Source organism: Urocitellus parryii, chromosome 13 (assembly GCF_045843805.1).
Source record: "Urocitellus parryii isolate mUroPar1 chromosome 13, mUroPar1.hap1, whole genome shotgun sequence".
Taxonomy (NCBI): Eukaryota; Metazoa; Chordata; class Mammalia; order Rodentia; family Sciuridae; genus Urocitellus; species Urocitellus parryii.
Genome location: NC_135543.1, coordinates 14335543 through 14479721, shown reverse-complemented (window position 1 = coordinate 14479721; position 144179 = coordinate 14335543). Strand labels below are relative to the sequence as shown.

General features: G+C 37.7%; 1 protein-coding gene and 1 non-coding gene across 2 annotated transcripts; both read left to right on the top strand.

The window, feature by feature from the left end:
• The first annotated feature begins 19765 nt into the window (after positions 1–19765).
• Positions 19766–19838, top strand: Trnae-cuc (transfer RNA glutamic acid (anticodon CUC)). Its single transcript has one exon. It is a non-coding gene; the product is annotated as a tRNA-Glu (tRNA).
• Positions 19839–48846: 29008 nt separating this feature from the next.
• Positions 48847–106369, top strand: Cdh20 (cadherin 20). Its single transcript, XM_026404645.2, has 11 exons — positions 48847–49092; positions 57210–57504; positions 58042–58161; positions 60491–60658; positions 67248–67435; positions 82873–83126; positions 92608–92744; positions 94841–94962; positions 96230–96347; positions 101316–101567; positions 105864–106369. Exons 1-11 carry the CDS (start codon positions 48847–48849, stop codon positions 106367–106369), a joined length of 2406 nt encoding a protein of 801 aa, XP_026260430.1.
• The last annotated feature ends 37810 nt before the right edge of the window (positions 106370–144179 follow it).

Below are 144179 nucleotides of genomic sequence, written 5' to 3'. Positions count from 1 at the left end.
AGAGGAAAGATATTTTCCTACCCCAAAATGCTATAAACCCAAAGAAACCTAACTAAAAGAAGAGTAGATAGAAATTATAATATCAAGAGAAGGAGAAGCATTGCATAATCCCTAGTAACATAAAGAAGAATGGGAAGATAGGTGACCAAGAAAAATGATAACTTTTTTCATATTTTCAAAAGAACTTACATTTCAGGAAAAAATCTGCATTTATATTATTATACATATTAACTATGACAACTTTTCAATAGGCTGCATTAGCATTTTCTAGGATAAATTCTCACTATATTAAGTTTAATCAAATATTTCAGAAAACAGTTTCTCCATTCTGCCTTCTGAATAGTTTTTCCTGTGGTCAATCATTGTTCCTAATTCTTCTTTTCTTTCTTACAATAGGACTTCATATCATTTTTATAGCCATGTGATTTTGTCAGGCAGGCAATAACATAGGTAAAGTATGCACACTCACTGATTTTTGGTTTGACTTTGTGACTTCCTCTACCCTGTAGAATGTTAATGGACATGATGCAAGAAATGACTTTAATTTTGCTTCTATAAGCAAACTTAACTTGACTATTGTGATTTCTGCTATTTGTCAAGATATTCCACTCTTGATGGGGTGGAGCTGCAGTCACATTGAGGAGTGTGTTGATATAGAGAAGGGTGGAGAATTGCAGCTACTATGTTTGCAAACCTCAAAGCACGTGGATGGAACAGCAAACTAAGAATCCCAAACTGAATATAGAGAAAATTTATGCCAAATGACTATTAATAATTTGTTAAGATCTTCCTACTTTCAAACTGGTTTGGTCATGAGCCAGATATTGTAAGTTCCCTGTCATATAATAGCTCTGTAAGGTACATCCTCTCACCTTTGCATAACTCACTTAAATTCACCTTGATTTCCCATATGGGGAAATCAATAACTTGGTATATACTTGTGTTTAGCTTTGCAACTCCAATACGCTCAGTGGTAGCATTCTAATTATTATTTTTGGAATCATTTTTCATAATTTGACTTTTTAACTTCCCTCGCTATATTTATCTTATAAAGTATTGACTAAATGAGACATATTTATGCCTATATGTTAAAAATTCTGATGAATCAATTTTACTGAACTTAAAGAAAAACAAAATTTAGACTGGAGCTCATCTAGGTACTTTCTGTTCTTTTTATTAGGTGAATCAAATAAGCAATAAATATAGACTTTACACACAGAAGGGGTTCAATAAATTATACTGAAGGTGGTGAAACAAAGGTAAGACACATTGAATAGCTTTTGTGCCCATAAAACACAGTCATGCTGATACCAATGGGACCTAGTACCTCTTCTTTTTTTAATTAATTTATTTGTTTGTTCTAACTTGTTATACATGACAGCAGAATGTATTCAATTCATAGTACACATATGGAGCACAATTTTTCATTTCTCTGGTTGTACACAAAGTAGAGTCACACCATTCAGATCTTCATATATGAACCTAGGGTAATGATATCCATCTCATTCCACAATCTTTCCTACCCCTATGCTTCCTCCCCTTTCCTCCCTCCCCTTGGCCCTATCCAAAGTTCCTCAGTTCTTCCAATGCTCCCCCCACTCCACCCCTATTATGGATCAGCAACCACTTATCAGAGAAAACATTCAGCTTTTGGTTTACCTAGTACCTTTTCAATGTCAACTTCCCTCAAGCATTTAATAACAGCCAGATTCACTCCTTTATTTTGTATATTATTTGCATTTTTCACTGAATGAAAATACTTTTCATTTATATACTTTATTTTCAAAAGTGTTTGATCTAGGTTAATTAATTCTAACTTGGTTTTTAAGACTTTCATGTACACAATTCTACAATCTTCCGCCAAGGATCTTTCAATTAAGGTTCCTGTGTGCATGAAGCTCACAAACTGTTGTTTTTGTATTCTGCCACCTCCGATGCCTTGCTTAAAATTCTAAATCCAGTTGGCTCTAGATTGAGGAAAAGAGGATCCCAAAGCCAATTTCCTCCCATTCCTCTCAGAAACTCGGGAGGCACCCAATAAAGTGCTGGTCACAGAGATGTGCCAGTCTGGGTATCTGTATTAAAACAGCAAAGTGCTTTTCTAGAACTTAACTCAAGTGTGGCTCAATGAGGGCTACCAAAAAATCAAGTCTCCTGCATCACAGCAAGTACATCATAGAAAATATTCACTAGAATTTTCTGTTTTAATTAGTATACCTCATTCAGTAAAGGAAAAATATATGCAAGCCTTTAAACTGATAGGAAAATGCATCAAGAAATCTGCCTGAAACTGGAGATCATTGTTGTGCTTTCAGAGAAGTCAAATCAAACAACATCCTGTAAAATTCGTAGGGATTAGAAAGCAGTGAAATGAGAATCTTTGTACCAAGGAGAGCATTGAACCAGGAGAAAGCAAAAGGCACTTTCTAAAGCAGCACTTTGATACAGCAGCTCTCTTGGGAAAGAGTAGCAAGGCATCTCTGAGCAGTTAGCAATGGTACTAGGGCTGGCCCTCTGTAAGACCTCCGAGGCCCTCACTAATTTGCCCTCTGTTCTATACATCTAATTCCCCAGGTGCCTAGAAAAATGGTGCTCACTAAATTGGAAATACTTACAAGGATTTTGCCGTGAATAGAAGAGCAGATGCACATTCACCTTTCCTCCACCTCCTCTCCCCATTTCATCAAGAAGCAAGTTCAATATGAAAGTTTTGAGCGGTTTTATGAAGGTGAGGGTAAAAAGAATTCTCCATGAATGAATAAAGCACAAAAGGAAGAAACAGGAGGGCACTCCTAATCACACCTTACCAGAGTTCTTCTCCCTGCTGGAGCTGAGCTATGCTGTTCTTGTTCAGTGAGGCCCATGATCCTTAGGGGTTATGAAATCGAATGCCTCTAGGGGTCAGCAGGCAACACAAATGAACAAAATGGGTCAAGAGTATTCCTGGAGTTTCTTGAAGATTAATGCCCTGTATAAAAAGGATAATTGCCTATCAATTCCATTGACTATTACAACGTAGAAATGTGGAAACCTCAGACGTCAAATGTCAAAAGGACACAAAATAAAGGTGTAAAGAAGAGGGGTTGGGAATGTGGACTTTTATGTGAAGTTTTTCCATTTTAAATGCTGACAACAGTGCACAGCCCAAAGAAAACACGACTGCAGGAAGGGTGCAGCAACATGGATCCCAAGTTTACAATCTTTGCTCCAGAGCAGTGCTATTCAAAGTGTGGCCCACAGATCACCACCTGTTCATAAACTGTCCCCAGTCTGTCAAAATTGGGAGCCAAAACGAGAATGTAAACCAGTTACATCACTAAGCATATTGTTAAGTCCAGCCAACACTTTTTTCCAAAAAGAGATTTTCATTTATAGAGGAAGCAGGGCACTTATTTACATTCTGGAACAAGCTTCTTATCTCCTTGTGGGTAGCATTTGGGGTAGCACTGCTCTCTAGAGAAACTTCCAGGGACCCTCTCCTCATGGTATTCTAGCATAAACCCCAATGACTCAGCAGTGCCTTGAGAAGAACAGAAAGAGAAAAGGAGATAGTAGAACACTAGTAGGGTACAGGAAATCACAGGTGGCCCAAAGTAATCAGGGGAATGACAGTCTTTTTGTGTACCTGTGGATCAAGTGCACAGTATGGCCAGGCAGGCAATCAGTCAACCAGGCAAATTCTTTCTCATCTGTTAAGATACCCAATATCTGGGCTCTTTAGAGGGGTACATATCTGGTCGAGGTGTACTGCGCATCATGGACATTCTTTCTTATAGGACTTGCTCTTTGTTGATTGTCTGCTTCCCAGTCCCTGACTGCCACCCTTCCCTGATCTCTACCACAGAAATCTATAGAAGGAAATCTATATTAGGAAATGATATCTAGGCCAGTGTCTAATATGTAAGAGATATTCAGTAAATAGTAGTGAATACATCAATGGACTTAAAGACAAGAATCACATGATTATCTCAAAAGATACAGAAAAATACAGCATGTCAAAATACAGCAGCCATTCATATTGAAAACACTAAAAAAAAAAAAAAAAAAAAAACTCGAGATAGTAGGAATATACCCTAAACACTGTTAAAGCTATATACATTAAACCCAAGGCTAACTTCATTCTAAATGGAGAAAAATTGAAAGCATTCCCTCTAAAAACTGGAACAAGACAAGGATGCCCTCTTTCATCACTTCTATTCAACATAGTCCTTGAAACTCTAGCCAGAACATTTAGGCAAAAGAAAGAAATTAAAGGGATATGCATAGGAAAAGAAGAGCTCAATCCCAAAAAGGCAAAATGTTCTCTCTGGTATGTGGATGCTAACACACAGTGAGGATAGAAGTTCACTGGATTAGACAAAGGGGAATGAAACAGGGATGAATAAATCAGACATAACTTTCCTATGTTCAAATATGAATATATTACTAGTGAATCTCCACATCACGTACAACCACAGAAAGGAATCCTAAGTTATAGTCGTGTATATATAGTATGTCAAAATACATTCTACTGCCATGTATGTCTAAACAGAACACACACACACACACACACACACACATTTCAGATCCAGATCTATATAAAGAGATGGTAGATAGATAGATAGACAGACAGATCGATCGATCTGGATAGACAGATTTATCTACCATTCCCAGGAGCTATTGGTTTTTAGGTCCAGGCCCAAAGGGCTGTTCAGTGGCCACTGAACATGGAATGGGAAATGTTTGAAGGCAGGCCCCTACTGTAAAAAGGACTGGAGTTGGCACATATGAGAAGAGGTGGAAATGACACCTCTCAGGTATTAAGCAGGTAAATGACTAATTCACAGTTTCAGCAGTCTTTTAAGGTTAAGAATAAACTAACTAACTGGAGAAGTTCAGGAAAGGTTCAACCCAAAGGTGATGGAACCCTGGGAAGCCTCAAGTCCTGTGCAGGGATATGTGTGTGGCTGATTTAGGATGGGTGACAGAGCCACAGCCAGGAGTTGAATGAAACAGAGCTTTAAATCTTTCTCTCTCTCTTGGGCTGGGGTTGTGGATTCAGTGATAGACCACTTGCCTAGCATGTGTGAGGCACTGGGTTCAATCCTCAGCACCACATAAAAATAAAATAAAGGTATTGTGTCCACCTACAACTAAAGAATATATGTTAAAAATCACCTTCTCTTTACTAAAATTCCTCCAAATAATCCTGCTTACCGACCATTGAGGTCCCTGAGTCCCTTTGTTCTCTCATACTTTCAGATCCATTATGATGGAGCTTTGCAGCATTTTCTAATATTGAGAAACTCATTATTTTTCTAATCTCCTTAGCCTGTTTCCTCCTGTGCTCAGTACTTGTAGAAGAAAAAGGTTGTTCTAAATGCTTTCCTAACTCTTCATTTTACTCTCACCATTCAAAAGTTTCTTCTTTTAAATTTTATATCATTTATTAATATCATCCTTTTGGGAATTTCATTACCATCTTCTACCAATGCCTAGAACCTTTGTCTGACTCCCTCAAAAAGTTCAATGCTTAGCTCAGAATTTTCTTATCTGCCTTACTCCTGCCAGCAACCATAAGAAGTTCAGGGCATTAATACTAATTGTTCTATTTACAATTATTACATCCAACATTTATTTAGTGCCTACCAAGTACTAGTCACTGTATTATGTATACTAGACACTGTTTCTAATCTTCATCCTCCATTTACACAAAAAGAATGCATGCTTCAGAGAAGTTATATAACTTACCCTAATCCACATAGATAGTTAGCAATGGAACCAGAGGGAAAACACAAATCAAACTGATGCTAAATCCCAAGCTCTTTCCAAGCTTTCTTAAGAAGAAAAGGTCTGATTAAGTGGATGCTGATCCAAAACAAGGAGCCGGGAGGCATGGTAAAAGTGGAGGAACTTTGATTGGGCAAAGGGGAGGGAGAATGGGGAGGGTGCAGGTGGGCAGGAAAGATGGTGGAATGAGATGGATATCATTACCCTAGATACATGTAAGTCTGCACACAGGGTATGGCACTACATCGTGTACAGCCAGAGAAATGAAAAGTTGTGCTGCAATTGTGTACAATGAATCAAAATGCATTTTGCAGTTATATATACCTAATTAAAATAAATAAATTTAAAATTAAAAAAAGAAGAAAAGGGCAGCTGACTGAATGACTACCATATTACAGCCAGTGGCTTTACACTAATTATTTCCAAATCTTAGAAAAATCCTGCAAGGCCTATATAATTCTCACTTTAAAGATAGAAAAGAGTGAAGCTCAGAAATGTTAAGTAATTTATTCCAATAATATAGGTGATCAAAGATTGGACTCAGATCACTTTAAGTCCAATACTCTGACTCTTTGAACAGAGCACACTGACAGAGACAGAGACCTCTCATAATTACTTTGATAAAATGCAATCATACTTTTCAATTGCTGTATGTAAGCCATCCAGATTTAGCACATTAAAACAATGATTATGTTTTCTTCTCACAAACCTGCAATGGGGGTGTGGCTCAGAAAGGAAGGCTCCTCTCTGCTTCACGTAGCATCAGCTGGTTCAACCAAAGATTTGAGGATCTGCTTCCTAGATGCTTCCCTCATAGGACTGCCACCTTACTGCTAGATTTGTCTTGGAGCTCAGCATAGACAGAGGGTCATGGATCTCTTCATGTGGCCTGGGTTCCTCAAAGCATGGTAGCTAAGTTCCAATGACAAGCATCCCAAAGAAGAGTCAGACAAAGGCTCTAACACCTTTTATATCACTCCCACTGCATTGTATTTGTTATAAACAAATTACTAAGGACAGTCATAATTAGGCGAGGAAAGCTATGAGAACTACAGTTCGCTTCATAAGGTAAAAACATAAGAGAATGTGAAGACATGCTGTAAATGACACACACTGCCCACAATTTCTCATCCACTTCACATCTGATCTCCTCAGCTGCCTATAAAAATAACACACCTCATCCACCTCAGCTTCACTGAAGGAAGCATCAAACACAAGCTCACCTTCTGTGTTCCCTGATCCTACCTCTCTTACTAACTTACTTCTTCTGAACTTGACCTCCTCCATCAAGAACTTTAAAGTCCTTCTCTCCACATCCTTCAAGTCCTTCATCTCTCAGTTTGGGTTCCACTTTCAGGAAGTTCACTGCTGCTCCTTCTAGTCTCTTATAATTCTATGTATCTTCTATTCCTTTTTCCTATACACTATATATTCTTTTCTGTACATTATCTATTCCTTTCTTAAAAATCACATGGTAGTCTGTCATCCTTTCTCACAATTCCTCGCAAATTATTTACTCAACTTTTACCAATTACTTCTTAATTCTCCTGATAACCTTTTCTCACTTTTCATTCTCCTTTTTTTCTGTAGCATTGGATATAGTTGCCTACTCTCCTTTAAATTTTTCCCTTTTTATGTCTAAGGATATGATTGTCTTTATCTCAATTCATTTCAATTTAATAGAGTAGTCCAAACTAAAATGACAGGAAGACCATTTCTATAAGTGAAACTGAGTGTAAGCATATGAGCAATTATAGCACAGCAAAGCAAGCTGCCATATGTGTAAACCAGTTAATTGCTTTATCCCCACAAGGGGCATAAGATTTGGATGAGAAATCTTGCAATGGCCAACATTTTAAAGTCTGCACATAAGTATCTACCCAACCAGTGACATCATGATTAATGGGATACAGTTTGATATAGGAAGAATTCCCAATAGTTCTACATTTTTCTTGGGCCATGGAACTTGTAAAACATCTGGTGAAAGTACTAAACCTTCTCTTTGGAGAGAAAATAAATACAAACAGAGAGACATTAAAGTTGGAATATGGGGCCTAGTGTGTTCAGTTGGATCACACTAGATTTACTAAAATGGAGAATTTACTGAAGTAATTAGACATAGAGTTATGATGCTCAGGAGAAAAGCCAAACTAGCAATTTTGGAGGCATTATCTAGAGCCATTGCTTGGATTCGACAACTGCTAAAATATAAATAAAGTAGACTGCCCTATATGTAAAGGGTGGACTCGTGAGAAAAAGTGAGTCATCAAATAAAATCCAGAATACCAGATTGGTGAGGAGGAACTAGTAAGAGGACAGACTGTAGAGTGTAACTGCATAGATGTTAGAGAAGTTCAAGAGAAAAGGGAATTGAAGTAATCAATAGTCATGATGCAGCAACAAAAAATGTGATCAAAGTCCATGACCCAGGGGGTAAACAGACATCTAACTGGTTATCTTAAGTTTGATAGGTTACCCTAACAATTTTCTTTAAGAAGAGAATTTTAAACCTAAGTTTACATCATGACTTTAGTCACTATCCTCTGTTGCCTGACACAGTTCAGTTCAAGCCATATTGCCATCCCTTGCACATACCTAAATCTACTCCTTCATTTCCACCTGATATTCCCAATAACTTTCTACCACTCTAACTTATACTTCCCTTCTGCCATGGTAAAATGTGTCCTAAGCAACTGACTTCTGCCCACCTGAGTGCCTCCTGCAGCAGTTCCCTTCTACTCCACACCTGAACTCAACACCAATTTTAAATCCTGGTTCCACACTTACTAGCTACATAACCCTGGGCAAGTGGTTGACCACTGTGAACTTCAGTTTTCTTACCTGTAAAGTGAAGATGATACTCCCTCCCTCATAGTGATACTGTGGGGCATTGAAACAGGTAACACATCTAAAGCACAGAAAACAATGCTTGACTTAATGCTTACTAAATACTAAAGAAAAAGAAAAGGAAAAGAGAAATAAAGATGTGTTTAGGACAGTTTGATATTCCTCAACTTTCACAGGAAGCAATAGAAAGTCCAGTTCTCACCTAATCACAAAACTTAGAGAATAATAGGATCACATGTATTTTAGAATACCTATAAAAACCTTTCCCCTCTTTCAGATACACCAGCAGGGTCCAATAATATAAACCTGCAAAGTGTCCATGGACTGGGCAAGAATGACCAGGATGATTTCCAAGCCATTTCAATTGATTAGAGAAAGAAGAGTCACATGGCTAGGTGATACGAGAAAGTAGTGAATGAGAAATGATAAAGTGAAAATGATATAAAGTTACCTTTCAGGAAGTATGGCTATGGAGGAAGGAGAAGTAGGTATTATTTAATTCATCATTAGCTCAAGGTCCTCTAAAATCACCTGGACTTTCTGACTTGTGTAAAACCCCTTATTTTAAAGAAGATATGGAGTATATATTAAGGTTTTTTAAAATATTCATCCCTCTATGATCACAGCCTTTCTCTCGGTCCTGCCAACTTGATGACATTTACATATTGGAAGTGACTAAAATATTTCTGGAAGTGCTTAAGAAATGTGTAGACATTTTTGTTGAAAGGCTTAAACTTGGGTTTAAACCAGGTGACCTCTGAAGTTCCTTTCTCAATGGCAGAAGTCAATGTTCTTTGCTCTTTGGCTCCCTGTCTGAAATCAACTCTAAGTAACCACATTGATCTCTTAGCTAAGGAAGGACTGATATATTCTTACATTACCTTTTCCCTCTGATGACAGCAGATGTACACCCTGACTCCAGGTACTTACAGAAGCTTCTGATGGCTTTCAACTTCATTGCCCCATTTATATTTTGCTTTCAGTGCCAAAAAAGTTAACAGAAGCATATTCATAGAGCACTCTTCTCATTAAAGCCAACATGAGCCCAAACCCTACACCTTTACCACTCAAACCAATAACGACCTCATTTAATACCAGGACCGAACAATGTCTTTCACTTAAAATTAATGTCTTGTCCACATAAAATTGATATACAGAATGCAGCCTTCCCGGTGATAAGTAGAAAGCATAAAGGTGACTTTTAAGGAGATAAATTTATTCTGTCAGGGAAGGAATAAAAACCGTCTGCTATTCACCTGTGACTTGAACACTCCTAAGCAATGACTTCTTCCCTTATTTGTAACTAAACATGATCTGTCACTCAGCCTTTTCTTGCTGTCATATGTTAAATTAAAATATACCATTGTGTGTGTGTGTGTGTGTGTGTGTGTGTGTGTGTGTGTATCTATGTATAGTTTCTGATCCTCACATGGTTAAAGGCTTGGCATTAAAAGATCAGGCAGCATGTTGGCATCCAATAGCCATGTAGACAGAATAATATACTGTCCAGATGGATAGGTGGTAGTGAACATGGCACTTTAAATTATTTAAAATAGCATAATTGTATTGCTTCCATTTACAGAGAATATCAAGTAAGGCAGTACAAATTGTTTTGAGTTAATGGAATCATAAAGAATTAAGATGATCCCATAGAGATTTCTGGAAATAAAATTATACAGAAATATTTGTATTATTTAATAAGACAGCCTAGATCTTGAAATAGAAAAATATACTGGATAACTGAATAATAATTTAGATTCTTCATAGAATAAAAATCAAGAGTCTTGCATTCACTCTTCTGTTATCGATATTCTGAATGGATATGGTATAAATTATATTGGCTATTCTCCAGAAATGAAAAAAATCTTAGCCATGCTTTTGATATATTATTTACAGTGTAGATGCAACTAGTATTTATGACTACTTAGTAGATGTGACTATTTAAGTTAATCCCTACAACAAACCATGGAGCCATATTTAAAATCATCAACAGCATCATTCTATTTTGTAAGTAATAAGAATAATCAAAACCTATTAAATACCAGGCATGTGTTTTAATTCATTTAACACAATAACTCCATGAGGTATGTAAGTACTATAATTACTGTTATCCTCATTCTTTTCAGACAGAGAAACTAAACCGCAGAATATTTAAATAACCAGCTCAAAATCACCAGTGAGTAAGTGAAGGGCATGAATCAGAACCCAGTCTATCCTGCCTCTCAAAGAAGGAAAATAAGACTCGAAATGGATACTGTCCCTATCAAGGTCTCATAGCTAGAGAAAAAAGAAGATGAAATGCAAATTCTTGCCATTCATTCAGAATTAAAAGGTTTGCCTCTGTTATGTATTAAGTCTTAAATGTCCCCCAAAGACCCATTTGCTAAAGACGTGATCACCAGTCTCAGGCGTTTTGGGGAGATGGTGGGACCTTGGGGAAGTGGGACCTAGCAGAAAGAAGTTAGGTCACTGGGACATGCCTGTGAAGGGGAAGCTGGGACACGGGCCCCTTATTCCTTCTCCCTTTGATTCCCAGTCACCATGAGGTGAGCACTTTGCTTCACTATATGCTTCTACCATGGACTGAAACCATGAACCAAAAGAAATAATGTCCTTCTGCGGGGGGAGGTGGGTACTGAGGAAGGAACACAGGAGTGCTTTACACTGAACTACATCTTCAGTCCTTTTTCTTGGAGGGGGTAAACAGGGATTGAGCTCAAGAGCACTGGATCACCCAGCCACATCCCCAGCCCTATTTTGTATTTTATTTAGAAATAGGGTCTCACTGAGTTGCTTAGGGCCTCGCTTTTGCTAAAGCTGGCTTTAAACTTGCCATTCTCCTGTCTCGGTAGCCGCTGGGAGTACAGGCATGCACTGGCCCTCCTCAATCCTTTTCTATTTTTTGAGACAGGTCTTCTAAGTGCCCCAGGCTGGCCTGGAACTTATGATCCTCCTGCCTCAGCCTCCTGAGTAATTCAGATTACAGGTGCACCCTCGTCGCTCCTGGAGCTTTCCTCTTTTTCAGCGGTTTATAACAGTTATTTTGTTACAGTGCTGGAAATCTAACACAGCTCTATACTCTACATGCTCTTTTTTAAAAAATATTTCTAGTTGAAGGCAAACACAATAGCTTTCTTTATTTATTTTTTGGTGGTGCTGGTGATTGAACCAAGTGCCTCATATATGCCAGATGCTTGCTCTACCATTGAGCTGCAACCCCAGCCCTTTATATGCTCTTAAAATCTGATGTGTTTATTCTTTAAATGTATTATGGACATATTTCCATTATAATAAACATTGACCTCCAGAGTCAATGTTTTTTTCTATTGGTACCAGGGATTAAACCCAGGGACCCTCAACCACGGAGACATATTCCCTGCCCTTTTTATTTTGAGACAGGGTCTCACTATGTTGCTTGTGGTCTCAAAAAGTTGCTAACAATGGCTTTGAATTTCCATCCTCCTGCCTCAGCCTCCCAAGCTACTGGGATCATAAGCATGCACAACTGCACCGGGCTTATAGTTTGTTCTTAAGTTTTACTTTGTATTCCATTGTATCAATGAATCATCACTTACTTAGCCTACTAATTGTTGGTAAACGTTTATATATATATATATATATATATATATATATATATATATATATACATACATACACACACACATACACACACACACACACACATTTATTTATTTATTTATCTTAAATCCAGTGTGGCAAACCTCTTTCCTTACACATTTTTATACACTTGTAAAATTAAGAATTCCTGATACATAATACATACTCAATAAATTGTTGAATTAATGAATGAAAGAAAAGTGAAATGGCTTGGTAAATAATAGTTAAATTTAGTATTTTTATAAGTATTGCTAAATGGCCTTTCAGAAAGGCAAATAATTCATTTTCTGTTATTTATATCTTTTAATAATTTTGTTTCTGGTATAAATCTTTCAGGAAGTTTCAAATCTTTTACTTTGTGGTTCTGTCTTAGGAACAGTAATATGCTAAAACAAGAACACAACAGCTTATGAAAGCTAATTGCCAAACTGTGAGGAATTTTGAGAACCAAATTTTGTAGCCATTATTTAAAAATTATATAATCTTGCAATTAAATGAATTAGATTAAAAACAAAGGTAATAAATACTCAAAACACTCTACTTCCTAATTATTTTACAATCATCTATGCTTTTGAACTCAGTTATGACTGTGACATCTGCAAAGTGGAAATACTGTATCATGCTGCTCTACGCCTACACCTCATCCATATCCCACACCTCAATTCCACGGCCAGAGATGAAGCTGGTAGCTTGAATGGGGTCAAGGTGGGAGTATCTACACCATAGAAATCAGCAAGTACTATAAGTCAGAGCTTCATTTAGTGCTGAAGCCAAGAGAACTTTTGGTTTAATAATGATTTATACAAGGGTGAGAAATAGTTTAATAATAATAAGCCACATATGAGATTTAATGACAATAAATTTATTAGGAAGAGTTAGCAGACTGGAATTCAAGTCCACTTGTCAAATCATGGCCAAATGCTGACTACAGATTCTGTTAGAAAAAAAAAATCAAGAAAAGCATACTTTGAAAATCAACTGACTATATGTAATTACTTTTATTTACAATAAATAGTACCGTATTTTTATTATTATAAATTGTGTGCCATATATCCATTATATCAATAATATGTATAATAAATTTATGTATGTGGGGGGATATGGGTGTGTGTATACACACACACACACACACACACACACACATATGTACACATACTTTTTTCAGAGTGCTAGTTTTTAAACATTTAATGGTATTCTACTGCAGGGATCATATTCTGAGAAGCCTTCCCTTTACAAAAAGAGAGAAGAGAAGAAATACCATATTCTAAGATCCTATATGTAGTTAGCTAGTTCTGAAATTGGTGTTGTGAGAAATTTTGAGATTTCTACTGTTCTGGTCTTAGTACTGTAATGATTAAATCATCATAACTTTAGAATGCATTTAGTAACTAAAAGAACAAATACTACTCAGTACTCTCCACTAACCTGGTTATTCCAGATGAACTAAAAATAAAGAAACTCTTGCAATCTTCCTTGCCAATAGCCCTGCCCCACCCGGTGATACCTCTATTCAGTTCTTATTTTATAGTCCTTGTCAGAATCTTATTATTTTCTTCATATATGCCCTTTACATTTCTAGTCTTCATAGGTATTTTATATTTTTGCATTTATATACTTTATATGTAGAATTCTAACATATTTTGTAGATTATTATTTATCACAGATGCTTTACCACTTAGAATTATTACAAAATGCTTGCACAAAAAAATTACCTTAAAAAGAGTAGTTGCAAACCAATTCCAACAGAATAATGAATGAATTATTGTTTGTTACCCTCCTTCTAATGATTCTCTCAGTTTTTTTCTACCTAGAAATTTGTTATGGTTATTTTCTTTAAATCACATTTTCTATGGAAAGAAAAGATATAGCTCATTAAATCAGAAGGTAAAATGCCAAACAAAGTCATGTAATATCAATAAAAGCATTAATGTATTTAATTATACCAGGAATCATCATGTACAAGCAGGTATAAATATGACATCTTCAATACTTTAAGCTTTTTACATTGTAGAATACAAAAATAATATTGGCTTTAAATACTCACCAGTCCTTGAATTACTTGTATTTTTGCTTCTATTTGACAGCTGTATAACTCTTTCATGTTTCCTTCTTGGCTGTGACTGAAAAGAAGCAAAAGACAAAGTTTTATGTCTTAACAGTTTCTTAATTAAAATTCACATGTTATTTTACATTCCTCTTCCCCTTCTCTTTTGGTAAATTTTTATTGTATTAATAATTCATTATGTTTCCTCATTAAAAAAATATTTAAAGTATTTTCAGTACAAAGTAGGCCCCTTTCCTTCTTCTATGCCTAACTTTTTAGTTAAACCCTTTATTTTGAGATAATTTCATACAAATTAACTAATTTAGTAAGCCCCTATGTACTCTACCCAGTTCCCTTCACTAATAACTTATTGGTAATTATAGTATGATATCACAACCAGGACATTGACATTGATATAGCCAGGGTACAGAATATTCCATTACCACATGGATCCCTCCTGTTGCTTTTTTGTAGCCATACCCACTTCTCTCCCACTTCTAACCCCTCCTTTATCCATGGAAACCACTAATTTTACCTGTTTCTAAAATTTTGCCACGTCAAGAACATTATATTAAAGGAATTATAAATCGCATTCCCTTTTGAGTTTGGCTGTTTTTCACTGAGCATAATTACCTGGAGATTCATCCAGGTTACTGCACATATCAACAATTTCCTTTACTGCTGAGTAGTATTCAAAGGTGTGGATGTACCACAGTGTACTTAACCATCCACTCATTGAAAATATCTGGGCGGTTACAGTTTGGGGCTATTGTCAATAAAATTGCTATTCATGTATAGGATTTTGAGTGAATTTAAATCTTCATTTCTCTGGGATAAATACAGAGAAGTGTTGGTTGGTAACATAGTTGCATGTTTGATTTTTTAAAGAACTGCCAAAGTATTCTCCAGAGTATTTAGATCTATTGTGGTTTGGATCTTAAAAGTCCCCCAAAGGCTCATGTGGTAAAGGCTTCATCCCCAGCTGATGGCAATGTCAGGAAGTGGGAACATTTTGGAGGTGGGACCTTGGAGAAAGAAATTAGGTAATTAAGGGCATGTTTTTGAAAGGAATATTGGGACCCTGACCTCCTCTTGTTCTCTTTGCTTCCTGGCCTCCATAAGGTGAGCAGTCTTCTCCACAACACATTCCTTCCACCATAATGCTCTGCCTCACCTCAGATCCAAAATGACTGAACCAACCATGGACTGAAACCTCTGAAACTGGGAGCCAAAATAAACTTTACCCTTTTTTAAACTGATTAATCTCAGGTATTTTGTCACAATGACAGAAAGCTAACCAAAAAAAACTATTTTGTGTTCTTACCAACTGCTAGTATTTTTCTTAATGTTAGCTATTGTGGCTGATATATAGTAAAGTGGGTTGAATTTCCATTTCTCCAATGACTAATAATGTTGTACAACTTGTGCTTATTTGCCATATGTATATCTTCTTTAGCAAAATATTTCTCCATGTCTTTTTCTCATATTCTTATTAGATTGCTTGCTTTTTTGCCATTCAGTTTTGAGAGTTCTTTATGTGTTCTAGATACTTGTCCTTGATAAATATGTGGTTTACAAATCTTTTTTCACATTCTGGTGACTTATGCCTTTTATTTTGGTAACTACACAAAAACTCACCTTAAAATAAAATAGGGAACCAAAATTTTATTATAAAACATGGAGTTATGAATTGCAAGATTAATTAAAAAGCAGTGTCTTGAATTTTTGTTTTGTTTTGGTTTGGTTAGCCTTTCAGTACCTTCTATGAAATGGAAGGGAAGAAAGAAAACATGTTTTCATTTATTAGATAGAAAAGAGAATGATTACTGCAAAGAAAATATGCACTGCACACTAAAATAAGAATGTTTTAAGTGAAAAAAAGGATTTGCTTCCCATGTCACCCACCCTTAAAAGATAAAAACTTCTGTCTTTCAGTCACTCTCTTCTAAACACAAGGTCTCAGTAGAAGACCAAGACCATTTTCAATTACATTTGATCTGAATGAACTGTAGGATCTTACTATGTTTTTATTTTACTGTTTCTTATGTTATAAGCCACCTCCAATCACCTTATAAATAGTTCAAGTAGACACATAAGTACCATCTGAGTTGCACAATCTCAGAGATCACTGTTCACTTGTCATTCTATGTGAACAATGCCCCTGGAGCATAAGACAGCAGCCTGGGGGCTGCTGGTCTCTACTGTGGTAAGGTGATCACTGGACAGAGATATTTGCATGGTACTTGAAAAAGCCTCAAGTGTGAGGCAAGATAACTCAGTACTAGTTCTGTCCCTGACTCACTGTCATTTGACTTCACCTGGGGGAGCCATCTAAACCCTATGAGACTTACTTTCCATGCCAATTAAATCAGAAGCTTGGACTAGTCACAAATATTAGTTCTAAGGTCACTTCCAGCTGGTAAATTCTATTATTTCCACTATAAAAGTATGGAAATTTCACTAAAAGTCATGATGGGCATCCTACCAAATACCTAACCAATACTCTTCAAAGTGTCAATATCATAAAAGATGAGAAACAATTAAGAAACTCCTCTAATGTCATAGATTAGAGGAGACTAAAGAGACATGACTAAATATAATGTGGGATCCTGAATTGAATCCTGGAATAGAAAACAGACACTCGAGAAATTTAAAGAAAAGTTACAAATTAATTACTTAAAAAGTCTGATTGATGGGTAAAAATTTTAATAGGAAAGTGTGCAAGACAAAGATTCTGGAGCCATTAATGAAATTATTTTTCTGAAAACAGGTAATCTCTTTTTTTAAATGTGAATTCATAAATATGTAAAGAACCATAAAATGACACATTTTTTGAGTCATTTAATCAATGTTTTGAGTTTCTTTGATATGGCTATTTATAAACCACTGGAAAGTCGTATTATTCTCCTAACAATACCCTTTTGGCCCCATAATCATCTTCTCAGATAGTTTATAATCATCAAATTATAAAATTATGCCAGGTATGGAGATATGAAGATATCATGAGAACTCAAGTTAGTCAAGCAAAAAAAAAAAAAATACCATAAAGATTCAGAACCATATAATTCCAAGCTCAATGACATCAGGAAAGAAGATCTTTTAATTTATATACAATTAATATTTGTAACATAAATTGTACAGATAACATAATCTCCATGTTAAGCATAAGTTTTAGAAAGAACTTTTTGAAAAATGAAACATGTTTAAAATTTAGACCTCTCTACACTGTAGAATTTACCCTAGACAATTCTAAGAAATGAACTCCTCTGACCTTATCATTTAATAAACTTCATAATGGAGTGGCTTATTCCATAGTATGTTGCTAACCTCAGTCCTTTATACTGGGTGGCCCCATTCCCTGTATTTGTCCCTCAGTGGGTACAAAACCAACTGTCTGCTAGATGATAGATTTTAATGCATTTGATGACAGTAGGTTTCAAAATTTCTTTCTTTCACATTATAAATACAAAGCATGACCTGATCTAGAGATCCTGTGTTTGCCACAAGATCTGGGAAATACCTCTCACATTTCCCAGATGTACAACTGTCAATGTTTGTTGTTCACTGGAGATACCACTAGATGATGCACTTTTTATACCTGATAGTTAAAACCTGCAAACCAACTCTTTTCCAATGTTTAAATTTCTTCTAATCTTAATAGAGCTGCTCTTAGGCTTAAAAAATAAAAACTGGTCATGGTTCAACAGACTATATAATTGCATAACTATTTAAAAAACCAAAAAACAAAGTTTGGGAGGAAATGTCTTGAGAGCAAGACAATTTTAGCCATAAGAACCCAGATTTGAATGAGAAACATTTTGCAATGAAAGCACTTTATCTAAAAGATTTCTTGGCTAATGAATCTGTCTCAAGCAGTTTGTGCTGCCATCGTAGAGTACCAGAGACAAAATGATAGAAATAAAAAACATTAGTTTCTCACAGTTCTGAAGGCTGGGAAGATCAAAATCAGGGTGCTAGCAGACTTGGTGAGGAGCTCTTCCTGTTTGCCTATGGGCTATGGCCATCTTCTCATTATATTCTCACACAGCTGAGAAAGAGAGCATCTTTCTCTTGCTTATTCTTATAGAACCATTAATCTCATTCATGAAGACTTCACCCTCAAACTAATTAGCTCCCAAAGGCCCTGTCTCCTAATACCATTAGATGTGGGGTTAGAATTTCAACATATGATTTTTGAGGGAACAAAAATAAGCAGTCCACAACATGAATCCATTTCTGGTAGAACTTTATACAGTCAGAATCCCAACTAAATAGATCTTTGTTCTGCTTCAAACCTGTTTTGAGTTCTACTGGGGAGCATACATCTTTTGTTTAAAGCATTCTAAAAAAAGAGGTGGTAGGCTCTGATTATTCACTGCTGCCTCAGTAGTTGCCTAACTACAGTTGACTGAAATGAGCTCTGGATGTATGAATGGGATATGAATGTAGAACACTTGATCTGAATATCTTGGTCTTTCCTAATAATTACAATAGTAACAGCCAGCAGACTAAGCACCTTACAGTTTTGCCAGACACTTTCACATGCTTGCTGTAGCACTTCATTTAATGAGGACAACAACCTTTAAAGCCAGGCACTCAATGTAATCCTCATTTTATAGATGAGGAAACAAAGGTACAGAAAAGTTAAATTACTTGCCCAAATTATCATAGTGGCAGAGCCATGCCCTTTTCAACCACAATGAATAATAATTACTTCCTCCTAGCTAGGCCAATTTCCTCCAGCAATGCAATGCCAGGTCTCAGTTTCATCTGCCATTTGACTGGATGGTGTAGTATTAATGCCTGTCCTATCTAGTTCACTGACTTATTGGAAGGGTCCAATATAATGACGGAGGAACATGCTTTGGGTTTCCCACTCTTTAGGGCTGTTCTTAGAAAACATATAGAACATATTAAATACGTAGCAAGACCTTAGCTCTTTGGGAGGAACTGAATGCTCTCAAGAGTCAATCCAAAACTCAGCACCAAAGAAGCTGACAATTCTCCAGCCTGCCCCATCCTCTTTTCCATCCAGTCAGGCCTGGAGCCTTCATTGCCATGGCAACCCACTGCAGATTCCTGGTTGACCTCAGCTGCTGCTGCCCCTTTTCTCTGTTGTAGCTAATTTTAAAATGCAAATTCTCCAGTGAGCAATCTGGGTTCTCAGTTGACTCCCCTGTGAGCAAAGGAACTGATCTTCCTTCAAACACTTTTAAGGTACATACATATAGTACATAACACAAGTGTTTAAACAACCATGATGTGAGTCTTCTGCTCTTCTACTTCCTCTGCCTTCCTGTGTCTTCTCTGCAAGTCTGTCTCTCATTCTCTATAACCTCCTTCTTTTTTTATTTTTATTTCACTGTGATAATAATATTGAACCAACATAAACCTACTATTTGCTCCCTATTTCAAAATATGGTTTCCCTTAGTTGAGGGAAAAAGGAACATTTCAATTATCCCTTTCCAAAAAGAACTCCAAGGGCTGGGGATATAGCTCAGTTGGTAGAGTGTTTGCCTCTCATGTACAAAGCCCTGGGTTCGATCCCCAGCACCACCAGTAAGAAGGCTATCCACCTCTTCCACATAAGGATTTCTCTCAAAAAGAACTCCAAACCACTGAAAGTTCTTAATGATTTATTGGGCCCTCCATCATGGTTTATTAGGCCCATTCTTTGCAATACTTGGAGAGAAGGGGATCAAGAAATTTGCCCATCAAATAGACATCTTGGAAGAGTATCTCTTCCCACATTAAGGCTACCACGGCCCATTCCCTTTCAGAGTTGGGCAGCTGGGTCTGTGTTCTGCAAGAAGATGAGCAAAAAATTGTTCTCAGAAACCCCTTTGATTGTGCACACGTCATCTAAGTCTTCCTCAGGGTGATGGAATCAGGCTGAAAGGTTCAAAATAGGTATAACTCCTTCAGGAGCTGAACAGAAGCCAAGGGCCCATGTGCAGTAACTTAACTTGAAGGTAGACTGTGCACAAGCATCGAGAGCCTGGCAACTGCATGCAAATTAATGAAAGCAAATTAGCCTGGGATTTGTGTTTGTTGTGTGGGAAGGTGATGGCAGAGTAAATCTTCCAAATTTAAGTATATTTTATGTTAATTGCAGAAAGTAGTATGGATGTGTTGCTTTAAATCTCATCCACAGGGAGCTACAGTTGGGCTTGTTGATTTCCTTTATTATCCACTCAAATGACTCTCGTCCTTGTTTGTATTTACTTGAGAAGCAGAGATCTATTTCTGAATAGCTTTACAACTTTAAGTGTTTTAAGAAACTTCTTTTTAATACCATCTAGTTAATTGTACCATAATAGCTCCTAAGTGGAACATTATATCTATCAGTCTTAAGTGCTGCTGTGGATATAATAGCTTCAGTCATATTATTATAATCTTTTTTTATTTAGAGCACTTGGAAAGTTGGAAATTAAATGTCTCAATCCGCTACCATTCTAGCCATTACTTACCTCAGTACTAAGTAAATACTAATGAAACTCTATCATCTCTGATAAAATTATATTCTGAATTCTTTGATGATGAAGTACAAATTCAACATAGATATGCAGCTTTCCCTGTTTTCCCCTCTCTCTACTCAGTTAAAAATATCTTCTCTGAAATGGCAAGTTTCTGTGTACACAGATTTTTAAACTATCAGTGGACTTCAGAGAGATTTGGAAACAATGTGAAAGGGGAAATGGAGGAAATTCATCCTTATGTGATTAAATAATATTCAAGTTCTAGATGTTATATGCATAAAACATCCCAAACCCAGAGAGGATCAAGTATTGGGAGAGACACTGAACAAAGAAAGCTCTTCTGAACTAGGAGTTCTCAAAGAGCAACCCTTAGTACTCAAGATGTAATCAGTCCACCACTAGCAGCTATTTGCAACATCTAGGGGCTTTATAGAAATGCAAATGCTCATGCCCCAACCCAGACTGACCTAATAGTAATCTGCATGTTAACAAGACCCCAGAGGATTCCCATGCACTTTAAAGTCCAAACCCATCTACAAGACTCCAGAAAGTCTTTCTTTCACTGGAAAGAAGAGCAAGTCCCTCTTTTAACCTCTGTCCTTGACAAGGAATGTGCTAGGCATTCCACATAGCAGAGAATGGTGCTACAGGATACTGAAAGTGAACAGCTGTAACTCTAAAAACTCAAATCAGTCCTTGAAATCTGGGGCCTGGGGAAGTAGAGAGGGAAGAGTGAAAGTAGTGCATACTACATCCCAACCAATTGCTGGAAAGAAAAGCTATTGTTGGAACCATTTTACCCTCTTCTCTGTGTGATGTTATTGGATTTGATTTCCTTTCTTCTAGAGAAGGACACATTGGTTTAAAAAAATATGACCTAGATTCAGTATTCCATCCAGATGCTTTCAATTTGGCAGGCCAAAAGCAAGTTTTGCATAGAGACGGAACTCACTGAAAGGGATGAGAATTTTAAGTTTGAAATTCCAAAGGCATTTTAAAGTCAAGAAACTGAAAAAAAAAAGTGACCTTGATATACCTCTGCAATGATAATCATCTCAGAGCAATCTTGGAATAAGCTCCTCTAGGTACCTTTGTAATAAGTCTTCCTAGAACTGAGTTCAAAACAACAGATTTTATGCTAAATCTCCCTTACGCAAATGACAAAAAGTAGGAAGTATACTAAGACCCAAAACACATCTAATTTAACTGGAATAGCAGGTCAGAGCAAATTTGTAGTACTGGGAGAATGGATAAAAAGGGAAACAACTGCAGTTCAAACCCAGTTTCTCCTACTACACCCCTACAACACCTATTACTTCTGTGACCTCAAAAGGTGTGAGGAATTCTCCCATCAGCAAGTAAACCATAAATTCTGGCTAACATATACCAACTGGGTGTCCTCTAATTCAATTCAGTTCTGAAACTGTCTACGTGGAGACAGGATCAGATTTCACTGATTAAGGAGCTCAGATCCCAAGACTGCTTTTTCTTGGTCATCTGGGTGAACCTCTGAATCAAGCAGTCTTAACTTGAAGGGTACATATTGTTACATTTTCTGGGGCTTGAAATCAAGATCAGACTTTCAAAGAATGTCCTAATTCCAGAAGATTAAAAAAAAAAAAAAAAAAAAAAGCCATACTCTCAGTAGGAAAATGCCAGGCACCCTCAGTAAACATGGTAGGAAGGGCCCAAGATGGATGGGGATGGAGGGACTTCTCTAAAGCATACTACTTGACTTTCTCCCATTCCCCTAGTAAGGCTGTCTAGCAGGAGGGCAGAGGAAGAGTCAAACTGGGGACTGCAGAAGGTTTCCCTCACACATCCCCTCAAAAACTTGGAAGAATTTGCTTCCAATGTGAGCACTAGAGTATGGTCTACTTGGTCAACTCCCATCCTTTACTGACATATGAAAGCAAGATAGGGTATGGCTTATTCTGTTCATGTATGACTAAGATTCCAAGCTCAAAAAGTACAAACTCCCAAACCAAAGAGATGGCAAAAATCCCTGGACCACTAGGAAAATGTGCACCCCTGTCAAAGAAAAGAGGATTTCTGGGTCATCATAGGACTCAGACATGTACCTTCTCCCTCCTCCACCAACAACAGGCTTAGAAATGCCTGATAACAAGTATATTAAATAAGATAACATATGTAAAGCACCCAGCATGGAACTCAACAGATATTGGAGATTCAATAAATATTAGTTCCCTTCCCTATTAAAAGGAACACCAGCTATAATGTTTATGCTATTCACTGACCATTATTACCATGTAGCTCAGTAAGAAGTGTGTGCATAATTAAATATGTACCACCATGGTAATTTTGTTTTTAAATTTTATTGATAACATCATTATATACATTATGTAAGCTCAGAGTTTTTCTGCTTATGCAACATAGTTATATTTCTAACCTTAAAAAAAAAAAAAACTCAAGGGAACATCTGAGAAAAGAACTGTTTAGTGGTTTAACAAGGTAAAAAGAAAAGTTTAACAACTTCCTGAAGTGTGAAATATCACTTTGCTCATTGTTCTTCCTGTCCAAACCCATTCCCAGCCCACCCTTCTACTCTGGTCCTCCCCTCCACCCTCCCTCGTCCACCCACTACACAATACTGACAGTGATAGTTCTCCCTACCTTTACCCTCATTTTAAAAATTAAAACTAAAACAGCTTCCCTTGTCACTACTAGCAAGAACCAGGAATATCCCCTTCCATCTGTTCTCTTAATACTTCTGCAGTTCAGCTTTACAGTTTAGGGACCCCAGCCAGGGCAGCGATTGCAACAGGAGTTGATGGTTCTCTGCCAAAACAACCCTCACTCCAGAATCATTGATCAAAACACTAACTGGAAATGATTATGGGCTGTCACTCAAAGCCTCAGGGAGCTGAAAGCAACCACACCCATTTATCAATATCTGGAACTAGGAGGGAGCTAGCATCAGAATGAAAAATAGCCAGACCTCTCAAACTTAAAAGCAGACATTAAAATAACCCAGAACTGGAGTTGAAGTTGAGATTGCAGGGAAGCCAGTTGGAACCCTCCATGATAGTCTAGATAGGAAGTATTTTTACTTTAAAACCTTAGGAAGCCATTGAACATATTTATGAAAGCCTCAAAAGTGCCTGTCACTGCAAAACAATCATCTTATAACCAATGTCAGGAAATGACACTATCCACAAAAAGAATCAATTGCTTCAAAATTAGTGTTGTAGTATCAAACAACTTCAGCTCCCAGTTCATGCTGGGGAATATTTTAAATGTGTTCATCACAGAATTCACTAGACATAAGCTGGTTGACCTAGTTGCCCAAGAATATCCTTTGATCAAAACTTGGTTAAATCAAAACTGAAATTGTAAATAGGGTCATGGTCAATAGGTAATGCCACATACACCTACTCCTACAGCTATTAAAAAACAAATCAAAAAAGTGAACAACAGGATTAAATCTCTTAATTCTAGCCATTCTCCAGACCTTGGACTCTCCCACCCATAATTTTACATATGCTAGTTACTACTGTCATTCATTCATTCATTTATTCTTTTTTTTCAGCACTGGGGATTGATTGAACCCAAGGGTGCCCTATCTCAGAGTATTATATTCCCATCCCTTTTTATTTTGAGACAGTATCTCACTAAATTGCCCAGGTTGGCCTTTAACTTGCAATCCACCCAGCTGAGCCTCCCAAGTTGACTACTGTCATTTCTTAAAAAGAATGACACACTGCTTATCTTGTAACTGTTTGGGCTTTTTGCTGGTAGCACACATATTTCTTATCACACTAAAGACAGAAGAGAAAATAGAAATGGCAATAAGAATCCTGGAACTGGCTAGAGTTGCCAGGTTTGCAAAAATGAACCAATATTTTGATCTCCCAAACACTTTTAAACTTTAATATCTTGCTGGAAATTTGTTATCAAACCAAGTGAACTTTAATAGCTGGCTTTAAAAATTAACACTGAAATGAAACAAGAATGTTGGGCAGGAAATCGGAGCATCCAAAAAACATGAATGAGGACATCTGTGAGATCTAAGTCAATTTAAAAAAAATCTTCATTCTAACTCGACAGAGAACCTTAGCGACACACCCAGATATGGAATCTGTCAGGGGAAGCACGTTCACCAGTCACATAAACAATACTAAACACAAAAGAAGGCACATGCCTTAATAGAAGCAAACAGCTTCTTTTCACCATGTGAATAGTTATCATTTTAAAAATAAATTCCAATATAATATTTATAAGATATAAGTGTTTGAGTGATTCTCCACCCACATTTTTACCCCAGAAAAATCTAGCTTGGTTACTTCATAAATGTTCAAACTTATTTTCTAACATTTACCATAGAAACTTACTACTTCATTTAAATATAGTACATAGTGTATTCCCTTTAAAATTAGAACTCATAAATACCTCTATGACATGATGTTCTAGTCTCAAAAAGTTACAGAATAAATGTAGGTCATCATGTCACTGCCATTTCTTAAAAGGTCATCTTACAACTCTACCTTCTGTAGTTCACCTCATTAATAAAGTTGTTCAAAACAATCTAGGGGTTAGGGAAGAGGATTAATTCTATGGTGAACTCAAAACAGTTTTTCCCTAGATACACAAATTTAGGCTAGACTCCCATGAGATAGATAGAACTCTTCCCAGTAAAGCTTTGGTCTAAGGAATACAACATTCCTTCAAGCTGGCTTTTAAAAAGATAACTCCCAGAATCTGAGGATAGGTGGTTCAGCTCAGCCTCCCTCCCTAGGCCTTGTGCCTCACTCTTCTTCACCCACCTCTCACTCTGCTCCTGCAGGGTATGCAGCCCAGCCGTCCCTGTCTGTTCCAATCCCAGATCAAGTATCCATCCACCCTATTCCAAAACTGCTTTGGTCTCAGGCAGAGAGCAGGCAGAGTCCTTTGTTTAAAAAACAGGCTATAAAAGACAGTGGAATGAATATGCCATAACTTTCCTATGTACATATATGAATATACCACAGTGACTGTCACCATGATGTACATCCACAAGACTAGGGTACTAATTAGAATAAGATATATTCCATGCTTACATAATTATATCCACTGTCATGTATAATTAAAAAGAACCAACAACAACAAAAAAAAAAAAAAACAAGAAACAAGGCTATAAGAAAGCATCCTCTGGAAGAATGGACAGTTCTCAGATAAAGCAGGAGTATGTAGACAGACACCCCAAGGGTGTCTGACACCATCTCTAAGTCTCCACACATAATGGTGAGTTTACCATCAGGGAGCATATTGCTCAGATATCCTCAGTCATTTTCTCATTAAGATCATGTACAAATTATTCAATTGCAAAATATGTTTCCTATTCTATCTTTGGAGATACTTGTGAGACATAATTCTCCTTCTCCTCTTAAGAATCTGGCCATTTCACACAGTCACAATGAAGAAGAATGTTTGTGGCATTTAGGTGTCCCCCACACTCCCCAAAAATATCAGGAATAAAATGTTCTTGTGATAAACCAGGTAGAATTTTATATCCTATTACTATAGAGCTTCCATTTCCCCTATCAACCCAATACATGGCTTGCAACTTCAATAGCTTTGGCAAAATCACCACTACTGGACAATAACTAACACGAAGTTTCAAGTTGGGAAAATGCATTCCTCCTCCAAAAACCTAAAGGAAACTATCCAAACAATAATAAAGACTAAAATTACAATTTACACCATAGGAGTATTGTCCTTCCTACTTTTTAAACTTTTATTGAACATCTATTATATTCTACATACTTATGCTTTTATTGACTATATGAGATAATTTCATCTGTATAGGAACCTCACAATTTTGTGTATTGAAAAACTCTCATCCTCAAAATGATTTAGTTATTTGCCAAAAAATATAAAAGAAGAATTTAAACCTACTTCTGCCTGATGCCAAAACCTACATTGCTTCTTTTACCAGCATTAATAGCTAGGGTTTACTGAGTACTTACTGTTGCCAAAGTTCTAATACCCAGTGCTTCACATATATAACTTAGGTAAGACATGTAGAAACTGGTTAGTATTAGCTCCATTCTGCATATATGAAGTACAAAAAGGTTAAATATTTGCCCAAGTTATCAGAGCCTATAAACAAGGAAGCTAACAACCCAAGCAATCCAGTTGCACTCACATCAAACTGCATCCACTGGAGAACTGATTCTGTAAATGGCTGCTTACTTCCTCATGTACCTTCTTTGTGATCATTCTCATTATTAAGTTCATAGCACTCAAATGTATCTGCATGAGCAACAATGAGTCACAAATTCAAAGGGAAACTGAGTTAAAACTGCAAGTCTTGGGGCTGGGGTTGGGGGTCAGAGGTCGAACGCTCACCTAGCATGCATCAGGCACTGGGTTCAACCCTCAGCACCACATAAAAATAAAATAAAGGTATTGTGTAGAATACCACCTACAACTAAAAAATAAATATTAAAAAAAAATCGCAAGTCTTGTCCTTGCATACATGGAGAACAATCTTGATCTCTAGGATTCTTTTTCATTTCTGTGCAGAGATGTGTGTAGTGTTTGGGGAGGATAAGAGCATGATATTAAATAATATTGATAATTCTTTCCTAAAAATTTTATTTTTCTTACCTCTCCATTTTAGCATAGTTGCTGCCAAGAGACCTTTAATACACTGTACTCTTCCAGTATCTTCCTCCCTCCCATTGCCCCATTAAAAGTCTTACAGTTTCAAATGACTACAGTGTAACTGGTTCAGATAATGTATGGTCATCCACACCTTATACATTTTATCCAGGGGTCTCTTACCATAAGCATCACTTCAATGGCAACAAACTGGCTATGGGCCATGACCTGTGGGGCCCTGGCAACCATTAACTGTCAACTATAGCTTATGCGTGATGCTAATGACGTTCCTCAAGAAGCCACATTTGCATGACTCCACAGTTTGCTAAATCCCCTTAAATTTTGCTAATAAAAGGCTGGCGAGGTGTTTTTTATTATTAATTTGTTTCCCTTTTCATGACTTTCTATACAGAGGCAACCACTTACATTCAAGCAACTAGAGCATATCCCTTTCTTGACCACCAAAAACCAAACCAAACCAGACTCTTTTTATGACATTCACAAAGCTGGGAAAGAACTGCATGAACATTGTACTTTGGGAAAGATGAAGCCAATTTCAGAATCCAGTTTTCAAAGGAAAATGCCATGTTTGCTTCATGTCAGCCTCTGCTTCAGAACAGAACCATGACTGGGGGAAAAAGGAACAAAGCTGAAACCGTTGGTCTGGCTGGTTACTTCCAAGCAAAGCAGAGGGCAGATGGAAAGCCTCTCAGTTGGCTGGAGCCCCTCATCTTGTCTACCTCCAGTCTCTGGAAGCAGCTGAGCAAAGCCTCCCTCACTGAATGAGAATTCACACACACACACACACACACACACACACACACACACACACATTCTCTCTCTCTCTCCCCCTCCTCCCTCCCTGCTACACACACACACACACACACATACTCTTCCAAATGTTTATAAATAACATTATTTAAAAATACAGACTGGTTGTCACACAGACAGGTGCTCTGGCTGCCTTAGCAGTTTTAATACATAAGGCTCACTGCCCAGTTTGGCAAAGGTCCCATCTCCTCTCCCCTCCGACTGGTCCTAGAGTGACACAGTATACAGCCTTGGGTGTATATGTGATCCTTGAACTCAACACAATCTCTCATTAAGTCAGAAAGACTTCTGGAAGAGAGCCTGTGGTATGCTGTGGGTTTAGAATCAGGCTTTGGCATTATATGTGTGTAAGTAAAAGAGAAAATCAGCTATGCTATTACATCTGCTTGCAGTCACATTTGCATATGCATATTGCGGGCTACCTGCATACATGTGGAATTAATGAGTGAATGAAAACATGTAGCTACACATACTCACACATACACAAACACAGGGAGAGGTATATAACTATGCCACAAATATATAAAACATTTAACTGGTTGACAGATTCTGGTAGGGACAGAGAGAAAAAAAAATGCCATAGTATTTTTAAATGAGCATCTTGTCCTGTATACAAATGTCTTACTACAGACTATTTATTTCATTGATTTCTAGTTAAAAAAAAAAATCCAAGCATTGTCTTTGCTAACACAAGCACCAACCCATCACATCTCTTTGTGTTTCCCTTATTGGGTGGCTGTGTATAAATTCCAGTAATTCTCCTGCTGTATATGTAAGTCATGTGTGAAAAACAAATCTCAACTCAGTGATCAGGGGGCCATATCTTACCGTCTATCGCATGACAGTCATCTGCAACACAACTGGGCACTGGCTGTATCCAATCTCTTTCTACACTGTATTGTCACTGGTCAAAAATGGCCTTGTTCTGTTATTCCCTCCATTTTCCAACTGAAAGGGGGAAAGAACTGATAAGCCTGGGCTCAATTTGTTCTGGCAATTATTGCAAAGGTCCTACTGTGAGGGAAGCCCTGCCCTTTGGTGCAGAATGACATGCAGCCATCCAGGGTTCAGACAAAAGGAGACCCTGCTTTTCAGCAAGTGTACTCAGCCATGTATAGGCCTACTGGCAGAGATGCCTGCCCATTCACGACTTAATGGGAAAAACAGAGAGACAAGAACTTGAGGGGGGAAAAGTAGAATGGAGGATTATCAAGTGACACCAGTGGAGAGGAATAACGTCAAGACGTGAACTTGGTGAAATAAAAGAAATAATTTTGGCCACAAGAAAGTAAATCACGGATATAATGTGGAGATGTTTTTGTACTATCCAGCTAAATTATGCTTTTATTCTAATAAAGGTTACTATCATGACACTGAAAATGTGAAACTGAAAGTTATGCTTCTCCCCCCACCACCCACTAAGGCACAGCTGCACATTAATTCAACCAAATGAAACTGTTAGGATGAAATACCACCGGGATGCATTCTAAAGTGTAATTCCTCTGAAACAAGTATGTAACTTTATTAAAAAACCAAAGTACCCGTCAAAAGGTGAAAAAAATATATTACATTATGATGAAAAAGAGGTCATTCAAGAAAAGGCTGAAATAGCACTTCTTTTTGAAATGGCATATGGAGGCTTTTCTAACACTGAAAAAAAAAGTGACTTTTTCTTAATACATGTCCTTATTCTCTGCTCATGAACAGAAGGAAAATGCTTGTAGATAAAGTCACTTTCAATTCTAGGCCCTGGCACATGTTCCTCTCTGGAGCCAAATGCCCTCGTCTTTCCTCCTTTCAACTGTATCTAGTGATAATTCCTCTGCCCATCCTACACTCCCATCTACAAGGAAAATAGTTGACAGGAAGTAATGTCAAAGTCAGGTCTCTGACATATCAGAAATTATTTCTCCCATCCCAAATCACTCATTTTAAAGAATAAGAAATGAAATGAACAGGGGGAGATTAAGTTAATTTTGAAATCTGTTATTAGTTGCTTCTCTTTAGTCATAATGGAAGGGGAAACTATAGATTCGGTAACAGTGAACATTTTTTCCATTACAAAGAATGACTTATTCAGTGGGTGAATCATTAGAGAATGATCCCTCTGGCCTCATGGAACTCCAAATGTAGAAGCAAAAAGGAAAAAAGTTTAAGATATAAAATATATTATAAAATTTGGGGAAGAGTGAACTACAATCCCCAATGAAATTACCTCTTATGTCAATTAAGAGAGTGTTTGTTAGAGCATTAACAGCCTTAGGCAAACTCAACAAACCCATTCCTGGCTGCTGGTAATGACAGATTTCTTAGGGAGTATTATTTAATTAACAATAATTTGAAAGAGCAGCTCAGCTAAGAAACTGCATTTACTTACTGGAATCACTAAGCAATGGTAAGTGAAAAAGACATGCAATTTGTTAGCTTTCCCATTATCTTTTGTTGCTGAAATACAGAAGCAGCTGATAGGTATTTGCCACTAGATATTTTCCACTGTCTGAGGCCAACATGTCCAAAGAATTTTAGCTCTTACTGTGCAAGGCTGCTGCTAATAGTCCTCTGCAGTTTGATTCTGTTAAGAAATCCCCCAGGGCCCCAAGTGTTCAGGACCAGCATTCTTTGTCCTTCCCCACTCTAGACAAGGGCAACTGCCAGCTCCCCTTCCTTGTATACACCACGGTCCCTCCCACCCCCATACATCATTTGCTGCTAATCACCTAACACAAGGGATGCCTTTTGTTCTAGCTGCCTTCCCAAGTCGCTTAGGTTGCATGAGTAACTTGATGGTGGGCTGGGAAGATGCTTAGACCCAGTAGCACTGGCAGCAGGGGAGGTGAAACTTCTCCCCTCAGAGTAACTGAATTAAATTCCCTACATCCAATGGCCACCTTTCCAGTGGATTATAACTTAAAAACCAATTCCAAACTGGCAAAGGGAAGACCACTTTAAGTTCTCCTGATGTCTAAGGGGAGCTGGCAGCAGGAGGTGAACTCCAGAGCTCAAGTTTAGAGATGAAGCAAAAATAACTCATTCCATGGAAAAAGGAAAAAAGTAAGTTTTAAAATTTTTCATCTGCTATGACATATCTTCTCAAATTGTTCAAGATTGGTCAGTGAAATGAAGAGATTGTCAGTTTAGTCCCTGTGGGAGCCACAAAAAGCCATCTGAGAGAGCAATTTAAGATTATTATTGGATAATTGTTAATTGTGGTTTGCTAGTGCCCATTAAAATTCCTGCCAACAGAAAATCTTTATCTTGATTTGTGATAAACTTAGAAATCAACAGTCAATGTCGAACATGGTTATAAAGCAAAACAAATCTCTTTCATGGATTCTGAAAAGACAAATCAGAAATCCCAGCCAGTTAAGTCATGCTTATATTTGGGAGTAGATTAGGGTGCAGTTGGAAAGGGCACTAGCTTCCACAATAGATTAAGATTGACTGCAGGAGCAAAAGATACTTCTCTTTGATTCTTCTGAGTCCAAAGTAGCTTTCACTCAAGTGATATCAAAGGGATCTGATTTAAACACATCTCCCAGCAGGATTTTATGGTACGGCATACATTATTATGTACAGTACAATCAGATTTATGTAATATGGTATTAGCCAGTGAATGTCTTGTTTTGAAACAACTTGTGGAAATAGACTTTTATCTCTCTCTTTAATTCTAATTTGATGCTATTAACCAATTCTATTATTTAAATGGACTATTAAGATTGGAATCAGTTTGATTTATCAGAATGTATTTCCCATTAATAAGGTTTCTGTCTTAGCCTCCTTCTTTAACCTTCATTTACTTTTAATACTTTGCAAAGAAACATTTGCAAAATCTTTCTCCTTAATATGGATTACAGCATGGGGCTTGGTTCCTGTTAAATGGTTCTTAGCCTTAGAGAATAAGAACAAAAATTTGTGGAATTTACATGGGTTTCTCTTAATGATTCTTTACTGTATAGGGAAGATGAAGGGTGTTGATTATAAGAGGAAGAAATAATGAATTAAATTTTGCCTAAGAATATTTTCTATTCCAAAGAAACTCAAATTACTGACATAGAAAGAAAATATACAGGAATTTTAACTGGTAATGCAGTTCCCACTAGTAACACTTGTTCATCTTTGATGCACTGTTACATGATATTTAAATATCAGAAAGCAGAGAAATGCCACCAGTATCAAAGCAGGGGAAGGTAACTGTAATTTCCAAATAACAACCAGTTTTCTAGCAGCAGAGTTAACAATCCTGTCCTGTCACATGTGCTACCTGAGATCAATCAGCAGGTCATAAAAGAGGGGAAAAGTTGTTTTAACTAATGCTTTACAGCAAGAGTAGAAATAGCATCTATCATCATCATCAATTAATTACACCTTTAAAAAGACAGCTAATTATTTCTGCTCTGTGCTTGTAAATTCAACATTACTCCTAGGCAAAAATGAGTAAAATAGTATAAATGCTTACTATTATGAAAACATTCTTGATTTCTAGGGTGTGAGAAGACCTAAATGCTCTTTGATTCCATCTCTCACCTTTGGCAAGTCTTCACATCAGTCAGTGGGAAACTTCCTTCCTGTAGTTTCCTGCCACTCTTTGCCTAGACAGGGGCAAGAGGTTTCTTCTTCTTCCTGTCTCAATTTATAAGTCTCACTCTCAGGAAACCTATCGTTTAAATCTCTTCTGCTCTGATAAAGATCATATGCCTATTCCTGGCTTCTGAGAGATGCCCATCTCCTGTAAAGATGAATTCTAAAATCCGGATGTCATTGCTGAGCTGTACCTTTCTCTCCCCGGCTGTAAAGCTTCCTTTTCTCAGTCACTTAGGTGTCATCTTTTGAATTCTTTGGACTTCTCTGAGCCTGTTCCAAGTTTCAAATCATCTCCCTTCCCAAACAATATTTGGTTGTAGCTCTCAGAAATGGACATGCTATCCAGGATGCCAGTTCCACCTGCTGGTTCTGTAGGATGCAACATTTTTAATACAGCCATGCAAATGCCAATATTCTCTTTGAAATGAGAACATTACATTGCTAAATTGTTGTTCACTTTTCATGTAATTCCATTCCATTTCATTACATCCTTGCTTGGTGCCTAAATAACTATGCTAATAAACTCTGATGATTCTAAGGATACAGAGGTGACAGTTGCTGTCCTCGGGGAATTCATAGGCTAATGGGGAAAGTAAACCCCACAACCCCACATTTGGGCTATGCTGGCATAAGGGACAGAATGTGATGGTGTGTCACAGAAAATAGGCCTGGGTTAATAAATGCTCCCTGGAAAGAGACTGCCAAGCAAAGCAGGGCCTGGACAAAGTGTGTTTGAAGAAAAGCATGAAGGTGTTAAAATATGGGATCTATAAATTTATTTCAGGGACCAAAAAAAAAAAAAAAAAAAAAGAAGGAGGGGAGCAGGAACAGGAGATGAGATGAGAGAACAGTAGGTAGAAGTCAGATCACAGAGATCATTAAATGTTTTGTTAAGGAGTATAGATTTTGATTGGTTAAGAAATGAGTAATCACTAGAGAACTTCTGGAAAATGAGTAGCACAAAAAGATAAAATCACTTTGGCAGGCTAAAGGAGAATATATTAGGTAAGGAAACCTATTATCAGGCTTTTGGAGTGGTCTAGGTATAAAATGTAAAACACCAGAACCATCACCTGCAGCAGGAATGAAGGAGAAAAAGATTTGAGAAAGATGTTCAAAGAAGGCTCAGTAGAATTTGCCAGGTCTAAGTAACCCGACACAGGGGTGCAGGTAGTGGAGCTGCAGAGAGACGGAAGGACTCTCTCACTGACTTTGCAGTTCTACTTGGATGGATGTGTGTCAAAGTCTGGGGAGGAGAACAAAAGAACAAAATTAGAAATCTAACTGGAAGGAAGTGATATTCACTATGATCCACTAATCTTCTCTTTGTCCAATGAGTTTCTCATTTCCAGAGACTCCCAGGTCATCCACTGTCTATTTTATCTTCTAAAACTTCTCCAATGACCCATTTATCTAAAGCCAAATCACATATTTTCCTATCATTACTTTTACATGTTCCACTTCAGAATAGTTAATGATCATGACTTTAGATATCCTTAAAATTATGAATGGATATTGAACATTTGATGCAGAACTTACTCCTATACTACTACTCCTATACTTACTCCTTACTACTACTTGTTACTGCACTGAAGTTGAAAACAATTTGTTGCTAACAATTCTCCAGTCACTCAGTACTGAAAAGTCAGAACCATATTTCATCTGTCATGCCACAACAGTCAAAAGTGCTGTACATAGAGCTAGCATAGAATTTTCTCCTTTATGTACACCCACCTCTTTCACAGCATAAATGGAAATTAGACCAGACTAATAAAACTTGTTTTGTTGTTTAAAAAAGAAAAAAATCTCACCCACTTCAAAATATAAGAATTTGACTTTTCATCTTTGACAGGAATTAGCTCTTTGCTATTCTGAGATTACAAAAAAAAAAAAAATTCAGCATTGAACTCAAGGTCCTTGGGTGGCCTAACTGATGTTCCAAGTGTGGCACACTGTATCTTCTAAAGATGATCATAACAGTATCTTGCCTCCTATAAGCTCCCATGGAGCCTTACCACACCCCTTTAAGAGGTAGAGTCTCATTTTCTTATCTTAGAAGTGTGTATTTGCTAGTGGCTCATAACCAGCACAATACTGCAGAAGTAAAGGTGAGGCAATTCTATGTAAGACAGTAAAAGGTGACACTCCTTCTGTTTTGAAAATAGGAGTGTTCACCTTGGAGCCCTGAGTCCACTGCCCTCCGAGAAGTCACTGTATATAAGGAAACCCAAATCGGTGTATATGAAAATCAAACATTGAGGTCCTAAATGAGACCATATAGAGCGACAGTGAAGCCCAGCAGCACTAGACTCTAGCAGTCCCAGCGCTGGCCACCATCTGACTGCAAATGCCCAAGGAAGCCCACACCAGAATCACCCAGCCAAAATACATCCAAATTCCCAGCCCACAGAAACCACGAGAACTAATGACTGCTATTTTAAGCTTCTACATTTTGAGGTGATTTATCTCACAGCAACTGCTAGCCAGAAAATGGGACTCAGTGCCCAAATGATCCAGTACAAGGTCAAGCAATGAAGGCACAGCAGGTCGAGTCCCCTTCCCTCATTGCATGATACTACAGTTTCACCCTTTGATTCAGGTCCTATCCTACTTGGTGACTTTGTGCCAAACTAGGCTGGATTCTGTTGAGGTTCCAATGGCTGAGAAGACTCTGACTTAGAATAGTTTTTACTCCTCTTGGTGCCAGTCATTTCCACTCTGTTTAGAAAAACCCCACTTGGGACCAATTTGTCTTGGGTCATTGTAAATCTTTTAAAAAAAATTCCTTATTAACATGGTAGAACTTCCTAAAGAAGTATAAAAACTGAAGTATATATTAATTATCCTAGCAGAGGCTGCCTGGACCAGACTGCGGAGGATGAGGGAAAGGGAGACTTTCTAATGTGTTCACAGAGTCCACATTAAGACCGCCTCCCACACTTGCTTGAAAGATGGTTCCGGTTACCTAGCTGGAGAACACTACTGAAAAACATCAGAGAATAAAAAGACTCCAGAAAAATGAGGACATATAACCAATTCTTGTCCCAGAAATTTTATTACTATGATATAATTAGAGGCAGGTTGCTAACTCTTATCATGTGCACAGTGGTATCAAGGGAAAGAGAATATTACTGAATCTCAGACTTATGAACAAGTCCTTCTCCAATTACCTTCCATAACTGTATCAGGATCTGCAAATAATTGTACTTACTGATCTAGGATTAGCTAATTCTAACTTGATGACTCTGTATTAGTTCACAGTGAAGTATTTCTACAGGATAGTCTCCTACTTTATCATAAAACTATGAGGAGCTAAATTCTGTTTTTCTAGTTTGAAGGGTGTGTAGCAACAATTTGTTAAGAAATTGATAATAAATGGTGTTTTGAGAGCAATTTTAAAACTAATTTCAAATCTTCCCTCAAAGACAGAATTGCATAATATCCCTGTGTATCTTAATTTTTAAAATCATCTATTGTTGCAAATCTGAACTATTCTAATTTCTTGCTATAATAAGAAGGCTATAATAAATATAAATTTAAATAAACTATATGCACAAGTAATTTCTTAGGAGCAATTGCATAGTCATTTTAAAGATATGACACATAATGGGAAATTGCCTTCCAGAAAGTTTTTATCAACCTACACTACCATATGAAGCATATGAGCAACATATGCTCAGCAACTGGTTAGCTTAGTAATTTTTTCTAATGTTTGCCAATTTAATAAGTTAAAATTATATTTTCTTACTTGTAATCCCCCAGCTAATTGTGTAAGTAAACTTATTCATAGATAGTTTATAGATAATTTTATTTACTTTTTTGTGAATTTTTGATTGTCATTCAATCATTTTGAATGAATATTGGAATGATCATCTTTCTCAACACTGAATATAAATAATCTTTAATATGTTGAGAATAATAATCCCTTGTTATCTCATGCCTGCTAATATTTACACATAAAACTGTAACATTTTGAATGTTATATCAAAATTTTCCTTTACTATCTTTGATAATACTTTAGGAAAGGTCCCCAACCTGATAAAAAAATCATATTAACCTACATCTTCTCTTAGTAGTTTTACTTTCTTTTTCCATGTGTTTTAATAACTTGCATGTTTTCCTTTTCCCATTTCACTATTCAATGCCAAATATGTAATACAAATTAAGATGGAGCTTAATTAAAGTAAAAATCATAGCAAAGTGTTTTAATCAGCTTTTTAGTTTTTGTGACCAGAACAACTTTAGAGGAGGAAAAGTTTATGTGAGGGCTCAGGTTTCAGAGGTCTCAGTCCATAGACAGTGGGCTCCATACCTCAGGGCTGGAGGTGAGGCTGAACATCATGGCAGAAGAGTGTGGTGGAGGGTAGCAACAGAAAGACTCTCCACTCTCCAGATACAAAATATGTATACCAAAAACAGGCCCCCCAATGACCCATTTCCCCCAGTCACATACTATTTACATTCAGTTACCATTCAGTTAATCCCATCAGGGAATTACTTCACTGATTGAGTTAAGGCTCTCACAACCCAATCATTTGTCTTCTAAATTTTCTTGTATTATCTCACATATGAGTTTGTGGGGGACACTTAATATCTAAACCATAACATAAATGAAAGAGAACTAAGATAAGAGAGCCTACCCATTTCATAGTAGATCTTGAAAAAGATTGAGAACTTCTAGAGTTTAGAAGAGTACAGTTCTAGAAACTGCTGTACTAAAATATACCTACTTTCTCACTTGTGTGAAACCACAATCAAAAGACATGCCATAAATAAAATAACTACAAGTTTTGAAAAAAAAAAAGAAGTACTAATATGTAAGTGTATTCATGGATATACAGCTCCTTTTGATCACAGAAACACTTAAAAGTTAAAGAAAAGTACTAAAATAAAATATATTCACGAGATCTGTTTGGAGGGTTTCTTTTCTATTCAGATCTTCAGTATTCACTTTGCTTATTTTAATGTGTCTTTTTAAATTTTTGAACAACTGTTATTTTATTAAAAGTAAAATATGTCACTGGTTTAAAAAAAAAAAAAAAACCAAGAGGGCACTGACAATTCCCTGTCCTACCACCAAAGTCCAATCCCCAAAAGTAAACTTTAGGTTGTTTCTTCAATTTGGCAATTTATTCCTATGTAGTATGCTTCTACAGAGAGATAATAACTAAAATATTCACTCCTAATATTAGTAATTGACATCCCAGTTTAAGATTTAGTTCCATTTATTTACTGGGGCCCACACATGCTAGGCAAGTGCTCTATACAGCTGACCCACATCCCCAACCCCAATTTAGTTCTCTTTAAACATTTCTATCCATTATCCTTTCCCTCACCTCAACATAGTTGTATGTAAATATTAATTGAAAAACGTTATACTCCATGTATGTATAATATGGCAAAATACACTCTCCTATCATGTATATCTAAACAGACATTTCAAAAATCAAAAAATACTGGTAATTAGAAATACAGATTTCTTCACAAATTTACTGTACATTTTTCATCTTTAAAGCTTAGAATAAAAGTATGCCAGGTGGGGGCTGATGTAGCTCAGTGGCACAGCACTTGTCTCACAAGTGGGAGGCACGGGGTTCAATCCTAAGCACCACATAAAAATGAAATAAAGGTATTGTGTCCTAAAACTAAAGAATTTTTTTTAAAAAAGTATGCCAGGTACTCTGTGAAGACTATTTAAAAGCAAATTTATTAAAGTATTTCAGGATTGCTCTAATAATTGCCGCAGTCTGGCTGGGCACAAATCACGAGCCACCAAAGCAGGAACAAATTTTATTTTTTCTACTGCAAGAAAAAACCTCACACATGCTCCTGGGGAATCCTCCCGAAAAGCCACGAGGCTCCTCCAGCAACCCCCAGCCGGAAATAACTATCCGGGAAAACCCTCCTCCTGCACTTCGACAACCAATGGGAACTCCCGGGGAATCCCCGTGAGAACTAAAAATAGCGCGAGAACTCAAAATTAGCGCTAGAACTCAAAAGTAGCGGCAGAGGCGGATATTAACGCCTTGCCTGTCAATCAATACTGTTGGCAAAATGCCAGGGGCCATACAGACTCGGCTGTGGCTCTCAGCATCTCCCCCCTTCTGTTTAATTAAACAACAAGTAATGTGGCTTAGGGACCGTGCCTGTTAGGTAGTCCAATTCAACATATGGTCCTTACCCGTCATCGGATGAACTGACCTCTAGGCGTCAGCCTCCTGTCTTAGGTTGGTACCACTGCAATCGGATCATACCCGTCACTGACTACCGGTCCAGCATACAGCCATACTTGTGGATAGGCCTTTGCACCAGTGGGGGGGTGAGGTTCTTTGCCTCACCTCTGTTGGCCCCCAAACTTGTCCTTGGTGCCAATGGGGGGGTGAGGTTCTTTGCCTCACCTCTGTTGGCCCCCAAATTTTAGACCATCACTAGTAGAAGGGAGGAGGATGAAAAATGCCATGACACCAAGCCAATTGAGGGCTCCTTTGAAAAATTGTACCACCAGTGACACCATCAGCAAAGATGCCAGCATTACCACAATTCGCTGCACCAACAGATAGTTCACAATGCATACAAGTGATACATAGTCCAGGCAAGTTGTGCAAGCAGTTCAAAGTAGAGGAATCTGTCAATATGTCCATTTCCTCCCAAAGTAAATCTACTCCTTGATTGAGCATTACTTGTTGAGTTATTATTCACTGATGCATCAGTTTATACAGTTTGTTGATAGCTACCGAAGAAGCTGTAGTTTGGTTTTATCTTTGTCTTCACCGGCACTGGGATGAAGATAGGAATTCTGGCAATGATGCTAGGAAAAAAATTATGTAACATTCCAACAGGCATTAAGAAAACAATTTTTTGAACAATTTACATTATCCTGAACAGAATTATTAAATATAATGAGAAGGAAAGGTGAAAGCAAACAAACAGATCTGTTAACCTCCTTATTTGTTTACATATTAAAACAATTTTCAACAGCTGTTTACCCAATCTAAATTAAACCATTAAAATCACGTGAATAAAAAAAAATTCGGATCCATTTATTCATGAGCGCTCCTCATATAAGATATATGGACATACACACATACAGACATACAACACAAAACAGAAGTGTGCGCACATAACATACAACATATAAGACAATAATAAAGGCCTTGTAGCTTTACCTAGGTGAAATCTCCATTGCAATGTTTAAAAACTCCACAGTCAAAAAATAAAACACAGTCAAAAAACAAAACTGATCAGAAAAACATTAACCTAGGTTTGTATGAGCTCAAAAAATAAAATAGAACTTTATGATGTGGGAAAAATGCAATAATAAAATAGATATTGAAAAAAGGCACCGTGGTTAATCACTGTCGCAGATGTAAGAATAGCCAAGCTGGAGCTCTGGATATCAGCTGTTATGGATTTCAGTCAAATCATCTTCTTTTTCTGTAGAAATTGTTTTGGTTAACCTCTCTGGAATCCAAATCGGCTGCTGTTCTCCCTGTGGGAACACACAAACGGAACCCCGACTCCAGACAATAACTGGGTCGGGACCTTTCCATTGTCCTGTTAGAATATCTTTCCAAAGTACCTTAGGCTTATGTACATTTTTCGGATACATATGTCTTTCCGCAGCACTAAGTCCTGATGAATCCAAATTTAGAAAGTTTAGAGTAAAAAGGGTTATTTTAAGTTTATCTTTGGGGGATATATACCCCTTTCCAATTCCCTCTTTTTGCTTTAATAAGTACGTTTTAATAGTTTGATGAGCAAAGCAATCTTTTTTTCCGCCAAGAAGGTATCTCGACCACCTTCAATTTAACCTTTTAAAGCCTTTCATTTATCATGTATACTGTACTTTTAAATGTACTTTTTCACCACCTACAGCTTTACTCTTTAAAATGAGGCTTATATTCTGTTTAAATCGCTAAATGTTAGTTTACATGGCTGCCCTTCAACCAAAGGCTCTTTTTTTTACTCCATTAAGAAGCTTTGTCTCAATCTGCCATGTACAAATACCTTTTTTTCTTCTTTCTTCCTTTCTTAAGCTTTTAAAGTAAGTCTAGTTTCCTCAAAATCTTTTTAAATGGCATTTTACAACTTTTTACTTTACCACACAGAGATTATCTCATCTAGAAACATTTCTTTTTCCTTTAACCTTTTATATTAAAATATATTTCCACATCTTGAATCTTTTTATCTCTTTTTTAACCATTAACCCTTTTTATAAATTCACATTCTAAAACAACCCTTATAAAATTTCTGATTTAGACAAATTACTCCACTTTAATAAGATGAAATATTTTCATGTTTTCTAAGGTACTATTATACTGTAATTGAAACCCAACTGAAACTTCTTATACTCTCTGTATATAAATTACACATGATAGAATCTTAACTCTTAGTATTGTTTTAGCAAAGACACAGACCAAAGCAATATTAAACCTTTTTTTTCCCATTTACCAATTTATGAAAACCCACATAATGTTTAAATATATTACCTTATGGAACTTAATAAGTAAAGAGTACTTGATTTTATATTTAGTGGTTGATATTTTAACACTTTAGCTTGGTAATTAATCAGATGTCTGTAAAAACCAAGATCTTAGACAAATGTAGTAAACAGAACTAGCCATCTCTTTCTTGTTGAAGAAAAATCCTTCTACAGGATACCATGATGGTCCCATTGATAGACTTAATAACTCGTCTGTAAAAAGCCATGGGCTACATTTTTGTATTGTATCAACATATGCCCTAGCTGTTCTTGGTCTTACTGGGGTGCCTCCTTTCTCTAACAATTTGTCTTCCTCAGAGGCGAACAAATTCAAACCTTGAGTCAACCATTTTCCCCAGTTTGCCTGAGAAAGTTCTAGGAACAGGCAACTTGAAATAAAAACAAAATAAATCACAACAAGAACACATTGTTTTTTGAAATGGTCACCCATTTTTTTTGCTCTCCTTCAGGAGCGAGCAAATTCACTTACCCCCAAGCTTCAGACATCCCACGTACGGACCACCAAATGCCGCAGTCTGGCTGGGCACAAATCACGAGCCACCAAAGCAGGAACAAATTTTATTTTTTCTACTGCAAGAAAAAACCTCACACACGCTCCTGGGGAATCCTCCCGAAAAGCCACGAGGCTCCTCCAGCAACCCCCAGCCGGAAATAACTATCCGGGAAAACCCTCCTCCTGCACTTCGACAACCAATGGGAACTCCCGGGGAATCCCCGTGAGAACTAAAAATAGCGCGAGAACTCAAAATTAGCGCTAGAACTCAAAAGTAGCGGCAGAGGCGGATATTAACGCCTTGCCTGTCAATCAATACTGTTGGCAAAATGCCAGGGGCCATACAGACTCGGCTGTGGCTCTCAGCACTAATCCATATTTATCACTCTGGTTCTAACTAGTGGTTCCTCCCAACTTCCTGCCATAACCCAAGCACGAAAGTTTATGTCATGGTTATTTCATCTTTTCTCACCCCCCTCCCTTCATGTCCAGTCAGTTGGCAAACAATGGTGACTCTACTTCCTCCAGATTTCAGACATGCACCAATCTCCCCGCCTCTAGACAACCAAATATGTTCCAAGCACTTCATTCCAATATCCAAAGCTCCTAGCCAGTGGTTTTTGCCCTTATTTCCTGTCTCATATCTCGTTACCTCTCCTGAATAGACCATATTGTCTAAACAAACTGAATTATTATTCTTCCAGATAGGCCCTTGATGTTGGGTATCTGCACTTTGGGTCTGTAGTTTTTTCACCTCGATTGGCCCTCCTCTCTTATCTTTCAAGGACTGGTTTGTGAGCTACCTTAAACCTTTTACACCCACACAGAAATCACATCTCTTTCTTCTGACCTGGACTGGCATCTTGTGTTAGGGGTCTGGTGGCCCTTATCACAAATAGATCTGTACTACAATCCGTTATGTGCTAAGCACATGCTGTGGAGTCACTTCTGGGGAAGAATTCTAGTTCATCCTCTTACCAGCTAAGGAGCATTTACTAATTATCCATGGCACAAACACATCACCACCAAACTCAAGGAAATAGGAAGAAAAATGCAAATTGTGTCTCCTGAAGAGGTGACCCTAGCACACCACTGTTGGTCTCTTTGTAAAATGGGAAAATAGAACCATTTATGGAATTCTTATAAATATTAAAATATAAATTAAATTAAATATAAATTACTCAACACAGCCTGGCATAGAATAAACACTCCAGGCCATTACTTCTGCTGCTATTGCTTGTGCTACAGCTGCTACTACAATACATCATCATTGATGTAATGCTGCAACACTTAGCCTATTCCTACTACTATTTCTGTCACTACTGTTCATGGTAATATCTCCCCTGATACTGTAATCTCCTTGAAGGAGAGAAAGGTAACTAATATTTATCTACTATTTTTCAGGACAAAACTAACTGTCTGTCAAACACTGTGCTAGGTGTTTCATGTTTATTTTCTCACTTAATTCTCACAATCACCCTATGGAATAGAGTCTATAATCATCTACAGTTTGTAAATGACAAACTAACACTGGAGGAGTTTGTTACTTGCTCAAGATTGCACAGAGAGTAAGTGGTATGGCTGAAATGCAAACTCAAGCCATTCTTTGATTAAATGACCTTGATACTACTAAAAATCTTAATTTTAGATAGCAAATTTATCTGTTCTCCAAATTCTACTTCCTATGGGTGAATGTTTGTGGTCCAGGAAAGACTACAGAATTGCCCTACCTTCCTGAAGTTTTATGCAAAGGCAAAGTAATAAAGAGAAAACACTGAGTAGCAATTATTTGCAACTTCTTATCAAAGAAGAACATTAGCCAAAGGATTACGTTTCAAATACATGCTTTTTTAATGAACAAGCACAAATTTAATGCAATTATAAATGCCTCATAAGATGAGACATTAGTGACCACGTGGGACAATTCTCAAAAATCAAAATTGATCATTCTTGTCTGACTGCAGTCAAAGAAATTGCCCATGGACTGGACTGTACTTTCATAAGCTTGATTAAAAGTGAAAACTAGAGGAATGGTAAAGTAGGTCACAAACTTTCTGACTCCTTGAGGATTAAAACATTTACTAGATACTAAGTATGTGTGAAAGGATCAGTAAGAATCTATTTGCCAGTCTTGGAGGCTAAGGAAGGAAAGACAGGGTACCCTCAACTGGAAAAAGTGATTATAATGAGAATGAAGAGCAGAGAGAAATTAAGCATGAACTTGAGCAGAGGATTTCTAAAGTGGGGATGCCTTTACTCATGACCCAAGCAAGGGAATTTATAGCTAGCAAGTCAACATGCACACAGAAGACACAAAGCAGGTCTCATGATGGAACCAATCGGGTTTTTCAAAGCCAGCTCTTAATTGTATAATTCAAGCTTTCTACTCCTTTTGTGTTTGTTTGTTCTATTCCTCTCATCCGTATATGCACACGAGCACGCTTATATCCCTATCCTTCCATAAAACTAGATATTGCTCCGCAACTTCAATTAAGCCACCTTGAACCTTTTCCCCACCCCAGGAACCCCACAGTTCCATTTATAAGACAGCACTCCCTCCCATAAATTAGTTTGGTTTTGGGAAAGAAAGGGAGGGCAAAGAGGAGTCAGAACAGGAAAGAAAACTGACCATAGTTTGAGTGAGTACTATGAAAGCTAAATCTCTAGGCTCAGTAGTTCCAGTTTTTGAGGAACCTGGAGAAGAAAGAAAAGAATTAAGTAGCCAAATTTGAATAAGCAAGACTTTCGACCACCTGTTCCAAGAAATCACCATAGAAATTAAGTATTCTTCATTTTTTCTTTTGTTCATTGTTAAGTAACATCGTAATTCCTCAGTTCCATATACACCATCAATTAATAATTTCTGAGTGGTGAAGGAATAAAATATGGGTACATTAAATATATATACACTTATTTTAAAACGCACCCCATTTCAGAAGTGTTAAGTTGGGAAAAGGGGATGCTGTGAGCCAGGTGAGGCCTGTGATGGGAAATGGAGGTGAGAACACAACTCAAAATACAGGAAATCTAGTAGCTGGGTAACTCTTCTGGCTCTACTGAAATGTGACTGCCTTCACGGATAAGTGGCTTTGGGAAGGCTGATGAGTTGATGGTCACAATGAGGGATGGAGCTTGTCCTCGTCTAATGACTTCCCCCTAGGAAGAAATGGAGATGGATAGGACCACTGTAGTAAATGAAATGACTTCTGGTCCAAGAACAGCTCACCTTTCAACATACAAAATCATATTATACACCTTCCCCAAACAGATCCCTGATGGCAGATCTGGGTCATTGACAGAGATATGTGTAAACAAAACTAGTAATTTCAAAGTTTGGTTACCGGGGCACTGAAAATATATTTTATGAAATTCCACAATGAAGATATTGTTGTTCATGAGCCACAAATATTATCTATCATTACATGAACTTTCATTCCCATCTAGACTGTGACACCTATGTCATTCTCTGGGAGTCTGTAATCTATGTTGAAAGATTTTTGACTCCTAAGTAAAATGAACATGCTCATATTTCTCAAGAAAAATCCTTGATTGTGAGGCAGAATAATGTTGTGACATAGAGTTTTTTGTATTCTGATTTGATGTTGATGTACCTTATGGTACACTGACATGTTTCATTGTAATATCTAACATTTCCATAAAGTCTCTTTTTTTATTTTAAGTGTACTTTTGAGGCTCTTTCTATAAGTAAAGGTGATAGCTTAAGAAGTTTAGCTGCCTAAAACCATGACACCACTATCTCCATTCCCCTTAGTGAAGGTATTAGGCCATATCAGAACATTGAACACCCCACCTTCACATGAGGAGTACTAACAGTTGCCGGCTGCTTCTGCAGAGATATCACTAGAGCTTTTCTAGGTAATACTTCCACTAAACATTGAAAAGCTCAGGAAAACTAGAATAATGAGGAAAGAAATCAGAGGAAGACCATAAAAACCCAGTTCATTTCAAGAAGAAAGCAGTAACCATCTCTCCCCACTACGTTTTAAATATCATAATGAGTTTAAGTAACAAAATAAACAATTTACTGAGAGCACACTTTATAGGCAACTTTAATTTCTTCCAACTGTGTACATTACCAAGCTGTTCACTTTCTTAAGGAAGGGTGTGTTTGTGGGGGGGGGGGTCTTTTAAAAGACTCATTTAACACAAAAGTCAATTTCCACTAATGTATTCTCATGTAGCATATGTAGTCTTCCTAAACAGATCTATATATACAAATATTCTTAGATCAGTATCTTCCTTTATAAGAACAACAATTACCCCCAAAACACATAATCTATTCATATCCATACAAAAAAACATGAATATGAGAACCATATCATTTATAATACCTGCAAACTGGTTAATATTTCTGATAGAACTAATTTTTCCCTTCATTTGTATAAAAGCAGCTTGAATGGTGATAAAAATAAGTAATTACTGTATAACTAAATATTTACTTTCTAAAAAGGTGTGCAAGGAGTGTTTTTCATGCATTTCATCCTCATGAAGCAGAAATAATATCCTTTCTATCAAATGTCTCCATTAAGTTCTTTAACATAGAAAGAGTTAACAGGCAATTCCCCTTCTCCCTCCCATTCCCTCCCACCTCTCTTCCCTATTTAGTGGTAATCCTCTTCTCATGCTCTTCTTCCCTACTCTATTTTGAGTCACCTCCCTTATATCAGAGAAGACATTCGGCATTTGTTTTTTAGGGATTGGCTAACTTCACTTAGCATAATCTGCTCTAATGCCATCCATTTCCCTGCAAATGCCATGATCTTGTTATACAAAATACATGTATGACGATGTGAGGGGGAAGAAAAAAAAGAGAGAGAAATGTGTCACAGTAGATTGGGTAGACAGAGGTGATGGGAGAGGAGGTAAGGGGAGAAGGGGATAGGAAGGGCAGCAGAATAAAATAGACACTAGTATTGCTGTATGTATAAAGGTGGCCGTATAACCAATGTGATCCTGAAACCTGTACACGTGGAAAAATGAGAATTCATACCCCATTTGAATCAAATGTATGATATGTCAATATCATTGTATTGTCATGAGCAACTAATAAAAGAAAGAAAGAAAGAAAGAAAGAAAGAAAGAAAGAAAGAAAGAAAGAAAGAAAGAAAGAAAGAAAGGAAGGAAGGAAGGAAGGAAGGAAGGAAGGAAGGAAGGAAGGAAGGAAGGAAGGAAGGAAGAGTTAACAGGCAGCAGTCTTTGTTACTGAATCTGAGAAGTCCGGGGACCATGGGGTCTCACAGGATCACCAAGGGCTCTGCAGGCCTTTTGGACCCCAAAGCCACTTTTGAATGTGTTCAGTGAAAGGGAAGAAAATAAGAACTTTGCACTAGTTTGTAGGAGGCCCAAGTGAGCAAAAGAGGAAGATGAAAGCTGAGGCAACTGAACTGCCTACAAAATATTCATCACAAAGTTTCCAATGGATACTTTTTTTTTTTCTTGAGCTCCTCAGATCACACCTACAGGTAAACTCAGGGGGGTTTAATTAGTAAGAATGTATGCCCAGTTTGTAAGAAATGGGGAAACATAAAGGACACTACTTTACATCTCCCAAAATTCATTCTGTCCATGAAATTTAGCCAGTGGAAACAGAATACGGAACACTTACACACCCACACACAATGCACACTTACATCCAAAGCAAGCTGCTAAAACTGATCAAAGAAAATAAGTGATATGAGTGCTTAGGCACTCTTACACAGAAATGAAATAACATATTGTACAAAATGAGTATAAGATATTTTAAAATAGTATATTTATAAGATATATTTAAATAGTGAATATTAGAAAGCAAAAACCAGTTCTAATGACGACAGGTGGAAGATGAGAAATGAATTAGAATCAATGCATTCATTTTAAGTCTCTTTCAGAAAAGGAAAATTATTTAGTTGCATAGATCTGAAGTCCCCCAAGTATACATATTTGTTCTAATACATGATAGCAGTTCTTCAAATTAACAGTGAAAATATTTAACTCATGAAAACATTTTGGTTGTTTTGACAGTATGGCTTGAGTGTTATGCCACCTCATTAAACCCAACCAAGTAAGGAAAGAAAAGGTTGATGAAGTCATAGCCCAGGAGTGAGGTCACCAGCTAAACCCAACTTCATAGCAACAAAAGAAGTCTGACTGATGAAAGGTCTCCCCTGGGTAGAAGTAACATCCTTTTGCCTAAATGAGTCTTTCAGGTCAGGAAAGGGAATTTGTTGGATAGACTCTTAGCTCACTCATGGTAGCATGTGACTAATAGCACTTTGAAGTCTGTTGGGAAGGATATAATGATTAACTGACCATTCAGTGTTCTACAAAGGTCACATTAGCAGCCCCTATCAGTGCTTCAAAGCTGAAGCACTAGAGTGTGAATCTTGAATTCTCATGAGCTCAGAGAATGACTAAAGTCAGAAGTGATCCATGACTGCTTAGAAATGAAGCCTGAGACTCCTAGCATTATCAATAACAGAGATAGGTACAAGATAACAGGGTGGGGGGGTGATTTCACTGTTTTTTTTTTATAAGCCAAGAAAAGCAATTGAAATATAGTTATTAACTAAATTTTGGAAGTGAACACTGTTTTTAAGGGTTCAGAAGACAAGCTGAGTACAAATATTTCAAAGAAAGTACTTTTAATTTTCAAACCAATCAATAATACAGTATACCCTCCAGTTAAGTTGTCCTGAGAAGAAAGCTATTCACTAGTTTTATTTCCACTGAGTCCATATCCAAAGGGTTGGGATGGATTACAACAAAAGATGTTGTCTTCTTTGTACCAAAATATTATATCTGACTAAAGCATTTCTAGTCGACTCTTTAATTCATTGAGTAGAAAACTGAATATTTACTGACTTTTCTTGAAAGCCTGCACCCAGCCCATAGGAAAAGAATTTGACATCATCACACTGTGTTTCCTTAATTTGACAGGAAGTTAACTTCAAGCAGACTGACTTGAATCAGGATCTCATTTGGGAAGCATCCGTATCCAATAAACTTTTTAATTTGGAAAATACTCGAGTACCAGTGGCTTATCGTCCTATACATTTCTTTCCAAAATCCTGCAATCCCATGTGGACTTCTGGTAGAATGAGCAATGCAAAGAGCTGGCTTGGACTTGGCATGTCCTTATACTTCTGGGGATTGATGGACCTTACAACCACCGTTCTCTCAGGCAACTCAACACCACAAGGTGAATTAGAAACACTCCTGTCAGACAAGCCACAGTCACATCAGCGAACCAAGAGGAGCTGGGTTTGGAACCAGTTTTTCGTTCTGGAAGAGTACACTGGGACTGACCCTTTGTATGTTGGCAAGGTAAGATGCACCCAGCAGAAAGATAAATTATCAGCATATCTGATGTAACAACTGCATATAAAGACAAACTGAGTACAAAGGCTCGCCTAAGCCTATGCGTGAGGCCCAACTAGTGGCATGTTACTCGACCCCTAGCATGTCAAGTATAAAATATAGCTTTTGCTCTGTCAGACATCAGTTAAAAAGGAAAGATTTTTCTCCTTGTCCATCCCTATGTTCAGAGTTACAGAAACTAAAATGGGGGTTTTGGAGGAAATGCCTTAGACCCTTCCAAGAGCCAGTCCCAACAGGGGCAACTGCAGCCCCCTGGGAATGACAGGATGGGAAGAGCGCAAGGGAACCATGAAGGGGAGAGCAGAGGTTTTATGCTTTGTTTTTTTGTTTTGTTTTGGGTTTTTTTTTTTTTTCAAAGCATGTCCACAGGTATAGCCTAAGGCCCAAATTCAATGGAAAAAAAAAAAGAAGAATAAAACATTCTTCATTCTTCATTTCAGGATATCCTAGCATGTGCTTTAGGACAGATGGAGACAATCAATGAATATATTTATAAACTTTATGCTTGAATTCCCTTGATTTATCTATCATCATTTCATTTTTAATCCTGGCTCTCTACTGTGTTTACTTTATTTGGATGTTAATCAGAGACCATTTTGTGAAAGCAACCAAGTGAGAGAGAATGGGAGACAAGGAATTAATTAGAAAATAAATAATTCATTCAAATGGTAACTTTAAAACACTTGTTTATCCCCAAAGCTAAAAGCATGAGTTTCAGACTCAAACACCTGTGGTTCAAAGCCTGGGTTCACTAGGTACTTTCAGAAAGACTTTGGAGGTCAACAAGCCCTGTCAGCCCTGCCTCCTCAGCTGTCCAATGAGGAGAACAAAAGAATTGAAGAGTTGCTACTTCTCAGGAGTTGTCTGCCTGAGATCTTCTCCACTCCCACTCACTTCTCAACCCAGTTACCTGGCTCTGTCCCTACCTCTGCACTATTCACCACTCGGCAGGACCTACCTACTGCCCAATCCAATGACTTCACTTTATGGAACCTCTTACTGACAGCTTTAAAGATCCTCACCCATCCTGCCTTCCCATTTCTTTCTTCTCTATCAACATCATGACCATCACACTCCTGGTTTTCCTCCTCTATTCCCAGCCTCATTTGCTGGTCCCCTCCTTGGGCTCAGTCATTGCTGGGTTTGTCTGATTCACCTAGGTGCTTCCCCAATCACACTCCTTCCCTGGTGGATGAGCCACTCCTGTGATTTTAAACACCCTCTCTATGTGAATAAGTGTAAAATCTCCATCTCTGATTAAAACTACCCATCATACTCCTGCTACATATGTGATATCACCATGTTTATGACTCACAGGTCTTTAAAACATATCATGTCCAATGAGGAATGCTAGTTTTTCCTTTCAAACCTAGTCTGCTCCAGTCTTCCCTATCTCAACATTACCATCACCCTATTTAAAAAAACAAAAACCTAGTGGTCACTCTTCCCTTTCCTTAAATGCCACATTCTCTCCATCTGCAATTCTGTTAGTCCTATGCCAAAATAATTCCAAAATCCTTCATCTCTCTCATCTCTACTTCAATAATTACCTTTCACCTGGCAAATACCTAGCCTGTTAGTCTCCTTGTATGCACCTGCACATCCTTCCAACATATTCTCCATATGTGATTTTTTTAAAAGTATATCAGATTATGTCAGTTTTCAAATCTCTTTGATGTCTTCCTATTGGAAGGGAAGGAGGCCCTCCTAAAGCCCCCCACAGCTTACTGACCTGGCCTGTCTCTGGCATCCAGCCATGACCTATGCTACTCTTGCTCTTGTTCTGTTCCAGAGACATGACGTTCTGGCAGTTCCTACAACGTGTCAAGTGTTTCCTGTTGTTACTCCATAATTAAATGCTCTTCTCTGATTTCTCCCATGATTGGCTCCTCTTTCTCCTTTTCCTTGGCCTTTCTCAGGAGGAGTCCCTCATTTACTCTCTCATCATCATTTGTTTCACAGCTTTAATCACAACCCACAATATTTATTTTTCATTTACATGTTCATTGTCTGGAGTCCCTGACTAGACCAGAAGATGAATACAATACGGATATTGCTCCCATTTTATCTCCAAGGTCTAATGTGGCATCTGTCACATACAAGATGCTCAAAAAGATATTTAATGAGGATAAATAAGTGAGCACCTTGTATCATAGTAAGGATTAGAAAAACTAATGTATATAAAATGCTTAGCACAGTATCTGGTCCAGAGTAAAATTTTAATCGTCATGACCTTGTGGAAATAAGTAGCAGCAGCAACAGTGTAGGGAGTTCATTACGGGAATTTAGCAGCTTCCTAATGCATACCTAATGCAGCTACAAACCCCATGGCCTCAAAACCTGAGTTTCTTTCAGTTCTCTTTTCTTATCTTTTTATCGTTCATGTACAATTAGTCACTGTATCTGTCCATACTTCCTTGCCAGTCTCTCTCAGAGTTACCTCTTCCCCTCCTAGCTGTCATTACTGTTATCCTCTATTCTTTGTGATTAGATTAACTGAGCTGCCTATCTCCCTGTATGAAGTTCTTTTACACCCTTCTTTTAGGGCCCAGGACATTTTACCTCCTCAAAGCACCTTCTCCAGCACGTTGCTCCTCTGATTAAGAAAGTATTGCAACTCTTGAATGTTTAGCCAAGCTCCTGGCACAGGTTCAAAGATTCCTCCTCCCTTATCCAACCCCTTCCCACAATTTCTCAAATTAGGAACTCGTTCCACCCAAGCCAGATTCCTTACAGGCACACCCAATCCATCAGTACTCACCCCAGATGTGTGCCCATGTGACTGTCCTGCCAAGGATATGCTATCACCTCTTCTCTTAAGTCACATTCAGATTCCTTAGGGTCTCAGCTTAAAAGCCACTTCTGTCATAAACACATCTTCCAAGTACTCAGAATTCCAAAGCCTTCTACTCTTTGATATTTTTAAGACACATCTTCCATGGCTATTGCTAAAATAAATTTAAGAAAAGAATACATTTGGATCAAGTAATTGCTTTGTAGGTCTATACAATTCAGGACTCTCTTCCTTCCTTCAAAGCATAGAAACTGATATTTGCTCCCCAATCTTGTCTACACCTCCCAGACCTACCATAGCAGGAAGACAAGGGTAGCTAAGATTTTATTGGACTACCACAAACAGTACCACAGTACTGTTTCAGTCACATTCACCTGAAGCAGGTCATTTAATCATTATAACAATATTGTGAGATAAGTAGAGATAAGTATAATTAACCTAGGGAACTAGGCTTGGCAAGGTTACATTCTTGCCCAAAGTTATACTGAAGTAGGAGGTAAAGCCTGGATCAAGACATCTATCGCTCTTACACCAAAGCCATGGGATTTCCTTTACCTTACTCATCATGTGGCCAGTGACTTAAAGACAGCCCTGAGGACACACAGGGAGATCAGGCATGTAACCAGCCTGACTGCTTCTTGAACCCTTTATCACTGATGCTCAGGAGGATTTAGCTGTGTAGCACCCTGGAGGACTGAGTGCTCATCCTGTCCTGACTTCTTCCACCCGACCACAGGACAGCCACACGCCTTAGCATTCATCTGGTCCCGTCAGCACACCAGTAATGGGGGAAGGTTTCACCCTGCCCTGGGCATGTTACCTCCACATGAAGAGAGTTATACAACCCCCTTCACTTTCTTTTGAAAGAAAATTCATCCACCTTTCATTCTCTTTATCCTGGGGTCATTCACCTTGTCACCTTGAGCTCCAATAGAGAACCTGCCAGAGTATTTGCCTATTTCAGGAAGGAGCATGGCAACAATTATCAACTATAATTGGTGTGGCCTTATAAAATCCACACGGGGCTTTCTAGGAACCGGCAGCGTGAGTTAAGGCTAGATTACACTGATGTATGCAAAAAGAAGACACGGAGAGCCTGTGCTTTTACAGGAATCTGAGTCCAAGTCATGCTGAGGTTAACAACTACATGGACACTAACCACAACTGTAGCACTTACTAAATTTTCAGAGCATCAGAGAACCCTCTGAAAACAAACTTTTATTTGTTTTCTTTACATATATTTTTACTTTTTTTTTGGTGCAGTACTATACTAGAGATTGAACCCTGGGTCCAGGGTTGTTCTGCCACAGAACTATGTCTCCAGTCGTTTGTTTATTTTGAGGCAGTGTCTGCTAACTTGCCCAAGTTGCAATCTCCCTGCCTCCAAAGTTGCTGGCATGTGCCCGAGCACGGCTTATCACCCTAGTTTTCAAAGTCCTAAATCAACAGAGATTTTGGAGATATTTTTTTCCATCACTTGCTACTCCTTTCGATGAAGATCTTAAAAACTAAAGAATTGGGGCTGGTGTTGTAGCTCAGTGGTAGAGCACTTGCCTATGTGTGAGGCACTGGATTCAATTCTCAGCACCACATATTTATAAATTAATAAATTAAATAAAGGTCCAGTGACAATTTAAAAAAAAATTTTTAAATCTAAATAATTATTAGGATAAATAAGATACCAACTATCTTATTCTGTCTAGATTGTTTTTTTTTGGGGGGGAGGGGGGGCGCGAGGGTTGCCCAAGATATACATAACTGTGTGCTGCCACCTGCACTGTGCAAGACCCTTGCTTCCTCTGAATAGTATTCAATGTTAGTTAGATTAAATAGGGATAAATATAAAACTCATTTTCATTGCACTGCCAATTTGTTGAGTGACTTCAAGAAAAGCTATTAAGGTTCCTCTTTGCATTTTTGCAACCAAATATATATTCTCTGGCTGTTAAACCCCAATACTCCATATATTGACTGTGTTGATTTTAAGCTCGTTAGTGTCACACCCTGGTAATCACCTTTTCACACTCCACTGTGTGATCTGTGATGGGACTCTGCAAGCCACAATCTCTTTTTCCAATTGGCTCCCCATAGGTTCTACCCTTAGAATGTACCAGAGGGAGGATGAGAGGCTGGAATGGAAGAAGGGACTGGCTCCTTTACTTCCCAGCAGTTGGTTCTAGTTTGGCGGCTTCTTCGCTCTCAGCCCCATTACACCCACTCAGCAATACCCGACACAAGTCCGCAGGACTTGGAGAGGGGTGAACTCCTCTAAGTCCTGAGGTTCCAGATCAAGAGCAACTCTCTCTACTCAGAAGCCTGGCCCAGCCTCCAAGGTGCCTCCTCCAAAGGTGGGAGCTCCAACTCCTGCTCTTCTTTGCTCTGCCACAGGGGCCTTAGTTATTTCCTGGAATTACTATCATTCTGATCCTCAGTGTTTCCCTCTTGCCTTTTCAGTCCTCGAAAATCAATGTTCTCTATTAAAATAACAGTAGGTTTTGTTCTCTGACAAAATCCTGAACTAATACTATTCCTCAGAAATCAGTTCTGCACAAGGTCTGTACCTACCCCTTCATAAGCTAATGCTCTTCCTGGCCAAGAGAGGCCTCTTCTGCTTCTCTGTGGGAATCTTTCCTCTCTTCATCCTTCCCTCCCTTCTCTCGCAAACATGCAAACACACACTCAGAAGCCACCGGAAAGATGATAGCTCTTTTAAAACAAAGGCAACATGGCTCTACAAAAAGCCTTAGCCCCAACCCAACACCATGCTTTCAATAAAATTTTATTGAGCATGTACCACATGTCAGGGCTGACACCAAGATGAAGGTCACATAGCCCTGCTGTCAAGGAATTCACAGTCAAGAGAGTACTTGGAATTCCTTTCCCAATACAGAGGAGAGCAAAGACAACAGAGCTGAGATTCAGCCCAGATTACACTGGACATGAAGCAACCTAATGAACCCCAGGAACCAAAACTCTGTCCTCAGGAGCAGTGACCTGAGCTTCTGGTGTTCGTTAGGCACTCTTCAAGGGCACAGCACCCATCCTCAGCCTAAGTGTTCCTAGCCTTCTAATGTTCTCAGGCCAAAACATTTTAGATGGTAAAAGATCACCTCAAACAGGTCAGAGTTCATACTTTATATCAACCTCTATCCCCCACCCCAACCTGAATAATATATCATGCCCTAAATTAGCTTGTTTCATTTTACATCCTATGACATATGCCTTAAAAATTCTCTCTCTCTCTCTCTCTCTCTCTCTCTCTCTCTCTCTCTCTCTCTCTCTCATACACACACACACACACACACACACAGTAAACAAACACATACACATATATTTTTTTCTTTTTTAATTTAAGAAACATCCCAATATCTTTGTCCTTTTCCTAATTCCATTCCTCTACCAGAGAACACAGTTCCATATGGAATAGATTTTCATTTCTTTGTACACAGGTCCAAATGAAATATCTTTCTATCCTACACACTAAGAACTGGGCGCTTCTGCTTTTTTATCTGCATAGAGAAAATTTGAGTTGTTAAAAAAAAATAAAAATAAGTTCTCACCTTTCTTCATTCTGTGTAATTACTGTACATGGAATGAAAAAAGGTGAGAACTTCATATTGTACATAGAATGCTTTTAAAGAAAAAAAACACAGTTATTTTTCTGGTCAGTTTTATTCTTACTTCCCTTTTCTAGATAAGACATAGATGAGTTCCTTTAGGCAGCAAAATTACTGCCTGCAGGACTTGGCCAGAAGTCAGTTTGCAATCAGCCAGTCACAGCTTCCAAAGCCATCCCTGTCTGGGGATGTTGTGAATACATTCCAGGTGTCTTCTCGGTTCCCATGCTTGTTAGTCCTTAGAGAAACAGCCCCACCAGTGCTTCAGGCAGCCATCAGGCTACCATAACTAAAAAGCCTACAGCTGCTTCTGCCTTCTTGGCTGCACTCCTGGAGGCCTGATGCAATCAGGGAAGAGTGAGTATGTTAATACCCTTTTCTCTGTGCAGGTACATCATCATTGTAACTGGCCCCATTTTTAGTGTTTCTATTATGGGAAAGTCACTGTGTTTACATACATTAATCTCTAATGATCCCAGTAACCCTCCAAAGTAAGTATTACTACTGTTCTCTGTTTATAATGTGAAGAATTAAGGGTTACAGACAGTAAATAATTTGTCAAGGGCATTCAGATTACAACTGACACAGACAGAGTTCAGGTCAGATATATTTGGCTCTCTGCCCTAAGCTTAACACTGGCTGTCTGTTTTATAAATTAATCTCATAAACTCCATCACTGAACTATGCAGTGTTAGCAGTGCAGGCAAAAACAGAGTTTAGTGATGTTGATTAAATTTAACTAATTTTTGTTGTCCCCTTTATAAAAAGACCATTACCTAAAAGCAGCACAAAATTCTAGGCTTCTTGTCACTCATATTCATTACCTATAATTATTAATGCAGAAATGTGTTTCTAAGCCAGAAGTATAAATAGACTCCTCTACAGTATTATTATAAAACTATCTAGGAGGAATATAGCTGGTGGGAAGATAAAGGGATGTCCCTAACTCAAAGACACACACACACACACACACACAGAGATTTAAGTGATTCAGTTATGAATCCAAGGACAAGTCCCATCAAAAGGAGAGATACACTGATATAAAAAAAAAAAATACTCACCAGCAGGTAAATTCTATTTGACGTGTGAAATACATGGGAAAGCACAGTTCTACTAAACAAATCCACCAAATTGGAGTCACAGAAATAAAGAATTGCAAGAATTCCTGGAAATTATTTAATATTTCCATATAGTAGACTTAGCCTCTTAATGAATCACTTCATCAATTTTTCAGCAAACATTAAAATTTTTGATATTCCAAAAATTAATTGATAGCAATTTTTCAAAAAATTTTAATATATTTAGGCTATCCACCCCCTCCTCCTTCATTTTTTTTCTTCTTCAATGGAAAAGTAAAGATTCCTCCCTACTAGACTTCTTTATTCACACATCAAAAGTCTACACTTTTCAAGATATTTTCTATCTGTATTCTTCAAGAAGATTACTTTTAAAATAGTATGCTCAGGATTCTGAATATGTTGCAGAAAAAAATATTAACCAACCTCTATTTGCTCTTTAATAACAATCATGTTCAAAGCTTATTAGTTCTTTGTAGACAGACTTTTTAAACATTTAAGTGACAAAAAAAATCCCTGGGTGAAGGTTGGTTCTAAGTCCATATCCAATGAGATCTTGGTGCTTTTCTCTCCCAGCTTCATTCAGATATGGACAGAGGAGATGGATCCATCAAATATATCCTTTCTGGAGAAGGCGCAGGCATAGTGTTTACCATTGATGACACCACTGGTGACATCCATGCCATTCAGAGGCTTGATCGAGAGGAAAGAGCCCAGTACACTTTAAGGGCTCAAGCACTGGACAGGCGGACAGGCCGACCAATGGAGCCAGAGTCAGAGTTTATCATCAAAATACAAGACATCAACGACAATGAGCCCAAGTTCCTAGATGGACCTTACGTTGCCACTGTGCCAGAAATGTCACCAGTGGGTAAGGTGGTGATTCACTAACTTTCACAAACAGCAAATGCATTATGGGGGCAGGTGGTGGGGATGCAGAAAAGGAGACAATGCACAAGGCAGCTCACAAATTACAAAACTGAACCCAAAATGACAACTAAGTCCCTTGACAGAGAGCAAGCTACTTAGGCATATAAGCAGTCGCAGTAAATAATAAGAATGAATTGTTTTCCAGCTCTGATTCTTTAAAAACAAAAGAATAGATTGGCACGTACATACATGCATGTGTGTGTGTGTGAGTGTGTGTGTGTGTGTGTGTGTATTTGATTAATAAGGGGGAAGCATTTTGCTATTATCAAAAAACAATGAAGACCCAAAGACTGACTGGTTACTAAGAATTTAAACACAATAATTATCATTTTGTAAAACAAGTACAAGGTAGGAGTTAAGGAAGCCTGACCTAGAAAGGGGAGTCTGCCAATAAAGCAAACATAATATCTACAAATGCTCTAAGACTGACCACTCAGGATTGTATCAAGTCTTTAGCAGATTTCCTTCTTTTCCTCAGGCACTTCTGTTATCCAGGTGACCGCCACAGATGCTGATGACCCGACCTATGGCAACAGTGCCCGGGTGGTGTACAGCATTCTCCAGGGTCAGCCATATTTTTCCGTGGACTCCAAAACAGGTATCTGATTCAAGAGTCAATTCAGAGGCGTTTGCTTTATTTCACAATCCTTTGCAACCACTACTTAGGACAGACCCAACTCTCTTTCTCAAGAACTCTCCAGGGAGTGTGTTAACCAGATAAGATTTGTTATAAGCTTTAGGATTAAGAGAGCAAACTAGCATTGCCCTGTGGGTGAGAACAGCACGATGCATACACAGTGTGCAGGGTGACGAGAAAGGCAAAGTATCTTACTAGCCTCTATAAAGTTCATGGATATATTTATTCCCAGGGACTAAAGTCTGTTATAACTTTAATAAGATCCAAGAGGACACACACATTCACCTGCACTCACTCTAGAATCATAGACTCTGAAACCAGAAAGAGTCACTGGGGAATGGTCCAGTGCATTGCCATCTACTTAACAGATAAGGAAACTGTGAAATCAAGAACCACATTCATCTGGTTATGGATATGTTCCTTGACATGTGATCTGATATTCTTTCCACTAAACCACCCTGTACTAAAGAGAGCACAAGGCCAGAATTAGTGGCTTCTGGGCCAGACAGGTTTTGATGATGGAGGAAAGAGCACATAGGATGTGGCCCTAAAGAAAGACAGATTCTGATAGGCAAGTTCTAGTAGGGAAATAAGCAGAGATAAATGAATGAGTAAGGAGCAATATGGCAGGAAAGGACACATGTGTTGGACAAACCAACAGGATTCCCTTAAATATATTTTGAGTTGGGTAGGGTAAATGTTATATCATTATTAGCTTACCCTATGCCAGGTCTTCTCTCTTTTAAAATACTTTCATAAACATTGCTATACTTGAGTCTCCTAAAAATCTTGTGAACTAGTGAAATACATAGGAAGTATTTTACTCCCATTTTACATAGGGCAAAACAGAGACCTAAGAGAAGGAAATGAGTAAAGAAACTTAAGAGTAACAGAGATGAAGTCAATGCTGAATACTCAAAGTCATCTCTTTTATTTGAAAGAAAAAATATTTCTATTATTAGCAACCTGATAGAATTTTTTTGCCCAGAAGTCCTAAAAGTAGCCAGGCATTCAGAAAACTGTATCATAAAAGCAGAAAACAAAGGAGCATAAATTAGTAGAAGGAAAGAAAAAGACCACAGTTAGGGAATTCTGTAAAACAGTTAACTTCAATAATTCTGCTAACAGGGAGAGAGAGAATGAAGGGGTGCCCACAGGGAGGAAAAATACAGGCAGGAGGAGGGTAATGTGTCCTTTATATCCTAAGAAGAATCTTATATTATTTTGACAGCTCCCAGGGGGCATAGTGTTAAGGTCAAAAATACATAAAAATATAGTTACTGCTGTGCCCATGAGGCATTTAAAATATATATATATATATTTTTAAATATATATTTAAAATGTTGTTCTTACTAAATGAAATAAATACATTATAGGAGTAAATTGGGGACAGGTGTTTTCCCAATCCCCTCCCTTTTCACAGAAGAGATCTATTTAGCCAAGGGTCATGTCATAAACCTGCAGCAAATATGCCCTTAATCTTTGCCTCCAATGCATAGAAATCAACTTTTCCAAGTTGAAAGGTTAAAAAGGAGATACAACAGTACTGTACATCCTGGTCAGGATCAAAACACATTTCAGTGGATTTCGTTTAGACCCCTCTTCTTAAATGAAACCTTATCATCACACTGCTATGCTGCTACTTACTATCTGGGGAACTTCATTTTCATACAAGACAAAAATAAACAACTTGCAGAGCATCTTTTATGTCCAAGTTCACAGAATTCAGTGAAGCACAGAGGTAAGAAAAAATAACAAAACAGAATAAATATATAACAAAAGGAAAATCAAATGAGAATTCCAATACTACTTACAGGTAGTGGGGAGGCAGGAAAAGGCAGAACAGGAGCAAGTTATCTAAAAAGAGTTATTCACATTACAAGGGCTCTAGGGGTTGAAGAGAGAAACAGCTGAATGAGAATTATCTAAAATCACAGATGTGTAGACATATGAGGCTTTGTTTTCTGAACTCAAAGCCCCAGTTTTCTTTGGTGAGACTGAGCAGTCTGAAATCTCCCTAGTCGTAAGAGGACCATTGCTGCCATCTCCCGTTCTCTTTTGGTAATGTCACCACCAAAGGAAACAAGCTCTGTTCTTTCTGCTGAAACAGTACATTTGTTGCAGAGAAACTTTTTTGAAGCTGGAATTTTTACCTTGAGTTTAATAAAACAGGTGACACACATCTCAACTCTGGGCATTTACCATGCACAAGGAATAAATCTAAAAGTGAATCTTTTAAAAACTGCACTTATGGTTTTGTTTTTAAAACAAAGTCATTTCTATCCTGCAGGTGTAATTAGGACAGCGCTCATGAACATGGACAGAGAAGCCAAAGAGTACTATGAAGTGATTATACAAGCCAAGGACATGGGAGGGCAGCTCGGGGGATTAGCTGGGACCACAACAGTCAACATCACCCTCTCGGATGTCAATGATAACCCACCCCGCTTCCCCCAGAGTGAGTACCTAACCAACCAGAACCCAGATCTCAAGCCATAGGGATGCATCTTTTACAGAAATGCAGGAGAAAGGACAGCATGTTAAATGCAATCATTCTTGGATTTCTCCCCTATACTCATTGTGCAATTCTTTTTTTTTTTCTTTTTAGTTATACATGACAGTAGAATCTATTTTGATATATTTATACAAGCATGGACTATATCTTATTCTAATTATGATCCCAGTCTTGTGGATATACACAACAGTGAGATTCACTGTACATAGAAAAGTTGTGTCAGATTCATTCCACTGTCTTTCCTATTCCTAGCCCCTCTTTTTCCTTCCCTTCATTCTCCTTTGTCTAATCCAATGAACTTCTGTTCTTCCCCCACCCCTTATTGTGGGTTAACATACACATATCAAAGAGAAAATCAGATCTTTGGTTTGGGGGATTGACTTATTTCACTCAGAATGATAGTTTCCAGATCCATCCATTAACCAGAGAATCTCATAAAGTCATTATTCTTTTTTAAATATTTATTTATTTTATTTATATATGATAGTGGAATGCATTATATTACACATATAGAGCATATATATATATATATTTGTATACAAAGTATATTCACACCAATTCATGTCTTTATATATGTACTTTGGATAATAATGATCATCACATTCCACCATCATTTATAACCCCATGTTCCCTCCCTTCCCTTCCCACCCCTCTGCCCTATCTAGAGTTCATCTATTCTTCCCATGTTCCCTCTCCCTATCCCACTATGAATCAGCTTCTTTATATCAGAGAAAATATTCAGCAATTGGTTTTTTGGAATAGCTTATCTTTTTGGAATATCTTATCTTCTCTAACTCCTTTATGGCTGAGTAAAGAATACCACAATTTCTTTATCCATTCATCTGATGATGGGCATCTAGGTTGGTTCCATAGCTTAGCTACTGTGAATTGTGCTGCTATATACATTGATGTGGCTATATCACTGAAGTACGCTGATTTTAACTCCTTTAGATATGTACTGAGGAGTATATAACTGGGTCAAATGGTGGTTCCATTCCTGGTATTTTGAGGACTCCCCATACTGCTTTCCAGAATGGTTGCACTAATTTGCAGTCCCACAACAACGTAGGAGTGTACCCTTTTCCCCACATCCTTACCAACATTTTCTGTTACTTGTATTCTTACTAATTGCCATTCTGGTTGGAGTAAGATGAATTTTCAGTGTAGTTCCATTATGCAATGCTTACACAACCAGTTTCCTTTTGGGCTTCAGCTTTCCATAGCACTAAAATCACTGTTCTTCAAACTTTTCATTATTTCCTCCCTATGGAAGCTTTTTATACTTTTTTTTCCCAACTGAGGCTATTAAGTTGATGGGTCCTTCACCAAAGAACAATAAAGTGTCATGAAACAGTTTGTGACATGCATATGAGTTGGTTTTTGTTCATAAGAAACTAAGGTGAATAAAGACTTCATAGAAGGATAAGAATTCAACAGAGAACTGAATAATACAAAGGTCTTTAATAGGCAGGAAGGAAAATATTCCAGAATTAGGAAGTCACTCACTCATTAAAGAAATATTGTTCCAGATACCATTCTAGATGAGGGATATGGAGGTGTACAAAAGAAACAAAATCTCTACTCTCCTAGAGCTCATTTGAGTAAAATCCTGCATGTAAGAAACACATAGATATGTATATGTGTTTTTTATATATGCCTAAAAATTTTGCTTATGTCATTTTATGCTCAAAACCTCCTAAAACAAAGACCTGATCTTTCAAATGTGTTGGAATTTAAATGAAAAAACCAAAAAATAATTTTTGAGTAAAAGACATAAAGGAAGGATAATTTGACAGCCATGTACAAGATGGACTGGCAAAATCAGAGACTAGAAGTGGAGGAGGGTCATACATTGCTGGTGGGACTGCAGATTGGTACAACCACTCCAGAAAGCAGTATGGAGATTCCTCAGAAAACTTGCAATGAAACCACTATTTAACCTAGCTATCCCACTCCTAGTTTTATAGCCAAAGGACTTTAAATCAGCATACTATAGTGATGTAGCCACATCAATGTTTATGGTGGCTCAATTCACAATAGTAAACTATGAAACCAACCTAGGTTGTCCTTCAACAGATTAATGGATAAAGAAAACATGGTATGTATATATACAATGGACTATTACTCGGCCTTAAAGAAGAATGAAATTATGGCATTTGCCAGTAAATGGATGGAACTGGAGAATATTATTCAAAGTGAAATAAGCCAATCCCAAAGAACCAAAGGCTGGATGATTTCCCTGATATGCATATGCTAACTCACAATAAGGGAGATGGGAATAGAGGTATTTTGGATTAGACAGAAGGGAGTGAAGGGAGGAAAGGGGGTAGGAATGACATAGAATGAATTGGACATTATTACCCTGTGTGCATATGTGATTATACAACCTGTGTAACTCTACATCATGTACAACCAGAATGAGAAGTAATACTCCATTTATATATGACATGTCAAAATGCATTCTACTATCATGTATCTCTAATTAGAACAAATTTTAAAAAAAAAGTGGAGGAGTTTGTTACGAGGCTTTCGGAGGGTACAGAGTTGAGCTCATAGGACAGACTATGGAACTAGCAGGAGGCGTGGAGTGGAACAAATATGAAAACACAAACTTCTGCCTTTTGATTTCTTAGCTAAGGTTTATGAGGCAGAGGGTGGAGTCAAAGATGAAAACAATGGTTAAAGTCTGACAGAAGGATTGTACTGTTGATAGAAATAGAGGATATAAAATGGATCTACCAGCAGGGAAGGAGAGAGACGGATTCAGATTTTGAACATGAAGTGACAGCAGAACAATCAGGCTGAGTGTCCTTAAGAAAGGTGGAAGTATAGAGCGATGACAGTGGATGAAGCCGGGAATGGAGACATGTGTTTGAAAAGTGAATGCCTGAAGGGAGTAAACTGGGGAAGTAAGAGCAGCAGATGCAATTCAGGTGAAAGTCTTAGCCAGGAAATTTTAGTTAAAGAATTAAATAAATAAATAAATTGAAAACAGAAAGAGTCAAGTCTGACTATCAGCTGAATAGCTGCACTGTGAATCAGCCAAACAAGTGAACCTTCAATTTTTGCTATGTACATTCAGGAAGAGAGCTCAAATATTTACATCCAACTGGAATACACAAAGTTCCCATGAGCATTCATGAAAGAAAAACGCAGGGTACTAGACAAGCATTTCATATGTGGTACAAGTAAGCAGGCTACTAAGTTGACTGGGTCTGCAGTACAAAACACAGATCATCATGGAACAGACTGTGGGATATCATATGTGGTGGCTTTTTGTTATTTTGCTGATGCTGAGTATTCAGTCTTTATAGCTCACACATTGTACACTGTAGATTCTTGAGAATCCTTGAACTACTTAACTTAAATTTGAAATTAAACAGGTATCTCTGATAGAAGTACAAAGGACAGAAGAACCAAGTTATTACACATAGCACAGCTCAAATGCATATGGATTTGGACATTTTGAGGAATATAATCTTAAACGTGGCAGTTTCACAACAGCATAACATAATACAATGCCTGCAGGTTTTGTTGTTGTTTTTTTGTAATAATTGATCTTATTTTTTTAAATACATGACAGTGGAATGCATTACAATTCTTATTACACATATAGAGCACAATTTTTCATATCTTTGTATATAAAGTATGTTTACGCCAATTCATGTCTTTATACGTGTACTTTTTTGCATTACAAATCTTACTACACATATATACCACAATTTTTCATATCTCTGGTTGTATATAAAGTATGTTGACACCCAATTCATGTCTTCATACATGTACTTTGGATAATGAAGTCCATCACACTTCACCATCCTTGCTAATCCCCTGCCCCCTCCTTTTCCCTCCCACCCTTCTGCCCTATCTAGAGTTCATCTATTCCTCCCATGCTCCCCCTCCCTACCCCACTATGAGTCAGCCTCTTTATATCAGAGAAAACATTCGGCATTTGTTTTTTTGGGATTGGCTAACTCCACTTAGCACAATGCCTAGAGTTTTAGTCTAGCCCCTTATTTTGGCTCAAGGTCTCAGAAGTTAGTCCATTGTTAGCCAACTCCATAGCTCTGGGCCCAAGATGAAGAACATCATGGCATAAGGGCATAGCTAAGGAAAGCAGCTCAGCAAATGGCAACCAGGAAGCAGAGGTAGAGCTCCACTTATCAGGGACAAAATATAAACCCCAAAGTCACACCCCTGTGACCTACCTCCTGCAGCCAGACCTTACCTGCCCAGTTACCACCTAGTTAATCCATAAAAGTGGATTAACCCACTGATTATAACTCTCACAATACAACCATTTCACCCTTTAATATTCCTGCACTGTCTTACACATGGGCTTTTGAGTATTCAGTCTTTATAGCTCAGAATGACTCTCTGCACACATTGTACACTGTAGATTCTTGAGAATCCTTGAACTACTTAAAAGTGGATTAACCCACTGATTATAACTCTCACAATACAACCATTTCACCCCTGAATATTCCTGCACTGTCTCACACATGGGTTGTATATAAAGTATGTTGACATATCTAAACCATAACAAATTCCTGTATTAGATTATTCATCTCTGTGACCAAAAGACCTGACAAGAACACCTCTCAAACCAAAGTCTTAATGCCATTCTAAAGCATATATTTTGAGTACTCACTATTTCAAATTTCAGTAATAATGGAGAATCTAGGAATAGATTGGAAGCATGAAATATGTTTCATGAAAGACAAAAGAGAAACATATAAGTAATTTAAATTTGTCTCTAAGTAATTTTCACACATTAACTGCTTCCTCTAAGATGGTCGTTACTTTTGGACTTTAAAATTTTTACTTTAACTCATCATTAAATATTTCCCCATCTATTTGCTAAACCTAAGTTCAGACAATCTATTTCAAAAATCTATCTGAATGAATTCTTCTAGATGAACTCTTCTGCCTCATTCTTTTGATTCCTCACTGTAGAAATTCCATTTAGTTTTTTCCCACAAATATTACCACAGCTGATTGTGAGCTATGACAAAATAACATACCTCCTCTTTTACACTTAAAACAAGCTCAATCCCCTTTCACTGAACAATTTATAATGAAATATCAAGATCTCAAGTTATTTATTTCCAATATAATGCATCACATGTAGAAAGTATATGTATATTTTTAAACACAATACAGCTTTCCTAGTGTGGGAGAATGTTGTAGGCAGATGCTGGTTTGTTTTTCTGAAAAGTTCTTCAATAGCAAAGCATAATCCATCAACAACTTTGGAAGTGAATGGAAAGAGATCATAAAATCCATGTGACTGAAAGCTTAATACAACAAAGATTTCCTGACTCATTTATGTAAGAAATTGTATCATTTCTTCTCCTGTGCAAGGTGGAGTGCTGTAAGCTACCTGGGGTGTCAGCCTCCCCAAATTTTTATGGAAAAAAAAGCCCTTATGCCCCAGGCTTCCCAGACCTTTTGATGCATAAAAGAGATCACATACTTATCAAAACTGTGATTATGATTTTGTTTTGTTAGTCAGTCTATGATTGACAAAATAATGAAGCACATCAAAAATGTTGAGCCCCAAAGAAGGTAAGTTAGCAAAAATACAACTTCATAGAGATGAAAAGGAACTAACTTTAATTGTAGATCAGAAATGTCAAGTCAAAAAGCAAAGCATCACCACTTCTAGCTTTTTACATATGTGGGGATATGTAACAAGAAGACAGGAAACATCAGGGTCTGTCCACGAAGAGGCAGACAGAGGGTCCCAGCTGCAATAAATGTTGATGAACCCTACAATGGAGCTGGTAGAACTTGCTCTCTGTGGCTGTTCCTCTATAGATCACTGGTCTACATCAGTTCTAGGCAGGTGGTGGTTATAGAGATAGGTACTCAAAACACCAGCTAGGTCATGAAAGAAAATGTGGGCATTTCAAACTAAATAGTCAGCTACTAGGGAGGCTGAGGCAGAAGAATCACAATTTCAAGGCCATCCTTAGCAGCACAGCCCATCTGGAAATAAAAAATAAAAAGGGCTAGAGATGTGGTTCAGTGGTAAAGCATCCCTGGGTTCAATCCTACCAAAAAAGGAAAAGAAAAGAAATGTAAACAGAATAAATATGTACATGTTGTGACATGTGGGTTTTTATTCTGTTTTGTTGTTTTCTTTCTCAAAAGGAATTGACTTTTGGGAAATATTTCCATTCATTATGGAGTACTAAAAGACTAGGAAGCAGCATACTTCCCACCACTCTGTAGGTAGATTCACTAGAATGAGAAATAATTTTGCTTTTATTCTGTCCTGCTTTCAGGGTTATTGTCAAAAAGTTATTTTTCTTCCTCTTTATTGAATATCCAGTATAGGTTATGGTTATAACTGTTTAGCCTCTGAGGACCTCAGTTTTCATCTGATAAAACTGAAGCTTTAATTTTAAACCAAGAAAAAGATATTTTGCACAGCATGCCTGATAAGATGTGATAATGACAAGGCTTTTCATTTATTTATTTTTATTTATTTTGTAGTGACAATGCATGTTCTTGCTTTCCTTCACAGAACATTATCAGATGAGTGTGCTGGAATCAGCTCCAATTAGCTCCACTGTGGGGAGAGTGTTTGCCAAGGACTTGGATGAAGGAATCAATGCAGAGATGAAATACACCATTGTGGATGGAGATGGTGCAGATGCCTTTGATATTAACACAGATCCCAATTTCCAAGTTGGTATCATAACTGTGAAGAAGGTAAGCCAACTCCTTTATCCAAATCACTTCATGGATGCTTTATATATGAAATGATTTTCAGAGTTTTTGTACTATGGATAAGTATTTTTTGATTTAGAATATTATAACCAACTTTGTTGTTATAAATCCTCTTGTAAAAGCTCTTCCCTATAATTAAAAACAAACAAACAAAATATCCCAGGCATGGTGGTGCTCACCTCTAATCCCAATTACTGGGGAGGCTAAGGTAGGAGAAGTTAGAAACCAACCTGGGCAACATAGAAAAACCTCATCTTACTCCTTGTACCAACATGAAGACACTGACTGTACCATCATTTTACAGAAGGAGTACCAGATCGTGATAAAAATATATTACAAATATGTCATTTCTCCTACTTAGCCAACTTAAAAACTATTGCAGCTTAATTCTCTAATGATGTTAATGACTTAGTCAATATTTGAATCACACACTTTTTTTTTACTGCAGTGTACCATAAATAACAAGCAAATTATAATATTATTTCTAAATCAATAAATAACATACAGGGGTTTTTTAACTGCCTCTTGAAGATCCATAAATGCAAATTAAACTTGCAAAAGTCTTATCAAGCCAGGTTCAGAGGCACATGCCTATAATCCCAGTGACTTGGGAGGCTGAAACAGGAGGATCACAATTTCAAGGTCAGCATGAACAATTTAGCAAGACACTGTCTTAAAGTATAAAAATAAAGGACTGGGGATGTAACTAAGGGGTAAAGGTCCCCTGTGTTCAATTCCCAGTACTGGAAAAAAAATTAAGTTTTATCAAACATAGCTAGTGAATGTTGTTTTCACTTTAAACTCCTTTGTTTCATGATACAGTATTGTTTTCTGAATATAAACTATTGATTCTTTCTGTGGCATAAGGCACATATGGATAAACTCAGTTGGAAGATACGATGTTTTGTAAAAAATTAAGTTTTAATACCCTACAAATAAGTATCTGATGAAATACATTTAAGAGATTCATTGGTTTGATTCTTCCCTATTTTGAATACATTTTTTAAATCCATAACTTATATTATATATTCAACACATATTACTCACCAGCTATTGTTCTGAACATTCAGTATGGGGAAAAAAAATAAAACATTATCCCAGCTACTCAGGAAGCTGAGGCAGAAAAATTCCAAGTTCAAGGCCAGAGTGGATGGACAACTTAGATCAATAAGGAGATATAAGATGACTTCAAATTTAAATTAAATAATTGGAATTAACTTCACAGAAAAATGAGATTTAGGCAAAGACTTCAAATGAATAGAATCACAGCACAGAGTTGGACAGGTTAACAGTATAGGTACCCTATAAATGACTTTTGGTGAAAGTGTTCACTGCCACCATGAAGTGTATGGAATGGGCATGGAAGTATTAAAGAAAGTGTTTCAGGCAAAAAGACAGCTAATGAAAAGGCCCTGAAGTGGGTCCATGCCTAGTGTGTTTCAATAACAGCAAGGGGATTTAAAAGGCTGAGTAAAGGGGGAAACTCTCAGGAGACAAGGTCTGAAAAATAACAAAGGGACTAGATTGTTTTTATACTAATTATGAGAACTTCAGTTTTTACTCTGGGTAAAGTGGGAAACAACTGGAGGACTTTAAGATGTGCAACATGACTAGGCTTTTATGATAATTACTCTGTAGGCTGTGTTCAGAGGAGGAAAAAGGGGGGCAAGGACAGAAACAAGGGAAACAGTTGAGAGGGTCCTACAAAAATCCAGGAAAGAGATGGTAGTGGTTGTCCTAGGAGGCAGGATTGGAAATGACGGGAAGAGGTTGGTACATTTTGAAAGTAGGGCCAATAAGATTTCTTACAAGATTGGATGAGGATATTTTTAAAAAGAGTCAACTGAGCAATAAGATTGGAGCTGCCATTAACTAAGATGGAGAAGTCTACAAGTAAAGCAGGTGGCAGGGGTGGAAAGTATTGGGATTCCATCTGGATGTATTACATCTGCAGTGTCTGCTAGATACTCAAGGAAAGAGGGACAGTGGCTTTGGTGATAGGATTGGGAATCTGGAGAAGAACTGTGGGCTAGGAATATGACTTTGAGAGTCATAAGCATATAGACGGTCAAAGCAAATGAAACAGAATGAGATTCCAAGGGACTGAGTATAGACAGAAAGGGAACAATGAAATGAGCCCCGAGGCACCCAATTCAAAGAAGTCATGAGAAGATCAAGTGCAAGCAAGAAAAAAGCAAAGACCAGAAAGGCAGAAGGGAAGTCAAGAAGACAGTGGTGTGAAAGGATCACCAGTGAGAAATGCCCCAGAAAATTAAAGAACACTGAAAATTAACCAGAGACTTTAGGAACATGGAAGTCATTGATGACCCTAACAAAAGCAACAAGGGCATCACTTAAAATGTGGCACAAGTTAACTAACATGTGTTTATAATAACTTTATTCTCTCTTGTCTCCTAGAACTGAATTATCATTGCTTTAAAAGGGATGAGTTTACATCTTGTTCTCTATTTAAGGTGCAAATACAGCAAAGGAACAGACACATTTAGAAATCTTTATAACCAGCACACAATGACCTTGAAACAGCACAAAATGCTGAGATTAACTTAATTGTCTCATAATCTGGATATAATTAAAATATTGTAATTTCTTATTTTATTCTCATTCTTTGAGAATAAATAACATGCTAGAATTATAAATGATGACTAAAAGTAATACCTATTGGATATATGACACAGAATTAAGAACATTCTACTATGTGGCTTGCCTCAAGTAAATAAAAACATATTTTTCATCATGATTAGTAACTATAAATGCTCAAAGTCTTGAATAATTATTATTTCTGTAATACAAAAATTCTATTCAAAAATTAAGCAATCAAAAAGATAACTTTGGGGATACCCAATATTTAAAATTTATTATATATCTTAACATAATTCTAAATAATAACTTGTTAAATTATCACAATATAACATACATAATATTACAACTCACTCATTTTTTAAAATTAATTAATATTAAAATTTGAGGAACCTCAAAATATCTTTTTTCCAACTCCCATACCTGAAAAAAGATTATATCTCAAAAGACAGAATACTATCTTTCTTTGTCATTACCAAAACTATACCTGTGTTTAATCAAAACTAGCACCAATTTTTCCAAGGTCATTTTGATTTGTTTTATGTTATGTGCTGTCAGAAAATGGAATTAAGAAAGAGGTCAATAAGTTAGTTAAATGGACTAGTCATATATAAGAAATATTTAGAGGCTACTGACTGCTTAATCTATACCTCTGGAACAACATTCACTCAAACGTCTGATCCATACCCATCTTCCCAATTTGCCATTTATAATGTCATATAAAATTGAAACAAAAGTTTTGCTCTTGATTTATTTCCCTTAGGCCTATTATTTGTCTCAAAAGCACACACTTTTCCAAAAAGAAAAATTAAATTGAATTGACAGAATTGGGTCTTCATAAAACCACACCGATTACTACCCAGTACCCTGAGTCTTTTTAGCTTTTAAGTAATCAATCACTTGATTTTCAGTCTCTTAACTTAGATGCTTGAAAAATATAATTTTTGGAATGTTCTTTATTCTAGATGTGAATGATGTTGTATCATTTTCTAGTCTTCAACATGTCTTCCATCTCCCAGTACATAATAAGTAATTGTTGAAAGTCCATTCTCCTCTTAGGCAGGTCACAGTGAAAAAATTCTATATTTCATCAAAACTAATAAGAGACCATGAATTATTACTGTTTTATGTACCCCTTTAAAAAGTTATTGTCAATTTAAAATGACAAGAATTTTTTTTGGTGGTGGTGGGGGGGGTGTGATTGGGAACTGAACCCAAGGCCTCACATGCTCTTATTTCTTATTTATAGTTGAAGAGCTCTTGTGTATATAACTAAGCATATTTGCTTCACTAATATCAGATTTACTCCTTGCTGGTAACTTCTTATTTTATTCTCATTCTTTGAGAATAAATAACATGCTAGAATTATAAATGATGACTAAAAGTAATACCTATTGGGTGTATGACACAGAATTAAGAACATTCTCCTGCTGTGTGGCATGCCTCAATGTCATTCTGCCTATACAAGTTTTGTTTCAATTCTGAGTCATAACACAATCTTTCTGAAGACATCTTAGAGGTCAGTAAAGTTCAATGCATGCAGTGCCATAAGTGTACAAAACTCACCTGAAGTATATAACACAAATGGCTTTGACTAGGTCTGGCTTATACAGGCAATAACAACTACATCCCATCATTTCTTGTTGAGCCCACAGCATCTTTAAGGGGTCATCAGTTGGAGAAGCAATCATATTTCCAAAGTATGAAAATATAAAAAATGGATCACTTAAAATTATTTATATATGGTAACATAAGATCCTTACATATACCATCACTCAAACAGTACATGTTAATACTCATACTGGGAAACTTTTTGTACTACCCAATATACCATTTTCTTGCTACATTTTCAGTTTTAGACTTTGCTAAGTATTGAGGAATAAAAAATCTAAGTCATTGACTCCACCCATGAATCTGGGAAAGCAACCTACATAAAAAGAAGTATTTGTAATGCAAAATAAGAAAAGCTATAATAAAAGTACAATAAAATGATATAGAAACAGAAGAGGAAATACCTAATTCTGCTTAATTAATAATCAAAGCTACATTAGTATTTTGTGCTATAATTTATATGCCTCCACTTTCAAGGAGATAATGACTTTTCATTTTTATGTGCCTCAACTCTAGGAAATTTCTTGAATTTGGAATTGGGGTTCATTATTACTCTTTGGTCTAGCATTATGAATACAGAAATAAACAATTCTTTGATGCTTAGAAAAAAGAACAAAAATTATTGAAGAGGGAAGAGTTAAAATCATCAAATGTGGGCAATGTAAAGCTGAAGTACCTAGAGCAATGTTTTCTTTGAATTTTAAAGGTGTACATGAGGGAGGCAATAACCTTAAATTAACATTTTTTAAAAGAAATTTTGATAATAATTAAAAACTCACCCTAGTCTTTTCAACAAATGGTGCTAAAACAATTAGATATCAAAAATATGAACCTCAATTATACTCATAAAAAAATTAAATGGGGGCTGGGACTGTGGCTCAGTGGTAATGCACTTGCTGGCACGTGTGAGGTTTGATTCTCAGCACCACATATAAATAAATAAAATAAAGATTTATCAACAACTATGAAAAAAAAATTTTAAAAAGGAAAAAAGTTGGGGCTGGGGATGTGGCTCAACCGGTAGCATGCTCGCCTGGCATGTGTGCAGCCCAGGTTCGATCCTTAGCACCACATACAAACAAAGATGTTGTGTCTGCTGAGAAATAAATAAATAAATAAATAAAATCTTTAAAAAAAAAAAGAAAAAAAGCTTAAAAAATCAAGTGGATCATACAACTAAATGTAAAAACTGAAACTATAAAATTTATAAAAGGAAACACAGGAAAAAATCTCTATGATCCTGAAAAGGCAAAGTTTTCTTTAAAATGATACTAGAACCCCAGTCTCGCAAAAAAAAAAAAATGGTAAGACCTCATCAAAAATTAAGGAGATGCTGTTCTTCAAAAGACTGTTTTGAAAATGAAAGACAAATCACAGAGGGGGTGAAAATATTTGCAAATTCTATGTCTGATAAAGGACCTGAATATGTAAAGAACACTTCAAGAAGGTATATGAAGATGTATCACTGGGCACAAGAGAAGTGCAACTCACAACCAAAACGTAATGCCACTTCACACACACTAGGATAGCTAAAATCAAAATACTGACGAAACTTTTAAGCACTGACAAAGATGTAGAGAAACTGGAATTTTCAAACATTCTTGGAGAAAATAAAAAAGGGTACTACCCCTTTGAAAATTGATTTGAATCTCTTATAAAGTTAAGAAATTCACTTACCATATAACCCTGCAATTGTAATCTTAAGTATTTACCCAAGTGAAATGAAAACAAGTTCACACAAAAATCTGTATGCAAATATTTACAGAAGCTTTATTCATAATTGTTAGAAATTAAAAGCAACCCAAACATACCTCTAGTGGAAAATGGAGAAATTAACTATTGTACACCCACGCAATGGAATACTACTCAGCAATAAAAAAGAATACTTATCATATAATAACTTGGATAATCCCAGATATAGCATGCTAAGTGAAAAAAACTACATGCAAATTATGATATACTTGATGATGTCACTTATGTGATATCCTTTTTTCTAGTAATAAATGATTTTTTAAAACTTGTTCTTTTTAGATATACATAATAGAATGTATTTTGACATATTATACATACATGGAGTATAACTTCCCATTCTTAAGGTTGAACATGATGTGAAGTTACACTGGTTGTGTATTTATATATGAACATAGAAATGTATGCCCAATTCATTCTAATGTCTTTCCTATTCCCATCCACCCTCCCTTCCCCTCATTCCCCATTGACTAATCCAATGAACTTCTATTCTTCCCTCTCTGCCCCCTTATTGTGTGTTGGCATCCACATATCAGAGAGAACATTCAGCCTTTGGTATTTTTGGATTGGCTTATTTCACTGAGCATAACAGTCTCCAGTTCCATCTATTTACTGGCAAACACCATAATTTCATTCATCTTTATGGTACATACACACATACACACATATATACATCACATTTCTTCATCCAGTCATCTGTTGAAGGGCACCTGGGTTGGTTCCAAAGCTTAGCTATTGTGTGAGCTGCCATAAACATTGATATGGTTGTGTCACTGTAGTATGCTGATTTTAAGTCTTCTGGGTATATACTGGGATAACTGGGTCAAATGGTGGTTCCATTTCAACTTTTCTGAGGAATCTCCATACTGCTTTCCATAATGGTTGCACCAATTCGCAGTCCCACCAATGAGTGTCCTTTTTCCCCACATCGTCACCAACATTTATTGTTATAGTTTTATAATTGCCATTCTTAATGGAGTAAGATGGAATCACAATGTAGTTTTAATTTGCATTTCTGTAATTGCTAGCGATGCTGAATGTTTTTTTCATGGGTTTGTTGACCCATCATTTATCTTGTTCTGTGAAGTGCCTATTCAGTTCCTTTGCCCATTTTTGATTGGGTTATTTGGTTTTCTGGTGTTAAGTTTTTTGAGTTCCTTGTATATATTAGAAATTAACACCTTATCTGAGGTACTGGTGTGAAGATTTTCTCCAAATCTGTAGGATCTCTGTACATGTTCTTGATTATTTCCTTTGCTGTAAAAATGCTTTTTAGTTTGATACCACTCCATTTATTGATTCTTGGCTTTACTTCTTGTGCTTTAGGAGTCTTGATGAGGAACTCAATTCCTAAGCGAACATAATGGAAAGTTGAGCCTACATTTTCTTCTATTTAGGCACAGGGTTTCTGGTCTAATGCCTAGGTCTTTGATCCACGTTTTTTGTTTTTTGGTTTTTGGTTTTTTTGTGCAGGGTGAGAGGTAAGGGTTCAAATTCATTCTAATACAAATTGATTTCCATTTTTCCCAGAACTATTATTAAACAGACTATCTTTTCTCCAATGTATGTTTATGGTGGCTTTGTCTGGTATGAGATAACTGTATTCATATGGGTTTGTCTCTGTGTCTTCTATTCTGTACCATTGGTCTTCATGTCTGTTGGCACCAATACCATGCTGGTTTTGTTACTATAGCTCTGTAGTATAATTTAAGGTCTGGTATTGTGATGCTTCTGCATCATTTTGTCACTGAGAATTGCTTTGGCTATTTTGGGCCTCTTATTTTTCAAAATGAATTTCATGGCTGCTTTTTCTAATTCTATGAAGAATGTCATTGGAATTTTAATAGGAATTGTCCTTGCAGTACTTTTGGTAGTTTGGACATTTTGACAATACTTATTCTCCCTATTCAAGAACATGGGAGATTTCTCCATCTTCTAAGGTCTTCTTCAATTTATTTCTTTAATGTTCTGTAGTTTTCATTGTAGAAGTCTTTCACCTCTGTTAGGTTGATTCCCAAATATTTTTCTTTTTTTGAGGCTATCGTGAATGGCATAGTTTTCCTAATTTCTCTTTCATTTGATTATCAATGGTGTATAGGAATGCAAAGGATTTATAGGTGATAATTTTATATCCTGCTATTTTGCTGAATTCATGAGTTCTAGAAATTTTCCAGTCAGTCTTCTAAATCTAGAGTCATGTCATTGGCAAATAGGAGTAGTTGAGCTCTTATATTCCTATTCATATCCTTTAATTTCTTTCATCTAATTGCTCTGGCTAGAGTTTCCAGGACAATGTTGAATAGACGTGGTGAATGAGGACATCCTGCCTTCTTCCAGTTTTTAGAGGGAATGCTTTCAATTTTTCTACATATAGTGTTATGCTGGTGTTGGGTTTAACATACACAACCTTTACAATGTTGAGGTATGGTCTTATTGGCCCGTTTTTCTACTGTTTTGAACATGAATGGATGCTATTTTGACAAATGCTTTTTCTGCATCTATTGAGATAATCATGTGATTCTTGTCTGTAAAGTCTATTGATGTGATGAATTACATTTATTGATTTCCATATGTTGAACCAACTTTGCATCCCTGGGATAAACCCCACTTGACCATGGTGCACTGTCTTTTTAACATGTTTTTGTATGTTACTTGTCAGTACTTCATATGAATTTTTGCATCTATGTTCATCAGGGATATTGGTCTGAAGTTTTCTTTCCTTGATATGTCTTTGTATGGTTTGGTATCAGGGTGATACTAGCTTCATAGAATTCAGCCTAAAAGGGTTCCCTCCTTTTCTATTTCATGTAATAATTTGAGGAGGACTGGTGTTAGTTCTTCTTTGAAGGTCTGATAGAACTCAGCTGAGAATCTGACTGGTCCTGGGGTTTTCTTTCTTGGTAGGCTTTTGATGGTGTCTTCAATTCCATTGCTGGAAATTTATCTGTTTGAATTTTCTATGTCCTTTTGAATCAATTTGGGTAGGTTCTATGTCCCTGGAAATTTGCTGATATCTTCAAGATTTCTATTTTATTAGAGTAGAAATTTTCTGATTATTGTCTATATTTTGGTATGTCCAAGGTGATATTTCTTTGTTCATCATGAATACTAGTAATTTGCATCTTCTCTCTTTACTAGCTTTGCTAAAGGCTTATCGATTTTATTTTTTCAAAGAACCAACTTTTGTTTTGTTGATTTTTTAAATTTTTTGTTTCAATTTCATTGATATCAGCTCTCTTTTAATTATTTCCTGTCTCCTACTGCTTTTGATGTTGATTTGCTCTTCTTTTTCTAAGACTTTTGGTTGTAATGTTGGGTTATTTATTTGATAACTCTCTAGTCTTTTAATGAATAAGCTCAATACAATGAACTTTCCTCTTGGAATGCCTTCATCGTGTCCTAGAGACTTTGATGTTGTGTTGTTATTCTCATTTACCTCTAAGTACTTTTTAAATTTCATCCCTGATTTCTGCTGCTACCCTTGGCAATTTAATAGCATATTATTTAATCTCCAGGTATTAGAGTAGCTTCTATTTTTTTTTTTTTTTTTTTTTTTTTTTTTTTTTTTTGAGAATTTTTTTTAATATTTATTTTTTAGTTTTTGGCGGACACAACATCTTTGTTGGTATGTGGTGCTGAGGATCGAACCCGGGCCGCACGCATGCCAGGCGAGCGCGCTACCACTTGAGCCACATCCCCAGCCCTCTATTTTTTATTTTATAATTGATTTCTAATTTCATTTCATTATGACCTAATAGATGTAAGGTATATTATTTCTTTTTGTATTTGCTAAGAGTTGCTTTGTGGACTAAGATACAGTATATTTTATAGAAGGTTCATGTGCTGCTGAGAAAAAAGTGTATTCAGTCATTGATGGAACAAATATTTTACGTATCTGTTAAGTGTAAATTATTAATTGTAGTTTTTAGTTCTATAGCTTCTTCATTTAGTTTTTGTTTGGAGAATCTATCCTGTGAGGAGAGACACATGTTAAGCCACCCAGTATTACTGTGTTGTGGTCTATTTTATTCTTGAAATTGAGAAGAGTTTGTTTGATGTATGTAGATGCTCCATAGTTTGGGGCATAAATATTTATGATTGTTAGGTCTTATTGATTTATAATTCCCTTAAGCAGTAAGAATGTCCAACTTCATCCCTTATGATTAACTTTGGCTTGAGTCTACTTTATCTGAAATGAGGATAGAAACCTGTTTGTTTATAAGACCCATGTGAATGGTTTTTTTTCCCCCAACTTTTACCTTCAATCTATGGTTGTCTTTGCCTACAGTGATTCTCTTAGAGATAGCATATTGTTGGGTATTGTTTTTTAATTCAATCTGCCAGTCTATATCTTTTGATTGATGACTTTAGGCCATTTATAGTCAGTGTTATTATTGACAAATGGATTTTATTCTCTGTCATTTTCATTTATTTCTGCTCTTTAATTTGAATGTTTCTCCTTAGATTGACTATTACTCTAACATAGTTCCTCCCTTTGCTGGTTTTCCATTTATTTTTCATTTCTTCTTCAATAAATATCTTATTGAGTATGTTTTATAGTTCAGGCTTTCTAGATATGAATTCTTATAAATTTTTGTTTATCATGGAAGGTTTCTATTTCATCATCAACTCTGAAGCTTAATTTTGCTGGAGATACTATTCTTGGCTGGCATCATTTTTTTTCAAAGCTTGATATATATTATTCCAATACCTCCTAGCTTTGAGAGCCTGGTTGAGAAATCAGCTGAGATCCAGATTGGTTTCCCTCTACATATGACCCATCATTTTGCCCTGGCAGCCTTTAAAATTCTATCCTCATTCTGTATGTTAGTCATTTTCATAATCATGTGCCTTGGTGTGGGTCTGTTATAATTTTGTACATGTAAGGTTCTATAAGCCTCCTTTATTTTATTTTCCATTTCATTCTTTAGGCTTGAGAAAATTTCTGATATTATTTCATTGAAAAGACTATGCATTTCTTTGGTTTATGTCACTGAGCCTTCATCTAGCCCAATCAATCTTATATTTAATCTTCTCAGGTTATCCATATTTCTTGGAAGTTTTGTTCATGGTCTCTTAACATCTTTTATCCATAGTCTACTTTAAAGATTATACATTTTGTAATTCCAGCAACTTGGAAAGCTGAGGCAGGAGGAAAAGAGTTGAAAGCCAGCCTCAGCAAAAGCAAGATACTAAGCAACTCAGTGAGACCCTGTCTCAAAGTAAAATACAGAATAGGACTGGGGATGTGGCTCAGTAATTGAGTATACAAGTTCAATCCCTGGTACCTAAAAAAAAAAAAAAGAAAAAGAAAAATTATACCTTTTGTCTTCATTGCCTAAAACTCTGTTTTGTAAAAGGTCTAATCTGTTCATGATGCCTTACATTGAATTTTTAATTTGGTTTATTGATTTATTTTGAGGATTTCTGATTTTTTTTTTCAGAATCTCTCTTTATTGAAGTGATCTTTCACTACCTGTATATTCTCTCTAATTACACTCCTAACATCATTCTTTACTTCCCATATCAGTTTAAGTACATATATTCTAAACTCCTTTTCTGATATTTCTTCCACTGTGGTGTCAATGAATTCTGTTATTGAAGTATCTTAGTTTGTTTTGGGTGATTTGTTCCCTTGCTTTTTCATGTTGTCTACTCATATGTGTGTCTACCCATCTAACAGTATGGATCTGAGGCAGTAGAGTTTCTACCCTGTGGACTTGCAGTATCCCTGAAGATGTCCAGTACCTCACCATTTGGCAGGAGACAAATAATACAGACCAATGCAAACCATACACAGCATTAGTCTAAATAGTTTCTTCTATGCATCTACAATGTTAACTGTCACAATAAACAAAAGTGATATGATCACTTATTGCCCACAGTAAAAAAAAAAAAAAAAGTGAGTTCGCAAAAGGGTTTACAAATTTTGAATGGTGGACAGGGAGAGAACAGAAGTGATGTGGGATGTGATGATTATGAGGGAGAAAAGAAAACAGAAATAGAAAATTATAGGAAGAGTGAAAGAGAACAATAGAAATTGGCTATTAGCAGAAAACAAGAGAGAAAGAGAATCAAAGGAAACAAGTGAAATAAAAAGATATATAAAGTAAAATTTTAAAAAATTAAAGAATACAAAACAAATCTGAAATATACAAATCAAACATCCTAGTCCTCAAAATACTAATCCATGAAAAAATAACTGACTTCAAAAATGCTAAAAATGAGGACAAAATAAATATGAATATTTATAAGTGTTTTTGAACCATCCAGGTCACAAAGAAAAAAGAGAAAAAAAATTTTAAAAACTTGATGAAAAGTTAAGGAATTTTTCTGTTGGAGTTCAAAAAGATTCTCAGCTTCCCTTCTCAACAGAGCTAGATGGGGTGGCCTGGAATGTGATGCCTGCTCCACCCTTAGGGTGGGGTTGCTGAAATAAGAGGAAATCCTGTAGGCAGACCTCATGGAAGTGGGGTGTAGACACAGGTGGTCTCCAGGTTTTCACTGAATGGCAATTGGTCTGGAGATTTTAAATCAGCACACCTCCAGGACCCAGCAACTGCTGGTCCACACTAGAAGACTAGACCCCTGGGATCTCCCCTGGGTTCCACCATGCAGTGGAGGAGCCAATTCTTAGTCCCCTCATTTCATTGTCTCTTAGATTCAGTCTCCAAACTCAATCTTTCTCACCCCTGCCCTTTCCAATTACCAGTCAGGTGCATCTCTCCCAGTCAGTTCTGCAAGCAGCTAGATTGGAGGGGAAGGGGGGAAAGGTGGGTGGGTTACCATGACCAGTATTCCCCTGTCTAAACCCCTCTCCACATTTGATTTTTTCCTGGTCAGTTAAGCACACTCTACATTATGCAGTGTGGGTTGCCAGGCCTGTATTTTGGGCAAAACTCAGGTTTACCAGGAATAAGTTCCCCACTAGCCACCAGCCACTTCACCACAGCTGCAAAATAATTCCTTCCTCTTTCCTCCACAGGCAGCCAAGAGTGATGTGGCTTCTTTCCCGCACTAGGATATCGATATCGTGCAGCATGCCTTTCAGTTCAGTCGGGCAGTGTCTCTGATCTCTGAACTCTCCATACCCAAGACACACCTCAGGCCTCCTAAAAATACAGGTTCCTTTAATTCCCTTATCCCTCCACTTTGCTCACAGAGACACTGCTATGGCTGGTGCCTCCAGTGGCAGCAATGGAGGTAGTGCTGGAAATGTCTTCCTTATTATATACAACCTCCTGAGTCCCCAATCTGCTTTGAATGTCCAGTATTAGATCTCAGTGAAGTCTCGCCCCCCACCCTTTTTTTTTTCACCCACCTTGCTGAGAAGCTGCCTATGTGCTTTCTTGGTTTCATGCCATAGCACAACCAGGAAAGCAACCTTCTCTATTCTGCCATCTTGAAAAAGTAGTCTGACATTCTTACAATAGGGACAGGACATGGATCAGTGACTGGCAGGGACTAGATATCCAGGAAGAGGCTGACATACAAGAGCATAAAGTGGGAATTCTGGGAGCCATGGAAATGAAGTTCTGTATCTTCATTATTGTGGTAGACATAATACTGAGTTTGTCAAAACCTGCAAAACTTTCCACTAAAAAAAAAAGATGAATTTTAATGTATGTAAATTACACCTTAACTTAAAGATACAAAATTCACACCAAATTAGAAAAATGACTTACAATTAAGGAGAAAACAAATTTGCCTAGTTGAAACCTAACATAAATAAGCGTCCACTTTGGGCTACCTATACATAAGGCAAGTTTTAAGAGAAAATAACTGACCAGGAAAGAAAAATGTGTACAATTAGGAAGTAAGTATAAATACATAGCTACTCCTTTGAATAGATCACAATATGAGTGGCATATTTTTATTTACAAAATGTTGCCTTTTGTCTAACAACTAAGAAGGAGGGCTGGCACAAATGAGATGCTTGGTTTAAATGGAAATGGTTGAATATCCATGAGATACGGAACACAATGTCTGGCCCTAAGTAAATGCTGAACAAGTGGTTGCAAGAGCAACAGAATAGGGTTAGGGTTGTGGCTCAGTAGTAGAGCAATCACCTAGCATATGAGGCCCTGGATTCGATACTCAGCACCATGTAAAATTAAATAAAATAAAGGTATTGTGTCCAACTACAACTAAAAAATGAATATTTTTTTAAAAAGAGCAACAGAACAGAAAAACTTTTTGCTATAACTTGAAAATAACATATTTAGTTAAAGCAACTCCTACAGATATTTATTTTTCAAAAGCAAAGCAGTTGCTTCAAATGGGTATGTGCCTCTTTCTAACAAGAAGTATGGTGACATTCAGCATATTTTATGAAAAGAGCATAAGTGAATATCTAAAATAAAACATTTGCATACTGTCATGTGACTTTTAAGCTTTAGTAACTACTTTGCTATCCACTGTGATTATTTTATGACTTATTTTCAATGATGTTTTTATTATTGATGTTTTGTAATACTGTTGCTTTAACCATTTAAACATTTTTGTCAGCTTTAAAAAAATGAATCATTCTTCAGAAATAGCATTTAAGTTTACTTTCTACCCTGAAGTACTGAATTTATTTTGAAATAAAACATTCTGACGTTATCAATAAATCAAAAAAACAACCAAATAATTATATTTTATGCGATGGAATTTTACTAGACAAAATTAAAGTCTTTTGGATGAACTCTGGATGATGAATCCGTACACCTGGGCCAGCATTTCAGGTCTGATACTATATAACCATGTCAGCTTAGTGTAAGGTTCTGCACCTTTTAGGTCTGTAAAATGAGATGTTGCAGGACTTTCAAAATGAATTTTTAGAAGGGATCATCTATGAAGAACTAAGTACACAAAGATAAATCTGACACAGTGCCCTAAGAACCCTTGTGAGGTACTTAAGATAGTTTCTTAGAAAGAATTACTATTGCCTTTGAACTCGAAAAGAATTTTTTTTTAAGGAGGCAAGCAAAAGCCTAAGCCTCCATTGCTCTTAATTGTCACATCTTTTCAAATGAGTAAGCACATCTATAGATAAGGTGACCAACTCTCCTGATTTGTCTGGAACAGAATGGGTTCCCAGGAACAAAATTTTCCATGTTAAAACTGGGACAGTCCCAGGTTAACAAGGCCAGGGTTAAGGAGGTTCCCAGGACTCTCTCTAAAGACCATGCCAATAGAATAGACAAGTTATAGCTGAGTAAATAACTTTATCATCCCACTGACTTCCTTAACTGATGCTGAAGTTCCAGCATTTTATTTACCTTTCTTACCCAAGGTTGAATCTGATGTTAAAACTAAAAACTACAGAACAAGAAAAATTACCTTGTTTTTACCTTTGCCTCTTTCCTACCACTTTAATGAATTTGGGGATCTCAGTAGCAGTCATCAATATTGAACATCTTTTTGACCTTGGACACATATGATAATGGCTAACCAATTTTCCTGTCATTACTTTTTAGCCCCTGAGTTTTGAAAGCAAGAAAAGCTATACCTTGAAGGTGGAGGGAGCCAATCCTCACCTGGAGATGCGTTTTCTAAACCTGGGCCCCTTTCAAGACACAACAACAGTGCACATCAGTGTAGAGGATGTGGATGAGCCCCCTGTGTTTGAACCTGGCTTTTATTTTGTGGAGGTGCCTGAAGATGTAGCAATTGGAACAACCATACAGATCATCTCTGCCAAGGACCCAGATGTGACCAACAACTCAATCAGGTTTTTCCAAAGATTCCACCTTTTCCTTATATCCTGCAACATTAATGTTCCCTTCCCATTATGTGATTTTCTAGCCCATTTTCCCCTTGCTTCTTCCTTTCCTATCCCATCTCTGGAAATTCTGAGGGTTTTTTTCCTATTTAAATAACATGGACCTGTCATGTTAATTGGAAATGAAGTATCATTATATCTGAAACTCACTTTCATTTGGTTCAGACAAACACATACACATGCATAAAACCTTAGTTCTCAATCATAGGCCCAGTTACATTTGAGGTTACATAATTCTGTGTTGCTGTGGGAGGTTGTCCTGTGCATTGAATTATGTATAGCAGTATCTCCAGCCTTAACCCATTAAATGCCAGTAGCACCCCACCACCACCAAGTCGTAACAACCTAAAATGTCCGCCCTATACTGCCAAATGTCCAGGACAATGGTGCAAAATCAACCCCAATGGAGAACTATAATTAAGATAAAACAGACACACAGATGTTAAAACATTAAACCCTTGACTCTTAGTGGTGAATATAAAGGTGATCACTGTACATTCTTTCAATTTGAATAAACCTTTGATTTTTCACTTTTAAAAAATGGGAAAAGTAAACTATATGTATTTCCACATACTGTAGAAACAACATAGAAACTACTCCTGATGCCAATACTTTTAAAGCAATGCAGACTGCCAGACAGGGCTCTAAATTGCAATCTCACATATCTAAGGTATGTTCTGAAATTAAAAGATGCTTCCCCCTCAGGAGGTGAGAACTGCTCTTATAACCATGGCCATTTTTCATCAACTCTGGAACCAAAGAGCAAACAGCTGGTGGACAGGTTGACAACTCAACCTTCCAGAGCAACTGCCAAGCTTCTGAAGCCCAACACAAAAGATTAGAATTCCAAGGCTATTTAAGGCCATCTGTCACATTAATTGTAAAAACCCACACAGTAAAATGAATCTGAGGCCTCAGTTCAAATAACGCATTTTAAACACACTCCAATTTATCAAATGCCTATTCTGTCAAGTGGCTACTTCCTTTACCTGGTGCTGTTGTGTATTTACTGAAAATGTGCTTTTTCAATTTAACAAGAATGATTTTCTCTAGAGAATAACTACACTAGGAGGAAATCTGCTTCCCTGAACCAAGTAGTAAACATTTTACAAGTTCAGGCCTCAAAATGGCTAAAATGATTTTGTTTGAATTTTTCTGTTTTCTTGAGGACAACTCATCTTTCTGAGCTATAACTTTAAAAAGTAATATTCCAAATTTAAGCTTTTTAAATGTAAAACAGAAAGAGAAGTAAACCTATATTGCCCTCAAAACAACCACAACACAAATGAAAGAGATTATCTTGTAAATTTATATTTTCAGAAGCCAAGAAACTTCTTTTTTATAATTATAAAATTATTTTTTTTCAATCTAATTTTTTTATTTATATATGACAGCAGAATGCATTACAATTCTTATTACACATATAGAGCACAATTATTCATATCTCTGGTTGTATACAAAGTATATTTACACCAATTCATATCTTCATACATGTACTTTGGATAATAATGTCTATCACATTCCATTATCATTTCTAATCCCATGTTCCCTCCCTTCCCTTCCCACCCCTCTGCCCTATATAGAGTTTGTCTATTCTTCCCATGCTCCCCCTCCTTACCCGACTATGAATCAGCCTCCTTATATCAGAGAAAACATTCAGCATTTGTTTTTTTGGGATTGGCTAACTTCACTTCGCATTATCTAACTCCATCCATTTACCTGCAAATGCCATGATTTTATTCTCTTTTATTGCTGGGTAATATTCCATTGTGTATATACGCCACATTTTTTTTTATCCATTCATCTATTTAAGAGCATCTAGGTTGGTTCCACAGTTTAGCTATTGTGAACTGTGCTGCTATAAACATTGATGTGGCTGTGTCCCTGTAGTATGCTGTTTTTAAGTCCTTTGGGTATAGACCGAGGAAAGGGATAGCTGGGTCAAATGGTGGTTCCATTCCCAATTTTCCAAGAAATCTCCATACTGCTTTCCATATTGGCTGTACCAATTTGCAGTCCCACCAACAGAGTTGTAAGTGTACCTTTTTTCCCACATCCTCGCCAACACTCATTATTGTTTGTATTCATAATAGCTGCCATTCTGACTGGAGTGAAATAAAATCTTAGAGTAGTTTTGATTTGCATTTCTGATTGCTAGCAATAATGAACATTTTTTCATATATTTGTTGATTGACTGTATATCATCTTCTAAGAAGTGTCTGTTCAGGTCCTTGGCCCATTTACTGATTGGGTTAAGAAAATTCTTTATGATTATAACTTATAAACTGTATATCTATTAATCTACAACATATTAATTTATTCATATCAAAGGAGGTAATGTGGGGAGAACTTTACAGAATAAAACTTTATGGGGGAAACTGAAATAATATAAGCACAAGCTTTAAAAAATCAGATCCTATTCTAAAATAGTCAGAATATACTGTGGATACTTCCACATCTTCCCAGATTGTGACTCTTGACCCCTATATGGTAAAGTACTATGACTTCTAATAGGATACCTATAGGGATCTACTTAACAACAAATAAGCAAAGAGACTGAACAGCCAGGCAGCACATATACAACCCTAAAGTGTACATCCAGTATTCAAGACTAATTCATTAGCTCAGGATATATCCAGGAATAAAAGAGAAACATCAGAGGTTCTAGATCCATTACTAGCATGAAGCAAAATGAGGTAGAAAAAATGAAAGAAACTGTTTACCAAAAAATGCTGCCAGTTGGAAATTGTCAGGTGGCCTCAGGGAAGTCCATACAGTAGAGCTGGGCTATACCTGAATCCAAGAATACAGCAAGCTCTCCTGAACTATTCTTGGGCAAATCTCTACATCCTGAGACAGAAATAGGCAAAAAAAAAATAGATCCTAGGTCTGGAGGGAGCAAGACAAGGGCTCAGGTACACGGGAAAAGTGGAATTCCAATTATCAAAGCTGAATATAATTCTCCCGGTGCACTTTGGTTACAAAGAACAGAATTCATATTGCTGGATAAAAGGTTCCTGACTCTATACTACCCAAAGCAACAAAGAATGTTCACAAGCAGAACATCAAATCTCTGGCTATCATTTAATAAGTCAATTTGGAATTGCTTTCCACTGTCCTCTTTCCCAAATAGCTCTTTTTAATCCTTATTTTTACTATAAAATTAGTGTGCTTTAAAATAATTTGCATATGCTATATGCTGCATGGTTAATTCATCTTCTGAATTTTGGTTATGAAGAATAAATAAGACTCATATTCATAAAAATAAAATACATATTAAATCATGAAAATAATAAATGTTTTATCTGAAGTTAAAATGTAATACATTAAGGGCCATTTAACATTTTTAAAAGATTATTAGGACTTTTACCATCTTCATTCTAGAAAGTTGATAGTATGTTCAAGTATGCAATCTGATTGTCAATTACTGATAATCCCCAGAATAGCATCTCCAGATGTAGCCATAAGTATATTAAAAATAGAACACTTAGATTCCCTGAATTTTTAATAAATGTTCAAGAAATTTCTGGAAATCAGGCTACTGACCATTTGGCAATTGAAATAGGCTTCTGCTAATGTACAAATGGCCTATTCTCTTGGCTATTTGGAGTGTGTGGATTTACCAAGCATGATCATGACCCCAAATTCAGAGAAATAGGGAGTCCAACAAACACCAATTACTATTTGCTTAAGGCAGTTTTGTTATGTGTGCTATACCTATTCTGCTCATAGTACACAGGAATATTAGAGAAAGAAAACCACCTACAAAATCCACAAGTGTGTCCCAATTTCCTCATTTTCCATCTGTATTTTACACCTTTAATTTGTTCTCCTACCTCCTGGAAATTGGCCCAATGCTCCATTCAGAGAAATAAGGCCATTATGCCCTCAATGCAAACCTCATCTGGGAAAGTAGAAATGGGAGAGGGATTCCACTTGATGAGGGAGGCTTCTTGAGGCAGTGTCCTGCTATATCAACCAGGCAATGCTGTCAGTGGTCCTGGCCCTTTGTTATTTCCATCATTCAATCTCCCATACTATCTGTGACATTTGCTATGCTGTTGTAGCTTTGAGTATAGAAAGTTGATTCCTCATTGGCTGCTCTCCCCTTGGCATTATGCCTACAGTTTGGATAGCTGCATTGGGGTTATGGTTCCATGGACCAAATACTGGGCTTTTCTCATGTGTGAGGAGCTGACTAGTGTGGTTTTCTTTTCCCCTAAGAAAATTCAGTTTTTAAAATAGCTAGTAAACTTTAAAACTAAATCACAAATTATGCCTAGAAAAAAAATAATGTGGGCTGGGATTGTGGCTCAGCAGTAGAGCACTTGCCTTACATGTGTGAGGCACTGGGTTTGATCCTCAGCACCACATAAAAGAATAAATAAATGAAATAAGTTATAAAAAATAATGTTCCAGTTCATTTTAAATGAACTTTATAGGCATTTTTTTTTAATTATTAAAAAGTCGGCTATTAGCTTCAGGGCTTATCTGGGAGAGGTCGATTTCTGTTTCCTTAGACAAGCTCATATGCTGCAGTCTGGCTGGGCACAATTCAGGAGCCACTTGTCAAAAGAAACGAACTTTATTTTTAGAACACACATGCCAAACCACACAGCTCTTCAGGAAAATCTTCAGAGCCCAACTGCCACCACCGGCTTCCCACAAGCCTCTCAACCTCCCCTACTCCTCCTGCTCTTGAGGCTGATTGGCTGGGTCGTGTGGACGGAGCCAAGAAAAGTCCCCCAATGAGCAGCTCTGTAGTCTGAAAGGGCGGGGAAACAACCCAATGAGCATCACAGCAGAGGAGCTAATCAGTTGGCAGCTGGAAGTTTGCTGGGGCCGTTGCGAGCCAATCATCAGCTGGCAGCTGGAAGTTTGCTGGGGCCCCTTCGTCTGTGGCTCTCAACATCCATATAATGTGTGTGTCAGTAGTGCAGCATGGTCTGTTGTTAGTTCACGGAATCTGAAGCCAGACCACTTAGGTTCAGTTCCCAGCAGTGTGACCTTGGACAAATGACTTAACCTCTTCAAACCTCAGGGTTTTTTTCACCTGTAAAACAACATAATAGTAACCTACCTCATAGTGTTCCTTTAAAGTTAAGTGTAGATAACACATGTAGTATGTGCTGAGCAGTGCATGGCGTACAGTAAATGTTCGTTAAACAGGATCACAGATAGAATGAGACATTAATTTATGTTATTAAATGTCCTAACTCTTATGGAATCAAAACTGAAACAATTCCAACTTCTTCAAACCTTTCTCATTGGTTATCTATTTAATTGCTAATTCTCTGAATGGCCTTGCTGAATCTCTGCAAAAGATATGTGCATGTTTGAAACAAAATGCTTTGCCATTTTACCAACCCGTATATATATGTGGGTGTGGGTGAGTATACATATATATTCACAGACTGTATACCTATATATATATATATATATATATATATATATATATATATATATGAAACAAAAGTTTTACGTCAGATTACATTTACAGCATATGATAGACTGGCACGTATATACACGCAAGCACGTGCATGCACGCACACACACACACACACACACATTCTAATTCATTTTGCTTCAATGTAACTCATGACCCACAATACTGACTTTATAATCTACTAACTTGCAGTTTAAAAACAATGCACTAAAGATACTTATTCCCAACAAAACTATAATTTTGCTCTATCTCAACAAATTTAAGATACAGACTACAGTCACTGAGCAACTTTATTTTTAATTTTTATTTGTTTTAATTAGTTATACATGACAGTAGAATGCACTTATATACTTTGATATATCATACATAGATGGAGTATAATTTCTCATTTTTCTGAGTATACATATTGTAGAATCATATTGGTCATACAGTCACATATATGCATAAAGTAATAAGTTTCATTCTACTATCTTTCTTATCCCCATTTCCCCTGCCTTCCCCTCCTTTCACTTCCCTCTACCTAATCTAAGGTAACGCTTTTTTTTTTTTTTTAGCATTACAATTCTTAGTACGCATATATACCACAATTTTTGTGTCTCTGTTTGTATATAAAGTATGTTGACACCCAATTCAAGTATTCATACATGTACTTTGTATTATGATGTCCTTCACATTCCACCATCCTTGCTAATCCCATGCCCCTTCTCTTCCCCTCCCATCCCTCTTTCCTATCTAGAATTCATCTATTCCTCCCATGTCACTGATGAGAATTTTGAACACAATGTATCCCCTGGACACTATTTAAACATGTTATAAGAACACAATAGTTATAACTCTATATATATGGTTCCAAATCTTAGTTCTGCAAATTACCTGTGTAATGTATGAAAGTGCCTTAATTTCTCTAAGCCTCAGTTTCCTTAACTGATGATTGGTAAAATAATGTCCCAGAGACACTGCCAAACTTTTAAAAGAAGCTATGTATTAAGAACATGGTAAAGTGCCTGGTATTCAATAAATTACAGTTATTACAATTACTCACCTTTTTAGAATAGAGTCCCTTTCCCAGTCTTTATGAGTTTTCTCTTATATCTGTTGATTGTTTCCTTTGCTGTGCAGAATCTCTTTAGGGGCTGGGATTATAGCTCAGTGGTAGAGCACTTGCCTAGCATATGTTCAATCCTCAGCACCACATAAAAATAAATAAATAAAACAAAGGTATAAACAAAAAAACTTTTTAGTTTGATATAATCTCATTTGTCTATTTTTGATCTTATTGCCTCTGTGATTTTAGAGTCATATTCAAAAAACCATTGCCCAATAGGGCACAGTAGCACATGCCTATAATCCCAGCAACTCAGGAGGCTAAGGGAGGAGAGGAAGAGGATCACCAGCTTGGACAATTTAGCAAGACTCTTTTTCAAAATAAAATAAAAGGGGCTGGGAATGTAACACTGAGGTAGACTCCCACTGCTTTAAATTCCAGTACGGGGGGGGGGGGGGACATTGCCCAGACCAATGCTGTATAGTTTTCTTCTAGTGGTTTTACAGTTTCAGATATTATATATTTAAGTCGATAATTCATTTGAGTTGATCCTTGTGTAAGAAGTCAGATAAGATAGTTTTCTCAGTACCATTTACTGAGGAGGCTATACTTTCCACATATGTATTCTTGGTATCTCTATCAAAAATCAATCGATTGACCACAGAGATATGGGTTTATTTATGGATTCTCTAGTCTATTCCACTGTAATGTGTCTGGTTTTATACCACTATCATGCTATTTTAATTAGCTTTTTAATATATTTTGATATCAGGACAAATAACCAAAAAAAGACATATAGATATCCTACAAATATACAAAATATACTCAACATTACTAATCATTAGGAAAATACAACTTAAAGCCACAATGGGCTGTAATCTCACACCTGTTAGAATGGTTATTTTCAAAAACATGAAAGATAATTGCTGGCAAAGATGTAGAGAAAAGGGAGCCCTACTCTGTTGATGCAATGTAAATTAGAATGCCATTTTTGGAAAAGAGTATAAAAATTATTTGATATACTAGAAATAGAACTACCATAAGATCTAGCAATTCCACTTCTGAATATAAAACCAAGGGAATCAAAATCAGTATATTAAAAGGTCTGCATTTCCATTCACTGCAATATCATTCACAATAGCCAAGATATGGAAAACAATGTAAGTGTCCATCAACAGAAAAACTTTTGAAAATGTGGAATATATATAGAATGGAATACTATTCAGCCTTAAAAAAGAAGGAAATTGTCAACTGAAAACAACATAAATGAATCTTGAGAACATATGCTAAGTGAAATAAGTCAGGCAAAGGAAGACAAATACTACATGATCTTACTTTTATGAAGAATCTTTAAAAGTCAGAGTAAAATGGTGGTGACTGAAGGGCAGTGGTGGGGTGGGATTTGGGGTGGAGGAGAGAGAAAAGAAAGATGTTGGTGAAAGGGTCCAAAGTTTCAGTTAGGAGGAATAAGTTCTGATAATCATTTGTGTAAGCATAGTGACTGGTTAACAATAAGGTGTTATATATTTCAAAATTGCTGGAAGAGTTGAATAAATGTTCTTACCAAAAAGAAATAATAAGTATGTGAGGTGATAAGTACATTAAAATAAAATAAAAATTACTAGTCCTTGGTAAAGACTGAGGACTACATAAGGTTCTCAATAATGGTTCTGAATCATTATTGTTTATCAAAATCCCTTCTGGAGGATTTTAAACATACTGATGCCTGAGCCTTGCTCCATACTTGACAAATCTCCCAACATGAGGACCAAGTGAGCTAATACAGCTGAGAGAACACGAAAGAATTAGATTGCCAAATCAGATTCAACAGGAATTATAGAGCTTACCCAGTACCAAGTTTACTAATGACTTGAAGGATACAGACAACAGCACTTCCCTTGGAAAGGTCTGAAAATGTCAGGCACAACTGCCTGTATATAGCTGCTTTTTCCCACATAAAGATGCAAATTGGTCCAGATTGAACAGGAGAGATTGAAACAATGGATGAGGTTAATTTTCTGAACAGAAAAAGTCAATTTTATTATAGAACATCGGTTATTATACCCTACTAAACTACACAGCTTACATGACATCTTCCAGCGAGGTATATCCTATAAATGTGTTAACTTCAGGTTTATTTATAATAAATAACATAGACAGACCTGGTGCATCCTGATAAAAGTGTTCTGTAAGAATCTTCAGATGGTAAATACCATTACTGTATCTATCAGAAGGTGAGTCTTGGCATGTTTACAAAGAACCTGGTACAAAGCTTTCCTCCCCAACAAGTGATACTAATTACAAGAACTAGAACCACTAATCTATACCTTTTCCTTTTTTCCAGTTTCAGATTAGCATTTGAGAATTCACTTGGATTTTGAACAAATATATGTAGGGGTTTTTATTATAATTCTTGGGGAAGTATCAGGTTTTAAGTAGAATAAATTGATCTTTAAGAAGTTTAAAACTGCCCTAAATTCTTGGCACTGTGTTTATTTATTTATTTATTTATTTATTTTGGTACCAGGGATTGAACTCAGGGGTACTCAACCACAGAGCCACATCCCCAGCCCTATTTTAAATTTTATTAGAGACAGGGTCTCACTGAGTTGCTTAGAACCTTGCCGTTGCTAAGGCTGGCTTTGAACGCGTAATTCTCCTGTCTCAGCTTCCCAAGCTGCTAGGATTATAGGCATGCCTCACCTCCTCTGGCAATTTCATTTTTTAATCAGAAAACTGAAGCAGTTCTTTAATTTTTTGTTTGTTTTGTTTTGGGTTTTGGTATTTGTTCATTTTTGAATATAATAAAATGATGTCTTTCAAGTATTCATAACTCAGATCTGACTGAGCCATGTTTCACATAGTTATATACTCAGTTCTATCATGCTATTGTATTTTTGTCAAAATGCAAATAATGTGCTTGATCCATGTTTTTGCAGATACTCCATTGACAGAAGCAGTGATCCTGGAAGATTTTTCTATGTTGACATTACAACAGGTGCCCTAATGACTGCAAGACCGCTAGATCGGGAAGAATTTTCTTGGCATAATATTACTGTCCTTGCCATGGAAATGAGTAAGTATCATAATAAACTGGTCTCCATGTAGTGATAAAATGTATGCACAAAATGCAAGTTTCTAGAACTTGTAACAAAATTCAATCTTTAAAAAGGAACTGAAATCACATTTCATGCAAATAAATGAATGTATTCAGCTCAAATACCTTGAGTATCTATTGTATATTTAGCTTTGTTCTAGAGAAAAAAGCAAACAAAACATGCAAAAGCAGTAAGATAGCATTCTTATCCCAAGTAGCTATGAGTAAAAGGAATGGTTACAGAGAAATCTAAAAGGCTTTCAATCTTTAATAAGTTTGCAAATGTACATAATATAAATAATATTATTACTCAACGAAAACAAGTATCAATAATATATCATTCTTGTTAAATAGACACCTACTCATGTCCATGCCTGCAAGAATCAGGCATCTCATAAAAAAGGCAGATTAACATAATAAACTTATAATTGGAATGGCAAATTAATAAAAACTATATTAAGATATAGGTTATAAACTTAAAATGGGGGCTGGGAATATAGCTCGGTGAGAGAGTTCTTACTTAGCACACACAAGGCCCTGAGTTCAATCCCCAAGACCACTAAAAAAAAAAAAAAAAAAAAAAAAAAAAAAGACCTGAACACAAATGAGGTTATATACTACATTCAACTTTTTTCATAATATATACTGATGATAAAGATTCAGGGAAATATAGTTCCTAACTTATTAGCTATAGAACTAGGCACAGCTATTCAAAAGGCCAATTTGGCAGTATATATTAAGATTCTTCAAAATATTCATACTCTTTTTCTCAGGAATTCTACTGTTAGTAATCATCTTTTTAAAATTATAAATATCAGCAAACACTGATATAACAAAATGTTCACTGCAGAGTTATTTTTAACTATGGAGAAAGTGGGAATTACCTAACAAATGGAGATTGGCCAAATAAATTACAGTACAACCTACTGTCAAATGAGAATATCACGTAGACATTAACTATCATGATTTCAAAGTATATTCAATAACAGGACAGTCTTCTCCTAAAATTATTCTGAATTCAATATTTTCACTTCACTTAACTGCATTCTGAGTATATATATCTTTGTGTATGTGTGTAGCCCTATCTTTTTGGACACACACCTTAAATTATATACACAAAGGATATCTCAGGTGGTAAGATTATGGATTATATTCATCCTCTTATGCTTTTTCTGATATTTTTATTATTCCTTCTACAAATAAGAACCACTATTATAATTAAAACATAAATTCTAATTATGTTGATATTTTCCAGCATCAATATTCTCAAGAAAGTAAGAAAATGAACCAGAAGAACAATGCATTCTGGGATTTAGTAAAAATTATTTACTAAGAAAAATTTCTGTCTTGTAATTTCGTTTTGTCTCCTTAGGTGCTGAACAAATCAGAAAAAGATAGGAGCAGCACCACTGGGGCTGTGAAATTGTCTTTGTGTGGTGGCAATGCCAAGCAAAAGACACAGACCTAAAAGACACATTTCCCCATGAGTGCCTATGGCTTCTGCCCCAGCCAAAGACATGGACTTGGTGTGGGTTTAATCTGGAAATATCCCATTAGTTCCTAAGCAGAAATAAATGTACGGTGTTATCTGTATTCCACTAAATAACTGGAAACCTTTTAAAAATATAATTCAAAGAACTGATTAGTCCACAGGCATAAAGCCAAGCAGTGTCACACAGCATTTATCCAATGAGAAATGGGCTGTTTTAAAGCCCAGAATACAGAATTGACCTATCTTTAATTCCAGAACACAAATTATGAACCAAGCAGAAAACTCAAAACCTCTTTTTAAGGTCTGTTTTGTGACACTCACTTCCCTCAAGTCTCGCCCTTCCCTTCATACTCCTGATGTTAAATATACTTTCAGCAGACACTTCCTTCTGTCCAAGCTTCTTATGTCTGGCCACACACTCTTGACAGGCAACACACACATCCTATGCTTATATTCCCATTTCCATGTATTTTATCCATTTCTTTGCAAACAAAACTGACCCAATAAATACCTACTTTCAGCAAAGAGCTACTTTTCTGCATTATAGAATTCTCACCTTCAGTTTTTCTTGCATTCTCTTTAGACAATCCCTCCCAGGTGGGAAGTGTTTCTGTCACAATCAAAGTCTTAGATGTGAATGACAATGCTCCAGAGTTCCCCAGATTCTATGAAGCTTTTGTCTGTGAGAATGCCAAAGCTGGGCAGGTAAGATGGCCTATAAGCCAGGCACCCCAATGTATAGAAACATTGCTTCAAATAACTAAATTCGCCATCAAAGACATTTCCACTCCACCAGTACAGTTTAAAAAACCGTCCCCAAATTCTGTACACCAGCTTTCAACAGTTTACATATTAAGACAACTATCTGGAGACTATACTACCTTTTATGATCTAAACAGGGCTTTGACAGAGGCTTTATTCACAGATAGCCTGTGTAAGTTGTCTACCCATCTTGAAACAAAACCATTATCATTCTAACTATAAAACACCTGCTCTCAATCTAGAAGAGAGAGACCATCCAGATCAAGAGAAGTAAGAGTCTTGCTCTTTTCCTAAGAATAGCTCAATCCTTTAAAATATGCAATAGGGAAAGTTTGTGTTCTATATCTTATCTTAGTTATCTATATCTTATCTTAGTCTCAACCATCAATAATGTCTATATCTCGTACTGCCCACCTTTTCTGTACTGCCCATACCCCACCTGCTATTGTTGCAATTCTGTTTTACACTGCTTTCTTCAGTGGCTTTTTCATCATGGTCTCCAGAGCCTTCATGGAAACATTCCTTTGAAGAACATTGTGGAACAGACAAAACCTTGCCAAAGAGCTCAACAGGAAGCCACCCCACCTCTTGTTCTCCCCACCACCAACCCTAGCTTCTGACTCTAGTCTGTTCCCACTCTGGGGATATCTTTTCTAGCTCTACCTCCTACCAACAAAATATGACTGTCAGGTAACCCCAACATTCACATCTGCTTTCTCTTTTAATATAACCAGTGATGATGTTTCTGCTTAATTCCCTCCTAGGTAGTAGTGAACACTCTTAAATAGAGTTTCTAAAAGATAACAATTTAACCCTGAATTTTCACCCTGCGATGTTAAGAAGATAGGATACAAAGAGGAAAATTAGGGGGATAAACAGGAACGTGTGGCACTAAACAGTTCTTTTACTCAAAGTCTTATATTTATACTGTCTAAAAATGACTGACCATGGTGTAGGACTATAAGCTATATTGAGGTCTCAGGTATTTAGGTAACATTTACCTATGCCTATTAACATACTCAGGCCCAACATTAAACCAAAATTAACTTTGGAATTATGTGATGGCATGGAAACTTCTCAGGTGAGCATCATGATATCTTTCTCATTAGGTAAAACAACCTATCACTGAATTTCAAGGCTTGAGATTTCACTGGACCCTGAAGCTTTTTCCTTTGACTCCAACTCACCTGATTTCATATCCCTCCTTCAGCTGATCCAGACAGTAAGTGCTGTGGACCAAGATGACCCACACAATGGTCAGCATTTCTACTACAGCTTGGCTCCAGAGGCTGCTAACAATCCCAACTTCACCGTAAGGGACAACCAAGGTAATAAGGGGTATAAATGGCTAAAAGGATTAAGTGTACAAAGCACTTTACAATTTCAAAAGTATTTCCCCATACTGTGCTTTGATATTTATAATGAACTTGTAAGTTACTAATCCCTCTGATTCCCATCATCCCATTTGATAGCTTAGGCTGGATACTTTCAGTTAGTGTACCATGCAAACAGTGTCAAAGTTTTTGCCTGCTCCTTAACAGGAAGGAGGATATTAATGCTACTTCACAGTCTTCTTCTTCTTCTTTTTTTTTTTTTTTTTTTTAAGTTCAGCTTCACAACAAAAAACAGAGAGTGCCCTCTGCTGACTCTAAAACTTCCATTCATCACTCAGTTGGCAAATGTATAAAGATGCTTGTTCTGGGCCAAACCCTGTTCAAGACACAAAGACAAAATCCTTCCTTTATTTCTATAGATAGTAGCCATGTTTACATGTACTGAAACATGGGAATAACCTGAGAAAATAATAAACAGTGATCTAGATAAAGAGGAAAATCCTGAGGGAACAGTTCTAATCAATGATCAAAGGGGGGAAACAGTGAAGATCTCTCAGAACAAAGGGGAGGCAACAGCTAAATAAGGTAGTAAAGGGCAAACAGAGGAAAACAAGCAGTTTGACCACCAAAACAACTTTATAATTTATAAAGTCTAAATTTATAATTTATAATTTAAAAATACATACCCAGGTGGGGGTCCTATTGCAGAAAGTGCTCCCCACTGCAATCTCTGCTAGAATTGTACTTCTAGGCCCTTCTCCAACAAGCATTCAGAAAAGCAAAGGAGATTAAAGACACACTTTTTTGAGTAAAGATGGGAAAAAAAGGGGACTTTTGTTCTCTAGTGAGATGATTTGTTCCAAAGAAAGATCAGTGCAATTGCAAAAATATATTAAATCTGTCAAATCAACTCCTTATGTTGTTAACTCACTACCAAACAGTGATCTGACCTTCAGGAGGTCATGATTCCCTTGGGCTGCAGTAACTGTATTTTCATTCCAATTCAAAAATATTATGACTTTGTAACAACATAAACAAGGGGTAATAAAAAGTCATGAATAGGCATGCTTTGTCTTAGTCTCAACCATCAATTATTTGAGATTTAAAGTATTAATTCAACCCCATATGATATTCTTCTATAAAACCTGAGAATCTCAAATTTATTTTGTTCTAACTGGAAACTATTCTTCAAACCACACATTATCATAAAATCAGTATGATAATTCTGGGAGGAAGGATAATATGAATCCTAACAACAGAAAAATCACAATTAAAATATCCTGAGATTTTTATTTGGTTAAACTTTTTGAACTATTCATTTATCTACTTCATAGGGAAGTACCTTCTACAAAAGCAGTTTCAGTCTCCTCAGGGTTCATTTTACAAAAGAAACCCTAAAGTGAGAAAGATAACACTTTACGCAGTTTTTTCAAATTTCCCGCTAAGTGTCACTCTCATACTTGCCAAAATCAATACAGAAATTTATAGCAGCAAAATGCTACAAATTTATTAAAGATGACTTTGGGCACCAATTCATGAAACCAATTTCTTACAAAGATAGTCCAGTGGAACAAAACGACAATAAAAAGATATGACTCATCTCTTGGAAGGCTTCCCAAAATAGAAGTCAGTACATCTTCAACAGAAAGCATGTACTTCTAATCTCCACATGACAGTTTATCCCACCAGTATCATTTATTGAGGCTTATTAAAAAACTGACCAACATCTGATATGGTTGACCTAATGTCAAGTGCCCAACTCCCATACCTGAATCATCATGTCCTTTTATGAACACAACAGGACATTATCACAAAAAAATGCCTTTTTTATACTCTAATCTTGAAATATTATGAGAAGGATTATGGATACAAAGCACTTTACAGTTTCAAAAGAATTTTCCCATACTTTACTTTGATATTTACAATGAATTTATAAGGCTTTAAGGAAATTACTAATCCCTCTGACTCTCGTCATTCTATATGATAGCTGGGGAAAGTAAGCAAATGACCTAAGATCAGAGAGTGAGCAAGCATTAGGACTAAGACTAGAAGTCAGATCCTAGGTTGTGGCCCATCTTCCCACTACACACATTTATATTTATAGAAACAATACTCTTTCCAAGCAGGTTATAAAAGCCCCAATTATCACATTCAACAACAATAAAAAAAAATTCCAATTTCAAATGGCTACTTTATGCCAGACTCCTTCCAGTACTGGACTTAGCAATATGAAGCTCTGATTTTTTTTCTTCTTAAATAACTCTTAGATCAAGAAACATGGTTAGCAGACATAATATACTACTTTTCTGAATACTGTTCTAGTCAGTATTTTTGCAGGGTATTTTGCAGGGTACTGGGGATTGAACTCAGGGGCATTCAACCACTGAGCCACATCTCCAGCCCAATTTTTTATTTTATTAGTGACAGGATCTGACTGAGTTGCTTTAGCACCTCATAGTTACTGAGGTTGGCTTTGAACTTGCAATGGTCCTGTCTCAGCCTCTTGAGTCGCTAGGATTATAGGCGAGGGCCACACAGCCAGCTTTCTAGTCAGTCTTTTTTTATAATCTAGTCTTATGACATAGTTAGGATTAAACCAAAAAATAAAAATAATCAAGGAAAACCTGCTTTCTGAAAAAAAAAATAAAACTACAAAGCACAATTAATCGTACTTACCTATTAAGTCTAAAAACAGAAATGCAGGTAAATGGGTTGTATGTTAAGTGAACATATGATTATAAGCCTCATATTGGTAACTAATTACTATCTTTATTCACTGAGAAGAAAATAAAAAGAAGACAGCCTATATCAAAGCAGGAAGAGATCATGACTATCTAAGTTATTTTTTGACAGGCAATGTTACTAAACTAAATAAGTAACTGTATAACCCAAGAGAATAAATTGTATATGTATGTGTGTGTGTGTGTGTGTGTGTGTGTGTGTGAGTGATTGAACCCAGGGCTTGGTGCATGCAAGGCAAGCACTCTACCAACTGAGCTATATCCCCAGCCCCAGAAGAGTAAATGTTTTAAAGTCAGTCTGTCCAGAGTTCAAATCCCAGTTTGCTACTAAGTAGGTTAGTGACTGAACAAATTATAAAATTGTCTAAGCCTTCATTCTCTCACTGTAAAGGGATATAATTATCACTATCTCACCAAATTTTTGATAAGATGAAATAAGATACTATACACAAAGTGAATGTAACTAGCACCAGCATGTGTACCATTTTAAAAAAAAAAAAAACGGAAGGAGGAGGAAGAAAAAGCAATTAAGGAATTGTGTATAATTCAGAACAGGCTAATTTATGCTACAGGAACAGACAAACCAAAATTTCAGTGGCTTTTCACAACCAAAGTTTATTTCTTGCTCAAATAAAGCCCATTGTACATCTGAGTTATCCAAGACAACTGTTCACCATTTGAAGCTCAGTATCCCAAAGTGCTTGGATTCCATCCCACAACATTCTTTCAGTTATCACAGCAAGGCAAGAGAACTACACATCAGTTCCTTCAAACTTCTGCCTGCAAGTAGTAACACAAATAAATTTTACTCATATTTCATCAATTATACTAAGAAAATCACTTAGATATGTCCTAATTCAAGAGGTTAAAAAAGTTTAATCCTTCATTGAGTCCAAGAAGGGAAGGAGAAGTATTGACGATCACTAATAATGCTTACTTTGGTTAGGCTCTCAGAAGCTTTTGTGAAATTTTAAGCCCCACCATGGGAAATGTGAAACACATCCAGGGAATCTTCCATGTTGATGGTACTAGATTTGAGAGAAGCACTGTTTGTATGTCTTACCACGTCTCTCAAACTGTTCCTCTGCTAAAAAGATCTGAGCTTTGCAAAAATATATCTGCTTTAGAATTCAAAGACACTCCAGGAAATCTAAGAATATAAAACAATCAAAAATCTCAAAACTTAACATTAGGCAAATGTAAATATAAATAAACCCATGTACTCATCAGGTTTACAGAAACCTCTCTAATTCGACTAGAGGAGGAATAATTTCAGTAGGGATAAATTCTGGTGTTCTATTACACAGAGGGTGATTATACAACCATATGTATAATTCAAAATAGCCAGGAGAGAGGATTTTGAATGTTCTCATCAAAAAGAAGAAATAAATGTTTGAAGTGATAGATGGATAACCTAAATATCCTGAGTTGATCATAGATAATATATAAACCACTGAAATATCACATTGTACCTCCATAAAGATGTAACTATTATTATCAACAAATTATTTTTAAAAACATGAAGGGAAAATAACTAATATTACTGATCAAGAACAAATTTTACCAGTTCATGTTAACTGTTTAAACTTAGACTGCTACGCCAGGAGAAATAATAGAGTGTGTCAGATGTTTAGAGGATTTCAAATAACCTTCTACTAAATGAGCAGGTTCTTCAGGAAGTCAGGGACTGCAATTCAGAGGCATAAAAGAAAATAGCAAAAGACATGAATTCCTGCCAGAGTGGTAAAAACAAGCAATCCACTGCAGCCACATGGGCTCCTCAGCATTTTCCTGGAGGCATAAAGTAGCACTGGGGCCTGGCGAGCTGCTAAGTAGGAACAAACAGGGACAAGTTGCCAGTGATTGTTCACTTCTATCAAGCTTTCCTAGGGACATTTTTGCTAGATCTGAAGGTTGACAGTTCCCCTAGGCACTTCATGTCACAAAGGGTGAGACAGGTTCTTAGAAAAGTGTTTCTCTCCTAGGCCTCAGGGTTTTGCTTAAAGGCAAGCAAAAATCTTGGGTTTCTAAATCCAAATACTGACCCAGGCCATCCTACAGTAGCTACAAATGAACATAAACTAGCCTCTTTCCTTCCTATCCCCATCCCTGCCCACTTGCTTTCCTCTATTCCATAAATTAATTCACCTGTTGTTTCTTCCATTTTCTTCTCTCATTTTTTCTTTTTCTTATTCAACCCTGGAACTCCTTACTTCTTCAGATAACACTGCCCGGATTCTAACCAGAAGATCTGGCTTCCGGCAGCAGGAACAAAGCGTCTTTTACCTTCCCATCCTGATAGCAGACAGTGGGCAGCCAGTGCTGAGCAGCACAGGTACACTTACCATCCAGGTATGCAACTGTGATGATGAAGGCCACGTCATGTCCTGCAGCCCCGAGGCCTACATGCTCCCAGTCAGTTTGAGCCGGGGCGCCCTCATTGCCATCCTAGCCTGCATCTTTGTCCTCTTAGGTGAGTAGGTGGTTCCTTTCTTTTCCATCATGGTGGGTCCTGCAAATGCTTGCTCAGACTAGTCAGTTACTCCCAACACAGCTACTCAGAATTGCTCTTCTACTCCATGCTTACTGAAAAGGTGGTTAAGTAAAGTTTGTGGAAAAGTACAAAATTGAGACAGTTCCTGAAGTGTATATATATTCATCAAGCATATACAATAGGTTGGAACACCATGCTAGGTTCTAGAATTAAGACAGACATGTCCCAGTCTTCAGAGTTTATTTCAAATCAAGTTCATTTTTATACCATAGAGCCAAAATTAAAATTTAAAAGAAGATACAATAATCATTTATAACTCCATCATTTCAGATTAGTTGTAGCTAAATCACATAGAGGTAAGTGACAGGCCCTAAGCCAAGTGTCAGAGGCAGAGCTCAAACTGAAATGCAGGAGGACATAAAATGGGCACCTCATCTCAGCAGCACTGCCCTTCTGAGTGCTCTTTTTCAGATTCTGGAGATGGCTAAGTGTTACAGAGAAAAGGAACAAGTTGTGTATCTGGGAAGATGGGATAATGCCTAGATACCATCTCAAGTAGAGTGGTCAGTGAAGCCCTCACAGAAAAAGAGAACTTTGAACAGAGGTCTGAAGGAAGTGATCAAATAAACCACATGGATTTCTGGGGAATAAGCTCCTTGTGACATTATTGTCCCTGCTAGGCAATGTGGCCATCATATAAAAATCAGTGACTAAACAGGGCCAGTTTGCCTCTGATGATGAAATAAAAAGAGGAGATGACAGGCTAGAGGGATAGCACTATTGTGGTAGGGGTTACTTACTTTTTTCTCTCAAGTCATACTGCAAGACTGCCTCTTAATTCCCTTATACATAATGCCATCTGTGTCATTGTTTTTGAATTCCACATTCAAAGACAAATACCTAAATCATCTATTGAAGCCAAGAAAATATCCGTACATATATTCCACCTCTTCTTATTGAATTATGCCAAAGCAAATACATTTTTCCTGGGGAAAAGTAAACTTAATATACAAAAATATTATTTAATATAAAAGAAATCCCAGCTTTCTATGAGGGAAGAAAATAAAGCTCTAGGGATTTCAATTAAAAGAGACTTGCATATATTTACACACACCCTCCATCTCTTGTTTATCTACACACCAAGAGACTGAGTCAGAGCAAAGAAGAAAATTCCCCACTATAAAAAAATGTCTATTTGACTGATTTTCTAGGCAGGCCCGTAAAGCAGCCCTCTCAAGACATTTTAAAATACAACATGTGGCTTAATTTTGTTGACATAGTTCAGTCTTACATGAAGGAAGAAGTAGTATAAATGAATAACCTTCCTAAGTCCTTGGATCCCTGGATCAGAGAGACTTATTTTCTGGTCCATGTATACTGGCAAGTAAAACCTGCCTGAAATTCCTTGTGTGTCCATAAGGTGGCATCGGGAGTCCTTGAGTACAGAACAGGACCACCTGTAAGAAGCTGTTGAAAAAACTTGCTCCTAGGTGACATTTCAAGAGTGGATGCCCTTACTTCTATCTTTGGAAAACGTTCCCTAAGTTTACTCTGACCTGCCAAAAAAAAAACATCATTACAGAAAGACTGATTTAAAGAGTAGCTCAGAGAAGCTCTCAAGTTAGAAGTGGTGTGCAAGGGATAATTTATTTCGTCCCTCTCAAACCCATTATTTCTTGTCTTTTGAACTGTACAGAATAAGTAAACAGTTTTTAGGAGCTAAGTTAAGCAAAGGTATCACAAAATCCACATGGTTTTATGCATTCTTATTTCTAGAGTACACATCTCACATTAAATATAATTCATAAAACCATGTAAAATTTGAATTGCAGTTGATTTGTCAATAAAATACTACATTTTGTGGACAATTAAACAAACACATTAATTTTGACAGTTTTGATTTTGCAGGGATTTTTTAATGTCTGAAATATGTATCCAGTTCTTAGAAAATTTCATAAGTCTATTCACTATGCCTGTTGTACATAAAGAGTAAATATCCCACTAGGCATGGTGGCACACCTCTGTAATCCCAGCTAAATCTGGAGGGTTAGGCAGAAGGATCACAAGTATGAGGTCAGCCTATGCAACAGTGAAACCTTGTCTCAAAATTTAAAAGAGAAAAAATTAAGGGTCAGGGATGCAGCTCAGTGGTAAAATGCTTGCCTAACAAGAATAAACAGACCTAAAACTGATTCTCTTCTGTCAGGGAATCAGGGGAGCCTTTCAGCTAAGGACCATTTTTCCCAAAATATGATTTTCAGGGTGTAATATGATACTTAATATTAAATCAGATTACCTAAAAAAATAAGATAGATGGCAATAATAATAATAATAAATTAAGATGGACCAGTTCCATACACTGCCTAATTCTCCATCACCATCAGAATTTCCTCCAGAAGATACTCAAAGACTTTCATTTATCTTATTTTTTTTCTTTTAAGAGATAGAGCCTTACTATGTTGCCCAGGCTAACCTCAAACAATTCTTCTACCTCAGCCTCCAGAGTAGCTGGGACTACAGTTGCATGCCACAATGCCTGGCTACTCAAAAATTTTTCTCATTTTGCATCCTAGCATTTTCCAAAATATCACCACTGACACTCCAGGGTTACTTGTGTGAATCACTTTCCTGTTGCCCCAGAATTCACTGACCATGTCTCTGGAATCTAGTGGTAACACCTGTGAGCTTATAACCCTTATTACTGCCTGATTTATATTATCATCAATGTTTATACTCTTCTTAGCCTGCAAATTCATCAGAACAGGAACTATATCATAACCAATCTTATTTTCCATTGCTTAACATAGAGCCTAAACAAAGATTTAGGTTTTAGTAACTGTTTACTGAATCCCACAAATAAAGCATGTTCGCTTAGACTCCCATTTTTCCATCTGCCTTCAATTCAAATTACATTCCAGTATTGGATGCTCAGTTCGAAGTCCCACTTCTTTAAAGTTCTTTTAGTTTCTTTCCCTGAAATCCTATAGTTCTAGTCTATACCTCAAGTTTTTACACACAGGAAAAATACATACAAGTATGTAATTATTTTCTGTGTGTGCATTTCATCAACCAAGTTAATCACAAAAAAAGTTATTTACAATTAACTGCTATTTATATGAAAAGCTCATTCTACATTCAAATACTTTAAAAGTCATTGTTGTGAACTTTGTTATATGGTCTGTAATCTCTTACTGAATATGAGTATACGCCACTATTTTTTTCCTTGGATAAACTGGGGTCTTATTTTGCAGTGCTGTCAAACTGTCACTGTTCACCAGCTGTAACAAAGCACACGAAGAAAAAAAAAATCAATAGCAGTTCTACAGCTAGAACCTCAACACACTTCCTGGAAAAACATTTTCAGTCACAAAGATAAACAGCTCAATGAGATTATCTCTATCTCTCTTCTAAATCCCAGCAAACACACCCTTAAAAATAAAATTTTAAAAAAATGGTGCATTTGTTGGGATGAAATTTTATCCAAACCTGCAAGGGCACATCTAACAGTGTGGTGTTTCTTTGATAACATGATGAATTATATAACATGTCACTGCTCATTCCCTCCCTTCCATGAAAATGACTAGATCCAGAAAGCCACAACTACCTCTCTAATGAAAGGCTTTCCTGAGGAATGCACCACACGCTTTATTCATTTATGCTCTTACTTTTTTTGGAGGGGGTATAAAAAGACAACGACTTTAGTTCAGATTCAGTTCATGTGTCTAGATGCATATTAATTAATATATGATTATATTTAGAGTTAGAATCCTGTAAAGATGCTAATATAAGAAAGCAGAATTTCACCCACATAATACCTTCACATTATAAAATAAATGTATATTCACTGTTATATGGGCAGATACATGAAGGATGCTTAGCTTATTTCACGGCAGGACATAGTGCTTTGTGCTTTTTAAGTGGGATTTCACACTAGATTGGGTGGGTGCATGCGCACACACACACACACACACACACACACACGCACGCGCAGTATCAAAGCAGCAAGCTGATGTGGAGACTTCACATCTCACTTTTTAACTGAACCAATTTAAGAAACACAGGGCAACTTTTGCCCACACGTTCTCAATCTAAATGGCAGAAGGAGCGAGGAGGAGGTAGGTAGCCATTAACTCTCTGAGGACTAGCGTACCCAAGCGCAGTCTCTGAGCTCACCATTCCGAGTTCTTCCTGAACCTGGGACGAAGGGCGGGTACTTCTAGGGACAGCACTCGCGGAGGCTCTGACCGTAAACGCCCTGTTCCTCTGTCCCGGCAGTTCTGGTGCTGCTCATCCTGTCCATGAGGCGGCACCGGAAGCAGCCGTACATCATCGACGACGAGGAGAACATCCATGAAAACATCGTCCGCTACGACGACGAGGGCGGCGGCGAGGAGGACACCGAGGCCTTTGACATCGCGGCCATGTGGAACCCGCGGGAGGCGCAGGCGGGAGCCGCCCCCAAGATGCGGCAGGACATGCTGCCCGAGATCGAGAGCCTCTCCCGCTACGTGCCTCAGACGTGCGCCGTCAACAGCACCGTCCACAGCTACGTGCTGGCCAAACTCTACGAGGCCGACATGGACCTGTGGGCCCCACCCTTTGACTCCCTGCAGACATACATGTTCGAGGGCGATGGCTCCGTGGCGGGGTCTCTGAGCTCCCTGCAGTCGGCCACCTCAGACTCAGAGCAGAGCTTCGACTTCCTCACCGACTGGGGGCCCCGCTTCCGGAAGCTGGCGGAGCTCTACGGGGCGTCGGAGGGGCCCGCGCCCCTGTGGTAACGGAAGCCAGGAGGCAGGTGCACGTCCAAATCCAGACGTTCTCGGAGGCTACTTCGCGGACGAGGTGCAGCCGATCACAGGCTCTATTCTGTGCTGGAGAGTGAGGATGGGGTGAGCGGGGTGAACAGAGCTCTCTCTGGATCAGCTTTACTTGGTCAGATTAATTTAAATAATCAAAAGGAAACCCAGGAAGAGGAGGGCAGGATCTCCAATTATCTTTTTTCTTTTCTCTTTAATTTTTTTTGACACTATATTCAAAGGCTTGGAGTCCAAGGTGTTAGACAAGCCTGTTTGTTTTTTTTGTTTTTTTTGTTTTTTTGTTTTTTTTGCCATTCACCAAAGCCTTTGTCACTTTGCCACCACAACAAAGGTACTTGTCTTAAATACAGAGATGGTAAGTGAACGCAGGTAATAAAAACGTCGAATTCATTTTTATTTTCCACTTAGGAGTTTTGCTGTATGATCAAACCGCAGAAACCAACCCACACACAAGAACCCTGAAAATTTGTTCTTCAGGGAAGTTAACCTACTTGTTCTGAAATGGATGGAATTTCTTTTAACCCTTTTGAGACAAGGTTAAGACTGAATCAGCCTTGCATGGGGGATGGGTGGGAGGGTGGGAGAAGGAAGAGACATGGACTTTGTGCTCAAGTTTAATAGCTGAACCAAGAGTTGTTGGCATAGCTAATCCAGTACCGTTGAGTTAGAGTGCTTCTGTTCTCCTCTCAGCTCTTTATGCCCCTGCAAAAGTGTTCAGAATGAAACCAGAAAATCTGCCTCTTTTGCACTGTAGATGTCTCTTCCATGTGCCAAATGTGGAGATTAGATGCTACAAATGAAAGCCAAATAAAAAGAAGTATCTGATAAAAGCATGGGTTAGAGGGCTTTCCTAATCTGTGTGAGGTCAATCCAAGGGATGTTTACATACTGTAGATAACCTACTTGAACAAAATCAGTATTATAGAGAATAAATGGATGTAAGAAAATTACATGTATAAGTTTTGTATATTTGTTAATAATTTTGGTAATAAATATGATGTACTTCATCCCAGTACCTTAGCACTTCTTTTAATAAAAGTTAAATAGAAGGGAAAGTCTGTTGCAAATCTGTTTAATCACTGAGAAGGTAGAAGGTGACTTTTTGATTCTGATTTAGCCTCATATTCCTTGGACCGAGACTGATTTATAAGGCAGAAGCAATGTCAAAGAAGTATGAGGTCATATATTCTGTTTCAGTCACTAACCAGGTGAACTTTACGGTTCAAATGATTAAACTTTTAATCAGTAATCTTTATTCTTCCATCTCTGAAAAGAACAAGGGGTGGTTTGGTAATATCTATCAATGATACAGTGAGGCATTTAGCCCATATTTTGCATTTTGTAAGAGGAACGCCAACAAAGAGGTAGGCTACTGTGTTGTTTTCATCTCTACTGTATCACCAAATCAAAAATGATCCACTTATTCATTCACTCAGAATAAGCTCCAGAAGGTTAGAAGCTTATTTTATTCTTCTTTTCTTTCACTAAAGTAGTTAACATATTCCTGTGCATACAGTAGATGCTTAATAAGTGTGTACATGACAGATCTCGTTATCTGATGCTGTATTACTAAAGGATAGTCTACACAATTATCCTCACAACTGAGGACAAATTATGAACAAAAGAGATTTCTAAGAATTTTGATTATAAAAGTGGTTCTCAAATTTTCATATGAATCAAAATCAACTGCAGGTCTTAAACTACCTTCTCCCAGAATTTCTGGTTCAGTAGATCTGGATCAATTTGCCTTTGTACCAAGTTCCTAGGACTGCTGATCCTGCCGGTTCAGAGACCACATTTCAAGAACATGTAGTATATGATTACTCACTCTCAAATACATGAAGATTAGATTTTCAGCCCACTTGAGGTCTATGCTATCAACAGAATGGTGTGGTGGATCTCCTTTACTAAAAAGGGCGGTTTGGCAGAAGTGTACAGGAATGATGAAGAAAGGTTTGAGAAGACAGATGAGGGTCTGGGAGCCAGGGGCTGTGATTCTGTGCATATTGCATATTATACTAACAGCCAGGCAAATTCTCATCTTCAGTTTTGTACATACAAACCTTTTCCTCCTGTAGAAGGCAGGCAACCCTGATGCATCCTCCTTGAGGGTAAGGTGTAATATAAAAATAAATGTAACAAAGGAAAATAACAAAACATGAACTTGAACCTAAACCAGATTCTAGGACATACTAATTATGTGAAGTGGACAAATTAACTTCTGTGACATTCTTCCTTTCCACCACAAGCTCAGGATAAATTTGTGACTATTTCACTTTATGTTGTATGTCTTACAACTGGGAACAGCTGCTTTCCTAACCACAGGGTTATCATGCCCCACATCCTGCAAATGTGGTCCCCATGACAATGCATAAAGTGATTATACAGAACTTCCTAGATGGGCTAGTCTCTGAGAGAATATTTAATAGTGTAATATGATAAATGTGAAAGCAGCACAAAATAGATCATTCATCTTATACTGTAAACTGAAAGAGACCCTTTCCCTCCAAATGAGTTTTAAAATTTCCTTTCTGCTACCATAGTATACCACAAATGTTACACCCTCTGGGAGGGAAAAAAAAAAAAGTGTGGATGGTGTGGGGAGAAAGGAAATCATCACCACTAAACAGGAAGAGTGCTTCGGTTAAGCCAGAGAGCTATAAAATTATTCCACTACTTCTTTGTTAACAGGTAAAGTTGGTAGCCAATAATTAATATGTTAGGGGGAACAAGAACATCTGTAGGGATAAGTAACTTGCCTAAGGTTATATATTTAGCTCTAGAGTCTGCTCCCATAATCACTCCTCCACAGTGCCTCAATCTCCCCTTCTGACAACATCTGCAGTGGTGGGCTTTGAAAAAGCATCCATCTGCCCACCCACCCAACAAATTAAAAATTACTAAAGAAAAAAAAAGAGAATCTGTAGGAAACAATTCTAATTTTTTTAGACTCAGTGAGAAACTGTATTCTGAATAAGGATACAGGAAAGATTAAAAATTCACAAATTTCCTGAATCAAAAAAGGAGAATATTTCAACATGGCAGATAGCAAAGACAAAAATGGAGTGACTTACCCAAGAAAGAATATGCAAATCCTGAAAACAGTATTCAGAGCTGGTACATTGATTAAAGATTGTCACTAGCTCACTAGTAATACAGAACTATGCCTTGATGTCAGAATTCACAGTGTAGCCAAATAGGGCTGTGACTACATGAACATAGGATACACTGTACAAGTAATTCTCACTGCAGATCAATTCATTCTCAAATCCATTTGTCATTTTCATAATAGATCTTTAAAAACCTTTTTTTTAAGATATTATTATATACATATACCGGGATTTGGGAATCTTATGCTTGATTCTTAAACTTTCTCATACAGGGAGTAGACAAAATTAAGTCAAAGGGTCTTCTCTTTAAATGATCTACTAGTAAGACTTATATATGTCTCTTGTGATTCAAATTATGCAAAGAAGTGAATGCTACTTTGCTATGTATGTAATTAACTATGACTCAGGATAAGCTCCAGAAGGTTAGAAGTAATCTTTTTAATGAGTAATCTTTACAGAAAACACAATTTTTCTTAGATTTTTCTTCCTGGGAAAAGACACTAGTAAATCCTGCCCCATTTGGCCACCCTCTTGGTTTTTAATGATGGTCAGCTGGTTGAGGATAAGGGTGTTTCTTCCCAGATGCTTATTGTGGCCACCTTCCTGATGCCCATGATGCCAAGGGCTCCCCCAGAAACCGTAAGACTACTTCTCTGGAGTATCTACACTAAAAAAACGAATGCAACTATCTACAGAATCTTTTCTAATTTTCCAGGAGGAATGAAGCCTGTTTTGTTGTTGTTGTTTTCAGTTTTGTTTTTTTCCATTCCTTCTTTCCTGTCACCTGTTTCAGTTACCATTGCCACATGAAGAAGAAGGAGAAGAGGAAGGGGAAGAAGAAGAAGAAGGAGAAGGAGGAGGAGGAGGAGGAGGAGGAGGAGGAGGAGGAGGAGAAACAACTTGGTTGTGTTAAATGATAATCATTTTATCATGCTTAAAAATTCTCTGGGTCAGAAATTCAGAAAGGGTCCCTCAAACACATTTTGTCTCTGCTCCACAATGTCTAGGGCCTCAGCTGGGGAGATGAAAAGTCAAAGGGTGATTCAGGGGCTGGGACCCAACTCATTCAAATGTTTTCTCATCCACATGTGTCCTTGTTGACGCTGCTATCAACTAGGACCAGATGAAGTGACTGGTCACCCAGAGCTGCTTGGACTTCCTGGCAGCAGGGGAGCTGGGTCTCAAAAGGGAGTATCACAAGAAAACCAAGAGAAGCGGAATCATTTTTTATAACTTTGGAAGTCACATCATGTTATCTCTATGGGAGTCACAAACCTCCCATATCAAAGAAGAGGAAACATGGACTCCACCTCTCAATGAGAAGTTTCAGAGTCATATCAAAAAGAAAATAATATGCCTATTATTGGAAAATACAATCCACTATATCTTCTTTTTTTCTACACTGCCGCTTTCCTTCTTCTTGAGGAATCACACTTGGTTCCACTCACAATTTCCTCTTCCACTCCCCCTCTTCTCTACACAATATCATCTTATTCTATGAATATATTATTCTTCTCTGAAAGTCAGCTTGATCCCTATCATACTGTGCTTTCACAAGTAAACGAACATTTCATGAAAACAACTAGCAAAATTTCTGACACATACCAGGAATACACTACATTTTATTGAGGTATAATCAACATTCAATTTTCTGCACATAGACTATACAGTTGAAAAATTTTGATATTTTGACACACACATGAAGCCATCACCACAATCAAGATAATAATTATACCCCCAAATTTCTCTCATTCCCCTCTGTAACATCTCCTTCTCATCCTGTCCTATTCTACTTCAACCCCAAGAAAACACTGATAGATTTTCTATCACTATAGTTTATATTTTCTAGACTTTTATATAAATGGAATTGTAAAATATGTTCATTTTTCTTTGATCTGGCTTATTTTACCCCACAATTATTTTGAGATTCATCAATATCATTGCATCAACTGTTTGTTGTTTTGTTGCTGAATAATATTCCTTGTAAAATGTATCACATTTTTTTCCTATTTTATGTGGATAGAAATTTGAGTTGTTTGGAGTTTGGGGCTATTATAAGTAAATCTGATGTGGACACAGGTGTATGAATCTTTATATATGGGCATATATTTCCTCTTCTTGGTAAATATGTAAGAGTGATAAGACTGGATCATGGTAGGTATATACTTTAAAAAATAAAAGCTGCCAAACTGTTTCCCAAGTGTTTTTTACTATTTTATATCCTACCAGCAATGCACCAGAGTTCCAAGTCCTCTACTTGGTGGGGTCAGTCTTTTTAATTTCAGTCATTATAATAATAGCATTGTAGTATCTCATTGTAGTTTTAATTTACAATATCCTACTGGCCAATAATGTTGGGCATCTTTTTGTGTGCTCCTCTGACATCCATATATCTTCCAGGGCAATGGATCAAGATGTTTTGTCCTCATTGGGGTTATTTGCTTTCTTATATAGTTCTGAGATTTCTATATATTTCTGGACACAGTCCTGAATCAGATACATACCTGGCAAAGATATAGTCCCAGTCTGTGGCTGGTATTTTCATTCTCTTAACAATCTCTCTTAAAGGCCAGAGGTTTTTATTTTGTTGAAATCCAATTACCAATTTGTTCTCATAGATTGTGCTTTTAGTGTCATTTCTAAGAAATCTTTGCCTAACCCAAGGTCACAAAGATTTTTTTGCCATGTTTTCTTCTTCAAGTTTTGTACTTTTAGGTTTTACATTTAGGTCTATACTATTTTGAGTCTATTTTTGTAGATTGTTATGTATGATCAAGGTCTTTTTTGTTGTTGTTGTTTGTTTCCTTGCATATAGATATCCAATTGTTCTAACACCATCTATTGGGAAAAAAAGCTATTTTTTTTTGCATCAAGCTTTGTGGTTGGTTGAACTGTATCCCCCTAAAAGATATGTTCAAATTTTAAACCCCTAGTTCCTATAAATGTGACCTTATTTGGAAATAATCTTTATTGTAGATGTAATGAGGTAATACTGGATTAGGATGGGTGCTAATCCAATGACTGGTATCCTTATAAAAAGAGAAAGGTTTGAACACTGGGACATAGGTGCAGAGAGGACACCATGAGGTGATGGAGCCAGAGATTATACTGATGCCTATACAAGCCATGGAATGCCAAAGATTGCTAGCAGCCACCAGAAGCTGGGCGAGGGGTGTGGGACAGATTGTTGATCTGAGCTTCAGAAGGAACCAACCCTATCAACACCTTGATTTTTGACTTCTGGCCTCCAGAACTATCAGAATAAATTACTGTTGTTTTAAGTCACCTCATTTGTGGTACACCCAGTTTGTTACAGATGCCCTAAGATATATACTTACATAATTTATATAGAATATATATATAATACATTTTAAATCAACTGTAACATAAAAAATAACTTAAGAACAAGTCCTTTGTGTGCCATGTCACTTTGAATCTAAGACACACACACATAGACACACACACACAAAACCAGCAGTTTACCTATTAATTAACTAGTGTGCTGATTTTATGGGTTTTTGTTTTTAATTTCAACTCAACTATCACACATGGTTTGGGCACATAGAAGGGCTTCTGAATATGCCACTATTGTCTGGCAGGTCACAGGTGGCAGCAGTCTTCTCTTGGCAGTGTGTGAGCAGCTTTTTCACAGTGTCAGGCAATGGGTAAGGACAAATGAATCACCAGATGGCTGAAGAGAGATGCTTCCATTCATGTGACTCCACTGATGTGGTTGTTCAGAGACGTCGCAGAGAATTTGGAGAGAGACTTGTGCTTGCTGGAAGCAGCACTAAGATTGGTCTCCAGGTACAACAGCAAAAGGACAGCACTAAGGTACTCCACACTTGGTTCAAATGTGGAGCCTATGCACCAGGCCAATGAATCTCCCCTTGCCATGACACAGGTAGCAAGGAGCTATGAGGCAAAGTGAAAGAATTAACCTTCAAAGAGCAGTATGCATGGCTTCCTCTGCTCTCACACTTTTTGTTCCCTGGCTGACACACTCCTCCAAGTTTCCCTGCCAGGCCCATATGCAAGGAAGTTTGCTCATCCTAATTACTATTTTTCACTAGTCTCCTAGGAACACTAGTGGTCTGGCCTGATGTTTACCTCCAGGATTAGCCTCATCAACCTCAAAATTTCACATTTGCCAATAACTTCTTGGGACTTTGACTGATAGAGTTTATGATAATCAATGCAAGATGAGATTCTCAAATGAGAAGCATTATCTGAAGATGAGTATTGATTACACCGGGAGGCAAACAGGGCCTCATCAGCATGCTTCAGGCTGACATCCCTACTGCTGAGCTACAGTTAAGGAAAGGGAATGGAAAAGGAAATGAACACCTATTGAGCACCTGCTGTATGGAGGCATGGTTCTCAATGCTTTCACATATATTACTATGTTAAAACATAAGCAAAGCATAGACCAAAACCCAGAAAAGGAAATGGAAGCTATTTATGAAACAACTTGGATGTGGAAGCCATTGGCTCCTCAAGACTAGTAACATGTATAGTGACCTCAGAAGACATTACTAAGCATCAGTTACTAAAGTCCTTCTTCATCATTAGCCCTGAAGAACTGAAGACCAACTTTACAGTGGACAGAAAAACTAGGTAGGAATGTCTGCCATTGATCATCTGCAGAAAAGCAATCATGCTTTTAACATTCCATCCTTATGTCCTTTACTAAAAGCATAATTTGATGGTAATATATAAAGGGTTTTTTGTTTTTGTTTTTTTTTTTGTTTATTTAATTCAGTAGTCATTGAATGAGACTTTGTTATCAAGACCTTATATAACCTAGGACAATCTTCTCTCAAAGGATCAGGAAGCTATTTCCAGAGGACACTGGCACACTGCCATATTTACAATGTGTCCCACACCTACAGAGTACAAATGCTCTGTAAACTCAAGGCCACTTACCACATCCAGACTCCTACATGGATCTAGGCATATGCCATGTACATCGCATGCACATTTAGCAAATGGATTATTTATGGGACTTGGCAGAGAAGTCTTTATCAGGGTTTTTAATCACAGTCTCTGTGACAGCACCCACTGTGACATTGAGCAGGTAAAGTGAATAATAATACATCCAACTTGGAAGGTCAATTCCTGCTCATATTTCTAATTATTAAATACACCATTATTGAGGAGCTCCCTGTAGCACCGTTTCCTGCTGTGAAGGTAGAGGGTTCATTATTCAAAGTTGTTCTTTCACTGCAGATAACAACAGCAGCACAGCACAAGTGGAAATCCTAGTCCAGTTATTAACTAGAGCATCCCTTTGCCAAAGGAAAAAAGACAAGGTTTTTGACTCCTTGAAATAGAAGGCTAGCACTTGTTTCTTCTCTTTTCATTTCAGTGCCAACCTCATTATTATTTATTGTTCATTCATAAATCTTGAGGCCCCACTAAAATATAAGTTTATTCAGGATCATCCTTTAGTATTGCCTTAATTGGCTTGTTTCCCTTTCAACGAAACACTTTCCTATGAGCAAAAAAGAAAATTACGGAAACCTCCCATTTGATCTAAAAGAGAAAAAAACAAAAGGAAATTTGAGGTAGCAAAACTAGAAATTCATAGCATAGAATTCTGTATAGGCTCCCACTTGTCAAAGATAGTCTAGACTCTAAAATGCCAATATAGGAGAAATGTAACCCTCTAAATGAGGTTCATGTTAATGTTCATGAGGTTCATGGCCCATCCTTGGCCAAGTTTTCTAATAAGGCCTAAATGGATAAACTAGATAAATAGCACGCTTAGGTAGATAAATTAGATTTATCTCCTCTATATTAACTAGCATGCTTGGGAGCCCAAATCATTGAATACTATACCATAAGACTATTCAAGGGGTGACCATATATTCTTTGTCTTCCTGTTCTAAGTATTTGCTTGCAAATAGCATTATTATACATGGCCATGTTCTAAGAGTTTGCTTACCACTGTATTCAGTTGTTTAGTCAAAGTTCCATACTGATAGGGAGAATTCTCCCTCTCCCAAACTTAAAAGAATGGTAGTAACAATGTGTAGTAACACTCAACAAAAACATCCACAACTGAAGAAATCATGGCAATCACCAGGGCTGTTCTCAGTTCTGCTCTGTTATGGTCTTCACATTCCCATCCCCACATGTCATATATTGAAACCCCAACCCCCAATGTGAGGGTAACAGGAGGTAATAGGACCATATAAGGTCCTATTTCTCTGCTTTCCTCACCCTAGAGAAAACCTAAGTTGCCTATTCCCTGCTTTCTTTTCTTTTCCTGTTCCTCTGTTTCTCCAGAGGTAAAGCCAGGCCCAACCCCCAGGTAGCACTAAAAAGCAGAAAACATTCACTTCATAATATAAAATGTCTGCATTTCTCCCTCTGAGATTAATTATCATATCACTTCTGCTATGGTCCTACTTCAACTTTCAGGGTGCCTCTATTTAACCCAGGAGAAAGGAGTAAGAAAACCGTGCTTTATTTCTCTTTGCTTCCTTCTTGGGAACAAATCAATTCATTTCCTCATTATTCTGTCTGGCTAATTTTGTCAGAACTTGTTAGTGTGTTTATAAAATGTTTGGTTGAATACTGTCTTCACAAAATCCATGTCCTTTCCCTTCAGGAGGTGTTGTTTTTTTTTTAAATACAGTTACTGTAGATATAATCAGTTAAGGTGAGATCATATCAGAGTACTGTGGGACTTCAATCCAACATTTAGTTGTATCCTTCCAAGATATAGAAAAGAGAGCCAGAGATAGGTAAAGAGGGAAGATGGCCACGTGACAATAAATGTAAAGATTGGAGTTATATAGCTACAAGCCAAAGAATGCCAAGAATTTCCAGCAACTACCAGAAACTTGGAGAAAGGCACACACTCCTCAGCCTGGTTGGCATTTTTATGAGTCTTCACACAATGGTTCCTATACTCCTTGATATGTTTCAAGCCTCTTCCTCAGTTGAGTAAAATAGGTAATAAAGCTTGAATCTTCTTTCTTCAAATAAAAACTCATCAATGTACAAAACAATGTATATCCTTTATCCAGGACCTTCTAAAAACTATCACAGCACCTGACCCAGAGAAAGGCTTCAACAATATCTAAGAAATTATAAAACTAATTCCGGATATTACCTCTATTCTTTTGGCATTGCTCATATTCAACAATGCTTTAGAACTGAATAACTACATCTGTAAGTAGTGACTCATTTCATGGCAAATTATGAAGCAATAAACTAGGTCACTTTGGTAGTTAATCTGAATCAGTCCATCCACACATGGATGCCAACCATTCCATGGCCCATTAGTGCCATTACCTTCAATGATTACAACAGGGCAACCAAACGAAGAGACAGTCACTAGAGCTCAAGTTTGGGATATTGGAAGTAAAAGATGATCATTAATCAGTAAGGACAAAATGAGAAATCTATGACCTAAGAGGCAAAGTAAAGCTAAAACTACCCTAATTATCTGAAAGAGGAAGACTCCATGTGCACATAGCCATGTCATCAGTGAATGTGTGCACAGAGCATATCCCTCAACAGTTTCTGTTTATTCATTTGTTATTCATCTTAATGACTTGGCTCACAGGTAAGATATCTGCTGGCTTTCATATACACTCCATTTTCTTTCCAAGCATAAGGCAAAGCCAATGGTCTCATTTGGGCTGGAAGGGACTCCTAATTACCTAAGAACCAGCACATTTAAATCTTATGAGAACTAAGTTTCTGTTTTGAAATGCAACCAAAATATAGATTTCTTTCCATGCATAGAGAAAAAGCCTATTTAAGATCTTCCTTCAGATCACTTTATGCCTTGGAGAGATTCTCCAGTCAACTTTATCATTTGAAATCATATTCCTTACAGGAAAACAAATAGTCCTTGAAGCATCCCTTTAAGCATTTATCTTTCTAATTCCTGGTATTTGTGGGATGCTTTAATTAACTAAACTATCTTACCATTTAAGTATCTTGAGATATTGACTGATTTCTTACATATCTCAGGAAGGCAGCCCTTTCTTTAGAGGTGGTTAGGAAATCTATAGCTGCTTTTAAAGTTCTATGGCTTTCTAAGACAAGTAGTTCATCATCTTATTTCCTTTCTAGGGCTAGTCATTAAATTTTGAAGGTCTTGGCTAATTCTGAATACCCTGATCCATAGTGAATTGGAAAGAAGGGAAATCCAACTGAAAGCCAGATGTGGTTATTTGTTGTACTCATTTCAGGAATGTGCTCACTGCAAAGGTACAGTAGGCTGACTTTCTACATTGAACGCCAGAAAAGGACTCAAATTTCCCAGTATTTTCCCCACAGATCCTCCCTGAAAATGCAAATAATATGCAGGACATAAGCCTTCTTTATTGAGATATTTTTTTCTCCATTGCTGCATTAATAGAGTAACTTTTTCTCTAGAGCCAGAAAGGGCCCTGGGTAGAAAAAGAATGGGGAGCCAGAGAGGATCTAAAGAGATCAGAGTATAAATCCTCTATCTCAGATCAGAAAAAAATATTATTATCCTTATTTCAGAAATAAGATAACTTGAGTCCCTTAGAATTAAGAATGTAACCAGATGAACATCGAGAAGATATTGATACTCAAAAATTATTATGAGAATAGAACAGAAATAGGCAAAGGAAGGATAACAAAAACCTAGCTTCGGGCTGGGATTGTGACTCAGTGGTCGATTGCTCACCTGGCACAGGTGGGACCCGGGTTCGATCCTCAGCACCACATAAAAAAATAAAGGCATTGTGTTGTGTCCATCTACACCTAAAAAATAAATATATTAAAAAAAAAAAAAACTAGCTTCACATTTTCCCAGAGTTCTCTTCTTTTTAGCTAGTACCACCTGTGAAGGTGACACATAGAGCCAACATTGATTAAGACTGTAAAGAACTAGGATATGAAAGAGAGAAATTTAAGTAGAGGTGAGAAACAGGGTACAGTCAGGGACATTGAGGGCTCTGAATGTCTTGATCTGGAAGCTGAGAAATGGTAAAAGTAAAAAGTCAAAGCTCACCTCTTTGTTCCTCAAAAGCTGGATCTAGTACTGATTTTCTATTCCTACATTCAGGAGAGATAATTTTTTTAAATATTTTTAGTTGTAGATAGACACAATGAGTTTATTTTATGTATTTATTTTTTATGTGGTGCTGAGGATTGAACCCAGTGCCTCACACGTGCTGGGCAAGCTCTCTACTACTGAGCCACAACCTCAGTCACAGGAGAGAACATTTGATGAGCATCTGAGGAAACAGTGATCAGAAGTAGATCAAAGCAGTATAAATGATGAGTACAGCCACAGATTTTCTGGGTAACATTCAGTATCTCAAAACATTCCAGGTCAGAAAACCAGTAACTACTTGTGGTCCTGAGCAACCACCCATTGGCAGACATGGTTGTCTATCAGCTACAGTTATCTATCTGCCCAGGAGTAATGGAGAGATGATGGCTCAAGCAAAGATTTCTTTTTATAAAAACAATATATGCTTCATTGCTTTGGTGACTCAATGGTGTCAAGCCAATGTTGCTGCAATTCCCTTGGTTTTCCCAAGGGGTTGCAAGATGGCAACAGAAGTGCCAAAGTTCAGATCTTACACTGTGTTCAGAGGCAGAAAGCTGAGAACAAGGCTAGAAGGTCTTCTGAACCTGGCCCTTACCAGGAAAAGAAAATCATTCCTGTAAGATCCAAGCACACTTTTTACATTCCCACTAGTCTACACTACAATCCCATCCTTAGGGACTGCATCTACATTCTTTAAGACCAATAGAACCCTATCTGATGCCTGTCCAAAAGGAATTATCCTTGTGTCTTCCTATGAGTAGGGAAGGATAGAAGGCAGGATCTTTAGGAGCTTTCATTTACATTTTTATGAGACCCAAGGGTAGACTGAGTGGCACTGGATTATAGCAGAGTCATGAAGACCAGCATAAGCAGCAGACTGCTATAGCTGCCAGTCGAGAGAAAATCATCCATGCTACACAAACATCCTCTCCAAATTTAGAAACAAGAACTAGCCTTCCCAGAGGCTCCTGTGAAACTGTTAAGAAATTATAATTAGACTTTGTGCTTTTACTAAGCTTTTCATCCCAGGAGCTCAGGGCACTTCCCTGCATCATCTCATTAATCTTCACAACACCATGTGAGGCAGCTGGCATCTATTGTCATCTTCAACACCATGTGAGGCAGCTGGCATCTATTGTCATCTTTATTTTCAAGATGAAGGAACTGAGATGTGAGTACAGGTTAATAGCTTGCTCAATGTCATGTACTCAGTGAGTCACCACCAGCTGGGGATGGGACCAAAACCAACTCATTGAAGACCCTGGGAAAGTACTTAGAGGTCATTTGCTTAGCCAGAAAAGCATAAGCCTGCAAGGTGGCTTGATGGAAAAAATGAGAAGAGGCAAAAGAAACAGAACAAGCCATGATTCACTACCCAGGGAAGCATGGGCAAGCCACTTACACTCTGAATGCTTTCTTTACCTGAAAAACAAGGAGAATAATATGGGTCCCATTTAATTCACTCAACTGTTATGAAGACGAATGTTTCAAATGTAATCTGGTGAGGTAGGACGTTTTGTAAAATGGAAGTCAATTCAAGGCATTTGAAACTCTGGACTCACATGGCTATCCTAAAGTGCAATGAGACAATTATACAAGACTTTTCCTAGATGACCAAGAAGTTGCTTTTGCTATTCAATAAGTTGTGAACATATTTTCAGCATTGACTATGTGGAAAGTGCTATGTGGAATGCAGAGATAACTAGGATGTGATCTATATCCTGTAGGAAATTCATTCAGGCAGAGGAGCAAAGAAACCACCCATATTTCTGTAAGTCAAAATGAAACAAATCTCATTCTAGGCAAGGAGACCAAATGTGGGGGCCCAGAGAGGATTGGTTCACTTCCCATTTGGTTGCTTAGAGAATGCTTTCTGGATGTTGCAAGATGATACGAAAAGATAGTTCAAGTGGCAGAAATATAACAGTGGGAAGGATTGGAAGTGAAGTGAGATCAGTATGGTTGGAGAAAAAAGATACATGAAGAAAGACTGAAGACATCCCACTGAAAAACATGTGCAACAAGCAATCAGGTGGGATTTTTGTTTTGGTCTATGAACTGAAGCTAAGCCCCACTGCTAAGGTCAGAGAGAGCTCTAATTACTTCATACTACAAGATCAAGACATTAACAGTTCAGGGCAGTCACCTCCCTGCAGGGTTTGTTTTGTTTTGTTGCAGTACTAGAAAATGAATCTAGGGGCACTTTTTCCACTGAGTTACAGCCCCAGCCCTTTTTAATTTTTTTTTTTATATAAATTTTTTTGAGGAGATAGCAGAGACTGAACTCAGGGGCACTCAACCACTGAGCCACATCTCTAGCCCTTTTTTTTTTTTTTTTTTTTTTTTTTTTTTTTTTTATTTAGAGACAAGGTCTCACTGAGTTGCTTACTTAGCACCACCTCGCTTTTCCTGAGGCTGGCTTTTATCTTGTGATTCTCCTGTCTCAGCCTACCAAGTTGCTGGGAATATAGGCATGCACCACCATGCCTGGCACCTTTTTAAATTTTTAATTTTGAGACAGGGTCTTCCTAAATTTCTGAGACTGGCCTTGAATTTGCAATCCTCCAGCTTCAGCCTCTAGAATAGCTTGGATTACAGACAAAAACCACCAAGCCTGGTTCCTGCAGGGTTTGTTGAGGGCAGCACAGAGCAAGTTCTCCCACCTCCTTTCTCTATCTCCAGAAAAGTGGGGGAAAGGGTATGACTGACCTTGGGAGTGACCCCTTCCTCATGGAGGAAAGAGGAAGGAGACTTTTCTTTCATCTAAAAAGGTAGAGGGCAGAGTCTTAGGGTGGGAGGGTCCCTACAAGAAGAAAAAAGAGTAATCTTTTTTTCCAACCAGGTGTTAGCTATATTATACTCACCAGTAGAGTCCAACCTGCTGAAGGACTCTTAGGAATATTCTGGAAGCCTGGAAGTCAGATGTATTGTCCTTTTCACAGGTGATACTTCATATTTGTCATTGATGCCTGCAGAGTATACTGAAGAGAGAGACCCATGTCTATTCTGGGCTGAGAGGTTTCTGTGGGCAAGAGATATTTGCAGAGTTAAAGGGACAGAAGTGCAGTACACATAAAAAGTAAACTGGGTAAATTCAGAGGACCTGGAAGAGAACTCCAGTGATTCCCATGAACACAAATGTTAGCGGTGGGGCAAGTTATTTGGTTCCCCAGGCAGCCACTGAGCCAAGTGACAGAATGCTCATCATGAGAAGAGATTGGGGCATGTGCTGACAAGAATCAGCTGAGATTCCTCCTTTTGCTCCTCCCCCTGTGCTTCATTTCTCTCTACCCTCAAACTGGAAGTCCTATCTAGAGCATGACCCACAGTAAGTAAGCTTTACTTTAGGACACAATGTGCACCATCCCAGGCAGCCAACAGCTACTATCATCTTTATCTTTACATATATACACAACTGAAGCAATGCTTCTTATGAAATAATACTGCATTATATGTGCTAAGTACTCTGCATTTTGTAGTCCATTCTATTCCTTAAAAAAAAAAAAAAAAAACATAGATCAAGACTTTCTAAATTAATTTTCTGATCCAACAATGGCTTAAAAATTGCATTTTAGAAAAAACAAAAAACAACCTGACCCAGGACAATATGGGAAGGAAGGTTCTCAAAGCCACACATACATGATGCTCCCTGCGCACACACGCACACAGGACCAGTTAACCTGGGGAATAAAAAAGACAAGCTTTGAATGGAGTTTGAAATACATTTTTGAAAGGCATGTCTTAAGTGGGACTGTCATAATAACCTAAACACAATCCAGTCGTCTTCAAGAGCCTTGCTGCCCACTGGGAAACTGTCATGGTGGGAGAGGATGCTCTAGCAGAGTTGAAGGCAGTTATTGAAAAAAACTTTGACAGCCATGCCCTGTGGGTACCTGCAACACTGAGAGTGCGGAATAAAACTGGAAAGGAAAACACTAGAACGTCCATGCTAAGAAGCAGTAAGGCAGAACCACTGAGCCATGGGGAAAAGAGAAATGGCCTCCACCGCCTGTGGGAGTGCTGACAAATACAGGAGATCAGAGGCTTCCGGGTCCAAGATGGAAGAACTTCCGGGTCAAAGGTGGACCACGCTTCCCCACAGAGTGGGCCTCCCACAGGCTCTGCCGGAGAGACTGGTGGTGTACAAAAGCTAAAAAGGAAAAACCCTGGGTCCTCTCCCCTGCCTCAGCGTCCACCACCCTCTCTCCAACGGAGAGTGAGGGAAAGTTGCGGAGCAGGCCTCTGGGAGGCTGGGGTGGTTCGGTTGAACACGCTGGTTGGCGAACAGGCTGCAGCCGAGCCGCTCCCTGCGGGCAGTCCTGCTTCCGGCCACAGGGGGGCGCGCCTCCACCTCCGGCTCCTGCGAGCGAGCCTCGCTGCCAGGGCGGGTAGTGCCTCCAGCTGCGGCCTGCAAGCGCCACCCCAGCACGCACCACGGCCAGCCTTTTACCTTTGGTTAAACAAGCCGACTTCTCCGTGGGAGCTGCGTGGCCCATAATCTCTACAAAATTGCCAGGGGCCTGCACTGGGAGAGCAGCCCAGAGAAACCCAGATTGCGCAGGTGGAGACGGCTGCCCCTGCTGCCCCCCACGCCGGGTTTACACTGGGGCAGTAACCCGCTGCCATCGCTGCCATCTCCGGACGCAGTGCCCCTTGAGCTAAGCGGACCCAGCGATGGACAGCTGAGGCGCTTCCAGACCCGAGTAGGCACCAGAGAGATCACAGCCACCTTTATTTATTTTTGTTTTGGAAATCCTTAAACTACCTGAAGGAAGAAAACTATTTGGGCTGGCTCTGGACAAGGCAAGAATTCCTAAACTGCACCAAATTGGCTCTCTCCAGAGCCCCTTTGTTCTGTCCACACCCTCATATAAACACGCACACCCACTGTGACCCTGTATTATGGTCCTTCATGAGTTAGAAGGAAGGTATTTAAGATAGGACAGGGCGAAATTGACAGGAGTCTTCTACCAAAATCTCTCCTGCAGCATTAATGGGCGATTTGTTTGTATATATTGCCTCCTAAGAATAACTGATTCCCATGATTTTGGTTTAGTTACTTGATTGAGTGGTTTGGGGGGTAGAAATTTTTCCTAAACTTTGGATGAACAAGAATAATCACAGCATATGTGTGAGGGGTGGGGGGGATACCAGCATGTTAAAAGTATTCCTTTCCCATTGAGAAAAAGGAATTTCAGATTATGAAACAGATTTTTAAATAATCTACTAACTATACTAACACCCAAAACAGTCCTTAAATAGTCTGAGAGATGCTTGAGCTAAATCCCTGTTAAGTCACACCAGAATATTTGTCAGATCACATGTGAAAAGTGTACTGTATATATCATTGGTTCCGTTTAATGAGGGGATCGTCATCATTGAGTGCTTTGTCAGGAGGCCATCTTAGAGTCCATAGTTAAAGGTTTCTAACCCTAATTTCCCCCCTTTTATTGGCTTGGGACATTTTTGGGACATGGACTATCTTAGTGTGACTGTGGACACTAAAGAAAACCTCTGTGCAATCCCCCTTTCCACAGCAGAACCATGGATCAGATCTGAAGAGCATAAGTGTTCTCATGTGTAGAGTTGGGCCGAGTCCCTCTACCTCTGGAAACAACTGTATGGATCCTATGGCCTAGCAGAAAATACAGTGATTCATGTAGTTTCTTACTGCAGTGCCCCCACCCCCACCATAATATATGTTTCCAAAATCACACTTCTGTCACACTCTCTAAAGAAATTTGAAGTTAGAAACATTAAGATAAATAAGATTAGAAAATAAAAATTGTCTGATGATTAGGCTGAGGATATAGCTCAGTGGTATAGCACTTTCCTCCACAATACTGTACACACACAGAATAAAATGTAATGATGAATTTTATGTGTCATTTTGGCTAGGTTATAATGCCTAGTTGATTGGCAAACATTAGTTTAGGTATTTTGTAGATGTGATTAACATTAACAATCTGGTGATTTTGAGTAAAGGAGATTATCCTCAAAAATGAGGATGGGCCTTGTCCAATCACAGGAAAGCCTTAACAGCAAACACTGAACTTTATTGAAGAAGGAATTCTGCTTCAAAAGTACATCAACTCCTCCCTGAATTTTTAGTGTGCTGGTCTGCCCTACAGATTTCAGTTTTGCTAGCCCCCACAATAGTTTGAGCCAATTCTTTGAGATAATTTTCAGTGTGTGTGTGTGTGGGGTGTGTGTGTGTGTGTGTGTGTGTGTGTGTGTGTATCCCTGTTCTATTGGTTCTTTTTCTACAGGGAACCTTGACTGATAAAAATTTCAAGTGAATCTGTTTTATGTTTTATAAGTTAAAACAATGCTGAGACACTAAGTAGTGCTATTTTATATAATATTACACATAGAACTAACTTATGATTTTGTTTGGGTACCCTCCCCAACACCCCCTGTGCCTCACCTGGAAGCTGACCTGACTACTACTTTCAGGAATAGTCCTGATTGGTCTGAGGGTGACCCATCCTCTTGCCAATGATTGAGGAGAAGGCATGTGAAATGAGATATGAGAAAAAGTTTACTATGTTGATTGGCAAATATTAGTTTAGATGTTTTGAAGGTATTTTGTAGATGTGATTAACATTAACAATCTGGTGAATTTGAGTAAAGGAGATTATCCTCAATAATGAGGATGGGCCTTGTCCAATCACAGGATTCTTCCAAGAGCCTTTACAGAAGCAGCACTCTCTTCTCTCCCAGTGGCAGAGAATAAAGGAAACTCTCTACACCACCTCCTTAGTACTAGCAACCCCCTGGCAACTGCCCTTTGATCAAAGAAAAATGATATGAGCCCTTGAGTGAGGCTAGAAAGATTACTCGGCCCCAAAGCCTGCATTGACTCTGGGCTTCCATTTGAGTGAACCAAAACATTTTTTTAATTGTAAGCCAGATTGAACCTAGTTGTTAGTTAGTTATAGCCAAATGACAAGTTTTCTTGCCCCTAGTTTCTTACCTATAACAGGGAAAGAACTAGATAATATAAGCTCTCCTCAAGCTCTCAATATCTGTGACTTACACATTTAAATGGTGGCACTAACACATACAATTGCACATTTAAGTGATGGCACTAACACACACTCTCCCTCTCTCTCTATCTATATAGATAGTTTAATTCAGTTTAATTCTCAAAAGTCCCAGGCCCCGAACCATCACTTTGGTGGTTAGGATATCAGTTAATTTGGAGGAGGGACAATCAAACCATAACAATCCCTAAATTCTATTAAGTGAGAACAGCAAGATAAAGAACAATGAGTATATATGCTACCATTTATATTTTTTAAAAAAAGAGTAGCTAAATATATATTTGTGTAGGGGTAAAATAGGAGACTGCAGAAGAAAGTAGGAATAGTGGCTAATCTAGGGGTCATAACAAGAAAGAGAAGATGGGTGAGAAAGACTTAATTTTTTACTACATATCTTAAAGTATTTGTTGACATATGAATGGTTATCAGTTATTTTTAAAATTAAAAAACTTGGGGAAAAGTAAAGTCGTTATTATTAATACATTTCTGATGTGCTATAATTTGCTTTCAGTAACTGTAAAGCTGAATTACAGAGCGTATGCTTTAGATAAATGATAATGATCAGATATGAAACAATCCTTTGGTACATTTGTTGACAATAGAAAAAGGATCTTATATTTTAAGGGAAGGAAATGAATCTCATCTATAGCATTTGAAAAACTAGTTTGCTGGGCATTTGGCTTTTCTGTGCACTACACCCCTAAAGAGCCTCATAGAGATGTCTTCCAGTGATCTACTAAATGCCTCAGTGTGCTAGACCCTGGGGCCCCAGTAAAGAATAAGCCTAGCACACATGGTATCTTCCTGAGCTCAGGCTTTTTTACTGTTGTCATTCTTCAAGCCATATGGAAAGGGTGATGATATAACCTAAGATCTTCAGCTCCTGAACTACAAGAACCTATAATCAGAACTACCCAAGATGGCTATCTGGAAAAAGAAGATAATAAGAAGTTAGAGATAACACTATTGGTCCCATAAAACCATTCCAGAATTAACCTTGTCCAGTCAGGGATTCCAGTGTCTCAGTAAGTGTTTATTTTGGGAAGAAAAATAAAAAGGAAGGAAGAGGAAGGAAAAACAAAGAAAGGGCCCAGCTGACAAAATAATCCAGAAGAAATAACCTCTGAACCTAGGATTAATGCATTCATTCATTCATTCATTTGCTTATTTAACAAATGCAAGAAAGATAATAATTAGTTAAATGTGCAATGTACTCACGGGTGGCTAAAAGTGCCACAAACAAGGTAAAGTAGGATATGGAGAATAGAGGGAAGAGTCTGCCATCTTGGATAGGCAGTGGGTAAGGTGTCTCTGAGAAGAGGCTGTTTGAACAGAGATTTGGATGAAGTGAACCATGTGGCTACCAGAGAGAAGAGTTTTCTAAGCAAAGGAAAGAACAGACCAGTGGCAAAAGCCCTGACATGGAAATGCGCTTAGGGAGTTGAAGAATCAAGAGGCAAAGAAGAGTTAATGTCCTCATGGAGTTTAGAAAAACATAGCAGAGAAATAATATCAGTGTTTCTTCCAGAAAACACACCCAAAAGTTATGTAATTCCACACAAACAGTCCTGGATCTTTAAAGCAAAAACAGATTCTTCTTATTTATAGACAGGGTAGGAGTCCACTCAGATGGTATGAGGTCAATAACACTGACCAATTGCCCTATGACTAAAAAAAATACTTTCAGGACTGGGTGTAGCTCAGTGGTAGAGTATGCACCTGCAGAGCCCTGGGTTCAATCCTCAACACCAAATAAAGAAAAAAAAAAATACAATACTTTCATTCGTACCCATTGATCCTGGGATCTCCTGCCATAGGAACAAACCTTTGGGTCCATATTTTTTCAAATATAAATATATTTGTAGATGAACACATAGTACCTTTATTTATTTTTACGTGGTACTGAGGATCAAACGCAGTGCCTCACACATGCAAGGCAAGCATTTTACCACTGAGCTACAGCCCCAACTCTGGAGTCCATATTTTGAGATGAGTTTCAAAACACAAAATGCCTTGCAAAGAATGCAAAAATTTAAATTCATATCAAGATAAAAATAACTAATAACTGATACTGCTGTGATAAGTTTAGGTTTTCTGAATTCAGGGGAGGATGAGGCATTGAAAAAAATTAAACCCATAGAACATAAAAGCTTGAAGTTCCCAAATTCAGCTTCAGCTGCTATTTTCTCCCAGACAATCACTGAACAGAAATATTCTTTCTCCCTAGAGAGAAGAAAGGCATTTCTGTTAAGCTACCAAAGCTTGTTAGAAATATCCCTCAGGGACATACAACTCCCTTTGGAGTCTAGTTATATATTCACCCAGTAGTGTTCTGATCTGAATTTAGTTATCTGAGAAATACCCAGAAAGGGCATTACCATTTGCAGACAGCTGCACTAGGTAATCACACATTGTAAATTAATAAATTGACTCTGTTTTATATAATTCCAACATTGATTAATTTTGCATGTGAAATAGGGTCAAAGACACAAATCTGAAACAACCTAATGAATAGGTGGAAATGTTGCTGGACTTCAAATCCATGAACCCTCTTGGTTAAACCTCATTCTTCTAAACCCTTTCCAATTTTGATAATTAAGGGATGTAGAATCCCTAATTCTAGGCCACAGGTCTGGAACTGTCCTGAATAGAAGAAAAATCCATTCATTCCACCAAAGAATGGTTAAGCAGATATTCTGAGCTAGGTGCAGGACTTCTAAGGGAAAGCAGACCTGTCCCTCTTCACAAGAGGTCACTGTGTCTAGCAATTAAGCAGAGCTGGTAGAACCAAGCCCCCCAAGCTATTAATGTTCATGTTCAAGATTCCTAAATGTCACTGTTTCATTTTCTCTAAGGATCAGCTCTTTAGGATTTGCTGTCAGTTCTTAGTTTCTGGAGCATCGACACCAGCCTCTTTGCTCTAAATAAATGGTAAAAGTGAACCTTTAGTGATTTAACAATAACCCGAGGGCCACCTCTTCAGTTAGGGTGAGGGTAGGGAGGTTTGCACAGGAGCACAGGAGTTCCTGGGAGGAAAGTCATGGAGCCCGCTCCCCTTTCTTGGTAAGATCTGAACTGGTGTTTCACATTGAGGGTTCCCCAGCTGAGACCAGATGACAGAAGGAGAGGGAGAAGATCAGGTCGGGAAGCTCCTCAAAAGAAGGAAAGGACAGTTCCAGACCTCAGGCCTAGATCCAAACATCCAGGACCTGATGTGCACAGTAGAAGGCAGGATCCAAATATGACATCAAGTGATGCAGGTACTTACATGGACCCAACTGATCTAGCAATACAGTTATAATGGAGTAAACAGGATGGATCAGGAGAAATGTTAATTCTGCCTGTCACTAAGAACCTTGGGTTTTCAGGTCCCTGGCAAAACATAAAGAAGTTCCCATTAAAAACAAACAGAAACAAAAAAGCTCAAAATCACCACTGCAGGAATGTCAGCGATGTATAAAAAGTAGAATCCTGGGAATCATATTTCAGTATCTCAGCATCAATCATCTGCTCCACTCCCCAGGAAAGTGTATGCCACTACCTCCTCCAGGCTTCACCCTCCAAAACTCCCCGCACAACAGATAGCTGCAAGCCCCAGAAATCAGCTAGGGCTAAGTTGAGCAAAAGGAAGGTTGTTGGAAGAATGCCAAGTAGCATGTAAACTCCACAGGACAGCTAAAGAACTGGGCTTAGAGAATGCTCAGGAGCCCATCGGGATGAGCAGCAGAAAGAACGGCTCCAGAACAGGGCTGCTGGCCCTGCTTATATTGGACACTCTAGCCAAAGGTGTCAGGGACTCTGAGCACTAGAAGGCACCATTTCTCAACTAGCCCTTCATTATGCATCGCTTCCTGGAGATGAGCAGCCCCAGGCTAAAAGACCTGCCCCTGACTCCAGCTGTCAAGTGCCAGGGAAAGGAGACTTTCCTAGTCTCAGATTGTATGGAGAGAAGGACTCTTCCTCCACACACCACCCTTCTCTTCCTGCCCCTACAGGACTCACACCATTTATTGTACATGGGAGGAAGCTTTGAAACCAGGAAGTAGGTGCAGTTTGGGGCAGTCGGGAAAATGATACTTGTATGGTAATTGATGTTGCAAGCCAGAAAGGGGGTAACAGAGAAACTGGAGCAACACACTCAATGGACAATTGACTCAAAATCCACACCATTTATACAGAACCTCTTTAAATATGGTCATGCATCACTTAACAACAGGAATGTGTTCTGAATTGTGAAGTCAAGTGATTTGTCATTGTGCAAACATCACAAAGTATACTTGACATCACTGCAACATCACTAGTGATATAATCTTATGGGACTGCCGTTTTACGAGAGGTCCACGGTTGGTCACATTTTCTTTATGACCTACGACTATATGTAAAGATACTGCAATGAAAAGAATTATTTCAACATTGAGAGTAACCTGAGAATAACACCTCCTTGCTTAACTATAAGAGACACCTCTATGAGAGAAAAAAAAAAAAAAAAAGTCTTACCTCTTTTTTTGAACAGAGGTATTGAAAGATTTTTGAAATAGAATATCGAAAGCACATTTCAGTAGCACCTCAAAATTAAGTCAAACAAATTTGATTGTATAACAACATGTTAATTATGAGTCCAGTTTATTATACAGTAAAGTTTATTTTTTAATATAGCATAGGTATATTTTATTGTACATTAGTGCCTATTTTATAATCCATATACACAGTACATTTACGCCTATTTTATAACCTCTAACATAATTTTACAACTTACATGATTATAAAGGTTTATAGATGTTGTGGTTTTACATTTATTTTATATTCTTTGTGGTCCATAATTTCTTTGAAACAAGAGTGTAACCTCCAAAGCATTTAAGATTGACCCTGCCTTCTGCAATAATTTGCTTTATAGCATAGTCTCCAGGACACAGAGCAAAAACTGAGATCTGGCTATATGCCACAGATATTTTTGGATAAAATTTAACTTATTATTATATAACATTATAATACAATGGTTATGCCACAGATATTTTTGTATAAATTTAACTTGTTATTATATAACTTATTATAATAAAATGGTTAGAATTTGGTGCTGGTTTTTCCTTGAATGTATAACTTTGCAAAAGTATACACCTATGAGAATTTTCCGCAGTTTGCATTTTCCAAAATAGCATATCTTATCGTGTTTTGGAACTATTATGGATATTTATACTGACCAATATAGAAAGAGGTTATAACAAACATGTACAAGAAAGTGAGTGGAGAACAAGCTGAGGCTCCACTGCTCACATGGATTAATGGTTTATTCCAAAACTGATCGCAAGGGCACATTTAGAATTGGCCTTTTCCCAACATTTTTTGTTCATTACACACACCCCAAATGCCCACCTCCTGAAAATTCTCTAGGAGTTTGCTCTTCTGCTTTGCCCATTCTGTGCCTTTGGCATGAGTTGATAATATAAATAATTCCAAAATATAAATCAAACTCATGGGGAAAAAAAAGGCATGATTTGCATTTTCACGATGGCAATAATCTAAATGTCTATAGTACTGTTGTGATGGGCTGAATTGTATCACCCCAAGGTTCCTGGGTTGAAGTCTTACCCCCCACCCTCATTATGTGACTATTTGGAGATAGCAACATGCCTTTAAAGAAGTAATTAAGTAAGGTCAGCTTCCAGAAGCTGCCACATGTCCTGGCTTGTGGCCCCCTCCCTCCATCATCAAAGCTAACAGTGTCACATGACCCTGATTCTGCCTCCTTTATCACATCTCTCTTGGACAACAGCTGGGGAAGTTTCTCTGCTTATAAGGGCTCCTATGATTAGACCCAGCAGGATCATCCAGGATAATTTTATTTTTAGGTCAGCTGATTAGGAACCTTAACTCCCTTCACTACTTTAGTATCCCCTCTCCCCTCTGCCATGTAATTTAATCTACTCACAGTTTCTGAAGATAAAAATTGGGACATCTTTGGCTCGAGTCAGGGGAGGCTAGAACATTTTTGAACTCCCATCCTATATTACCCTGAAACCTTGGAAGTTTAACATAATTACCGTTTACTTCTCCCACCTTTCAAGTCTATTTTGGTTAGGTGTCTCCTGCTTGGACCTTCTCTTCTGTATAACTCAGGAATCTAAGGCCTTTTCCACCATAAGCTCCATAATCTCAGGACCCTCTAACTTCCAGGAACATTTTAGATTCATTAGGTATAGGGTAGAAGAACAAGACAAATTTATCATGATTTCTGTTAGGGGCTAGGCCTGGAAATGGGAATATTATTTCTGGCAGCATCCTATTGGTCAGAAACCAGGTACACAGCCACATCTTAACTGCAAGGGGGAGAGGGAAGTAGTCTCCCCACATGCCTATAAAGAGGAAATTAAAACTTGGACTCTATCTAAAAGGCTTGGAGTCAGTCTGGTTTGTAAGTATCATAGACATGTTTGTTGCTGGTCTTTGATTGAAAACCCAATTCTGAGAACAGGTTTGTTATTCTAAAACTCTGTTCTGTTTCTTGGAGCCTTCTCTGCCTAACAGGATTTTCTTATGCCTGCATTTGCTGTTAACCACTTCTTCCTGGGAATAAAGGCCTGTACCTGAACTCCAGTCAGATGTCCACAGTTTTGTCAGTAGGCATGCCGGATGGTCAGTCCTCCCCTTTGGGCCCACAATCTATATACCCAGTTTCATAAATATCATCTGTACCTCAGACTGTCCAGAACTAAGCTCTTCCCCAAACTTCCCCAAACTCACCCAGGGATCCTCCAGAGGTCTATTACCCTCCTGCCACAGCCTGAAACCTTGGGAACCCAGCCATTACTTCCTTCTTTGTTCTGCCCATATCCAATCACCACAGCCTTAGTTAACTTATTAAAAAATTTGTGGTAGTGACAATAAATGTTGGTGAGGATATGGGGGGGAAAATACACCCATACATTCCTGGTGGGACTGTAGACTGGTGCAGCCACTCTGGAAAACAATATGGAGATTCCTCAAAAAAACAGGAATGAAACCACCTTTGACCCAATTATTCCATTCCTCAGCATATATCCAAAGGAATTTAAATCAGCATGCTACTGTGACACAGCCACATCAATGTTTATAGCAGCTCAATTCACAATACCTAAGCTATGGAACCAACCTAAGTGCCCTTCAACAGATGAATGGATAAAGAAAATGTGATATACATACACAGTAGAATATTACTCAGCCATAAAAATAATGACTTTATGACCTTTCCTGGTAAATGGATGGATCTAGAGACTATCACGCCAAGTAAGATAAGCCAGTCCCCCAAAAAATCAAAGGTCAAATGTTCTCTCTGATATGTGGATACTGATACACAACAAGGGCAAAGGGTGGAGAATAGAAATTCAGTGGATTAGACAAAGTGGAATGAAGGGAAGGGGTGGGGGACAGGAATAGGAAAGACAGTGGAATGAATCTGACCTAACTTTCCTATGTACATCTGTAAATATACACAGGGAATGTCACCATCATGTATGACACAAGACTGGGATCTTAATTAGAATAAGGTATACTCCATGTTTGTATAAAAATGCCAAAATATACTCTACTGTCATGTATAACTTAAAAAAAATTTTAAATTTGTGGTAAAAACTATATAACATGAAATTCATATTAAGCAACTGTCTTTCTGCAACTTTTGTCAAACCATCCATTTTCCACATATCAGCAGTAATCCCACAAGTCCAAACCACAGCATCTCCTACCTAGACTATTACAGCTTCCCCGAAATCCCGTATCTTCTGAAATCCACTCTCTTCTCTTTCTAATTCGTAATTCAAACATCAGAAAATTCCTTTTTCAAAATGTATGCAACACACACACAACACACACACACACAACACACACACACACACACACACACACACAGAGTCTTTAATGAAGCTTTTAAAAGACCTCCTCGTGTAGCCTCTTCTTAATTTTACCCCCCACCCTCAACCTTTGTTCATCCAGCCACGGCTTCATTCTGGCCTTCAGAGGCCCCAGGCTTCTTTTTGCCTCTGGGTCTTCTCATACACTCCTCCACCTGCCTTGGAATGCTCCTCACGCCCCCATTTCCTAGATAAACTTGACATTTTTCAGAGCTTTGTCTCTGAACATCACGACCATCACGACCTCCAGGAAGCCTTCCCTGTGCCCTCCAGACCAGGGCAGGGCATCACTGTGTGTCATGGACTGGTCAGACCAAGCCAGGAAGGACCTTAAAACGAAAAGAAATTCTAACACATGCCACAAGTCGGATGAACCTTGAAAACATACTTGAAGTGAAAGAAGCCATTCTCAAAAGAACAAATAATGCATGACTCCACCAACCTGGAGTATCTAGAATAGGAAAATTCATAGAAACGGACAACAAATGAGAAGTAATCAAGGGCTTAAGAGGAGGAGCATAAGGAGTTATTTAAAAATGATACGGAATTTCTGTTGGGAATAATAAAAACATTTCAGGGCTGGAGATGTGGCTCAAGCGGTAGCGCGCTCGCCTGGCATGCCATGCCTGGCATGCGTGCGGCCCGGGTTCGATCCTCAGCACCACATACCAACAAAGATGTTGTGTCCGCCGAGAACTAAAAAATAAATATTAAAAATTCTCTCTCTCTCTCTCTCTCTCCTCTCTCACTCTCTCTTTAAAAAAAAAATAAAATAAATAAAAACATTTCAGAAATAGTGATAATGATCACACAATGCAGTGAAAATAATTGCCACACAAGTAAACACTTCAAATGGCAAATTTTATGTTACATACGTATTTTACCACAATTAAAGAGAGAGAGAAGTGGTAGCATGAGAAAGTATAAGAGAAGCAGTTTCCTGATGCTGCCTTTTTTAAAGCACTGAGCCACATCCCCAGAACTATTTTGTATTTTATTTAGAGACCAGGTCTCACGGAGTTGATAAGCGCTTCGCATTGCTAGCTGGCTGGCTTTGAACCTGCGATCCTCCTCGTCTCAGCCTCCAGAGCTGTGCTGCCTATTTTTAAATGTTGAAAATCTAATTAGAAGCCGGTGGAGTGGAGCACCCCTGTAATCCCAGCGGCTCGGATTGTTGCCTCCTTTTGGAGGAGGAGCATTAGTGGGAAAAGAAAAGCCCCATGGGCTTCCCACTTTGACTTTCTTGTAAATGTTCTTTTTATTAGGCAGTAGTCCATTAAATCGGATTTAATTAAAGTTGATTTGATTGATGAACTAAGGCTTCATAGTCTCGCCTAAGATAACATACGTTGGTGTCATTGATCCAAAAAACCTTCAGATTTTGGCAACCGTGTGGCAAAATGATTTATTTCCTCAGTAAAACCAGGCAATGCTATTGATCTAAAGAAACATCACTTCCGTCATTCCTACGAGGTGGAGGTTCTTAACTGTTATTAAATCAGCTGTTCACAGGCTGACACATCACAAATTGAAACTCCATACACAAATCACATGGCTGAACTTGAAAAACCAAACCTGTTTTTATTACAAAGTGGAAACTAGAAATGGGATTTCATTCTGCAGAGGTTATCACATGGAAATTTTTTTAAAAAATGCAAAACACCCCTCCTTTTAAAAATAATAAATGGCATAAATCATGTCGACAGCTGACCATTACACGGTGACATTCCTATGAGTTTTGCACTAATAAGAAGCTGAATTAGATTAATAACTGTGCTTTCTCCTAAGCATTTAATTAATTTAGCCCTTCCCATGTCTGAGCAAAATGCTTTGCAAATATTAACTACCCGATTCTTATCACCAAAAAACATTTCCTTTCCACCTATTTGCAGTTGGGGCTTTGCTAAGCACTTCCTAAGCAATTCAAACTGATGGATTATATAACCTAAAAATGCATTTTTTCCTATTAAAAAGACAACCTGGGAACTTGTTTATTTAAGTGCCAAGCAGCACTGACTTTTTTTAGAAGTTAGATTATTGCTGGTTATAAAAATGTGGGGAGGGCTTATTTCATACAAAAGATGCATCTTGCCAGACATTGTATAATTTGAACTTGCATAACTCAAGAATGATTTTCTCAAGGGAATAAATATAAAATAAAGCCAGATGCATTCTCAGGTCACGTTTTCAAGTTGTAACACGTTTTTGCTTTAAAGCTGCTTTTTCTTCAGAATTACATCTAATATTTTGCAGAGTGCTGTCTCCCATATTAACATTTTACCAGGTTGCATTGTGGTGTTTTCCCTTCATCTTGCCATGTATAATTTCCCTTCAAAAGCTATTGGTCTGGGGGCATGCTCTTCAGCGTGAGCAACTGTATGGCTATTTGGGGCACACTTGAATGACATTGTCATGGGTTGTATAAATATTTTACTTAATAATAGTGAATGCTGAAATTATAGCATAATAGGTCTAAAAAATCATTTGTAGCAGTCCCATCATATGCAAAAGCACATGTTTTAGAGAATCCTACAAAGCCAGATTGGTATTTCTGTTTACCAGATGAAGTGGCATGCTACGTTATAAATCTGGTAAGGTCTGGCTCTGGGATCTCTCTATAGCCAATAGAATTTGATGCTACTCCAACTTTTTTTTCCCAGTATTGGAATCAAGTCCAGGAGGTCACATATGCTAGGCAAGCTTCTATCACTAAACTCTATCCCTAGTCTTTTTTTTTTATTATTATTTTGAGACAGGGTCTCACTAGGTTGCCGAGGCTGCTCCAACTTGAGATCCTCCTGCCTCAGCCTCCCAGCTGCCTCAGTTGCTGGGATTACAGGCATACAACACCCCACCTAACAATTGCTATCCCAACTTCTACCTCTTGTCCCCATTTTCTTCCTTCTAAAGACAATTTTAATTTTTTTTTAGGTTGTTCATGTAACTTAGAGAAAGGTGACCCCAACTCTAGCTCCAGGAAAAGGTCTTAAGTCAGGGGTAATCTTGGTAGTCCTAGTATTTAACAGTGGGTAAGCATGAGATCTATGGCAATCTGTTTATATAAAATGTGAAGTTGGCTTGGAGTCAAAGTGAGGAGGGAGGGACATCTGAGAAAAGTCATTCCTGAGAAAGACAATGAAAGGATGGAAGGGAATGGTCCTTCTTTCACTGGATATGGTTATGCCTGTATATGATGCTTGGAACCATCACCACCCCTCTTAATGCCAACCTAAGGATTAGACCAACACTCACAAGAAGCAGAGGCAAAATCATCCTAGAGATGTGGAGCCCGAAGCCCACTTGATCTTGACTCCTCACATTATGAGATCTCTGGTTCATTATTAGCCAGTTTAAGTTTTCTCTTCCTTCAGCCTCCAGATCTAGGTCCTTCTGAGTTGGCGACTTCACACTCTTTGGGAATAAGTGTGTGTCCTCTCAGTTTCCCGGAGGGGCACTGCATAGACGGAAAGCTTGGAGTCTTGACCCACCCCAGACCTCAGCAATGTACCGCAGCATATCACCTCTTTGAAACAAAATAAGAAAGTAGCCTATTTAAACACATACTGGGATGAGAGTCTATGGAAAAAGAAAAACTCTGCCCTAAAGTACACACAGGAGGAAAGAAACAGCAGACTTAACCAAATGCCAAATTAAATCTATCTAGAACAAACATGAGAAATTCAGAGAATCCAGCAGGAGAGAAACCTAAAAAGGCAACTCCACTTTCTATTCTCCAGTCCATTTTCTTAAGAATTGATTTTTTAAAATTTATTTATTTATACATATGTACTTATGGGGGATTGAGTCCAGTAGGACTCTACACTGAGCTACATCCCCAGCCCCTTTTTGAGACAAGGTCTCACAAGTCCTCATTCTTGTGATCCTCCTGCCTCAACCTCCTGATTTACTAGGATTACAGGCCTGCACCACTGTGCCAAGCAGGAGTTAATTTTCAAAAGAAGATGTTCCAACTCTCTGAACTACTCAACTTTGATCCTGATCTTTGGCTTTGACCTCAGAAAATTCCTTGACTCCTCCTCTATGACATGGCAAGAGAAGTCTTTCAGATATTCAGTTGGGGTAGAAACAACGAATATGGGTAACTTTCAAGAAGTTTAGGTGTAAACAATAGTAGAAAGGTAGAAGCAGTGTTGGAGGATAAGTGGAGTTAAAGAGGGGTTTGCTAAAGTGGAAGACAATGGAATGTGGTTGAATGATCATCCATGAAGAGGGGAAGCAAAGATGATCCATGAAGAGGGGAAGCAAATTTGCAGGTAAATGGATGGAGGTGGAAAACATAATGCCAATCCCCAAAAAACAAATGCCGAACATCTTCTCTGATATAAGGTTGCTGATTCATAATGGGAATGGGGCTGGCAGCATGGGAGGAATAGACCAACTTTAGATAGGGGGAGGGAGGGGGAGGGGTGAGTGTAGGGTAGGAAAGACGGTGGAATGAGATAGATATCGTTACCCTAAGTACATATATGAAAACACGAATGGTGTGACTCTACTTTGTGTTCAACCAGAGATATGAAAAATTGTGTTCTATTTGCATAATATGAATTGAATCACATTCTGCTGTCATATGTAACTAATAAGAATAAATAAAATTTAAAAATAAAAAAAAGGAGGGGAAGCAAAGATATTTCTGGAGGAACTGCAACCGAATTGTCACTCACAACAGAGAAATAGCATAATGATGGATTTCCAGCCACCCCTTCTCTGTGTTTATCTCCTGGGAAAGGGCAGAAGGGAAGCTACTTCCCCAAGCCTTCCTCACAGATAATCAGGCAACTAATTAGACCTTCACAATTGAAGGCTCCAGCCCACCTTGTGATCACCAGTTTTAGCATTCTTTCTCTTCCTCATGGCCCCAAGAAATTACTTCTGAAGTTCATCTCTCCTTGCACTTTATTTTTAAGGCACTAAATATGGACACTCTATATGAAGGTCATCCGAGATTCTGGGGCCCATGAACAGTGCTCATTTCCTTTTTCTCCAGGCCATTAAGAAATACCAGAGGGAGAAAATGAGGGGAAGTGCAAAGAGATATGTGTGTGGGCGCTTTTAAGTTGGGTGCTGACACTTCCTAGCCCTCCCGTGAGGAACTAAAGCATATTAGGTACATGGAGATTGATTTCTTATATGCACGGCCTAAAGAAATATCAAGAGGATGGGAGCCAGAGATGGAAAGACTCCACAGAGCTGCCTTCCCAGGGAAGAGACTGGGAAAGGGACATTGCAATAAAGCTCTTGGTGTCCAATGAAGAGATCCAGAAGATGCAAGAGACACCTTCTAGGGAGGAGGAATTCGTTCCATACCATGCTGACAAAGCAGGAGTTGCAGGGCTTACACTCAAAATCCTTGTTCAACTCCAGCACCTTTCCCCTCCCATATCTCTGAGAAATATGGATTTCAGGTGGAGAAATCAGTTTGTGTTTTAATCCTGGCTCTGTTGCTACTGCTCAACAGAGAGGGGTGAGGGGACCATGTCCCTCCCTCTGAGCCCAAACTTTAGAGTCTGCAAATGATGCTTACCTCCACCTGCCTTCTTCCCCTGGGTGGCTGCAAATAACAAATGAACTGTGACAGTCATTCCCAACAGAGTGAAGCATCCCATCCATGTAGAGATTTTAGGCCCTTTTTGTAATTAGAAGTGGGGAGAACATATTATTCTTTCTCAAATAGAAGAGCAAAGTTGGAGTTAGCACTACAATTGGAAATGTGCCAGCTTATTTTAAAATAAACTAATATAAAATGTTTTTTTAAATCCAAAACAACACACAAAAAGAGCACACAACCTATTATTACACAACGAGAAAATAACCTTCTAAAACTAAAATTATATGGGTGCCCTCCCCCCTTTTTCTTCTTTTTCAATTATTAATGTCACTTTAAAAAAAAAAAAACCTAGGGATTGAACCCTGGGATGCTTTACCACTGAGCTACATCCCAGTCCTTTCTTAAAATGTTTTCTAAATTTTGAGATAGGTTTGCACAAAGTTGTCCAAGCTGCCCTGAAACTTAAGATTCTCTTGCCTCAGCCTCCCAAGCAGCTAGGATTCATGTGTGTACATTGTATCTGGCCCATCAATCATTTTTATGTTACTTTAAAATGTTCAGGGGCTGGAGTTGTGGCTCAGTGGTAGAGCACTTGCCTGGCATATGTGAGGCCCTGGGTTCGATTCTCAGCATTGCAAATAAATTAAAATAAATAAATAAATAAAAGATCCATTAACAACTAAAAAATATATATTTTTAAAATATGCATACATATAATATCAGAGACTTGGGAGATTGATTTGGGAGGATCCCAAGTTCAAGGTCAGTCTTAGGAACTTAGTGAAACCCTGTCTCAGAATAAAAAGACTAAAGAAAAAAAAAAAAGGCTAGGGATGAAGCTCAGTTGTAGAACACTCCTAGGTTCAATCCCCAATATCTCAAAAAAAAGAGAAAATAAAAAAATGTATTCCAGAGAATGTTTACATATTGTATCATTCCCCAAAAACAACTGGTAATAGCTGCTTATTTGGATGGTCTCCTATTTTGCTAAAAATTTAGACTGTTTCAGAAGATCAACATTTTAAACATTCTCCAAGTGTAGAGAACATTCAGAATTTTTCATTTAGCCAAAAATCACATTTTGACTTTGAAATTCTAAAATTAAATAGTTTGCTCTATATTGGTTAATACTCTATTACTATACTCTTGAATCACCTAGAATTTTCAGGTCCAGAAGATCCAAGAGTAACAAATAATATCCCTATCCTTATGAAGTTTACATTCTAAACACAAGGCAGGGTGGAGGAAGAATAGATGAAAAGAAACATGGAACAAATGCATAAAGAAGAATCCGATGAATTGAAGAGTTAGGGGAAGAAATAATAAGTCACTTGATGCCAGATACCAAAGTGCCATTTAAGCAGAGACCAGCAAATATTAGGAATTCATGGGCATGAATTCATGGGAGAGAAATAATACAGATACAGAGAGCATCAGGTGCAAGGACCTCAACCAAGGAGCTTACTTAGAAGGTGAAGGAACAACCAGAAAGCCAGGAAGGCCTGAGCAGAGCACTTGGCAAGAGAGAGCATCGTGGTTGATATCAGCACGCAGCTGGGGGTAAAGACCGTGTGGAGTATTATGAGTTGTTATAAGGGTTTTGAGTGCTACTCTGAATAAAAATGGACACATGGAAAGATTTTGAGCGATTAACAGACATTATCAGACTTAAAAATTTTGAAATAGCATTCTGGCTTCTATGTTGAGAATAGATCTTGATGAGAGGGGGTCAGAAGCAGGGATGTCAATTAGGAGACTTCCAATGGGATTTACTAATGGTTATACCCAGACTAAGAAAGGAAGAGGAGAATGAAGATTTTTTTTCTGAAAACTAGAAGTATCAACTGAATTTTTTTAATATTTATTTTTTAGCTTTTTTTTTTTTTAGGTGGACACAATATCTTTATTTTATTTTTATGTGGTGCTGAGGATCGAACCCAGTGCTTCACGCATGCCAGGCGAGCGCGCTACCACTTGAGCTACTTCCAGAGCCCCTCAACTGAATTTTTGAAAATTGGCAGAAATATGTTAGAGAAGGGGGTGAGTGGATGAGAAGTAGGAGTCCAGTTTGGGACATAGTAGTTTTGAAATAACTATCAGATTTCTGTCTCAGTCAGCTATGGCTGAGTCACATGGACCTCAAAACTCAATAATTTGTAGGACGTAAAAATACAATCCATAAAAGAAAAAAAAAATTAAAAGCTGTTCAGAAACTGGGTACAGTGGTGCACACCTGTAATCCCAGTGGGTCAGGAGGCTGAGGCGGGGGATCATGAATTCAAAGCCAGCCTCAGCAAAAGCAAGGTGCTAAGCAACTCAGTGAGACCCTGATTCTAAATAAAATTCAAAAGAGGGCTGGGGATGTGATTCAGTGGCTAAGTGCCCCTGAGTTCAGTCTCCGGTACCCACACTCCCCCCCCCCAAAAAAAAAGCTGTTCAGAAGTCATACACCAAACAAAAAAACTTATAGAGTCTATAAAGAATTCATTTGGACAGTTACAAAAAGAAGATAAACAAATGGCCAATAAGCAAATGAAAAGTTAGTCAACATCATTAGTCATCAGGGAAATGAAATCAAAACCACAATGCCCTTTCTACCCATCTGAATGGTTACAATGGAAAAAAGACTGTTAATGCCAAGGGTTGGAGATCAGCAATGGGCACACCGTCCAAACTCATTGACCTGTGCCCTTTAAATGTATGCAGTTTATATACATAAATTCAGTCTAGGGCTGGGGTTGTGGCTCAGTGGTAGAGCGCTTGCCTAGCATATGTGAGGCACTGCGTTAGATCCTCAGCACCACATATAAATAAATGAATAAAAGAAAGGTCCATCAACATCTAAAAAAAATTTCTTAAAAAATTTAGAAGAGCTGAGGATGTAGCTCAGTTGGTAGAGTGCTTGACTCACATGCACAAGGCCATCGGTTCAATCCCCAGCACAACAAAACAAAACAAAAAATTTAATCTAATATTCATTGTTTAAAAACTCAAAGACTTAAATCCATAATTATTTATTATAGATTGTGAGCCTGGGAGTTAAATGAGGAACAGCTGCTTCCAACTGGGCCTCAACTAATCAGTGGGGTCCACTCATGTGCCTGGGAAGAGGTTAGGATTGGCTCTAACCTGACATGGCTGAGGCCCATTAGTTAGAAGCTCATCTTCCTCTTGACACCAGAAGGTTCACCTGACCTCGAACTTCTCATAGCAGAGACACAGGAGACATTAAGTGGAAACGCACAAGCGCTGCTGAGGACAAGGCTTGCGACCTGCACACTGATAGATCTGGACACACTGCCCCAGTACCACCCCAGCATTTGAGAAAACAGCAGAAGCCGGAAAGCCACTCCACCTCCTTCCTCTCGTCTTTCTCCCAAGGCAGGTCACAAAATCCAAGACCACGCTCTGACCTTCTCCTTCCCTTCTTTTCTGAAACAGGTCAAAAGCCTGGTGGTGCTCGCCTTACACCCAGAGAAGAAATATCCTTACTTCTAAAAAGACACAGAGACACAGAGAAGAAGCAGAACACAGAACCTAACTTTCCCCCAGTTGATCCCTATTAGTCTACACCATTGTGTTTTTCAATTCTATTTCTCTATGGCTAGCCACTCTTCATCAAACCTAGGCATAAAGACACACAAGTGGACCCCTGTCAGTTTCCAAGATTGCAGAGTCACATAAAAATCACATTAAATAGATTGATATGCTTTTCTCCTGTTGGTCTTTTGTTATGGAGGCCTCAGCCATACACTCCGGCAATGTTGCTTTCCCTCTGCAGCACCATGAATTCTGCCTCCTCCTGTGGGCAGGCAGAATAGACCCTACCTGTTCAGAGAGAGGGAATGAAAAATCACAGGGCAAAGGCTGTGGACATAGTGCAGTCACCTCAAATGGACATAGACATATGGAAGCCTCACATAGACAGCGGGAAATGCGTGTCTGGGCTAAACATCTCCCTGTGCTGATTGTCAGAATGAACAGAAGGGTATTTAAAAGACCATGAGACTAGATGAATCCCTAGAGAATGAATGTTGACCAAGGTGAGGAGAGGCAAGGCTTGGAAATTAAAGGACCGAGTGTGGATACAGAAATAGGGTGCTGGCAGAGCAGGTGAAGAGTCAGGAGAGAAGAACATTCTAGAAGACCCAAGGAACTGTTTTAAAAGGAGGAATGGATCAGTTATAATATAAATGGGACTGTAATAACCTTGATCTTCTTGTATAATCATTTCATTGTGGGGTACAACTAGGATGGTTAGAATCTGAGAATCTGAGACAGAAAATGTGCCTTCCAGAGAAGCCCAGCCTACCTACAGGCACATAAAGGAACCAGCTAAAATTAGCCGAGCTCACACTGAACTGGAGCTTTTACTACATTCCTCCCTTTAGATGTTCCAGGGTCAGTTTCAGCATTAGCAAAATCTATAGCCTAATTATTTATGTATTGAGTATTTATTGGAGGCCAACTTTTGTCATACAGTATTCTAAGCAATGAGGCTGTCATAGAAAATAAGTGGGTTTCCAGCTATCACAGAATTTACATTTCAGCAGAGGAAACAAAAATATATATATAAAGGAGAAAAAGAAATGGGCAAGAAACTTCTTACAGTGGTAAATATCGTAATGATGAAAAAGAGTGACAGCTAGAGGGTGACTTGGGGAAATATTTTGATTGTATGGTCAGGAAGACTTCTCTGAGGAGGTGATAGTTGGCTCGGATCTAAATTATTCAATCTATGGGTCTGGGGATGTGGCTCAAGCGGTAGCGTGCTCGCCTGGCATGCGTGCGGCCCAGGTTCGATCCTCAGCACCACATACAAAGATGTTGTGTCCACCAAAAACTAAAAAATAAATACTAAAAATTCTTTTTTTTTTAATTTCTTTTTTTTTAAATTTTTATTGTTGGTTGTTCAAAACATTACATAGTTCTTGACATATCATATTTCACACTTTGATTCAAGTGGGTTATGAACTCCCATTTTTACCCCGTATACAGATTGCAGAATCACATCAGTTACACATCCATTGATTTACATATTGCCACACTAGTGTCTGTTGTATTCTGCTGCCTTTCCTATCCTCTACTAAAAAAAAAAAAAAAAAAAAAAAATT

Bases quoted from the DNA above. Each gene is read 5' to 3' on its own strand.
- Cdh20 (XM_026404645.2), top strand. From the start codon at position 48,847: ATGTGGACTTCTGGTAGAATGAGCAATGCAAAGAGCTGGCTTGGACTT. The intron at 60,659-67,247 runs GTGAGTACCTAA...TTTCCTTCACAG, and splicing joins CCCACCCCGCTTCCCCCAGA to AACATTATCAGATGAGTGTG. The intron at 94,963-96,229 runs GTAAGATGGCCT...TCCCTCCTTCAG, and splicing joins AGAATGCCAAAGCTGGGCAG to CTGATCCAGACAGTAAGTGC.